Source organism: Neoarius graeffei, chromosome 1, assembly GCF_027579695.1.
Source record: "Neoarius graeffei isolate fNeoGra1 chromosome 1, fNeoGra1.pri, whole genome shotgun sequence".
Classification (NCBI taxonomy): Eukaryota; Metazoa; Chordata; class Actinopteri; order Siluriformes; family Ariidae; genus Neoarius; species Neoarius graeffei.
Genome location: NC_083569.1, coordinates 104,210,560 through 104,334,509, shown reverse-complemented (window position 1 = coordinate 104,334,509; position 123,950 = coordinate 104,210,560). Strand labels below are relative to the sequence as shown.

Below are 123,950 nucleotides of genomic sequence, written 5' to 3'. Positions count from 1 at the left end.
CTGGTGACTCTAAATTGACCGTAGGTGTGAATGTGAGTGTGAGTGGTTGTCTGTGTCTATGTGTCAGCCCTGTGATGACCTGGCGACTTGTCCAGGGTGTACCCCGCCTTTCGCCCGTAGTCAGCTGGGATAGGCTCCAGCTTGCCTGCGACCCTGTAGAAGGATAAAGCGGCTAGAGATAATGTGATGTGATGTGATGTTCTATCTGCCTGGGACTAAAACTGCCCTTCTCAGGGAATCCTAAGTCTTTTACCCATATGTCAAACTGTGCCAAATAATCCTCGCCATACGAGGTTTTCATAAACAGGATGTTTGGGCTGTCATAGGAACACCCAATTCTTATTAGAGCACATGTAGCCTCAGGCTTACTTGCTTTTTCTTTTCTTTCCCTAACTTACCGTTTCTGTTCCTCATTGTACATTGTTATATCAATAGGTTGTGACAACAATGGCTGAGTTTTTTATTAGGATCACAAGAAGAACAGGTTGGACTATGTCCAAAAATGTGACACAATAATCCTTTCGGTATGTTCTTATTAGTAAACAGTTTATCTGACATTTACCTTAAGCTAAAAGTAGGTATCATTTAGCACAACAACCTCAAAGACAACTCACGCATGTGTACAAAATCTATTTCTCTGTTTCAGAATTTGGAGGACGAGAGTACTCTGTTAATTCATCAATATTTTGCGTGCACACCGGTGTGTCTTGGCGATTTCGTGATTGAACCTCTCTATCCCATTCCTACGACGGGCCAGTTGTTCACACAGAACAAAGGGAGCAAGATTCAATTCTTTCCCAGTTACGAATCGCTGAACGTGAATCCGTCGAAACATGCACCCGTACTTCCCCCTCTCAAGTAGGTGAGCCGTTACCCAGTCGTCACTTAGGCGGATAATTCTCTTACACAACCCAATAAACTACTCGCGGTTTATTGTCTCAAAATTGTGTTTTATCCGTTTCTGCAAACATATTGAAGATACCACAGCTTAGCAGTCCTCCTGGCTCGGACAAACTTCTGTCCACCTCTTATACTGTATCAGTCTTTAAATACTGTTTCCACTAATTTATTTACACAAGAATGCAAAGTTATCACTTACTGGTTCGGTGAGCCCTGAGGGTCTGGTCTCTCGTCCAAGTTCTCAGCTCCGCACCATAGCCTTGGGAGTGTTCTGTCGTCCGAGGATCAGACACGTAGGGCCCACCCAGGGATGCCAAATTGTAATGGAAACTTCTAATAAACACTTCAGAACGCTTAGCAGTTGTCTTTTCAGTTATTTATTATAGTAGATCATATAAAACAGATATATAAAAAAGGAAAGGAAAAAAGAAGAAGAAGAGAAGAAGACACCACTTCTGATGATGCCGAGAGTACGCGCACTCTGAGTTGTGTTTTAGTGGCTGTTATCTATTATACTCTAAAGGCATTCACTTACTGCTTGCATCTTCACGTGATTGGCTCAAGATTTTCTATGAAGCTTTGTTAAAGCGTGCACCTGGCGTGCTCTGGTATGTGCAGGCAGATGCGTAGTTATGGAGAACTCGGACACCCTGCTTATCACCACCAAGGCCACAGAAAGGCAATTACAACATGGGAAAAATATCTTTCTCAGTACAATAGGCCACTGGAGCGCAACACATAGAAACACAGAGAATAGGAATGTTCATCCACTAAATTTCCCTCACAGGAGCATACAAGGACGGTTAGTGAGACAGAAAAAGATATGGAGGACAGGAGGAAATGGAGGGATATTATCTGCTCTGGTGACCCCTAAAGGGAACAACCTAAAGAAGAAGAAGAAGCAGACTCAATTGCCAGGTAATTGGAAAATAGATGGAGTTGCCAGGTAGAAGGAAAAGAGGAAGACCAAAGATGAGATTTATGGATGTGGTGAAGGAGGACATGAGGACGGTTAGTGGGACAGAAAAAGATATGGAGGGACATTATCTGCTGTAGTCACCCCTTGTGGGAACAGCCTAAAAAAGAAGAAGAACAAGAAGACTTCATTGCCAGATAGTTGGAAAGAAGATGGAGTTGCCAGGTAGAAGGAAAAGAGGAAGACCAAAGATGAGATTTATGGATGTGGTGAAGGAACATACAAAGACGGTTAGTGGAACAGAAAATATATGGAGGACAGGGGAAATGGAGGGATATTATCTGCTCTGGTGACCCCTAATGGGAACAGCTGAAAGAAGAAGAAGAACAAGAAGACTTCATTGCCAGGTAATTGGAAAGAAGATGGAGTTGCCAGGTAGAAGGAAAAGTGGAAGACCAAAGATGAGATTTACGGATGTGGTGAAGGAGCATACAAGGATGGTTAGTGGGACAGAAAAAGATATGGAGGAAATGGAGGGATATTATCTGCTCTGGTGACCTGTAATGGGAAAAGCCTAAAGAAAAGAAGAACAAGAAGAGGTCTCAATTGCCAGGTAATTGGAAAGAAGATGGAGTTGCCAGGTACAAGGAAAATATGAAGACCAAAAGATGAGATTTATGGATGTGGTGAAGGAACATACAAAGATGGTTAGTGGAACAGAAAAAGATATGGAGGACAGGAGGAAATGGAGGGATATTATCTGTTCTGGTGACCCCTAACGGGAACAGCTGAAAGAGAAGAAGAAGAACAAGCAGAAGTCTCAATTGCCAGGTAATTGGAAAGAAAATAGAGTTGCCAGGTAGAAGGAAAAGATGAAGACCAAAGATGAGATTTATGGATGTGGTGAAGGAGCATACAACCCCGATTCCAAAAAAGTTGGGACAAAGTACAAATTGTAAATAAAAATGGAATGCAATAATTTACAAATCTCAAAAACTGATATTGTTTTCACAATAGAACAAAGACAACATATCAAATGTCAAAAGTGAGACATTTTGAAATTTCATGCCAAATATTAGCTCATTTGAAATTTCATGACAGCAACACAACTCAAAAAAGTTGGGACAGGGGCAATAAGAGGCTGGAAAAGTTAAAGGTACAAAAAAGGAACAGCTGGAGGACCAAATTGCAACTCATTAGGTCAATTGGCAATAGGTCATTAACATGACTGGGTATAAAAAGAGCATCTTGGAGTGGCAGCGACTCTCAGAAGTAAAGATGGGAAGAGGATCACCAATCCCCCTAATTCTGCACCGACAAATAGTGGAGCAATATCAGAAAGGAGTTCGACAGTGTAAAATTGCAAAGAGTTTGAACATATCATCTACATTGCATAATATCATCAAAAGATTCAGAGAATCTGGAAGAATCTCTGTGTGTCAGAGTCAAGGCCGGAAAACCATACTGGGTGCCCGTGATCTTCGGGCCCTTAGACGGCACTGCATCACAGGCATGCTTCTGTATTGGAAATCACAAAATGGGCTCAGGAATATTTCCAGAGAACATTATCTGTGAACACAATTCACCGTGCCATCCGCCGTTGCCAGCTAAAACTCTATAGTTCAAAGAAGAAGCCGTATCTAAATATGATCCAGAAGTGCAGACGCCTTCTCTGGGCCAAGGCTCATTTAAAATGGACTGTGGCGAAGTGGAAAACTGTTCTGTGGTCAGACGAATCAAAATTTGAAGTTCTTTATGGAAATCAGGGACGCCGTGTCATTCGGACTAAAGAGGAGAAGGACGACCCAAGTTGTTATCAGTGCTCAGTTCAGAAGCCTGCATCTCTGATGGTATGGGGTTGCATTAGTGCGTGTGGCATGGGCAGCTTACACATCTGGAAAGACACCATCAATGCTGAAAGGTATATCCAGGTTCTAGAGCAACATATGCTCCCATCCAGACGACGTCTCTTTCAGGGAAGACCTTGCATTTTCCAACATGACAATGCCAAACCACATACTGCATCAATTACAGCATCATGGCTGCATAGAAGAAGGGTCCGGGTACTGAACTGGCCAGGCTGCAGTCTAGATCTTTCACCCATAGAAAACATTTGGTGCATCATAAAACAGAAGATACGACAAAAAAGACCTAAGACAGTTGAGCAACTAGAATCCTACATTAGACAAGAATGGGTTAACATTCCTATCCCTAAACTTGAGCAACTTGTCTCCTCAGTCCCCAGACGTTTACAGACTGTTGTAGAGAGAAAAGGGGATGTCTCACAGTGGTAAACATGGCCTTGTCCCAACTTTTTTGAGATGTGTTGTTGTCATGAAATTTAAAATCACCTAATTTTTCTCTTTAAATGATACATTTTCTCAGTTTAAACATTTGATATGTCATCTATGTTCTATTCTGAATAAAATATGGAATTTTGAAACTTCCACATCATTGCATTCCATTTTTATTTACAATTTGTACTTTGTCCCAACTTTTTGGGAATGGGGGTTGTACAAGGATGGTTAGTGGGACAGAAAAAGATATGGAGGAAATGGAGGGATATTATCTGCTCTGGTGACCCCTAACGGGAACAGCCTAAAGAAGAAGAAGAACAAGAAGTGGACTCAATTGCCAGGTAATTGGAAAATAGATGGAGTTGCCAGGTAGAAGTAAAAGATGAAGACCAAAAATGAGATTGATGGATGTGTTGAAGGAGCATACAAGGACAGTTAGTGGGACAGAAAAAGATATGGAGGGATATTATCTTCTCTGGTGACCTGTAACAGGAAAAGCCTCAAGAAAAGAAGAAGAACAAGAAGAGGTCTCAATTGCCAGGTAATTGGAAAGAAGATGGGGTTGCCAGGTAGAAGTAATACAGAAAAAGATATGGAGGACAGAAGGAAATGGAGGGATATTATCTGCTCTGTTGACCCCTAATGGGAACAGCTGAAAGAAAAGAAGAACAAGGAGAAGTCTCAATTGCCAGGTAATTGGAAAGAAGATGGAGTTGCCAGGTAGAAGGAAAAGAGGAAGACCAAAGATGAGATTGATGGATGTGGTGAACGAGCATACAAGGACGGTTAGTGGGACAGAAAAAGATATGGAGGAAATGGAGGGATATTATCTGCTCTGGTGACCCCTAACGGGAACAGCCGAAAGAAAAGAAGAAGAACAAGCAGAAGTGTCAATTGCCAGGTAATTCGAAAGAAGATGGAGTTGCCAAGTAGAAGTAAAAGATGAAGACCAAAGATGAGATTTATGGATGTGGTGAAGGAGCATACAAGGACGATTAGTGGGAAAAAAAAGATATGGAGAAAATGGAGGGGTATTATCTGCTCTGTTAACCGCTAATGGGAACAGCCGAAAGAAAACAAGAAGAACAAGCAGAAGTCACAATTGCCAGGTAATTGGAAATAAAATGGAGTTCCCAGGTAGAAGTAATACAGAAAAAGATATGGAGGACAGGAGGAAATGGAGGGATATTATCTGCTCTGGTGACCCCTAATGGGAACAGCTGAAAGAAAAGAAGAAGAACAAGGAGAAGTCTCGATTGCCAGGTAATTGGAAAGAAGATGGAGTTCCCAAGTAGAAGGAAAAGATGAAGACCAAAGATGAGATTTATGGATGTGGTGAAGGAGCATACAAGGATGGTTAGTGGGACAGAAAAAGATATGGAGGACAGGAGGAAATGGAGGGATTTTATCTGCTCGGCTGACCCCTAAAGGGAACAGCCTAAAGAAAAGAAGAAAAACAAGCAGAAGTCTCAATTGCCAGGTAATTCGAAAGAAGATGGAGTTGCCAGGTAGAAGGAAAAGAGGAAGACCAAAGATGAGATTTATGGATGTGGTAAAGGAACATACAAAGACAGTTAGTTGGACAGAAAAAGATATGGAGGAAATGGAGGGATATTATCTGCTCTGGTGACCCCTAACGGGAACAGCCGAAAGAAAAGAAGAGGAACAAGCAGAAGTCTCAATTGCCAGGTAATTCGAAAGAAGATGGAGTTACCAGGTAGAAGTAAAAGATGAAGACCAAAAATGAGATTGATGGATGTGGTGAAGGAGCATACAAGGATGGTTAGTGGGACAGAAAAAGATATGGAGGACAGGAGGAAATGGAGGGATTTTATCTGCTCGGCTGACCCCTAAAGGGAACAGCCTAAAGAAAAGAAGAAGAACAAGCAGAAGTCTCAATTGCCAGGTAATTCGAAAGAAGATGGAGTTGCCAGGTAGAAGGAAAAGATGAAGACCAAAGATGAGATTTATGGATGTGGTGAAGGAGCATACAAGGACGGTTTGAGACAGAAAAAATATGGAGGAAATGGAGGGATATTATCTGCTCTGGTGACCGCTAATGGGAACAGCCGAAAGAAAAGAAGAAGAACAAGCAGAAGTCTCAATTGCCAGGTAATTGGAAAGAAGATGGAGTTGCCAGGTAGAAGTAAAAGATGAAGACCAAAGATGAGATTTATGGATGTGGTGAAGGAGCATACAAGGATGATTAGTGGGACAGAAAAAGATATGGAGAAAATGGAGGGATATTATCTACTCTGGTGACCCCTAATGGGAACAGCCTAAAGAAAAGAAGAACAAGCAGAAGTATCAATTGCCAGGTAATTGGAAAGATGATGGAGTTCCCAGGTAGAAGTAAAAGATGAAGACCAAAGATGAGATTGATGGATGTGGTGAAGGAACATACAAAGACGGTTAGTGGAACAGAAAAAGATATGGAGGAAATGGAGGGATATTATCTGCTCTGGTGACCTGTAACGGGAACAGCCTAAAGAAAAGAAGAAGAACAAGCAGAAGTATAAATTGCCAGGTAATTGGAAAGAAGATGGAGTTGCCAGGTAGAAGTAATACAGAAAAAGATATGGAGGACAGGAGGAAATGGAGGGATATTATCTGCTCTGGTGACCACTAATAGGAACAGCCTAAAGAAAAGAAGATTATTATTATTATTATTATTATTATTATTCACGGGCGGCACGGTGGTGTAGTGGTTAGCGCTGTCGCCTCACAGCAAGGTTCGAGCCCCGTGGCCGGCGAGGGCCTTTCTGTGTGGAGTTTGCATGTTCTCCCCGTGTCCGCGTGGGTTTCCTCCGGGTGCTCCGGTTTCCCCCACAGTCCAAAGACATGCAGGTAAGGTTAACTGGTGACTCTAAATTGAGCGTAGGTGTGAATGTGAGTGTGAATGGTTGTCTGTGTCTATGTGTCAGCCCTGTGATGACCTGGCAACTTGTCCAGGGCGTACCCCGCCTTTCGCCCATAGTCAGCTGGGATAGGCTCCAGCTTGCCTGTGACCCTGTAGAACAGGATAAAGCGGCTAGAGATAATGAGATGAGATGAGATTATTATTCACAGTTGTGAGAGAGGACCCGGTTTTCTAGACAATTTGGCCAGAGTTTCTCTAAGCTCCGGTGAGGTGGGACGAGGGCTGATAGGGCATGCCCGCCCTCTGAGCACCAATACATGTCAAGAAGAGCAAGGATTGACTCAAGCATACATCTCTTAATATTGTTAATATTCTACTCCATTATTTCAGCTAGAAGGCTAGAATTATTCTGTGACCTTGTGTCTCACTGTGTATTGTAGGGGAGAGTGGGGTAAGATGAGCCAGGGGGTAAGATGAGCCACCCCCTGTTTCTAAGAAACAGTAAACAAATGTGACCATGTGACCACATTCAAAGGGGGGCGGGACCATTTACTTACACTTGTGGAGAGGAGCACCACATGTCAAACTAGGTGAGGGAGATATTTATAAAAATGTGTTTTTGTGCTTTCTAAGTCAATTCCATGTTTGTCCACAGTGAAGGTGATTTAGAGAAGACAAAAGTAGAATAATATTTAGACACATTAGGGTTAAGTTAGTGGCTTTCTAAGCTATGATATGAATGCTAATAAAAATAATTTTGATTAGCCTAATCCCCTTTATTAGCATTTTTCTACAAAATGGTGGCCACGGGTTAAGATGAGCCATTAGATGTGGGGCAAGTTGAGCCACTGGCTCAACTTACCCCATTGGTGGCTGAGCTTACCCAATATGGATGACACTTAAGTTTTCACATTTACTGGTCATATATGACAACAACAACAACAAATAAACAAACAAATAAATAACATGTTAATATAAATAATATGTTTAAAAGGTTTTTAATAAATAAAATAATGCCCTCTGTTATTACAGGTGTGCATGATGCCATGCTCATACAAAAGAAAAACAGACAGGGCCGCACAGTCCCGTGCAGTTTTGGAGAGAGCTGCAGAGGAAGCCAGGAAAGGCAGGCCTATTCGGGCTGTGGCGAGGGATATGCATTTGGACAGGATGACTCTGACTAGGTTCATTGAAAAGATAAAGAATGGAGAGGTAGAGACAGGTTATACCAAGTTGGCATCAGCTCATATGGTATTCAGTCACATTATGGAGGCAGACCTTGCCAGCCACATTAAGACAATGTCTTTTCAGTTCCACGGGTTAAGCCCTGTAAAATGCAGGCAGCTTGCTTCTGAATTTGGAAAACTAAACAATGTGACAATGCCAGACAACTGGTACAACAAGGAAAGAGCAGGTCAGTTTTTGAAAGAAACAATCGAAAAGATAGAGCTGTTAGCATATATATATATATATATATATATATATATATATATATATATATATATAAATAATTGAACAGGGACAAATTTATCACCTTCTATAACCTATACAATAATATATTTGTGAAAATGGTGCGCACTTGCGACTATCCAGGCTGTAGCAACAAAGATGTGGCTGAATCTCCACACACATTTCACCGTCGTAGTCAGACATGTTGTCGCTAACTTTGCTAGCAGTAAACAATGTAGTGATGTGTCGGTCGCGAACGATCCGGTTCAAAGAGCCGGCTCTTTGAAGTGAACGACGGGAGCCGGCTCTTCGGTGGGAGCCGAGTTGGGGAGCCGAATTAGTTTTTTGTCCTTAGGTGCCTCAGAGAGAGAGAGAGAGAGAGAGACAGAGCTGATCTCAGCTGAAGGATGATTGTCTATTTGACAACCATGATCATTGTTTTGTTGCCGTGAATTCCTAAAGCTCATGATATAAATTGTCGCTCATAAATTGACAGGTTCGGTCGGCAACCGCCTTGGCATGGCCAGATTAATCTGCGGTATACAGCGAGACAGCAGTCATTATAACAGGAGCATATTTGCTGTTCCAGCGGCTTCTCATTACTGGTGGAGCAGAGTGCGGCACTTTTTTCTCTTTTTACACGCGCTCAAGCTGCCACATATTTTGTTGCACATTGTTCTGTGTTTGTTAAAATAACTTCCAACTTTGCTTTATAGTTTCTTAGGCCTGATTTATACTTCATAATTTATTTTGTGGCATTTTGTTCAAGGTCGAGTGTGAAATAAAGCCATAAAGGATAAACAGTTGATGTCTTCTGTGTATTTTATATTGGTAATATAACACAGTTTTGCATTATGTTTGTGAGAAAATAATTTATTAATTGGTAAGTAAGTTTTATTTCTATAGCTAGAACATTGTTACACTGCTATACTTTACAAAGCTTTACAATGGCTACAAAAACTAAAAAATAAAATGGAAAACATCCTATTGATAAAATAGAAATAATAATGTAATTAATTAACTAGTTAATTGCAGCAATTAAATAAAAAATAAAATCTCAGGAGCCGTTTGGGAGCCGAAAGAGCCGGCTCCTTATAGTAAGAAGAGCCAAAAGAGCCGGCTCCCGAAAAAGAGCCGAAATTCCCATCACTAAAACAATGAATGAAACAGCCGTGGCTGTCACCTGGCGGCAGCGCGCAGTGATAAGAAGGGAGAGAAAATAGTGCCAAGCGATTTCGAGGTCTGACTTTTTATTTGGCAACGGTTTTGTGATGCAAATATATCACTCTTTTGAACACATACTGTTTTGAGACGAAAAACATTTTACTTTCGTGACCCCAACAAACTTGCCGGACTACTTTCGTCTGGACCAGAACGGGACAAGAACTGGACTCACAGGATGCTGTCAGGGGTAAGTCAGTGTGTTTGCACGACACTATGGAGCACTTGCATGTGACGTCACAGCTGATCCAGATTGTGACAGACGCCATCTTGTCGGTCAAACGCCATATTCCACCTTCTACTTCTGCTTTTACTTCTACCTTTTCTTCTGGAAAACCCTACTATATACAATTCTACTACAACGGCTGCGGCTACAAGCTCTCCCTACCTGTGCACGTTTTTTATGTTTTTTGTGTGTATTTTTGCGTGTTGTTCGTCTGTACTGGACTTCAATATCCACTACAACCGTATGGACTTACTGGACATTGGTTTCCAGCAGAAAATGACGGTTTGTAGCGATTTCCATCGCATGCACAACATTCCGGACGAGAAAAAAAAAACATTCCGGACGAGATAGCGAGACCAGCGGGGTCTCCGTGGATTGTTATCGGAAGCAAAGCGAAGGAGGCGGCGCCGGGAGCGGAAGCAAAAGCGAGGCTGCAGAGCCGGCCTGTTGACTAAGCTCAGAAAACAGCCACTCAAACCTCCACTGCTAAGCCTCTACCTCTCCAACGCCAGATCCATGTAAACAAGACAGACGATTTGGAATTACAGCTGGAATTACCTTATTCTATTCTATAATCGGCTGGTCAGTGCATCTAGTATCAGTACTAGTAATACTTAAGTGACTTACCCATCCAATGAGGATTCTTGTTTACAAGATGCCACATCTGAGTCGCTGACAAATCCTGAATTTCTGTAAAGAAAACTGTCCAGAGATTTATAAGCATGCAGTGCTTCACCACTGAACAGCGAGGGAAAGTTAATGAGGTAATTATACACGTCTGGGTATTCCACTGGCAGTTCAAAATCCGGTCGTGAAAACTCCGTCCGGTAAGCCATAAGGGTCACAAATCTGTAGATCGTTTATTTTAGACATATATCTAGTTATCTGTTCATTAGAAAAATGAGCCGTGTAGTCCGTCGGTTGAAATTGATCCATTCTGTACACGAGTGCAGCAGTATTCAGCTGTGTTTTTGACCGACAAGATGGCGGCTGTGTACTTTCCGGTCACGTGACTGCAAGATCTCTATTGATGGGGATGCCATACAGATTCATGTCAAAAATCCCGAACTATCCTTTTATCAAATCAAATCAAGTTTATTTGTACAGCGCTTTTAACAATAAACATTGTCGCAAAGCAGCTTTACAGAATTTGAACGACTTAAAACATGAGCTAATTTTATCCCTAATCTATCCCCAATGAGCAAGCCTGTGGCGACGGCGGCAAGGAAAAACTCCCTCAGACGACATGAGGAAGAAACCTCGAGAGGAACCAGACTCAAAAGGGAACCCATCCTCATTTGGGCAACAACAGACAGCCTGACTATAATATTAACAGTTTTAACAGGTATAACCCTCAACTGTCCTCATGGGGCCGTCCTTCACAGGAGCGGTGCGATAAAACTCCGACCAGACACAGGGCACCAGGATGGATCAAGCAGGTCCGAGGGGCAGAAGAGGCCAGCATCTCAATCCCAGGATCAATATGTAACTCAGAGGGACAGATGGGGGGGGGGGGGGGGGGAAGAGAGAGAGAGAGAAAGAAAACACGTTGTTAGGTATGCCCTAAAAATGACAAGTATTAAATCTGTGTGGTAGGCTCGCAGAGACGAGAGTCTTTACATCAGGCATAACACACAACAATGGCATGTTAATATGGTAAAAAAAAATATATCATGACCTGCTCTGGGGGCGGCACGGTGGTGTAGTGGTTAGCGCTGTCGCCTCACAGCAAGAAGGTCCTGGGTTCGAGCCCTGGGGCCGGCGAGGGCCTTTCTGTGTGGAGTTTGCATGTTCTCCCCGTGTCCGCGTGGGTTTCCTCCGGGTGCTCCGGTTTCCCCCACAGTCCAAAGACATGCAGGTTAGGTTAACTGGTGACTCTAAATTGACCGTAGGTGTGGATGTGAGTGTGAATGGTTGTCTGTGTCTATGTGTCAGCCCTGTGATGACCTGGCGACTTGTCCAGGGTGTACCCCGCCTTTCGCCCGTAGTCAGCTGGGATAGGCTCCAGCTTGCCTGCGACCCTGTAGAACAGGATAAAGCGGCTAGAGATAATGAGATGAGAATGAGACCTGCTTTGGCTGGATGCTTGATTGGGTGATGGGAGCACACTCCTCAGCAATGATGAGATGCCGATGGGACCCTTAGGCCTGGCCAAGACAATTCAGTTACATTTCACTTTTAACATGTAGTTATGATGAAAAATGTAAAAAGTGGATCATCTTACCCCGCTCTCCCCTACTGTTGTGATAACACATTGCTCGAGACATAATATTGATATCTTTTGAACAGTCTATCAGGACGTGACCTGCTCAAGGTCTGACTACAGGCTCAGTTTTGATTTATTTTCATGCAGGCATTTGCAACGATTAATATCCCTTGAGATCACACCTCAGCCCGGTAGATGGCGGTAAAACACATCGATTATTAACCGCCAATAAATCGACAGAAGAAGAAGAAGACCCGGTCGCATGTTTCTACCGCCAGAGTTTCCAGAGGAATGAATTTCAGACGGACCCACTTCCTGTTTTGATTTATTTCCCTCCTGTGTCAGAAGGGGAGATGATGACGCTCCTGTGTGTGTTTCTGTCTGTGTAATTTAAGCTTTATTATTTTTTTCTTTTCTTTCTTTTCCCGGGTGTTCAGTGTAAAGCAGTCGGAGGTTGTCATGGCTCTGAGTTCGGGGGTTTGGGCTCCGGTTTTTCCGTCTCCGGCGCTCCAGCCGGGCTCGGGCTGCGGAACGGTGTTAATGTCGGTGCGGGTGTCGGTGTCGCGGGCGACGCTGCGAACTCTGCGGTCGCTCCGAGCTCCTGGTGCCGGTGAAGATGACGCGGCTCTCCGCCTGCAGCTCAGCATGGACCCGAACCGGCCCGGAGACTTCCGCCTCACCCTCAGAGACTCCGGCAGCAACGGCAGGATCATGGTAAGACCCCTGGCCTTGAAGGAGAGACCTGACCTGTACAAAAGCGTGTTTTATAGATAAATAATGCAGCTTGTTTTGTGCCTAAACCTTTTAAAATTTGCTGTGTTATTTCCTAAAGATCAACAAACTCTCTTGAGAAAACCAGTGACTTCAGAACTGCCAAGTGAAAGTAAAAGCAGTCGTGATTACTAGTTACTAGTTAAGATCATCATCATCATCACATAGCTTCTCATCTCATCTCATTATCTCTAGCCGCTTTATCCTGTTCTACAGGGTCGCAGGCAAGCTTGAGCCTATCCCAGCTGACTACGGGCGAAAGGCGGGGTACACCCTGGACAAGTCACCAGGTCATCACAGACAACCATTCACACTTGCGGTCAATTTAGAGTCACCAGTTAACCTAACCTGCATGTCTTTGGACTGTGGGGGAAACCGGAGCACCCGGAGGAAACCCACGCGGACACGGGGAGAACATGCAAACTCCACACAGAAAGGCCCTCGCCGGCCCCGGGGCTCGAACCCGGACCTTCTTGCTGTTAGGCGACAGCGCTAACCACTACACCACCGTGCCGCCCATATAGCTTCTGTTTACACAAATTAAAGCTGCGATATGTAATCTTCAAAAGTGTCTTCATCTCTAACAGTCTTAAAGTGCATATCACGGGTCAATTCAGGAGCAAGATCAATGTAATTCTCCTATTTTATATTAAACTTCGGTCAAATATCTGTCACGTTTTGCATTTTGTGCAATTTTTTTTTTACCTTGTGCAATATCAGAAAAATTCAGTTGAAATCAAGCCATTTGTCCGCCTCTGAAAAAACTTCGCATTTGGATTTCCCGGCAAACATTGATTTTCGTGACGTCACATGCGGGACGCCTCTTTCTGAATCCTACATCAGCGCTGATCATGGCCGTAGCCAGCTATGAGGCCACCGAGGTCTGGACCTCAGTCATTTTTCTTCTCATCTCATTATCTCTAGCTGCTTTATCCTGTTCTACAGGGTCGCAGGCAAGCTGGAGCCTATCCCAGCTGACTACGGGCGAAAGGCGGGGTACACCCTGGACAAGTCGCCAGGTCATCACAGGGCTGATACATAGACACAGACAACCATTCACACTCACATTCACACCTACGCTCAATTTAGAGTCACCAGTTAACCTAACCTGCATGTCTTTGGACTGTGGGGGAAACCGGAGCACCCGGAGGAAACCCACGCAGACACGGGGAGAACATGCAAACTCCACACAGAAAGGCCCTCGCCGGCCCCGGGGCTCGAACCCGGACCTTCTTGCTGTGAGGCGACAGCGCTAACCACTACACCACCATGCCACCCTCTGCCATTTTTAAGAGCTGACAATACATTTGTACGCTAAATATTCAACTGGATAAAAAAAAAATAAAGAACATTAAAACGTCTCTGTAAAAAGTGCATTGTTAATTATGTTAAATGCTGATTCTGTCTTCTGTGTTTGTTTCGTGCGCGCGGCTCTGAGACCAAGAACACAAAACCGAATGAGTGAGCGTGCAACTCAGGGGAGGAATGCAGTGCAGTAGACACGTTTTTTTTTTTTTTCATGCTAATCATCAGCGCACTTTCATGAAGCTGTTACTTTTACATTTTCAAAGCAGCGCAGTTTTGTCCTCATTGCTTGGGCCAGATCAAACCATTAAACAAGCTTAAATTATTCAAATTATTAGATTTTTCAAAAAAATCTTGAAAAAAAAAAATGGTTAACAGATGTATCGTCGGAGGGTGTAGCAACACCAATCATGATGGGATTAGTACTCATCGTTTTCCAAAAGACCGGACAGTGAGAGGAATGGGAGCGCTTGGTTTACACAGACTGTGCACTGAAACCGTGCAAAGCTCGCGCAGCCTGCTGGCAGCACGGTGGTGTAGTGGTTAGCATGGTCGCCTCACAGCAAGAAGGTTCCGGGTTCGAACCCAGCAGCCGGCGAGGGCCTTTCTGTGTGGAGTTTGCATCTTCTCCCCGTTTCCCCCGCAATCCAAAGACATGCAGTTAGGTTAACATCGGCTGAGGTGCCCTTGAGCAAGGTACCGAACCCCTGACTGCTCCCCGGGTGCTCTGGTGTGGCTGCCCATTGCTCTGGGTGTGTGTGCGTGTGTTCACTGCTTCAGATGGGTTAAATGCAGAGGATGAATTTCACTGTGCGTGAAGAGTGCATGTGACAAAGGTTTCTTCTTCCGCAGGTAACATCACGAATCTGGCTCCAGACTCCCTTGAGGCGCGTTTTATTTTATTTTTTTCTGCTGTAGACAGATGGCGTTGTGCAAAATTACCCTTCTGGATGAGTGTGTAAAGGGACATTCTTTCATATAAAAAAAAAAAAAACGAAATTGGTCCAGAATATGCACTTTAAGCCAGTATCTCACTGGGCTGCGACTAGCTGGAGACACAACAATTGAGATAAAATATGCGAATTAGCAACAATTTTCATTTGGAATCACACTGAATTAGGGCTGTGCGATATGGGAAAAAATGAATATCCCGATACATTTTCTCCGTTTCACGATATGTATCTCGATATATTGAAATCTCCTCTAAAGGACCCCATGAAATCTAACTTTTGGGCAATTCCATGTAAATGTCAACCTCACCATGCAAAAATAAAGCAACATGTAATACATCAAAACCACTCCCAGAGATATCACCTAGGCCTGTATTTTACAGATGTGAATAAGTTGAACCAATTTGTAACCAACCTAATACGTCACTGTCAGTCTTTCTTTCTTATAATGTAAACCCCAAGCTAAAATCAACTTTGATCATGTACAATTCTATATTATTGCCACAAGCCACAGAAATGTATGCTAAAATCCACAAAACAGCAAAACAATAGCCATCCTAAATATTATTTAAGAACTTTGATAGTTTTAGCTGATATTTAGAGAGTTTTTCAAAGGGTTATGGTGGTTAAATTGCTGATTTTCTAAACATATGCCATGTCTATTTCAGACCGCGTCACATCCATAACGGAATTTCGTCACATCCATAACGCTGACTTTTCCTTCCGAAACTCTGCATGAAATACAAAATATTTTAAACAAAGATTTTTTTAATATTCACCTTGGACCCCTCTATCAAATGGATATCTCCATTTCGACATTAGGTTTACAATTTCACAGAGTTTGATAAAAATGTACAGTCACCCAAGAAAAGTGATACTTTTTCTGTCACATCCATAACGCATCTTTTATTGGCGTTTTCTGGCATGCCCCAGATGTACTATGGGAATTGTTCTTGTTCTATCACTTCTCCAGTATGGTACAGCCTTAAAATATGCAACACCTGTTTAAATACTGGGAGACAATAAAACATGCACTGGGTCATTTGTTGCCATTTTGAGTTCAAGTGTCACATCCATAACGCTGGAATTGCTCTTTTACTCTTTACTGTTTTCACTACAATCCCTGCAGATTAAATAACATTCTTGGTTAACTTTACAGGTGGTTTTCAACAACACATTTTAAATTTTCATGTTGGTGATTAATCACAATTGAATTGAAATATGACTATTTTTGTTCAACAAAGATGTGGCACAAACTGCAAAAACAATCTTGAAAATTGCGACAAAGGGGCAAAACAATACAGAGCTGCTCAGAGCTCAAACCAATAAAGTGCAAACTCAACACTGAGAAAGACATTTAGCCTAAATAAGAAAAGTGCTCATTCATTAAATTATTTTAAAAAAATAGATCTCCAAGCTGGCGGCACGGTGGTGTAGTGGTTAGCGCTGTCGCCTCACAGCAAGAAGGTCCTGGGTTCGAGCCCCGTGGCCGGCGAGGGCCTTTCTGTGTGGAGTTTGCATGTTCTCCCCGTGTCCGCGTGGGTTTCCTCCGGGTGCTCCGGTTTCCCCCACAGTCCAAAGACATGCAGGTTAGGTTAACTGGTGACTCTAAATTGAGCGTAGGTGTGAATGTGAGTGTGAATGGTTGTCTGTGTCTATGTGTCGGCCCTGTGATGACCTGGCGACTTGTCCAGGGTGTACCCCGCCTTTCGCCCGTAGTCAGCTGGGATAGGCTCCAGCTTGCCTGCGACCCTGTAGAAGGATAAAGCGGCTAGAGATAATGAGATGAGATGAGATCTCCAAGCTATTAACCTGACTACTGAGAACCACTGGAACATTCACAATAGAGAGAGATTGAGGGAGAGAAGCGAGAGATCTGCAAAACATCATTTTTCTCTTTGCACACTTTTGAACTGAATGTTTTCTGGCTCTGCCTCTCAGATGTGTAGAATTCCGGCTGCTGCCTTTCGTGATGACAGGTTTTTTTGCACACTTTACAAACTGGCATTTGCTGTTCCACGTCCTCCTCGCGATATCCAAAAAATGCCAGATGACTGACCCCTTACTAGTTCTTTTAGGAACCAATTCGTCCGCTTCCATTTTTAATTTGTCGCTGAAATTGACAGAGCTTACACGGTAGCCTACGCAACACCAGCGATTGCACGAACTGAGTCAGCGCTGTAAACCGAAACTAGGAAATCTTCCCGCCGGCAGTGTTGCCAGATACTGCTGACGTTTTCCAGCCCAAAATATGTTCAAAACCCGCAAAAACGCACTTAAAACCGCCCAATCTGGCAACACAACCGAAACTAGAAAATCTTCCCGGAAGTTCCTTTCAGCACTGAGATGTCGCCCGGGATTGGTTGGCGAGTGCGTGACGTTATTGTTTTCTTTACCCTTAGGCAGCCTCTCCCGTTACTGCCTGAGGGACAGGGAGAAAACCACCGGGAAAGGTTTTAAACAAACACAAGTCGGAAGATGACCATAAAATACTCGATAGTTACGATATAATAATTTTATGTATCGCACACAGAGTTTTCGCGATATATCGAGTATATTCGATATATCGCACAGCCCTACACTGAATTGATATTCGCATATTTTACCGCAATTGTTGTGTCTCCAGTTAATCGCAGGCTGTCGCAGCCCGGCTTTCCCTCGGCAGGCAGGGAAGTAGAGGAAGCCTCACGGAAACTGACTTGAGAAGGGTTCGCGACGGCTTTGTGACAGCGACGCATTTGCGGCTATTTTGAGAGAAATTTTGTCGCACAAATTTTTTGAACATGTTCAAAATTTCATCGACGAAGGAGCAACACTTTGCGACTCATGCGAGGAAATTGAGAAGCCCCGCGAATGTTTCAACACACTTTTGAAACTCTTTCGCGAATGACGTTCGCAAGCTGTCGCACCCAGTGAGATGCTACCCTTACAAGTCCAAAGATTTCGAATAGTTATCGAATATCAATTTTATTATCCAACTACCGTTCAAAAGTTTGGGGTCACTTTGAAATGTCCTTATTTTTGAAAGAAAAGCACTGTTCTTTTCAATGAAGCTCACTTTAAACTAATCAGAAATCCACTCTATACATTGCTAATGTGGTAAATGACTATTCTAGCTGCAAATGTCTGGTTTTTGGTGCAATATCTCCATAGGTGTATAGAGGCCCATTTCCAGCAACTCTCACTCCAGTGTTCTAATGGTACAATGTGTTTGCTCATTGCCTCAGAAGGCTAATGGATGATTAGAAAACCCTTGTACAATCATGTTAGCACAGCTGAAAACAGTTGAGCTCTTTAGAGAAGCTATAAAACTGACCTTCCTTTGAGCAGATTGAGTTTCTGGAGCATCACATTTGTGGGGTCGATTAAATGCTCAAAATGGCCAGAAAAATGTCTCGACTATATTTTCTATTCGTTTTACAACTTATGGTGGTAAATAAAAGTGTGACTTTTCATGGAAAACACAAAATTGTCTGGGTGACCCCAAACTTTTGAACGGTAGCGTACACACTTTAATAGGAACTTGTCGATTCTAATGCCGCTTTTCCACTACCAACGCGGCTGAGTCGGGCTGAGCCGTGCCGTGCTGAGTCGAGCTGAGCGGGGCTGTTGGAGTTGCATTTCGACTACAACCGCGCTGAACCGTGCTGGCTGGAAGTGGGTGGACACATTGGGTGGAGTTAGCGAAAGTGGGTGGACGTCACGTGATGTCGTTAGGCGGCGCAAACAGTGACATCAGTGAGCTTTTAAGCGGTAGTCTCACGACCCGGATAGTAAACAATAAACATGGAGGACATGGAGTCGTTAGTGTTGCTGGTCTTGGTGCTGTGGTTTGTTGTCACCGACAACGCCAACAGATACTGGCAAGAGCGTATAGATGAGGCGAGGCGCATAAGGCTTCAGAAATTCTTGTAATTAGGGCCCGAGCCCTATGGGCGAAGGCCCTATTGTTCTTGTAAGAGTTCACTATTATTATTCTTCTTCCGTCTTCTTCTTCTTCTTCTTCCGTCTTCTTCTTCTTCTTTATTTTTCTCCGCTGTTGGGCCATTTTCGGGGCGCTTGCCATGGGCGAAAACGCACGAAATTTGGCGCCAGTTCCGAGAATTGCCACCGCTACTCAGAACCAGAAGCCCAAACTTGGCCGGGGCTCAGGGCCTCTATAGCGCCCCCTAAGTCGTTGTGATTTTGGCCTCCCGCATTAAGGTGCCTGGGTGCCATGTAGTTTGTAGTAGTGGCATGCCATTTGGTACGCATATGTATCTCACTAAGCCGGACAAAAATGTAATGCCAATGCATTAGCCACGCCCAACAGGAAGTGAGGTAATTTCACTTTTGTGCGAAATGCATGGCCACTAAGACGGCGCAACTCCTCCTAGACCGTTCATGGGAATGTCACCAAAATTGATACACATCATCTACAGACATGGCTGACAAAAGTTTCTAAATACGTTTCACGTTGGATAAACCGTTCAGAAGTTATACGTCAATCAATTTTCGATGCAAAATTTTACATGCTTAAAAATTCATAACAAATCTTCTGATTGCTCAAAACTGCTCATACTTCACACGCAGATCACTCATTGGGCTTCTGACATGTTACCCAATTTCTGTGATATTTCGCCACTGGGGGCGCTATTTTTGGGCAAAAAATCCAATCTTTCCTCAAATTTGGTCAGACTTCACGGCCACCCTCTTACTACCTCCCATGTCATGTATACCACATTTTGGGACTTTTCGTCCATGGGGGGGCGCTGTTTTTGGCCGACGCAATTGCTCCAAAACGGGTTTTTGGTGAATAATTCCATAATGCTTTTCCTTCACACCACTACCTTGTGATAGTACGTTGCTGTTGTAGACACTTATTTTTCCAACTCATAATCGCTCATGTACAGCATAGCGCCACCTACTGACATGGGAAAAACCAAAAAATTTATTCTTCAAAAATCTATATCTCATCTTCTATTTACTCAATTGTCATCAAACTTCATACGCAAACTCTTCAGAGCTCACCTGACATATACGCCGAATTCTCTGCACTTTCGCCACTGGGGGCGCTATTTTTGGGCAAGAAATCCAATCTTTCCTCAAATTTGGTCAAACTTCACGGCCACCCTCTTACTACCTCCCATGTCATGTATACCACATTTTGGGAATTTTCGTCCATGGGGGGCGCTGTTTTTGGCCGAAGCAATTGCTCCAAAACGGGTTTTTGGTAAATAGTTCCATAATGCTTTTCCTTCACACCACTACCTTCTGATAGTACGTTGCTGTTGTAGACACTTATTTTTCCACCTCATAATCGCTCATGTACAGCATAGCGCCACCTACTGACATGGGAAAAACCAAAAAATTTATTCTTCAAAAATCTATATCTCATCTTCTATTTACTCAATTGTCATCAAACTTCATACGCAAACTCTTCATAGCTCACCTGACATATACGCCAAATTTTGTGCACTTTCGCCCCTGGGGGTGCTGGTTATGGCTAAAATGATATTGCAGCTTCTGATTTGTCACACTTGGCAAGCAAACTCTTTACAAGACCCTTATTGGGGCGCTTGCCATGGTCGACAACGCACGAAATTTGGCTCCTTTTTCTTAGACTGCCACCGCTACTGAGAACCTGAAGCCCAGATCCAAGCGGGCCTCAGGGCCTCTATAGCGCCCCCTAACTCGTTGTGATTTTGGCCTCCCGCATTAAGGTGCCTGGTTGCCATGTAGTTTGTAGTAGTGGCATGCCATTTGGTACGCATATGTATCTCACTAAGCCGGACAAAAATGTAATGCCAATGCATTAGCCACGCCCAACAGGAAGTGAGGTAATTTCACTTTTGTGCGAAATGCATGGCCACGAAGACGGCGCAACTCCTCCTAGACCGTTCATAGGAATGTCACCAAAATTGATACACATCATCTACAGACATGGCTGACAAAAGCTACTAAAGACGTTTCACGTAGCATTAACCGTTCCGAAGTTATACGTCAATCAATTTTCAATGCAAACTTTTACATGCTTAAAAATTCATTACAAATCTTCTAATTGCTCAAAACTGCTCATACTTCACACGCAAATCACTCATTGGGCTTCTGACATGTTACCAAATTTCTGTGATATTTCGCCACTGGGGGCGCTATTTTTGGGCAAAAAATCCAATCTTTCCTCTTTTCCTTCACACCACTACCTTGTGATAGTACGTTGCTGTTGTAGACACTTATTTTTCCATCTCATAATCGCTCATGTACAGCATAGCGCCACCTACTGACATGGGAAAAACCAAAAAATTTATTCTTCAAAAATCTATATCTCATCTTCTATTTACTCAATTGTCATCAAACTTCATACGCAAACTCTTCATAGCTCACCTGACATATATGCCAAATTTTGTGCACTTTCGCCACTGGGGGCGCTATTTTTGGGCAAAAAATCCAATCTTTCCTCAAATTTGGTCAAACTTCACGGCCACCCTCTTCCTACCTCCCATGTCATGTATACCACATTTTGGGAATTTTCGTCCAGGGGGGGCGCTGTTTTTGGCCGACGCAATTGCTCCAAAACGGGTTTTTGGTAAATACTTCCATAATGCTTTTCCTTCACAACACTACCTTGTGAAAGTACGTTGCTGTTGTAGACACTTATTTTTCCAACTCATAATCGCTCATGTACAGCATAGCGCCACCTACTGACATGGGAAAAACCAGAAAATTTATTCTTCAAAAATCTATATCTCATCTTCTATTTACTCAATTGTCATCAAACTTCATACGCAAACTCTTCATAGCTCACCTGACATATACGCCAAATTTTGTGCACTTTTGCCCCTGGGGGTGCTGGTTATGGCAAAAATGATATTGCAGCTTCTGATTTGTCAAACTTGGCAAGCAAACTCTTTACAAGACCTTTATTGGGGCGCTTGCCATGGTCGACAACGCACGAAATTTGGCTCCTTTTTCTTAGACTGCCACCGCTACTGAGAACCAGAAGCCCAGATCCAGGCCGTCCTCAGGGCCTCTATAGCGCCCCCCGCGCACCGTTCAGTGCGAGACCCTATTGTTGCCATGTGTCCATTTCTGTGGTTTGTCGCCATTGTGGGAGTAATGTCTCTTGCCGAAGAAGCTGTGGAAGGTATTTCGCTGGGACGCATGCCCCCGCCCACCTTGGCCGCTGGCGCAAGGGCCCGTCGAGGCCGCTTGCGGCTTTAATTCGTAATTATTCTTCTTCCGGGTTTGCGGTGTTTACAGATCCCAGCGTGCTCGCGGGGCGTGTGTGGGAATGTGAGGACACTCCTCCTCCTCACCAATCAGTGCACAGGGGAGTGTCTGCTCACGCCCCTAGCCCCACTCGGCTCGGTTTGGCTCGCTTCAGCCCTACTCCAAAACCGTGCGAGTTTTGGGGGCTGAAGCGAGCCGAGTCGTGCTGTTCTGAGATAGTCGAAATGCGGGCTGAAGCGAGCTGAAGTGAGCTGAAAAAGGGTAGTGGAAAAGGGCCATAAGATCCCTGTTTTTGGCTGCAGGACTGGAACCGAATATGTTGCATGCTGAGATGCTTTTCTGCTCATCACGCTTTACGATCCTTCCTGGCAAAAGAAAAAAAAAGGCTCGACCCAATCTGTCCATTTTCCTCTGACCTTTCTTATCAACAAGGCGTTTGTTTCCACTCACTCAGCGTTCCTCAAACCAGCCCATCTCGCACCAACACGCTTTCCTGCCGCAGTGAAAGTCACACTTTGAGATGGGAGTGAACACTCTCGCTTGAGTCGTATCTGCATGATGTTATGCATCAAGGGATCGACTGATTAGAGAACTACATAAAACAACAGATGGATGTATGGGTTTTCCTAATAAACTGGCTGGCGAGTGTATACCTTTTGAGGAACAAAGCTGCACGGCCCCGCCCGTTTTCCTTACCGGGAAGTTTACCAGGTGCACACAGAATGGGCGGGGTTTATTATCCTACATGTGCACTTGTGAGTGATAACTCGACAGGAGACTTGTTTCTGTTTGTACACAATTTCAGCGAGTGATAATGTGACAGCGCAGTGAAGGAAATTTGATTTGAGCTGCGACAATCCAAATGTTCACCTTTTGAAGATCTTATTGGTCTGACGTTTACTCCGTTCCCCACTCATAACGTTTTAGTTTCTACCTACAAATAATTCAACTTTTATTAAGTGTGTGTGGGGGGAAAAGTCTGGAAGGAAGTAGCGGAAATTGTTCATGTCTCTAGTGAGCGTATGTAGCTAGTACAGCTTGCTTGCTTTGCTAATCTGTCTATGTGTTTTCACTGCAGCTGTAATTGGGTCTGTGTCAGAAACTGGGTACTGTAGGGGTCGCCCACTAAATATACTCAGTCAGTAAACTCTACGGTTTTGAATGGTGATGTTGGTTTGAATTTGAAATAAAATGATGAAAGAAATAATCCAGATAAAACTAAATCTTTGATGTGAATACTCTATTCAGAATTTGGCAAAAATTCTGCAAATTTGTGGAAAAATGGCGGCTTGATCTGGGACATGATAAACGGTCGACTACATCGCGTTCCCTTAAAAAGGTTGTAGTCCACTGAAAAGTCTACAGTTATCACTAATTGTATTTTAAGTTATAAGTTTATACACCTAAGGATCGGTGCGCTCACAGAATAATCATAACCGTAATAAAACATCATGCAAAATATTCCATCACCGTCGTAACTCCATTTTCCGCAAACCCAAAACCAATACGATCGTGTGTTTTGATCTAAACGGAAAGCCTCAGGGTCAAGGTCACGACCTCACCAAAAGTAGTAACTTTTTAAAATCACTACGCCATATAAAAATTTAGTTATAAATCTGTGATTTTGTTTTGTAAACCGAAAGCTGAAAGTTAGGTATAGAATACGTTTCTTACAGAATATGTTACGATGGTAGCTGGTCTTGTATGAATTTCTGAGCTATAAAATGAGTTGTGGTCTGTTTTTTACCGTATCGTGTTATTTGTGTGCGGGGAAGGACACACATTAACAATTTGCATGTGTAGAATGGAATTTTCCACTCCAACAGTTAGAAGTTGATCGTGCTTCCATTTGCGGTCTTTCTGTTACGCGGGTGATCTGTTCGGACGTTATCGCTGAAAAGGTGAGTTTTGACAGATTTTGTTTTAGTCTTGCAGTATAAGGCAATAGAATGTTTCTTTTTCATCTTACTTTCAGATTTCGTAGTGTTTGCGTATTTTTGGCCAATATTTTGCGACCGTGGTCAATTTAGATCGAACTTTTGATAGAATCTACGGCCAGTCATTTTGCCTCGCGCTCCGTCCAGTGCGGTAGTGATGTCCCGTTGCTCGCGCGCCGCAGCAGAGACCCGCGCGACCTTCAGCCAGTACAGTCGCTGTTCTTTTACCACCGCCGTTATTCTCATCTTTCCGCCATATCAAATACCCAAAATGTATCATATTATTCATATTTAAGTGAATAATCAATTCAGTCATCATAACTTGGCATTTTTAACCCAAGCAATCAAAAAGAGGAAATTTATTCAATATTTTCACTCATCTGTGAAGGAGCGGCTTTAATTCTTCATGATGGAGTTATTTTATATGGAAATCAATTTTACAAAAGCATTTGAATTATAATTTAAAAAGATGTTCCACAGTGGAGGCCAGATAAAGCAAGATACTATCTTTATTCTTATTAAACATGACAAAAGAAACATCGAGTGTTAGGTAATTGCAAAAAAATTGTAAAATTAGAAAATTTTATTTTTTGACCATAATGTCCCAAATGAGAGACCAGTTTCTGAGACGGGCCCAATTCACCTTGCAGGCAATAGGGGGTGTAAAAAAAAAAATCCACATGCCTCCTTTAAACCTTGCAAGGAGGCTTAAAGGAGAACTGAAGTCATTTTTAAACTTGCTTTATTTGTTAATTAACGTGTTATTCAATTACGTTTTCGGTTTTAGTAACCTTATAGCGTGACTCGTATTGGCAACTAATTGCAATTAAATATTCTACTTATCAGCCTGTTCGCTTTTTAGCCGTGTTGAATTTAGTTCGTTTGGTCCACGGCAGGCGATCTTCACAAGACTTCGAAACATGACGTGTCAACCAGGTGTCGGTGCCGCCATTTTGAAAACTGTTTTCCGAACGAAGTATTGCACAAAAACGAGTTTAAATGACGATCCCTACTTTTTTCAAACTTTCCTGATAACAAACAAAACTTCCGGCTTGATCACATCAGCATTCGAAAGAGGGCGCACGCATCTTTTGGCGACCCCTGTGTCTGAAATCGCTCCCTATAGGGCATTATATAGTGAGCACGCTGTTTAGTAGTGCTTTCCGAAACCTTAGTGAGGATTATTTACACCCTATATAGTGCACTCAAAGTATCCCACAATGCATCACGAAAAGCAGTGTACAACGATGGTCACTAACCAAAGCAATATATCCCATCATGCATTGCGGTCACGCTGAAAGAAATCAAATTAAAAGTCTCAAATTTGATTTAATAAAAGGTAGCAGCGAAGAAGGAAAAGTATTCAGCCTTGATTTAAAAGAACTGAAAGCTGCAGGTACTTTGTATTGATTAATGTAGGAAAGGCGCTCAGTATAATATGGATTTATCACAAAAACACACGCATGTATTTATTATTTTGAAACCCACCAGCCGACTGATCTGGCACGGTTTAATTGTGCGACAGTAATGACGTAAATACCAGCGCGATGGACTAGAGTCCGAAAGCGGTTTTTTTTTCCCCCTTTCATTTTACCAATGAGCTCACTATATAGTCCTCTATATAGTAATTCCCTATATTGACCCTTCCCACTCACGTGACCTTCGTAAACGTGACCGCCATTTTGGACATGTAGTGGACTTCGGTTCGAATCGTTTTGAATGTGACGACGACAAACGAAAAACATAAAAGAAAAAGGAGCGAGATGCAGAAAACACCTTCACTATCCAGCGATGTAGGGCATTTACAGGGTGAGCAGAGGGAGAGGTATTTGCAAAAATTGAGGTTAGCAGGCTTAGAGAACGACATTAGCAACGCCGTACAGAAATAACGGTTTATGGCACAAACCCTTTCGGTTCTCGCTCATCTAGCTGCTACAATGACTGCTTAGACTGCAACAATAATACCCGAACACACATTTAAGGCCCTGTCCACACGGCAACGGATTCAGGTGAATCCGATAAAATTGTTTATCGTTTCGGCTTGGCATCCACACGGCACCGGCGTTTTGGGTGCCCCAAAACGAAATCTTTTGAGAACGGGTTCCAGAGTGGAAAGATCTGGCAACGGCGCCGTTGCGAAGTCGTCTGGATGAGTAGAACGGATTTGTTTACGATGACGTCACAACCACATGTGCTTCACGCCGGGTAGAAGTGTAACGAACTCGATGCGAGTCGTCAACAAATCCTATAACTTGGTTCATGAAACGCGCTTACAAAATATTTTCACTGTGAATATTTATTATGTAATGGTGCAAAGTGAGAGAGAGAGAGAGAGAGAGAGAGAGAGAGAGAGAGAGAATAGCCCTTAGGGCAGAGTCAATCCCGCCAGCAAAAATAGGGAAAAAAAGGAGCGATCTCACCTCTTCAGATGTTGGTTTAAGTCCTACAATACATTCCTCAAAAAGGGCGTAGAAGAACAAATTAATCCATCAACGTGTAGCATTCAATTTATTCCGGACCATTAAAGACGCTGCCTTCCGCGTAGACTCGTACGTCATCCTCGCTGCCATATTGGATGTGGCAAAGCGGAGAATAAAGATGCCTCATTCATGTGCTGCGTTTAACTGTACCAACAGGTTTGCCGTCCAAACGAGATCACATGGGATTACCTTTCACAGGTGAGACTGGAAAAATACTTTTCATTGTATTTGGTCATTATAATGTAATTTTACAAACAGATTTTTTTGACTTTGTGGCTAATATGAAGTCTCGCGCGTAATAGTTTATGCGCATGCGTCCTTACTACTTCTATTGTTCTGGTGTCTCCGAAGGGACCATCTTACAGCGCCCCTAGAGGTGTGGCATGTGTATTGCATCGTTTTCAGCAAGCGTTGCGTTGCCATATGTACCTGATTATTTTACTGATCCGTTGCCCATGTGGATGCGATATATATATTTTTTAATAACATCTCGTTGCCGTTGTCGTGTGGATGTAGCGTAAGTATCCGTCGTAAAGACGTGAAACTCGTCGAGTGACGAGTGTGTTCATTGATAAGCTAACACAATCTAAAAGTAGACATACCATCACACTGCCCTGGCGCTGTGTACAGTTTACCTTCTATGGTTTGTGCACTCACTATTTGCCATTACTTTCTCCAACCGTTGTTACAGATTACAGGGAACGGCCTGGATTTAAGAGACAAATACGTGTTCCTCTTGTTTTGAACACTTATTTGTAGGACATTACCTCTGATCTGTCCTACAGTCTACCAACAGCAAAGGAACACAACGTTAGCTAATGTCGTTAGCTAATAGCTACTACAGAAGAACAAAGAGGTTACAATGGGTTATTTTAGCCTATTTGGTTACACACTCGCCGCCACAAAATGTTAACAGCAATGTAATGCCTTTTCTGGCTAATTTTATTCGTCTTACCTCCAACAAAGTGGTCACTACACAAGCGTTGGTATGCCGAGGGCTGCCAATCTTTCCTGTTAATGGCCGCTATCCATCTTCTCCGTCGGTCAGCATCTGTCGGGATCCGATAAAATGATAAATCTTGCCTTGTGTGTTGATGGTTACGACATCCAGGTGCACAACAATATAATGGCATGATGGAAGTCTTGCTGAAAGTAAAAACTTTCTTTGATGGCTATATTCCTTTCGATGCTTCGCCGTCGTTCCTCGTTGTTGGCTGTGGTAGACTACTGGTAGTTCATGTCCAAAATGGCGGCCGCGTTTGTCGTGACGTCACGTGGGATGGGTCAATAGGGAGGAGTGAGCGATTTCGGACACGGAACGTCGGCAGATGTCGGTCACTTTGATTTCCGCTGTACGTTTTATTTCCGTCCTACGATGTCTCGCACAGGTCTCAGCGAATCTCGTTTACGGCCATCGCTTTGACATACGGACTGATATATTACAGAGCGTATTTCAAACACTCATAACTTGCTACAGCAGCAAAACAGCAATCAAAAATGCATTCCGATATTTAATAAAATGAGAGAAATAGAATTTTGATAATAAAGAAATTTGCCTTCAGTTCTCCTTTAAAGTCGCCTGATCAAGGCCCTGGTTTTTTTTTTTTTTTGTACGTCTCAAGCAATTGAAATCGGGATGTTTGCTAATCAACAATAAAAGTGGTCGAATTCAGTTGGAGTGAATACAATCAACAGGTCATTTGTTTGTTTGTTTTTGCTTTTGTCGAAAGAAAACTTGCACACACATTCCTTAGGTGTAGTTCAGTGTCAAGTTTGAACCACACTGAACGTTTATAATATACATATAATGGTCCTGTTATGTTAATGCCATGGTGGCAGTGACAATATATTTCACATGTTGTAGCACTTTCTTTGCAGGGTTTCCGCAGAGTCTTATGCTAGCCGCACACTACGCCGATCCACGCGGTACCGAACCGACCCATTTCAGAGCCGACTCCCGACAGGGCACTCACATATCCCCGACTAACTCACGACTGTTGACGAGTGCAGTTGCGATTGAAGCGACACCAAACGAGATTACAGTGGGGCAAAAAAGTATTTAGTCAGCCACCAATTGTGCAAGTTCTCCCACTTAAAAAGATGAGAGAGGCCTGTAATTTTCATCATAGGTACACTTCAACTATGAGAGACAGAATGGGGGGAAAGAATCCAGGAAATCACATTATAGGATTTTTAATGAATTAATTGGTAAATTCCTCGGTAAAATAAGTATTTGGTCACCTACAAACAAGCAAGATTTCTGGATCTCACAGACCTGTAACAACTTCTTTAAGAGGCTCCTCTGTCCTCCACTCGTTACCTGTATTAATGGCACCTGTTTGAACTCGTTATCAGTATAAAAGACACCTGTCCACAACCTCAAACAGTCACACTCCAAACTCCACTATGGCCAAGACCAAAGAGCTGTCAAAGGACACCAGAAACAAAATTGTAGACCTGCACCAGGCTGGGAAGACTGAATCTGCAATAGGTAAGCAGCTTGGTGTCTAGAAATCAACTGTGGGAGCAATTATTAGAAAATGGAAGACATACAAGACCACTGATAATCTCCCTCGATCTGGGGCTCCACGCAAGATCTCACCCCGTGGGGTCAAAATGATCACAAGAACGGTGAGCAAAAATCCCAGAACCACACAGGGGGACCTAGTGAATGACCTGCAGAGAGCTGGGACCAAAGTAACAAAGACTACCATCAGTAACACACTACGCCGCCAGGGACTCAAATCCTGCAGTGCCAGACGTGTCCCCCTGCTTAAGCCAGTACATGTCCAGGCCCGTCTGAAGTTTGCTAGAGAGCATTTGGATGATCCAGAAGAGGATTGGGAGAATGTCATATGGTCAGATGAAACCAAAATAGAACTTTTTGGTAAAAACTCAACTTGTCGTGTTTGGAGAAGAAAGAATGCTGAGTTGCATCCAAAGAACACCATACCTACTGTGAAGCATGGGGGTGGAAACATCATGCTTTGGGGCTGTTTTTCTGCAAAGGGACCAGGACGACTGATCCGTGTAAAGGAAAGAATGAATGGGGCCATGTATCGTGAGATTTTGAGTGAAAACCTCCTTCCATCAGCAAGGGCATTGAAGATGAAACGTGGCTGGGTCTTTCAGCATGACAATGATCCCAAACACACCGCCCGGGCAACGAAGGAGTGGCTTCGTAAGAAGCATTTCAAGGTCCTGGAGTGGCCTAGCCAGTCTCCAGATCTCAACCCCATAGAAAATCTTTGGAGGGAGTTGAAAGTCCGTGTTGCCCAGCGACAGCCCCAAAACATCACTGCTCTAGAGGAGATCTGCATGGAGGAATGGGCCAAAATACCAGCAACAGTGTGTGAAAACCTTGTGAAGACTTACAGAAAATGTTTGACCTCTGTCATTGCCAACAAAGGGTATATAACAAAGTATTGAGATTAACTTTTGTTATTGACCAAATACTTATTTTCCACCATAATTTGCAAATAAATTCTTTAAAAATCACACAGTGATTTCCTGGATTTTTTTTTCTCATTCTGTCTCTCATAGTTGAAGTGTACCTATGATGAAAATTACAGGCCTCTCTCATCTTTTTAAGTGGGAGAACTTGCACAATTGGTGACTGACTAAATACTTTTTTGCTCCACTGTATGTGAACTAAGCATCATAACAAACATTCTGCTAAATATCATGTGACAATAGCTTTGTGAGTGGCTTTATAATATGCACGCAGCGCGGCTCCTGCCGCTGATCTTTCAGGATCTTGAGGTCCTCGGGCCGAACTTTCTGTCCCTTCAGTGCGAGCCGTCAGAGCTGACAGTTCTCATGTTTATTTCATTGTGTGTGTGTCTAGGCTGTCTCGTTTTCCCTCCAGCCCGTGATGTCATTAACGGCAGGAGAGAGGAGCCTGCAGTGGCGCGCCTAATTCCACTGCGGCTTTCTCTCTCCCCACCTCGTTACCCTGGCTCAGGGTGTCAAATTAAAACGGCTGGAGAAAAGGAGGGATGGAGGTTGAGGAGAGAGCGCGCACTTGGTAGGGGGTAGTGGTGAGAGAGGATGTTATAATGGTTATGAGCTTTCAGTCTTGTGGTCAATAATGAAATCTGATAGTCAATAATTAATGCTCAGCCGTTATTTATTATTTACGTCTATTCATGTAGGTTGTAATTGGGCATGTGATGAAAGTGTTTATATTGTTTTATACAACACAACACGTTATTGTTAAAAACGCGTCTCGTTTGGACTTATCATTCATAGACCAGACTGTAACTCAGTACGACAATGTTTTGAAATGTGTACAATCACCTGATCACGAAATATCACGTGTTATATGTGGCAGATCACAGAATCCAGGGACACATGTCGGCCCGGGGGCATTTTGAGTTATTGACAGATTCAGAAAGTACAGTTTCTAAGCTTTCCAATGATGCCTTCCATGTGGAGATCTGACAATATTTGAAGAATGTGTGGCCTTTTGAAAGTGTATACTTCTTAAAACAGAAAAGGGAGAAAATCGCCCTCAAAGTTTTCCATCTCAGTTACTCTGGGTGTAGGGCGGGCACATAATGGTGCTCATTTGCATGACATTAAGGAAAGCCCTACCCCCTACGAGCTAGCACGATGCTACTTTCATGTAAACAAAGATCACCACGTCAATTTTCCTTCCGTGCAAAGTATGCCCAACACAATTATGAAGTACAAAAATAAGTCCTAAAGTATACTTTAACGTTTTGTGGTTGAAAAATTACTCACACCGTAAGAAAGAAAGATAGCACGATGATGACACAACTAACACAACACTAGTTTCATGTACAGCCTCAGTCACAACCTGCTGTACCATGCTCCTACGGCAGGTCTACACGCAAAAAACGCAAGAAACACATGGAGCGCACGCATGAAACGCACGAGAGCGCGCGTGTGATGTGCTGATTTTCGAGCCGCAGACCGGCCGCAGAGGTTCTTTGTCATGTCAAACAAACTCTACGGGCGCTTACGTTTTTTTCAGGTTACAAGACAAACTTACGGCCAACGCGCGTCTTTCTCCGTGAACAAAAAAAAAACCGCAGCGATTTGGGAAACGCCAAAAATCACACGGCCAAAAAATCATACGTCCGGTTGTGACCTAGGCTTAACCAAACCACAACACTCTCCGTTACATGCAAAAATAACCACACAGCCTTAGATTAATAAACTTACCCCATCAGAAAGAGAAACGGCGCCTTGCACACACCAATGCCTCCGATGGAATGTAATCCTAGAACGGTCCGTGTATCATCCGATCATTCAAGTATTCCATTCAATCTGGAAAACGAGGTTGCGGTTTTTTTGCGGTGCGTCAGCTCCTCTGCGCTCTGTTTAGTAACTCATTCCATAGTGAAATCACACGCCTGTATGCAGTTAAGTAGCCATGCGCTCAGCTCGGATCATACAGCTGATTCGCGGAAAAAAAACAAACAAAAGACTTAAATCATCATGTGAATGGCCCATATGGTAATTTACCCACACCCCCCAGCAGGCTACAGTCCTGACAAAAACGAAACAATTTGCAACAAAAAATGTATGCTTTTCCAACAAAACAATCTATTATCTGAAATACTGATTGCATTCTTCAAGATCTCAACTTGCACATGATGGAAAAAAAACAAAAATCACAAATTTCGAAAAAAAATGCTTCTTTTGCAATTATCTCGGATTCGTTTTGTCCGACATGTGTCCCTGGATTCGATGAGGGCTCACATATGCGAAAGATATGATTGGCTATTACTAGCGACTCTCGCCGATCAGTCTGGCTCCCGATTAGTTTTTCGAATCGGCTGTGAGATGAGTTGGTACCATCGAAGACTAGTCTTTACGCCTGACTCGCGACTTCAGTTGGCTCGGTACGCTGAAAATCGGCACAGTGTGCGGCTAGCTTTAAAGTCTAAAATTTGATAATCCTAATTTAAGGCCTTAAAAAGTCTAAAATACGAGCATATTTTGCATTGTATGTCTTAAATGTAATTTTGTGAAGTCTTAAATCCTTACGTCCATTTACCCCAGTCGCTTTTTTTTTTTTTGTTAAATGCGTTGGTGATGTTCATAATTAGTCATATAAGCTAGGCCTACTTAGTGTCAGTAGGCTACGCTGCAAACTACAAATGAGACACAGTGGAATCTGGCGTCTAGCCCGGTTGGCATGGTGATGCACAGGGCATGGCACGCGCGCATTTAGACAGTCGAGCCTAAAAGAAGTGAGGGAGAGTGTCACGGTTTGTAGTAAAATGGGCAAATGCAAGTTTAACGACTGCTGGCTTGAACGCAGTGATTTCGTAGACTGGTTAAAACGTGTACCGAACAATCCGTTTGAGGCGTACTGCACATTGTGCAAAAGAACACTCAAACTCAGCACCCTGGGCGTAAAGGCACCGGAATCGCACGCGAAAGCGGAGAAGCACCAGGCTGCCCATAAAAGTCTGCAGCAATCGCATGCCATCACTCAATTTTGTTCAGCGTTGTCAGGTCCAAGCACATCTCGAGACGGTGTATCGGCTAACTCCGTGCGAACTGTAACGCTACAACACGCAAACCGTACGGAATCGAACACCTCATCCTCAAGTGATTTGCGGGATGTCTTTGGCTGCACTGCAACTTGGTTCCTCATTAATGCAAGCGCGCACCCTAGGGATGTAATGAGTTCAATGGTGAATGATAATAAATTTTGTTATTTTGAAAGTAATTCAGGCTCCCCTAATTTTCTTTATTTTATTTTTTTGTGCGGTATAAGTCTTAGGGTGTATTCAGACCAGGATAGTTCGATAGTTCACTTGCTTTGGTCCGAACCAAATGTTTTGTTTTTTTTTCATTTTGGTGCGGTTCGCTTTCACACTGTACATTTTAGTAAGCGGACCAAAATCTGTCAACAAAGCCACGCGCCCTGAGGTCGTTCAGCTATTGGTCAGAGACGACACGCGCACAAAGCGTTAAGTTCAAAAGTAGTCATGGAGGCTTTCCGTGCTGTTATTCTTTTTAATGTCATCAAAGCTATATGTTTTTTCCAGTTTTTACTGTTTTCACAATTGTGCGATTACTATGCTGTTGTACAAGTAATTTATCAACAACGACGACAAAGGGCAAGGCGGCTACGGAGGATAGCGCTGATGAGCGCACATCATGTTGTGACAGTTCTGGCTCTTCACGCAATAGATGAATTTCTTTTTTGCGTCGCTAGTACCGCCACTTTTTGAAAGAATGTCCCTGATTTTAATGTAGGTCTGACGGAGTTTCTTCACTTTTAGCCGACATTGTTCTGGGGAGCGCGTGAACCCCTTCTCCTTCATTTTCTCACTGAATACAGCAAACACGTCGGCATCTTTGCGTGTTCTCTCCAAAAGCTCAGATATGTGGACATCTGCCCATATATCCACAAGGGTACGCGTTTCTTCCTCGGCCCACGTTTACCCCCTACTCATTTTTTGTACTCTGTAGTCTAGCCTACCACTGGTCTGAATGACTGAACGACTGTTGTAAGGTTCCCTTGACAACCGAAACAGTTTGCACTTTGCGGTGGAGTGTCAAGACTCTGTTTCCCATAATGCTCGACAAACGACGGAAGCTCCCGAGGTACAAAAAAGCAAAACTGTCGGATTAGGTCCGGTCTGCTTTCACACCTCCAAAAGATCCGCACCAGGGTTCCTTTGGTCCGGACCGAGTCTGACCTTGCAGCTCGGTCTCGGTCCGCTTGTTTGGTCCGGACCAGAGTTCGGTGGTTTGTATTCAGACCAACCCAAAAGGTCCGGACCAAACAACGTAGGTGTGAATACGCCATTAAATTTAACCTGTTATGGTCTTAAAAAGGTCTTAAATTGAACCCCTGTCTTTGAATATTTATGTAAAAATAGTGTGAGCTTTTGAACTTGTTATTCGTCAACAGCTTCATACAGCATACCCAGGATCACGTCAAGAGCCCCAGGGCTTATGAACCATATGAAAATGAACGTTTTACATGCTGTCTGTTCTCTCCGACAGTCTCTGGCAGAGTTTGAGCTGCGCGCCGTGAGGTACGAGATCAAATCGCCACGCTGCCACGAACTGTGCGTCATCAAGCCGCCACACGACACGCTGACCTTCACCTTCCGCAGCGAGCAGGAAGCCCAGGAGTGGGCCACCGTCATGATATCGTCGCTGAGGGAAGCCCACAGAGGTCAGAGTTCACATTAGATTTCACATCATGTTTCCACTTGCAGGTTCCAGTCCTTTGTACTTTTTCTCTCTGTTGATAATCTAGAGGATATTACACGGTGGCGCGAAGAGATGAAGTTTATCCATATCATGAACAAGTGAAAATATTTTCAACACGAGAAGATAAACTTCATACCTTCGCACCACCATGTAATTTTCTTTATATTATATGGACACAGCCGCCATTTTCACAAGTCAGCAGGAAAACGCTGGGAGTGACATCATCGGAGTGACCGATCAGGAATTATTATACATCCAGGACACTTTTTCGATGGAATAAAAACGTGTTCTGTTCCCTTCGAGCAGGTTTCATTCATTTGGTTTGATAGCATGCAATATTGTTAGCATATCGTTTATCCTACGTGTATCACAGTGGTGCTTGAAAGTTTGTTGAACCCTTTAGAATTTTCTATATTTCTGTATAAATATGACCTAAAGCATCATCAGATTTTCACACAAGTCCTAAAAGTAGATAAAGAGAACCCAGTTAAACAAACGAGACAAAATATTATACTTGGTCATTTATTTATTGAGGAAAATGATCCAATATTACATATCTGGGAGTGGTAACTGCAACTAAACGTTTGCGGTAACTGTTGATCAGTCCTGCACACCGGCTTGGAGGAATTTTAGCCCGTTCCTCCGTACAGAACAGCTTCAACTCTGGGATGTTGGTGGGTTTCCTCACATGAACTGCTCGCTTCAGGTCCTTCCACAACATTTCGATTGGATTAAGGTCAGGACTTTGACTTGGCCATTCCAAAACATTAACTTCATTCTTCTTTAATCATTCTTTGGTAGAACGACTTGTGTGCTTAGGGTCGTTGTCTTGCTGCATGACCCACCTTCTCTTGAGATTCAGTTCATGGACAGATGTTCTGACATTTTCCTTTAGAATTCGCTGGTATAATTCAGAATTCATTGTTCCATCAATGATGGCAAGCCGTCCTGGTCGAGATGCAGCAAAAAAGGCCCAAACCATGATACTACCACCACCATGTTTCACAGATGGGATAAGGTTCTTATGCTGGAATGCAGTGTTTTCCTTTCTCCAAGCATAACGCTTCTCATTTAAGCCAAAGCATTCTATTTTGGTCTCGTCCGTCCACAAAACATTTTTCCAATAGCCTTCTGGCTTGTCCACGTGATCTTTAGCAAACTGCAGGTGAACAGCAATGTTCTTTTTGGAGAGCGCTGGCTTTCTCCTTGCAACCCTGCCATGCACACCATTGTTGTTCAGTGTTCTCCTGATGCTGGACTCATGAACATTAACATTAGCCAATGTGAGAGAGGCCTTCAGTTGCTTAGAAGTTACCCTGGGGTCCTTTGTGACCTCGCCGACTATTGCACACCTTGCTCTTGGAGTGATCTTTGTTGGTCGACCACTCCTGCGGAGGGTAACAGTGGTTACATGATACACCTCCACAAACATGTGTTGTGAAGGTCAGACTTTGATAGATCCCTGTTCTTTAAATAAAACAGGGTGCCCACTCACACCTGATTGTCATCCCATTGATTGAAAACACCTGACTCTAATTTCACCTTCAAATTAACTGCTAATCCTAGAGGTCCACATACTTTTGCCACTCACAGATATGTAATATTGGATCATTTTCCTCAATAAATAAATGACCAAGTATGATATTTTTGTCTCATTTGTTTAACTGGGTTCTCTTTATCTACTTTTAGGACTTGTGTGAAAATCTGATCAAGTTTTAGGTCATATTTATGCAGAAATATAGAAAATTCTAAAGGGTTCACAAACTTTCAAGCACCACTGTACGTCACTCTACCCAATGGACCATGAGCGTTGAATATGGTTTGCGATATTGCACAGTTGTCAAGACAACGTGACGTGAGATGCCGGAGACGTAAAACTTTCGAGCAACTGGGACAATTTGGAAACAGACATGGCCGCCAGGTTTGCTTCGTTAAATCCGGACAAGATTGAGAACATTTTGAAAAAGAAAGATGCGTCGAACACCCAAAAGGAACGTCTATGTATAATAATAATAAAATTGGCTGGCTTTTTTCATTGTATATTCCATTCAACTAGCATGATACTGAGCAAGTCGAAGACCACTCAACGTCAGCCAATATTATTTAAATACCTCACTCAGATCCGCGACATTTTTCAACACGAGAAGATAAACTCCATATTTTCAAGCCAACGTTTGATTTTCTTTTTATTATATTGACATGTTCACAAACAAAAGGTCCCCAAATTTATCAAAACATCTCATACGTATCATGGATTTCCTCATGACTGACATATACAGAGATTTATATCACTTTTGGTTCTCCATGTCCCGGATGGAGCTCGGATGAAAAATACGAGTGGCGTATTTCCCAGTAAAACACTTGCGTCCATATCTGAATATTTCTCCACTTCCTGATTTTATTAATCTTGCCCCGTTTCAGTACTGGTGATAACACCCTTACTGACTTTCCACTTAAGTGCTGTTTTCCTTTCCTGTACTCACCGACATGTTTACAGGCCTTTCAATTACATAATTTTGGCTACACCGTGTATTTTTGAATCTGTTTTGATGCAGGGTAATTTGGGCTTTTCTGCCTGTGCAAAGTGCTGTTTTCCCAGCGCTCTGTGTTCAAACCTGCTGCTCAGGCTTTTAGATAGAGGGGCGTCTGGGCGTCTTTTCGACGCCCTGTACTGAAAAAAACAAGAAATTGGATGCCCTACTTTTTAGTACGACGCCCTAAAGACGCCCTAATATTTCCGCCCGTGTTATGTCCGGTAACTTAGCTGAATATGTTAAAAAATCGCCGAGTCTGAGCTTTCCGAGGATCTACAAGCTTTGTTGACACCGCCATTTTGGAAATTTCAGAAGTCTCGCTTTGACAGCTGTCTTTCCCGAAGACGCCCAGGGTTACCATAGCAACAGCACGAGCCCAGAGTACAAAATATAGGCACCCGCCGCAGAGCTACAGAAACACGCGTTTCTATGGCTGCACTAATTTCAAAGTTGTGAGAGCCCTCGTTATAAATAAATGGGTTATTAAATAAATTTGGTGTACAAAGCACTTGTAATATGCGTTCCCAGAGCAGAGGGGGAAAAGATGTATGCCTAGGAGACACTGGCATAAATATCCAGACAATATAGCCGTAGACTATATTGCCGCAGCTAAATGTGGAATGTAGTCTATAGAAAACCGGCCTTACCTGACATGTTATTTATCCCGAATAAATCCTTTTAACAGTAAATAACACATTTTCATGCAGATTTTCCCAACATTACAGGCTACGTAGTGGAGAGTGTGGTAGTCGAGCCGGCGGGTAGTATTTCTAGTAGGCTAAACAATAATCAAATACGACACGTTCTAAAGGATGCTGGGATTCCAAAGTTGTACCTCAAGGCCCCCAGGCGGTTGTAAACATATTGTTGCCAGTGGACTGTTGCAGTGAAACCATTTTGTTTACATTAAGACATTAAAGAAAGTTGTTTTACCTAAAATGAATCTGGCTTGAATTTTTCCATGCACACATGCCTCCCCCCAGTCCAGCCTTACTATTGATACAAGAATGTTGTAACAAAGGCAAAAACACTTGGCTGTATTGCTCAAAATTTGCTGTCAAAATGAAGGAAATAGCATTTGAGAGCATTAGAAATTTCAAAATTTTCCGGGGGAGTACCCCCGGAACCCCCTAAAACACTCGTGCCAGCGGCGCTCAACGCGCCGCTACACCTCGCCACATACAGTGACACCTGCAAAAAAGTTAGACTCCCTAAAAAAAAATCCTGCCTAAAAGCCTGCTGCTGCTGCTTTTTGAGCTCCAAAGTTACGAATCAGGGGCGGCACGGTGGTGTAGTGGTTAGCGCTGTCGCCTCACAGCAAGAAGGTCCGGGTTCGAGCCCCTTGGCTGGCGAGGGCCTTTCTGTGTGGAGTTTGCATGTTCTCCCCGTGTCCGCGTGGGTTTCCTCCGGGTGCTCCGGTTTCCCCCATAGTCCAAAGACATGCAGGTTAGGTTAACTGGTGACTCTAAATTGACCGTAGGTGTGAATGTGAGTGTGAATGGTTGTCTGTGTCTATGTGTCAGCCCTGTGATGACCTGGCGACTTGTCCAGGGTGTACCCCGCCTTTCGCCCGTAGTCAGCTGGGATAGGCTCCAGCTTGCCTGCGACCCTGTAGAACAGGATAAAGCGGCTAGAGATGATATGAGTTACGAATCAATAAAGAAATCTATGAATATTATTTATATCTGTATTGCAAAATGTCTACAGCGTTCATCCCTCTTGATGTACATGACAAAAAGAATTAGAATACAGTTAGTATTTAAAAAGATGTGTTGGCGCCTGAGGAGAGCCTGGAGGAAAGGCGCCTGTGAATGAAAAAGCAAGTTCTGCACTGTTGCCATCAAAGAGACGAACCTGCAGCAGACCTGCGACACAAAAGTACGGAAGCCGAGAGAGGCCCTTCATATAATTTTTTTTTTTTTTTTATTCACCTTGTTATCCTGAGATAATGACATAATTCAGGATCTCGAGAAAACAACACGACTAATTCAAGATCTCGAGAAAACAGCTGAGAAATGGTTCATTCAGGTGCGCCAACTTTGTCCCAACTTTTTTGGAATTGGGGTTGTAGTACTCACAAAATAGGGGGAAAGTGATTGATATTGGGGGGGAAAGTGGAAATTTACCCCCACTTGTCCCCCAGGGCAAGTGGGTTTAAAAGTTAATGTCGAGCCCTGCACAGGCAGATATAGACAGACCTTGCGCAGATGCGTGCAAACAGACAGACGCGTTCAGGAATGCGCACGGAGCCGTGCAGCTGATGAAAGCTGTAAGATGATGAATATCCACACACACGGTGTATAATCACACAGCTGAGCTGCAGTTCCTGTCTCTTCTGATGTATTTAAAAGTGTTTCTGTTGTACAGTCGCAGGCGTCGCCTCTCAGCCCACTGATGACTCAGTACACTATCTGAAACCTGTCGAGCAGAGCGCCGCCTTGTCCTTATCAGCTAAAGGTGAGTGAAACGAGGAACCTGCTCTGTGGTTAACATCGTCATAACACCACTCTTCACACCACATCTGACCAGAGTATCATATTCACAAGTTCTGTTAATCAATGAAGTGTGGGTTTTTTTTATGATTATCTCATCTCATCTCATCTCATTATCTCTAGCCGCTTTATCCTGTTCTACAGGGTCGCAGGCAAGCTGGAGCCTATCCCAGCTGACTACGGGCGAAAGGCAGGGTACACCCTGGACAAGTCGCCAGGTCATCACAGGGCTGACACAGAGACACAGACAACCATTCACACTCTCATTCACACCTACGGTCAATTTAGAGTCACCAGTTAACCTAACCTGCATGTCTTTGGACTGTGGGGGAAACCGGAGCACCCGGAGGAAACCCACGTAGACACGGGGAGAACATGCAAACTCCGCACAGAAAGGCCCTCGCCGGCCCCGGGGCTCGAACCCAGAACCTTCTTGCTGTGAGGCGACAGCGCTAACCACTACACCGCCGTGCCGCCCTTTATGATTATTATTATTATTATTATTAAGTGGCGTAAGTGATTAGCACGGTCGCCTCACAGCAAGAAGGTTCTGGGTTCGAACCCAGCAGCCGACGAGGGCCTTTCTGTGCGGAGTTTGCATGTTCTCCCCGTGTCCGCGTGGGTTTCCTCCGGGTGCTCCGGTTTCCCCCACAGTCCAAAGACATGCAGGTTAGGTTAACGTGGGGCGGCCTTGGGCTGAGGTGCCCTTGAGCAAGGTCCCAGGTTCTGTAGTGTGGCTGCCCACTGCTTTGGGTGTGTGCGCGCGCTAGGGCTGGGTATCAATTCAAATTTCAAGAATCGATTCGATTCCGATTCTGAAGCTTCAGAATCGATTATCACGACTCTATACGATTCGATTCGATCCAATATCGATTCGGGTTAGTGTTATTAGAACCATTTTTGACTGTGTAGTTAAGCAACATATTAATACTTGTATTATATTGACATTCAACAGCAAATTAATCAAGTATTGGTAGTTAATGATGGCTGTAAGACTGGTGAAAATGATAATGATCAAACCCCCTCACAGAAAGGCGAATCAAGACAGCAAACAGAGGACGCCAGAGGTCTCTATACCTGCAACAATAGTGTCCAAATGGGACACTAACCGGGTGCATTATTAAGATTAAGAATTCACCCAAAAGCTGTTGCTGTTGCACACAAATGCATTTTTATTTTATAATGTGAAAAAAGAGATTCTTAGCCAGTGTAAATGTAAACAGATTGCTGGTTACTGGCTTCAAAGTAACCTAACTGTCATTATACCATTTGTAAATAAGAACCAAAGATGCAGCACCTTAGGAAACATAAGTGTCTCACAGTTTTGTGCAAAATCTTCAAAATATAAAGTATGAAACATTCAATTGCCTTTAAAGTGTGAACATGTAAACAGGACATTTAAACTTAAACTTTAAATTTACCTTAAATTTTAAACTTAAATAAATACAACCCCGATTCCAAAAAAGTTGGGACAAAGTACAAATTGTAAATAAAAACGGAATGCAATAATTTACAAATCTCAAAAACTGATATTGTATTCACAATAGAACATAGACAACATATCACATGTCGAAAGTGAGACATTTTGAAATTTCATGCCAAATATTGGCTCATTTGAAATTTCATGACAGCAACACATCTCAGAAAAGTTGGGACAGGGGCAATAAGAGGCTGGAAAAGTTAAAGGTACAAAAAAGGAACAGCTGGAGGACCAAATTGCAACTCATTAGGTCAACTGGCAATAGGTCATTAACATGACTGGGTATAAAAAGAGCATCTTGGAGTGGTAGCGGCTCTCAGAAGTAAAGATGGGAAGAGGATCACCAATCCCCCTAATTCTGCGCCGACAAATAGTGGAGCAATATCAGAAAGGAGTTCGACAGTGTAAAATTGCAAAGAGTTTGAACATATCATCATCTACAGTGCATAATATCATCAAAAGATTCAGAGAATCTGGAAGAATCTCTGTGCGTAAGGGTCAAGGCCGGAAAACCATACTGGGTGCCCGTGATCTTCGGGCCCTTAGACGGCACTGCATCACATACAGGCATGCTTCTGTATTGGAAATCACAAAATGGGCTCAGGAATATTTCCAGAGAACATTATCTGTGAACACAATTCACCGTGCCATCCGCCGTTGCCAGCTAAAACTCTATAGTTCAAAGAAGAAGCCGTATCTAAACATGATCCAGAAGCGCAGACGTCTTCTCTGGGCCAAGGCTCATTTAAAGTGGAAAACTGTTCTGTGGTCAGATGAATCAAAATTTGAAGTTCTTTATGGAAATCAGGGATGCCGTGTCATTCGGACTAAAGAGGAGAAGGACGACCCAAGTTGTTATCAGCGCTCAGTTCAGAAGCCTGCATCTCTGATGGTGTGGGGTTGCATTAGTGCGTGTGGCATGGGCAGCTTACACATCTGGAAAGACACCATCAATGCTGAGCAACTAGAATCCTACATTAGACAAGAATGGGTTAACATTCTTATCCCTAAACTTGAGCAACTTGTCTCCTCAGTCCCCAGGCGTTTACAGACTGTTGTAAAGAGAAAAGGGGATGTCTCACAGTGGTAAACATGGCCTTGTCCCAACTTTTTTGAGATGTGTTGTTGTCATGAAATTTAAAATCACCTAATTTTTCTCTTTAAATGATACATTTTCTCAGTTTAAACATTTGATATGTCATCTAGGTTCTATTCTGAATAAAATATGGAATTTTGAAACTTCCACATCATTGCATTCCATTTTTATTTACAATTTGTACTTTGTCCCAACTTTTTTGGAATCGGGGTTGTAATAAACCTTAAATTTCGACTTCAGACTGTAAATAAAAACGCTGTTTCCTGTTAAAGTGCACACAAGAATAAATTCTGACTGGACCTTAAACTCGACCTGAGACAGACTGGGTAAACTGTCCATCAACTGCCATCACTTGGGTACAAAAAGATTCTTCTGCAGAAAAAGGAGCTTTAACTGTTTTTCTTCTGACACTCCAACGCCCCCCCCCAATAAAAAAAAATCGGATCTGCACGATTCAGCTGTGAAAAAGGCGGCATCCGCCAAAAGGCTCGCCGTTTGCATCCAGACCGCCTGCGCGAATTCAGTGAAGCGACAAGTGGGGTTAAAGTTCACCGGGAAAAATGTAATTTAAAAAAAATCGGTCTTTGGACGTATGAATCGATCTTCAGGAAATAATATGCAAATCGATTCAGAATCAGAGAATCGATTTTTTTTCAACACAGCCCTGGTGCGCGTGTGTGTTCACTGCTTCAGATGGGTTAAATGCAGAGGATGAATTTCACTGTGCTTGAAGTGTGCATGTGACAAATAAAGGTTTCTTCTTAGAATATCTCATCTCATTATCTCTAGCCGCTTTATCCTGTTCTACAGGGTCGCAGGCAAGCTGGAACCTATCCCAGCTGACTATGAGCGAAAGGCGGGGTACACCCTGGACAAGTCGCCAGGTCATCACAGGGCCTTCCTAGAATATACAAAACATATTTAAAGTTTTAGAAATGGAATATTTTTATGTTCTGTGTTTTTGTTTTTCTCCATGAATCGGTGTCCTCTCTCTGTAGAGGAGCTGTGTGCTGAACTGGCCAGAGCCATCGAAGCCGGAGACACTCAGGCAGCAGTGCAGCACGCTACATCACTGGCGCACCAGCAGATGGCGCTCACCATCCAGCCGACTCGAAAGGACTGTGAAGACGGCGAGATCAGGCGAGTCCGCTTGATTGACCTGCAGTTACGCCGTCATTGTGTTGCACTGCTGCGTCCCTTTACTTACATAGAAGGATATCGCACTGTAGACATAAATACAGCACTTATTACCTCGTTATTCAATATTAACGCCACTTATAAAAGTTTTCCCAGATGTTTAGTAGGAATTTTTTGGCTACTGCCTCATAGAGGCGAAGCGAGGCAGGAGCCACGATGTCATCATGTTGTTAGAATGAGTGGAACAATGGCGCACTGCACATACGTATTACAATCACCAGAATCGTGATCTCGCGATACGAACAGTTGATCTCGCGTTATCAAAGGTACACAAGAACGAGAGGCGGAGCCACTATGTCATCGTGTTGTAAGAACAAGTATAGCAATAGCGAAACTTCGTAACCAATCAGCACTTATCCTGATCGAATTCGATTACCCGTTCTAGTTCTTGATAAACTTCGGAACCAATCAGAACCAGAAACGAAATAATAGAAGCCTCGTTATAACTTCGTAGTATCGGAAGATAATCGACAGATAAAAAGATAAACGAAAGTCACCTCATGGTTCACCAAGGCTACTGATTCGATATCGAGTAAGTGGTGTTTAAAGCAGATTTTATTTTTAAATACATTTCTGAGTGGATAGTATCGCCATCCTTGACTCTTGTATGCTGCATAAATGGGAATTAAAAAATACATATTTTTGAGAGTTAAAATCGACCGCAAAGTTGGCATTCAAGCCACCCTGCTGAGCCAGCCAGCCCTGAGTGCATGACGTCACAGCGGGAACCGGTTTTAAGACCGAGGCCTTTTACAGCTATAGACCAAAGACACATAAATAAAAATTTACAGTGAATAAGAAATACCGTTACCGACTTGCTCAGCTAAGACTGATTTGACTTCACTGATTGTGGGTTGACTCTCATTAAAACAGGATAGGTGTTATAACTTATGCAGCATACATGTACTGTACATGCATGCATTTTCACTTATAAAACGTAAAAGGCTCATTAAATAATCAGATGAACTGAGACAATCACATTCTGAAGCAAATTAAGTAATCTTATACTGCTAACTTAAACACGCAATACAAGTTACATGTATTAATCTAAATGCAAGTAAACATGTTGTTTTGTATCCAAATGGGAGTCGCAGCTTACCCGTCTGTGTTCTCGCTTCTTGAAGGCCGATCTTGTGGCCGATTTGTTTTGAAACAATCTGACTTTCAGTTGTTCGTTCATTCGCTTCTTCCATGTAAGGGCGAGATGGCAGCAATATCCAGTTTAGAAATCAGACGACTGCTACACTCATTCTCTGTATAGATAGTTTTCACTGACGTCACGGCATTCCGGGGAACGCCCCCCAGCCGCCATCTTGTGGGGCAAACAAAACGGACCATCGCCATTACCGGCTACGTTATCTTGGACAAATTTATGAAGTTATATAGTCAGTTTTCTAAAATAAAGATCAATGTCGGCAAAATCAAGCAAACGGAAGTATATAGATACATTGGATGACATCTCACGACAACGGTATGCAGCCAAACTGGCCTTGATTGGGGGAATTGACCCCTACGAAGTGGACAAAGATGCATTTTCAAGTGACTATGCAGGGCTGCCATCCATATCGTACCCTGTTATTGTGAATAGTAAAAGCGCCTACACACTTGACGACCTCAAAGCATACAAGTCGCTGGAGTCATACAATTATTTTGTCTGTGGCTGGGTCCGCGAAGTCCGCCATATAAAAACCAGTGAGAGCCGTGTCCTAATTACAGCCAAGGTATGTAAACATTGGAATTTCAGAGCTCTCAACACTGCATATAAATGTGTGTGTATAATATCGAGTTGATTTAAGACAACTCAGCGGTTCCAGTTAGGCATTCTCCAGAGATTGTTTACACGATGTTTTGGTTTCCAAAAACAAACTTAAGCACAATTGATTGTTTATTTAAGCAACTTAGCACTTATAAAATGATCAGAGCAGACTCTGCTGTGTTTGGAAGGCTGATAATCCTTGCGGTTGATTCTCGCAAGCCATAGATTTCTCCTTTGTATGCTGAGTTTCTTTGTTTGCTCGCCTTCGTGCTCCCGTACAGTGGGAATTCCATAAAAGCTCCGCTTGACGTCATCATCTGACCTATTACGACAGCCGTGAATACAACAGGTGTGCACCATTGCTAGCTTTAAATAGTAATAATGTAACTATAAATGTAAATAATATATAAATAAATGTAACTCGCGCGTTACAATGTGTGCTCAGTGACCCGTACGGTAAGCTTGCCCCGCAAGATGGCCGCCACTAGGGAATCCCCGACTTTGTGATGTCATGTGCAAACTATCTATACAGTGTACTCCGCCATGACTGCTCGGCTCAGGCAATTACTAAAACCCGGGACGGAACAGGATGTCACTGCAGGCTTTCGTCTAAACCGGGGAACAGGGGCGCTGCGCCCTCTTACTCTCGGCGTGCGCCCTCTTACCGAAATGCTGATTGAACCCCAAGTCACACTTAGGCCATGCACTTGTATGCTACTGCACAACATGCAATCTCTCTCAAAACGATCGTTTCTCCGTGAAAACATCCCAGCAACACCACGTGACAATGTGTCTGATCATCAAATACGTTATAATTACTCCAAAAATATTCCAATCATAGTAGATACACCGCCAGACGGTGCAAAAACAATCCAAATTGGCGTTTTCCAGACTGAGGCGCCATGTTTGTTTACTTGTCGCGGCTGCTCTCATGAGATTTGACATGGGTTACATACAAGGTCAGCTGACTTGTAGAGCGAGACTGAATGACCTTTCACCCACCGGCGCGGGAGCTTTTGACAGAAGTAGTTCACGAGTTGTTTTTGTTGACACTTGGGCATTTAAAGATGTCATCCCGCGGCACGAAACGGAAGAAAGCCAAAGACTGTCCGGGGCAGAAGATTACTTCTTTCTTTTTCAATGTTGACAGACAATTTGTTACAATTTCCCTCTCAGATAGCCTCAGAATGTCCCATTGTAGCCTCAATTTTTCAAAGGCTTTGCACGGCGGAGAGGGGGGGACAACCGGCACCCCCCCCCCCCCCCCACCCACCCCCGCGCTTCGCTCCCTCGCCATGGTGAGCGCCCTCATACTAAATTTTTCTAGAAAAAACCCTGTCACTGGTTTTAGCAACAACTGCAGGGAGGTCACTGCCCGAGCAATATGTCCTGTCCCGTTCTGTCCCGGGTTTTAGCAACAACCCTCGGCTCACGCGCCAGGACGACTGGTGCAACTGAACTCACTTTAAAAAATAAAATAAATACTTGTTTTATTTTTCTTTAATTGTTGGTACTGCACCCTCTTTCAATACGGGCTTATAGCCAACGCTCCTCAACAGATCAGAGGTCTCGTACGAGTCTTCAGTAAAATATGCAGAGCAGAGGAGAGACCACTTCGTAGGCGCCCAGTGTGCCCGTGAACTTCTCGCAAAATGCGTCCAAATCTTTGCAGTTTGAACATTCTTGGTCCATGAATGCAACACAAATCCACCTTCTGTTGTGTTGCTGCATCGGCCAGCAACACATCTTCGTGGCATGGTGATAAATTAGCTCAAAATAGAGGATCGGAGTTGCAGTCAGCTCTGTTTTTTAGTATAGCGGAAATGGCGACGAGACCGATAGCCTTCCTATGGTCATTCACTCAGACCGCTACCTGTATGAATCACTTTAATCGTAAAAATGACTATTAGATTTATTGTTAATGCTTAAAACTATTCCTGTGCCATTCTTGAGGTCTCAAGGCGTTTATAAACGAAAAGTGAGGCTATGGTTCTGCGTATATGCTTTGAGTTAAGAAAATTTACCTTTTGATTATCACAGCTTTTGTTTGGTCCTTCTGAAAGGTCAAATGAAAGATTTTGTAATTTTTTTTTTTTTTTAGCTTTTTGGCAGATATTTCAAGAAGCCGATATCAAACTTCTGCTATTCGCTTTAATTTTTTTATTTTAGTCTTTACACTACACTTGTGAAACAAAATGTGCTCGTTGGTACTAAATAATGCTTTTTAACTTTTGTCATTTCTGTCTATATCTATCAGATTAGAGATGATCGATTATACTTTGAGTTTTGTTTTTTTTATAAATGTGTCTTTATCGATGTAATAAACACACTTTGTGCACCATGTAACATTCACAGGATCGAGTATGAATTAAACGCCTGTGTGTGTCGTGTTTGCAGCTTGGCAGTCGTGGTCGAAGATGCCACATCGTCCTGTTGCGTCACGGTTAAAATCGTCCCCCACATGACCGTGGCATCGCTCAAGCAGCAGGTAAGTGAGAAAGCAGAATGCTCAGGGATGAACATATTGATGTTCTGTGAAGTGTCTGAGCCTGGTCAATCCACTCACTCATGTGTCCTAACCTCTGTCTCTGCCCCAGATGTTTGCCGAATACGGTTTCCACCCGCGAGTGCAGCGCTGGGTCATAGGTCAGTGTTTGTGCTCTGAGCAGCGCTCGCTGGTGTCGTACGGCGTGTGTCGAGACGGAGACACAGCATTTCTTTATCTCCTCTCAGCGCGCCACGCCCGCCTCAGTCAGCAGCAGTGCCAGCAGGACCAGGAGAGCGCCCTCCTCGCACCCGCACCCAAAACGCCACCGACCCCAGCGCCAGCCAGTCACGACTGGAGAGGATACAGCACGCTGCCACCCCGACTCCATCACTCCAGCACAGGTGTAGCTTCACTCTCCGTCTCACTGCAGCTGGCGTAAAGCAGTGCTCCAGTCTTTTAAACATAATCTCAAGCTGGGTCATCAAAAGTGTCACTACTATGGACTAAAATATTAATTTATTTGAAAAAAAAAAAACATTCTATTGAACAATTATTCAAGATGAAGTTAAGGTTAATAATTAAATAATGTCGGCTGGTGTTGAGTGGTATATCAGATATATTCCATTCAGCTAGCATGATACCGAACGAGTCAAAGACAAGTAGCCGAATGCAATATATCTGATAAGCCATGAGAAAAATCCAGCCAATATCATTATTATAATACATGCACATTCCTTTCTTGTGTTCAACGCGTCTTTCTTTCAAAATTCTCTCAAAATCTTGCGTATTTAACGACGCGGCCATGTTTGTTTACAAATTGTCGCAGTCGCTCACTCGCTAGCGCGGAAGTTTTACGTCTACGACGTGTGACATCATGTCGTCTCGACAATCATGGAATATCGTAACATTCTCCATTGCGTAGAGTGACGTAATACACGTAGGATAAGCGATACGCTAACAATATCGCATGCTATCAAACCAAATGAACGAAACCCGCTAGAAGGGAATAGAGCACACGTTTTTATTCCATCGAAAAAGTGTCCTGTATGGATAATTCCAGATATTCACTCAGCCTGAGGCGGATAACCGTTTTAGTAGCCTATAAATACACAGGTGATTATTAAAAAAAAAAAAAAACAACCATACACTACCGTTCAAAAGTTTGGGGTCACTTTGAAATGTCCTTATTTTTGAAAGAAAAGCACTGTTCTTTTCAATGAAGATCACTTTAAACTAATCAGAAATCCACTCTATACATTGCTAATGTGGTAAATGACTATTCTAGCTGCAAATGTCTGGTTTTTGGTGCAATATCTCCATACGTGTATAGACCCATTTCACATGACGTCACCGCGCCGCGAGATTTTGTTAGGCGCCATATTGGAAGACCAAGTACATGCACTCACAATATAAAACAAAGTACGAGCGAGAGTAAAGTGACACGATGGATGATAATTCTGGTTATGTGAGTACATTACCAGCTGCAGAAAGGGCACGGTATGTGGAGAAACTGGCTGTGATTGATGGGTTTGACCCATATGATAAGACTCGCGGCAAGGGAGAATGGAAACATAAGGAGGACCGGACACCAATTCTGCCATCTGTTTGCTACCCAGACATTGTAAACTATTTGTTGTTTACACCCAGTGCCTACACTCAGTGTTCGAACTATGCCGATATTTTCGGGGGGCTCCTTTTTTTCCCTTGGGGGTGTGTGCGCTTGCGCTTGTCTCGGAGCGCGGATCTCCAAACACATGAGAAGCCTCTCTTACGCAAATATCACGCGGACTCCACACGCATCGCGTCTGAAGTCATAACTCATCAGGGGAAATCGTGTCCGCATTGGCATGTTCAAAAAACAACCTCGCGTCAACAATGATACCACACGCAAGGAAAAAAAAAAACAGTCAGGCTACTCAACAACCAACCTGGCAGCAGCGAGCAAGCCCCAAACCATCCTAAATTATTATTATTAAATTGTAGAAGTCTGGGAGGCTTGCTCCTCATACAGTTATCAACTTGGGGCCACTTTAGCATGTTATAAATCTGAATTTCTTGCGTTTGCTTACCTCAAAGTGTCCGCAGATCATGCACAGACTTATCCATTATATCCACAGTTTTTTGCCAAGTCTCACACAGGTTTCTTTCAAGTCTACTGTTGGGCCAATAAATCATAAATAAAACAGCTCAGATTTGTTTGTTTAAGTCGTTTGCCACTCCACTTTATTTTCGTGGGTTCACATACCGCTGCCGTTATTATCCCCTTATCACGAGTTTGTTGGTCTTCCAAAATGGCGCAGGGTCTGTTTACTTCCGGTTTCGGGTGACGTCAGTGAAAGGGGTGTATAGAGACCCATTTCCAGCAACTCTCACTCCAGTGTTCTAATGGTACAATGTGTTTGCTCATTGCCTCAGAAGGCTAATGGAGGATTAGAAAACCCTTGTACAATCATGTTAGCACAGCTGAAAACAGTTTAGCTCTTTAGAGAAGCTATAAAACTGACCTTCCTTTGAGCAGATTGAGTTTCTGGAGCATCACATTTGTGGGGTCGATTAAATGCTCAAAATGGCCAGAAAAATGTCTTGACTATATTTTCTATTCATTTTACAACTTCATCTCATCTCATTATCTCTAGCCGCTTTATCCTTCTACAGGGTCTCAGGCAAGCTGGAGCCTATCCCAGCTGACTATGGGGGAAAGGCGGGGTACACCCTGGACAAGTCACCAGGTCATCACAGGGCTGACACATATGCCGCTTTTCCACTACAAACGCGGCTGAGCCGTGCCGTGCCGAGTCGAGCTGAGTCGAGCTGAGCGGGGCTGTTGGAGTTGCATTTCGACTACAACCGCGCTGAACCGTGCTGGCTGGAAGTGGGTGGACACATTGGGTGGAGTTAGCGAAAGTGGGTGGACATCATGTGATGTCGTTAAGCAGCGCAAACAGTGACATCAGTGACAGTGGCGGAACAAGTCAGAGCCGGGCCGGGGGCGGGACAAATGACCGGGCCCTTTATTAAAGCTTATCATAACATCATTTTAGGCTACAAAATGTCCGCAACTGCGGTGTTCACCAATTTCAACACTACCGGGTGCAACTATGTTATTTAGTACATCAAGTCCTTCAAACGAACATGTAACTCAGAAACAAAAAACATTAGGATACTGTACATGGCTCATAATAAAACATCAATAGCCTATACTGCGCACATTATTTGAAGGGCATACGAATGAGCGCTCAGAGGTTGCAACGGTGACAGGAAGAGTCAGAAATAAAAGGAGGGCGGTGCAAACCTCACTGAATGCACTGTGTTTACCAATTTCAACACTACGGGGTGCAACTATGTTAGTTTGCACATTAAGTCCTTCAAACGAACATGTAACTCAGAAACAAAAAAAAACATTCGGCGACATACTGTACATGGCTCATAATAAAACATCAATAGCCTACTGCGCGCATTATTTGAAGGGCATACGACGAGCCTTGCGCTCCGCGAACTCGTCCACGATGCTCTGTATGTCACTGATTCAGTGAGCTTTTAAGCGGTAGTCTCACGACCCGGATAGTAAACAATAAACATGGAGGACATGGAGTCGTTAGTGTTGCTGGTCTCGGTGCTGTGGCTTGTTGTCACCGACAACGCCAACAGATACTGGCAAGAGCGTATAGATGAGGCGAGGCGCATAAGGCTTCAGAAATTCTCGTAATTCATAATTATTCTTCTTCCGGGTTTGCGGTGTTTACAGATCCCAGCGCGCTCGCGGGGCGTGTGTGGGCATGTGAGGACACTCCTCTTCACCAATCAGTGCACAGGGGAGTGTCTGCTCACGCCCCCAACCTCACTCGGCACGGTTTGGCTCGCTTCAGCCCCACTCCAAAACGGTGCGAGTTTTAGGGGCTAAGCAGGGCTGAAACGAGCTGAGTCGTGCTGGTTTTTGGTAGTCGAAACGCGAGCCGTGTCGGGCTGAAGTGAGCTGAAAAAGGGTAGTGGAAAAGGGCCATTAGACACAGACAACCATTCACACTCACATTCACACCTACGCTCAATTTAGAGTCACCAGTTAACCTAACCTGCATGTCTTTGGACTGTGGGGGAAACCGGAGCACCCGGAGGAAACCCACGCGGACACGGGGAGAACATGCAAACTCCGCACAGAAAGGCCCTCGCCGGCCACGGGGCTCGAACCCGGACCTTCTTGCTGTGAGGCGACAGCGCTAACCACTACACCACCGTGCCGCCCATTTTACAACTTATGGTGGTAAATAAAAGTGTGACTTTTCATGGAAAACACAAAATTGTCTGGGTGACCCCAAACTTTTGAACGGTAGTGTATAATTTGTAATTCTTCCTCACTTACGGTGACCAAGCGATCGGCTGCCATTTTGCCGAGTCACTCGATGTGATTATCGAAAAATAGTCCGAATTTCTGAACCAATCAGTGCATGATTTCCTATAAACACCTGTGTGTGTGTGTGTGTGTGTGTGTATATATATATATATATATATATATATTATAATTTTTTTTTTTTTTTACACGGTTCTTTTATAGGATTGTTTATTTATTTATTTTTTTTATTTGCTAACAAATACAAAGTATCAAGGACAGAATGAAACAAATTAATACATACACATGACATACAGCAGAAACACTGACGTACCATTAACAACAGTTTCAAAGGCTGGACAGTACTACTAATATGTTGACAGAGAGATGTAACAGGACACATGGAGACAAATTCGACAGAGATAAACAAGAGCTATATTGCTGTATAGGGGAGGCTGGGTGGGGTTGGTTAGGGGTAGTGCATGTGAGGTGGAGGGGGATTTGGAGGGGTTTTGGGCCTTGAGTTATGGGTGGAGGGACAGTGTGTGTATGTTGGGGGGGAGCAGAGTTTGTGATAGTGAGCACATGTGTGAGTGTATATAAGCAGTGCTGGTCTAGTGTCGGGCCAGGGAGAAAGAAGCTGGATCATAATGAAGGAGGGTGGGGAGTATTTTATTTGCTAATCCTTTGTGTTAGTAAATTTTTTTATAGATAGTGATTCTAAAAATAATAGTTCTTTAATAGTTAATTACGATGACTACCTGAGCACCTGTTCATGGCTATGGTGCCAGCCGCCCCTGCCCAAGCTAAGTCATGATGGGACGACAGAAGGGAGGGGGAGGTACTGCATGAGGTAGGGCTCCGGGCCCCCACACACCGACACCAGCCCCTCCGCACAACACGCCCTACCTATCCTATATATGACTGTATATGACAAGAATGTGTGCCTTCTCTAAAGTGTACTGCATTAAAAGAAGAGGGCGTGCAGGGTGAAAACCTGCCCAGATCTCCACCTACACGCCCCCCCGCACCCTATATAATCAAAGATATAAGCCTCCTCTAAAATGTATTTGCATTAAAAGAAGCGAGGAGTGCAGCGAAGCACCTGCAGAGGTTTCCCACATGCACTCCTCCCCTGCCCTAGTCTATCATGTTGTTCTTGTTGAAGGTGGGCAAATGGTGTGTGCTTCCTAATGTGTAGAGCATTTAAAAGAGGATAAGGCGCGCTGTGCAATACCAAGAATAGGCAGGTATCAGAGTGCATGCTTGGGGTGGGCGGGGCGCTGAGAGGACCTCGGGACTTCATTTACTTCATTTATTAATTTTTCCCACCATTCCCTCCCTCCCTCTGCTACCGTCTTCCCTCCCCCACTTCATCTACTCCTGTTATACCTGGGCATCTGGGATGGCATGGACAGCCTTACCCTGTCTGGCTGTCAGGTGGGACTGGCGTTGGTTGGTGCCATTGGGAGGGTTGATGGGTCAGGGTTCACCTGTGTATTTATACTGAAATTGATTAGTAAAAGGGCTAGATCAAAAATGTGGGTTTTTTTTTTGTTTTTGTTTTTTTATTTGGTTTGGTTTGTTTTTCTTTCTTACAAAAAAAAAGTTGTCCTCCTCCTTATTCCTTTTTGGACTTGGCAGATCTGTTATTATATTAATTTTATCCATTGGAGCTGTGACGTTCATTAAAGTTCAAGCTGGTGTTTTCTATATCTGGGTGGATGTGGATTAAATCCTAGCAAATTGACGTTCTGACCCTGAGCTGTGTGTTGCGCCGTGTACGTGAATGTGCGACTGTTTTTGAATGAACAGGAAGCAGTGGGGGCGGAGCCGGGAAGCACAGCATCAGTGACATCAGGAACCTGGAGAGGCTGGCTGGACACGGGGTGAGACCCACAAACACGCAGGTACACTCACACTGGATAAACCTTTTCCACTACGGATTTTCAGGTTTTTGTGAACGCACTGCATTCCAGGGTTAATATTATTAAAGGAGAACTGAAGGCAATTTTTTTTAAATTATCAAAATTGTTTATTTCATTTTATTAAATATCGGAATGCATTTTTGATCGCTATTTTGTCACTGCTATAGCAAGCTATGAGTGTTTGAAATACGCTCTGTAATACATCAGTCCATATGTCAAAGCAACGGCCGTAAACGAGATTCCGGAAGTAAAACGTACAGCGGAAATCAAAGTGACCAACCCTGTGTTCGAAATCGCTCACTCGTTCACTACTCACGACTCCCTATATGGGGAATTACTGTATAGAGGACTATACAGTGAGCTCATTGGTAAAATGAAAAACGCTTTCGGACACTACTCCGTCGCGCTGGTATTTACGTCATTACTGTCAAACAATTAAAACGTGCCAGATCAGTCGGCTGGTGGGTTTCAAAATAATAAATACACGCATGTGTTTTTGTGATAAATCCATATTATACTGAGCGCATTTCCTACATTAATCAATACAAAGTACCTGCAGCGTTCAGTTCTTTTAAATCAAGGCTGAATACTTTTCCTTCTTCCCCGCTGCCTTTTATTAAATCACATTTGAGACTTTTTTTTTAATTTGATTTCTTTTAGCGTGACCGCAATGCATGATGGGATATATTGCTTTGGTTAGTGACCATCGTTGTACACTGCTTTTCGTGATGCATTGTGGGATACTTTGAGTGCACTATATAGGGTGTAAATAATCCTAAGGTTTCGGACAGCACTACAAAATGGCGTCCTCGCTATATAGTGCCCTATAGGGAGCGATTTCAGACACAGGGGTTGCCAAAAGACGCGCATGCCCTCTTTCGAATGCTGATGTGATCAAGCCGGAAGTTTTGTTTGTTTTGATAGCAATCAGGAAAGTTTGAAAAAAGTAGGCAGTAATCATCATTTAAACTCGTTTTTGTGCAATATTTCGTTTGGAAAACAGTTTCCAAAATGGCAGCACCGACACCTGGCTGACGCGTCACGTTTCGAAGTCTCGTGAAGATCGCGCGGATAAGCGACGCCCGCCGTGGACCAAACGAACTAAATTCAACACGGCTAAAAACCGAACAGGCCGATAAGTATAATATTTAATTGCAGTTAGTTGCCAATACGAGTCACGCTATAAGGTTACTAAAACCGAAAACGTAATTGAATAACACGCGGACCCGGCGCCGTGGGGGGGCGTCGCCCCCTCGTGGCTACAGCCCCGCCCCTCAACGGAGACTCAGATCACTTAATTGTTTTCTTATGAAAATATAATGTATTATAGACGTATTAATAATTTGCATTTTCAAATACGAAATATTAAGTGGTTGCGCATTGCACAAAAATACATTTCACATAAATCACTACTAAAACTGGCACGGTAGAACAAATCTGATTGGTTATGACGACACTTAAAAGTGCACTGTCTCTGCAGTATCCTGTAATATGCAGTCAGTTTACAGGAGTAGTCTTTCCCCCTCCGAATTAAACGAATTCAATCACAATATTGTGAATCCATTTTCTTTCTTTGTAGGCTAAGTTTATCTCCGTTTATGTTGGTGCATGTGTTCATATATGGTCCGCTTTGTGCGCAAATAGCGTAAGAATATGTGTCGTTGACGTCACCCCCATGCAGCGGGGGTGAAAATTCATCACTTCAGAGTGTTTAGTCCCCTACACGCCTAAACTGGGATCGCGGATTAAGTGGTTAGCGTTGACTCGGTGCGAGTCAGGAAGGCTATTACTGGTGCAGCCGCGGGGTCTGTTGATTTTTTTTAAATTATGATTTTGGCCGCCGAGCCAAGTACCTTAGACTTGCATTGACGTTTTGTTTTCATGCCGCGGAGCTATTTGTATGTATTTTAAATTTAAAGGTCCCATGGCATGGTGGTTTGTTGATGCTTTAAACGGGCTCGTGGAGGTTTCCGGTTGTTATATCCGCAGCCTTTCTCGAAATGAACCCTCGGCACGTAGATATAGCCTCCTGGGAGAAAGCCCCATTTCAGCGCTTTTCCCAGTGCGTCGTTTTGCTAATGAGAAGCAGGAGGCGGGGAAGGGTAGAGGGTGGGGGCGGGTCTTATCATTAATATTCATGACATGTAAACGTGTTACCTCTGATTGGCTAACAGCACTGTGACGCTACCTCCAGTGGGTCAGAACAAGCGGATGTGGGTGTCTTACTATGGCGAGAGAGAAGGAACAAACCGCGAAGGGAAAAATACCGCACGCTGACGTCATTAAGGTGCGACGCGAGGAAATAAAATAAATTCAACAAATGTTTGGGTTTTTACTGAACAAACAAACAAAAAATGAACGAGTGACTTAAAAAAAAGAATGTGGGTGTCTTTGTAAAAACTGTTTTGATTGGCTATTATAACAGAGCATGCTGCATGCTTTTTGGTTTTGTAGCGCAGAGTACCTGGCTAACTGCAGGAAGCGGTTAGCTGCACAGCTAATGTAGCCATTGCAAGGCTAACGTGGCACCGATTTTAAAACACGGCAAAACGACTTAACAGTTATACACTTACTTGTTCGGTGTTTGTGGCTGATGCGGCAGGGATGCTTGGTACAGACCCAGGCTTCAGTGACAGTTGATGTGCAAAACCTGCCCTGTACTGTCCCAAGTTGTGGAAACATTCCTCAGGAAAATGCTTCCGACAAACATACACCGTCTTAGGTAGACTCGACGGCGTATTATTGGAGTAAATAAAATTAAGCCACTGCGTCTTCAGGGGCTCTCCCGTCGGCAGTAAAAACAGACTCCTTTCTGTGTTGTCACATCCATGTACAGCGCAACTTCCATGTTTGGTGGCAACTTTTGAGCTGGGCAGGCAATCCATACAGTGGGTGGGAATCCAGATGGGGGGGCGTGGGGATCATCTCCCTTGCTGACGTAGTAAAGGGAAGAGTTTATCAACCGTTTTGACGCGCCATTCTCAAATGTTGGGCATAGTTTGGTTTACACATTATGAAATTTCTAGCCACTGGGGTGACTTAAGAAGGTCAGAGGAACTCATTTTAACGTTAAAAAACCTCAGAAAGTGAAAATTTCATGCCATGGGACCTTTAAAGGACTTGTCTGTAGGTTTGTGTGTGGTGTTTTATGTTTGGCATCTTTCCGGTTGTACCACGTGTCTGTGAGAAAATTGGAGGGGAGGGTTAACAGGTGGGCACGGGTGTTGATAAAGCGCAACTGCCCTGGTAATATGACACATGATTTTCCCGGACTAAAGCAACCTTCGGGGCCGTGGTTTTGTGGTTGGCGCAGTTAATTGTTTGAAACACGTTGTCAGACCGCCATCACTACTACACACTATATGAAAAATATTTGCCCCCTTGCGATTTCTAATTGCCCCCTTAGTAAACTGTTCCTGGCGCCGGGCCTGATAACACGTTAATTAAGAAATGAAGCAAGTTTAAAAATGACTTCAGTTCCCCTTTAATGAAAATCTCACGAACATTAATCATGTAAAAACTATCATTGTTAATTGGGATTGCATTTTACTTTTTGGTGACATCATAAATAGAGGCTGAAAGCGAGCCCCGCCCTGCCCGAGCGTTTAGGAGTTTTGTCATTGTGGCTGCATTCAAAACACAAGGTTGCTGCCTTGTTGCCTCGCTGCTACAGGTGTCTCCTCAGGCAGGACTTTGGCCTGAAGGCATCTTCTAGCAGTGCGACGTCAGTATGCCATGTAACTAAAGCAAAGGGTGAGCTAGCTGGCTAGCCGATGCCTCACAAACCATATTCAACTAATAGTTACAGGGTTATAAGATTGTACGATGTTTATTTCATGGCAGAAAACTTGTCAAAAACCTGCTCGCTGGCCAATTTATTAGGAAGACCCATACGTCAGCCTGCTGTCAGATGCGGTTCTCTGATCAGCCTTTCACTGTGGCATGGGTGTTGGTTTGAGCCACATGGACTGGTTCGAGTATTTCAGAAACCGCTGAGGTTTCTCCTGGGGTTTTCACACCCAACAGTCTGTCTAACACAGAATGGTGCGATAAACAAAAAACATCAAGTGAGTGAGCAACAGTTCTGTGGGTGGAAACAAACGCCTTGTTGATAAAGCCTCGGTCACAATCGGCTGTACGTGCTCCTACGGCCGGTCTACGTGCAAAAAACGCAAGAAGCGCACGGAGGGCACGCGTGAAACGCACGGAGGGCGCGCGTGTGACGTGCTGATTTTCGAGCCGTAGACTGGCCGCAGACCGGCCGCAGAGGTTCTTTGTCATGTCAAACAAACTCTACGGGCGCTTACGTTTTTTTCAGGTTGCAAGACAAACTTGCGGCCAACGCGCGTCTTTCTCCATGAACAAAAAAAAAAACGCAGCGATTTGGGAAATGCCAAAAATCGCACGGCCAAAAAATCATACGTCCGGTTGTGACCTAGGCTTAAGAGAGGTCAAGAGGAAGATGGACAGATTGGTTCCAGCTTTTTTGCCAGGAAGGAAGGATATAGTAACTTATAGCAACTCTTTACAACCGTGGTGAGCAGAAAAGCAAGAACAGGGATCTTAGACTCAAGAACAAGTTCCTATTAAAGTGGCCGGTGAGTGTATATTTGTATCCAAAGACACTCCCCCACCCCCCCCCCCACCCCCCACCCCCCATCACTTGATGAAGCTGCTTCACAGATTTATGGGTAATAAGAAGCACTGAGGCCACATCGATGTCACCTTAAACTGGGGTCAAATCGAAGGCATCTTTGAAGACAGGAAATGAAAGTTTGAACAGTTTCGAATTGTCCTTGATGCCTCGCTGTCTTGTTCGACTTCCTCCTGAGGCAGCATTTTCCCTGTTTCAGATGCATCCTGTCTCATAACTATTCAGACAAAAAGATCACACTTCACTAAATTACACTTAAGCTAAAACCTGTCATTTTTCATAAAATAAAACTGTGTAGCGAACAAATAAGAAGCACTGCATTTTCAAAAATGCAATAACCGCTTCAGTCACGAGACCTGCAGCGCTGCAGAAATGCTGATTAACAAAAAGAGAAAAGAAGTAGTGGACGCAATCCATGTTCCGTTAATTCTTTGATTTTTTTTTTTTCCGGTTTTAAAACAGAAAAACAAAGGAGCACTTGTTTTTCTCCATAACCCGGCGTTACAGTTCAACTGGATACCGCGTGCTTGATTAACGCGTTCTTGGATTCGTTTCCTCATGTAACAGTCCGTGTATGTGTTGGTCATTGTCTTTTCCTTCCAGAAAGCGAAATGAGAAAGTGAAACACGAATGGTATTTTTGATTTTCATTTTCAAAATCCAAAAATGAATAATGGAAAAACAAGTCATATTTTGTTTCCCTGCCAAGAAACAGAATATCAAAAAAAATTTTTAAAAAGGACTTAATTTTCATTTCTCCTTTATAAAACAAAATTAAATCGCAAAAAAAAAAGGAAAATAGCCAGTTTTTTATCCCCCGCTGGCTGAAAGGCCCAAAGAGGGATTATGTCGTGGCGATGTCCGTCCGTCCCGGGAAGGGTGCTCACCTTCTGAAATCAACTCCTCTCACAATTTTTGGAGGAATTTCACGAAACTTGGCAGGATTCTTTGTTCTATGTCGGTAATGCACAGATTGCAATTTTGTTCAATTCGGTCGCATTCTACCAGAGTTTCAGCCCTTGATTAACAAAATTATACTGACAATTTCATGAAGGTGTGCTCGCTTTCTGACATCAACTCCTCTCACAATTTTGGACGAATTTCTCGAAGCTTGGCAAAAGGCCTTGTTATATGACGGTAATACTCGTACTGCGATTTAATTTCGTTTGTGAAAATTTTCCCAGTTTTGAGCCTTGATTAAATAACTTGTACTTTGACAATTTCATGAGGGTGTACGTTCTTCTGAAATCAACTCCTCTCACAGTTTGTGGAGGAATTTCACCAAACTTGGCAAAAGGCTTTGTTATATGACAGTTATACGCAGATTGAAATTTCGTTTAATTTGGGCAAATTTTCCCAGAGTTTTCCCAGTATTAACAAACTTGTACTTTGACAATTTCATCAAGGTGTGCTTGCTTCCTGAAATCAATTCCCTCACAATTTTTATCCCCCACTGGCCAAAAGGCCTGAAGGGGGATGTTAGGGGTGTTCACATGGCACATATTTGCATCGATGCTGCACCGATGTATTTTGTTGCGATATATCTTACACCGGTGTAAATTTTGTGGAGCGTTCACACGTCACAAACCTGCTTACTAGAGAGAAGCGTGTTAGCACCGGTGCAGCCCCACTTGCGTTCACACGGCAGTTTTTGCGACCGTGCTATACGATAGTAGTAATGCGGAAATGAAATATGCGCATGCGTGAAAATGTACTTCCTTTTCCCGGTTGTCATGGCATCACCAAGGGCCGGGAAAACAACGTGGATGAAGACACCAGTGTTGCCAGATACTGCTGACGTTTTCCAGCCCAAAATATGTTCAAATCTGCCAAAATGCACTTAAAACCGCCCAATCTGGCAACACTGGAAGACATGCAGTTCTGTTGTTGTTGATATTCGCCATTTTGGAAGCACAAAATACCAGGATGCAAATTATGCAATGCCCGTATGTAATCAACTCTCATCACGCGTAGCGAGTCTACCCCTGTAGCGTTCAGACGGCCCATTTTATATCGGTGCTGCCCCGCAAACTAGCATTTACTCCGGAGTAAATTTCTTAAACCACCTCCCGAGCAGGGTTAGATTTGCACCGGTTTAAGCAGCTTTCAGGGGCTACACCGCTATAACTTTGTACTGTGTGAACGCTCTACCGGGGCAGCCCCGGTGCTACACCGGAGTAAAAGTTGCCGTGTGAACACCCCTTATGTCGTGACGATGTCCATCCGTATGTCTGTCCCGGGAAGGGTAGTCAGTTAAGAGTTATAACATCAACGAAACTGACTTCATGTTAACACTGTTAATGTTATAGTCATGCTGTCTGTTGTTGCCCAAATGAGGATGGGTTCCCTTTTGAGTCTGGTTTTAGAGGTCTGCGCGGGACAGAATTTTCAGGCTATCTACAGCATTTCCAAGCTCCCGAAAAATCGGGAACCAATCAACTTTGAGCATCTCCAACGGCCCTGGGTAGAGGCGTGTTCAAGGCAGTGACGTAGTAGAACTGCGACCGGAAGCCATAGATTGTTTACAGAATCTATGCCGGAAGCGCTTCATTCACTAGAAACATTACGAACATGGAGCAGCGGCAAGCCTTTGACACAGCGGTAGATGCTGTATTGAAAGCATTCAACGGGAAGTTCTCATTGAAAACGGAGCAAAGAGCAGCCCTGGAGGTATTTATTGAAAGGAAGGACGCTTTCGCCTTGCTCCCGACCGGCTTCGGTAAGAGTTTAATCTACCAGTTAGCCCCGTCGCGTCACATACGTCAGAGGAAAGAGTGATGTGATTGGTTTAAGCTTCGTCACAGCCTTTTCTGGCTTCGACCAGTAGCAAACTGAGGCATTTCAGGGAGGCGGGTCAACCACGGGCTCTGGGAAACGGTTTGGCTTAATAGCTTGGCCAGACCAAATGCTCGGAGAGCTTCGAAGTCGCGTTAGCCAGACTACCAAGCTGCACCCTTTTTTAAATTTCGTCTTTCATTCCAAAATAGAATAATGAATGAACGAAAAAGTACACGGTAGGAGGGGTCAGAGAAGCCTTCCTTTTGTTTTTTAAAGGTAAAAGAGAAGTCCGTGTAAGGCTTCATTTTGGACATTCAAATCTTATTTGGCGTACAAAAAAAGATTTGTGGATTTTTTTTTTTTTAAGTTTAAACCACAAGAAAATAAACCAAATGGTGTTTTCACAATAGCATATTAACTGACAGGATCAGATTTGCTCTGATTCCGACTCCGCAAGCAGTGTAATGTGTGAGAAAACGCTCTGATCCGTCCATTAATTTGAGCAGACGCTAATGGATGTTTTTTTTCTTCTCCTCCACTCTAGCTGGGTTGGTCGTGCCCTTCATGTACATTCATAAACAAGTCGACGAGGCCCGGCTGTGAAATCTGCAGTACAGAACGACCCACTCGACCGGAGCTCAGCGCGTCCGAGGAGGCGGCTCTTCTCCTATAAGAGCTCTCCGAACCACACTGTGAACTTTTGCAGCCACAAGGCAGCCAGTATAGACATGAAAAAGACTCCTCCATGTACACGCATTCAACTGGCGCAGGATTCAATGTCCTGAGTGAACCGAGGTGAGGAAAAAGCGTCCCTGAACTCAAGGAACTCCTAGGACTCTGTAGTGCATGCCATGTGCCGTGTTCTTTTATCCAAGCCACTAAGACATTTCACTCGCATCCGAGCCAAGAGCCGGTGATGACAAGCGAATGATGACGGCAAGGATGAAACGTCACAGGAGATGATCAGACATCAGCTCCAAATAAACCGCAGTTTTACCTTTTCTTTAAAGTGCTCCTGAACTCAAACACGCCATTTTTGTTTTCCCTTTCAGTAAGCAATAAAACGTATAAAGCACGATGTTGTTTTCCAGTAACACCATGTCCTGAAGTGTTTTATTCTTCTTCCACAACAGCAATTTGCCAACGATTTGTCCAGTTGTATCCATTTAAAGTTTTTATTTTTTTTTAAAGACATTGTGGAACATCTGCAAAACAAGTTCCTGTTATCGCTTACATTACAGCGACTATAAACACTCGTTCCCTCACCAGCTTCATCTTTTTTGGAAGTTAGTAAAACGCAGCTTGTCTTCTTGTTGTCCCAGATAACGCATTTTTAATCTGTTCAAGTTCACGTGCAGCTTGTTACGAGAGAAACCTCAGTTTATTTCGACAAGCGCAATTTATAAATCTGGTAACTTGTATGGTCAGACCTACTGTTAATTAACAACTGTTCGCTGAAGGTGAAGCGAATATCGGTGAATAATAACGGAGATGAAGTCGAGGTAATTATTTAAGTTATTCCACAAAATCGAGCCGTACATGAGCTGTTAGCCGACGAGGCGCGTAGCACCGAGTTGTCCATAATCCATGTCCGACGAGATTGAGTGGAATAACTTTTTTTTTTATTCTATCCACATTCACTGGATTTTGAGAAACGGAGCATTTTAAATGTTATTCTTTGCAAAGTCGATAAATAATAACTTTATACAAAACGTCCAACAAAATCATTTCCGCTTAGAATGTAAAGAAATCGGCAAAATGACAGAAGCAATTTGTGAAAAATGCGATGATAATAATACTTCTTGAAAAATTAAAAAATACATGTTCTTACCATCAAATACTTTTATTCCTTTTTTTTTTGTATTTTTGGGGTTTTCTTCTTCTTTAGGTTTTTTTTTTTTGGTGGTTGGCAAACCAACTTAAAAGTGCATTACTGCCACCAACTGGGCTGGAGTGTGGAACAGGTGATATTGGGAGGGGAAAAAAAATATATTCTTTTAGCTATTTCTGTTTCTTTTAAATACTTGATAACATTTTTGGGGGTTTTGTTTTCAATTAGAGTTTTTATTTCGTCCTCGGCTGGTTCAGCAACACGCTCCACCATTTTGTTTTTCTCTACTCATGGTATATGAGCTGATATCCTAGTAGTAGAGTCGCCAATCAGAGCACTTGATTGCTCTCATCCAGTGAATGTGAAGAGAATAACCACCGATATTCACTGAACCTGAGGCGAATAATTGTTTTAGTATAAGTACACTACCGTTCAAAAGTTTGGGGTCACCCAGACAATTTTGTGTTTTCCATAAAAAGTCACACTTTTATTTCCCACCATAAGTTGTAAAATGAATAGAAAATATAGTCGAGACATTTTTCTGGCCATTTTGAGCATTTAATCGACCCCACAAATGTGATGCTCCAGAAACTCAATCTGCTCAAAGGAAGGTCAGTTTTATAGCTTCTCTAAAGAGCTAAACTGTTTTCAGCTGTGCTGACATGATTGTACAAGGGTTTTCTAATCATCCATTAGCCTTCTGAGGCAATGAGCAAACACATTGTACCATTAGAACACTGGAGTGATAGTTGCTGGAAATGGGCCTCTATACACCTATGGAGATATTGCACCGAAAACCAGACATTTGCAGCTAGAATAGTCATTTACCACATTAGCAATGTATAGAGTGGATTTCCGATTAGTTTAAAGTGATCTTCATTGAAAAGAACAGTGCTTTTCTTTCAAAAATAAGGACATTTCAAAGTGACCCCAAACTTTTGAACGGTAGTGTACATAGGTGATTATTTAAAATAAATAAATCGTGTTATTTTAAAAAATCATTTATTGCAAATGGAATAATGGTGCAGCACAGACTTGTCACTTATCTACGCCGACTCACGTAAAATACTTTTGTTTTGAAATCGATAAAATTAAATCCCAGTTCCACCTTACGTTTTGAATAGGTTTAGACCAAACTTCGTAGCATCTTTAGTGCTTTTAGGAACAGCGTTTTCTTTCATCATTTGTAATTCTTCCTCACTTACAGTGAATCTTACAGTGACTAAGCGATCGGCCGCCATTTTGCCGAGTTGCTCGAGGTGATTATCGAGAAATAGTCCGAATTTCTCGACCAATCAGTGCGCACGCGATTTTCAATAATCGCCTCCGTATTTATACTAAAGAAAATAAATCAATAACCATCTGATCAGTCAGAATTGACAGGTCAACAGAGCTGAAATCAGCCTGATAGCTTGAAGAGCTCGCATCCGATATCCAAATGATTATGCTCAATTAATTGAAGAGAATATGATGCTCGGATACTGAAGTCCCACTTAGTTGATGGTAGAGGAACGGAAGGTGCTTCTAATGTTTGGAAAGGGGGGGGGGAATCAAATTAAATTCAATTAGAAAGTTCTACAGTTTGATAGTTTTCAAGAACAAAAATCTGAAGATTAGTCTTACTAGATTCATGCGCATGTAGAGATGCCCCTAGACCCCCTCCCCCTTTTTTTATTTTATTTATTTTTTTATTTTAATTATTTTGAATAATTTTTAATTATGTACATTGTAATATGATCTGTTCAGGGATACTTTAAATAAGAGGCATACAGGGGAAAAGGTTATCTTTTCACTTGTAAATATATCAGTCATGTTTTCTGCAAACGCATCTTCACCACGGACTGGAATCTAATACTTATTCAACTGATAGTGATTTTGTTTTGAGAATGACTTGTTTCAGTTTTATTTAATGTTTTGCATTAATTAAGATTATAGTAGGATTTTTTTTTTTTTTAAAGACAAAACCCTCTGGATTCACTGTTGATGCAAGCTCCACCTTACAAGTGTAACAATTTCATTAAAGCTCATTAGTCATTACGTGCATATTTGCAAAATTATAAATGACCATGTTTGCAAGATTGTTGTAGTTCCTTTAATTGAATTTTGATGAGACAGAAATCCTACGAAACTCTTAATTTTTGTTTTTTCTTTTCCATAAAACCTTTTCACAGTCCCGATATTGCTGATTTAGTTACTGGACCTCCGTCTGGCCTCATGTCAATTTGTTGATGTTAAAAATGATTAAGATAAGGAGCCTGATGTAGCAGCTCAATGAGATGCTCTTCACCAGCGTTAAATAACATAAAAAAAAAAAACCTGCTTAAAATTTGATTCTCACAAAACCAAAACCTGTCTAATAAGATAGTCTGTGTTTTACTTGTGCCACACAAGCTCATGATTGTAAATGATTGCATATTATTATAATTGAGTAAATTATATTTGGTGTTCATTTTATGGACAATAAAAGTGTGATGCAAACAAACGTGTAGTTTTTTTTTTTTTTTTAATATATATAAAAGACATACAGCATATACAACCCCAATTCCAAAAAAGTTTTGAGGCTGTGTAAAATGTAAATAAAACAGAATGCAATGATTTGCAAATCTTATAAACCCATATATTTTTAACAATAGAACATAGACAACAGATCAAATAACAGTGCTCCAAATACAAAATCATAATATCGTGAAGTGTGAATAAGTAATACAAATCAGTGCACTGCTGCAGTGTGTGAACTAAAGATACAAAAATAAATATATTTGAGTCCATCCATTCGATATGTGAAAGCATAAAGCACTCAGTCGAAGCAGTCCCATCCTTCATGATGTTACTTCCTCTTGTTCTTCCAGTTACTCTTCCATCCCATGTGATTTTACACCAGTTGGGATGAGACAGTTGGGAACCCAGAGAGGAATTAGTAGCACTTCATCTGGGCTCCATTCGTCAGTGCATGAACACACCTTGTGTTCAAAAGAATTACTCTGGCTTCTAGGAACAAGTCTCACAGCATCAAAAGTCTCCGAGTCACAACTCTTCATCTCAACACAAAATCATGAGTCATAATATAACACATCAGTCCAAAATACCTAACTTGAGGTTAGAGGTGGTCACTCATTCGCCAGGTGTGTGCAAAAACCTCTATTTTCATACAGATAATTTAGAAGACAAAATTCCCACACTATCTGTAATATCATACATGATAATGCAATCAGCATCCGGGTTCAGCAGCACCCCCAGCTGACTTTTACAATTCTAAAACTAAAATACTAGAAATGCTAAAAACACTGAAGGAACATTTATATTGAATCCATACAAAAGTACATTCAGATATTACTGCATAACAAGAAGAGAACATTCCATTAGTACATCGCCATTCAAACATCATCTTCTAACTAATATTCTCCTTCTACCTCCAATTTAGAACAATCAGAATACATATCAGTCACTGTCACTCAGATCTCCAGATGCTTCATCCCCCAGTAACCGGTCTGCCTCCAATATGGGCAAAACAGGCATTTGAAGAAGAAACCTTTATTTGTCACATGCACACTTCAAGCACAGTGAAATTCATCCTCTGCATTTAACCCATCTGAAGCAGTGAACACACCCAGAGCAGTGGGCAGCCACACCAGAGCACCCAGGGAGCAGTCAGGGGTCAGGTACCTTGCTCAAGGGCACCCCATGTCAATCTAACTGCATGTCTTTGGATTGTGGGGGAAACCCACACAGCCACAGAGAGAACATGCAAACTCCACACGGAAAGACCCTTGCAAGCCGCTGGGTTTGAACCCAGAACCTTCTTGCGCTGAGGCGACCGTGCTAACCACTACACCACCATGCCCCCCTTTGTCCAGACATAGTCTCATTTATAGTCTTTGTCACTAATGACCTAAAGGCAGGTATCACACAACGCACTACTAAACCCAGTACAATTAAAATGATCAAAGCTGCTATCCCTGTTTTTGCTAATGCAGCTGCCCATTTTTTAGATATATATGTACCACACTGATCCCCAAACATTATACAAACTCCTCCTTTTTTGGCTAAAAACCAATCTAAAGCTTGTCTATTTTGCCATGTCATCTTGCTAGTAGCATCTAATTGCTCTCCCAATACACTAAGAGCAGAGTCTGTGTAATTAATGAATCTCTGCTGGTTATAGTAAATGTAATTAATAATTTTAGACACATTGATAAGCTGGTCCCCATTGTGTGTGAACACATGCTCGCCACCCAGGCCAAGCAGAGCTGCCACTACATCTGCTTGGCCCAGCCCTGGGAGTTCCGTCCCGGTGATCACATGCTGCTTCTCACCCCCACCACCAACTGCAAGTTCCTCACACGATGTTAGGTTCCTTTCACAGTGGCTGAGTGTGTAGGTCCATTGAACTACCACCTGCACAGCTGGGTAAGCACAAGGACACTTAAATTAATCTGCTGAAATGCTGAGTTGAGCCCCTTCCTCTGCTCTCAGCCCACACCCTTGTGTCCCTAGGTTCTCCAGGGTGTGCACTAGTCCAGCTGGGAGAAGAGCTCTCCAGACAACAGTGCCAAGAGCTGGAAGAGCTGCTGGTTCAGCATGCAGATGTGTTTACAGCAGAACCAGGCCGGACCCACCTGATCCAGCATGACATCCAGACCCCCCTGGGGTGGTAATTCGCCAATGCCCTTATCACACCCCAGAGGTCTGCTGTCGTGCATTTGAGGAGGAAGTGGCACAAATGCTGCAGACAGGCATTATCAAGGAGTCCACCAGCCTCTGGTCAAGCCCCATCATGGTGGTGTCCAAGCCTGATGGAAGTCTGAGACTATGCAAAACTTCAGGAAACTCAACGCCATCTCAGAGTTTGACAGCTACCCCCTGCCCAGAGTGGATGATCTGATTGACAGGCTTGAGAGGGCCCGCTCCATCTCCACCTTGGACCTCATTAAGGGCTACTGGCAAGTGGCCCTGATGCCCCAGGCCCACCCCAAAACCACCTTCACTACTGCATCAGGTCATTGACAGTACAGGGTCCTTTTCCTTGGCCTCCATGGGGGCCAGCGACCTTACAGTGACTCATGGGTATTGTGCTGCACCCCCACCAAGAATTTGCTGCTGCTTGCCTGCATGACATGATCCACTCTTCCAGCTGGGCCAACCACCTGCACCACCTAAAATCCATCCTGAGGGAGCTGAGGAAAGCTGGGCTCACCACCAATCCCTGGAAGTGCCATTTCGGGCTGACCAAAACACAGTACCTGGGATACCGCATCATTGTGTGGTTGCTGATGCCACAGGACAAGAAAGTGGATGCCATGCAGAAGTACCCCGGCCCACCACCAAGCACCAGGTACATGCATTCATGGGGCTGGCTGGGTACTATCGTAGATTTGTGCCCAAGTTCTCCTCTCTAGCTTCTCCCTTCTCAGACCTCACCAAAAAAGGCGACCCAGAGAAGGTGAAGTGGACCAACCAGGCAGAGCAGGCATTCCAGGCCCTGAAGAAGGTACTCAGCACCACCCCTGTCCTTCAAAATCCAGACTTCTATCCCCTGTTCATTGTCCAGATGGATACCTTGGAGATGGGCCCGGGTGTTGTGCTCTCACAGGTCATAGAGGGTGAAGAGCATCCCATGCTCTACATCAGCCACAAGCTACTCCTAGCTGAGAAGAACTACATAACTGTGGAGAGAGAAGCCCTGGCCATCAAGCGAGAAATAACCGAGCTGAGGTATTATTTGTCCGGTTTTCATTTCAGGTCGGTCACCAACCATGCTCCACTCCAGTTGACGCCGGCCACCAAAGACAACAATGCTCATGCCACTTGCTGGTTCTTGTCTCTGCAGGACTTCTCTTTCCAGGTCCAGCCCAGATCCAGGACCCAGCACAGAAAGGCTGAAGGCCTTTCTAAGATATACAGCCTCTGGGCTGAGCCTGGGCGGATGGCAGGCTCAGAGCTAAGGGTGGATTTGTTAAGGTGGCCTGGGAAACCCGCCACCCAAGCAGCACATTGCTCCTTGCACAGCTCACGCTGCTGAAGAAACAGTAGTGCTTCAGCACCATTGTTTTGGACAGCCCAAGACAGCGTGGCTGCAGGTCAGAGCCTGCTGATCATGCATGGTTAAAGCGGCCTTAATTCACCCTCCTCAAGCAGCCAGGGGTTTGTTTATAAAAAGGCACTGCACCAAGTACAGGTTCATCAGAGGACTCTGGCCAGAGGACTCATGTGCTCTCTCTCTCTCTCTCTCTCTCTGTGCTCAGGCAACCTCAAAGACAAAGATGATGATGTTGACCTTCGCGGACTTCATGCTGGTGATCTGCATTGTCAACAGACCACTGCCAGGACACGGTGCAGCCAGGACATGGTGCAGCCAGCCCCCACCAGCAACCTCGCCCTCAGCCAATTTGGGCTCTCCACCACCTGTAAAAATGACTGTATGCGTAAAAAACATGGACAGTCTGGCTTCATGCCCTTTCCATTCTATCCAAATGAAGCAAAAATTGCTCTGCCATGATATCAAATTTGGACCCAGAGTTTGTACAGTAGGGATTTTGTGTGGCCATCTAAAGCCAGAGTCTGTGCAGTAGAGACGGGATTTGAAGTCAGGTACACCTACTCATTTGGTAGACCCACCCTCCTTCTCCTCATGCCAAGGTCCAGCATCTCACACTCTCAAATTCTCTTAATTACATCTATTCAGAGAGCTTAAACAGTTTCAGTTAGAGATATTTCATTAATATGGATGCATCTAACAAGGACATTTATCACATGAACATGAACTGGAAATTCAATGGCATTGATGTGACGAGCATTATCATTGATAATACTGGTGTGGGAGTGCAGTGTACAGTGGGAAAAAAAGTACAGCAATGCAGTGTGGGTTAATAACTTATTATTTGGGACACATAGCTATTCTGAGTGCACTGTAAACTAACTAGCCTACATACAGTGGTGCTTGAAAGTTTGTGAACCCTTTAGAATTTTCTATTTTTCTGCATTAATATGACCTATACTTGGTCATTTATTTATTGAGGGAAATGTTCCAATATTACATATCTGTGAGTGGCAAAAGTATGTGAACCTCTAGGATTAGCAGTTAATTTGAAGGTGAAATTAGAGTCAGGTGTTTTCAATCAATGGGATGACAATCAGGTGTGAGTGGGCACCCTGTTTCATTTAAAGAACAGGGATCTATCAAAGTTTGATCTTCACAACACATGTTTGTGGAAGTGTATCATTGGCACAAACAAAGGAGATTTCTGAGGACCTCGGAAAAAGCGTTGTTGATGCTCATCAGGCTGGAAAAGGTTACAAAACCATCTCCAAGGAGTTTGGACTCCACCAATCCACAGTCAGACAGATTGTGTACAAATGGAGGAAATTCAAGACCACTGTTACCCTCCCCAGGAGTGGTCGACCAACAAAGATCACTCCAAGAGCAAGGCATGCAATAGTCGGCGAGGTCACAAAAGACCCCAAGGTAACTTCTAAGCAACTGAAGGCCTCTCTCACATTGGCTAATGTTCATGAGTCCACCATCAGGAGAACACTGAACAACAATGGTGTGCATGGCAGGGTTGCAAGGAGAAAGCCACTGCTCTCCAAAAAGAACATTGCTGCTCATCTGCAGTTTGCTAAAGATCACATGGACAAGCCAGAAGGCTATTGGAAAAATGTTTTGTGGATGGATGAGACCAAAATAGAACTTTGGTTTAAATGAGAAGTGTATGTTTGGAGAAAGGAAAACAGTGCATTCCAGCATAAGAACCTTATCCCATCTGTAAAATGTGGTGGTAGTATCATGGTTTGAGCCTGTTTTGCTGCATCTGGGCCAGGACGGCTTGCCATCATTGATGGAACAATGAATTCTGAATTATACCAGCGAATTCTAAAGGAAAATGTCAGGACATCTGTCCATGAACTGAATCTCAAGAGAAGGTGGGTCATGCAGCAAGACAACGACCCTAAGCACACGAGTCATTCTACCAAAGAATGGTTAAAGAAGAATAAAGTTAATGTGCTGGAATGGCCAAGTCAAAGTCCTGACCTTAATCCAATCGAAATGTTGTGGAAGGACCCGAAGCAAGCAGTTCATGTGAGGAAACCCACCAACATCCCAGAGTTGAAGCTGTTCTGTATGGAGGAATGGGCTAAAATTCCTCCAAGCCGGTGTGCAGGACTGATCAACAGTTACCGGAAACGTTTAGTTGCAGTTATTGCTGCACAAGGGGGTCACACCAGATACTGAAAGCAAAGGTTCACATACTTTTGCCACTCACAGATATGTAATATTGGATCATTTTCCTCAATAAATAAATGACCAAGTATAATATTTTTGTCTCATTTGTTTAACTGGGTTCTCTTTATTTACTTTTAGGACTTGTGTGAAAATCTGATGATGTTTTAGGTCATATTTATGCAGAAATATAGAAAATTCTAAAGGGTTCACAAACTTTCAAGCACCACTGTATATTGTGATGTAGCTAGAGCAATTAAACTAGCCTTTTCTGATGAAACCCCTATTTTTCAAATGTTTTTAATAGAAATGGCTAACAGTTTGCATATTTGTATTCGTGCATGTGTCCAAAAAGTTCAAATAAGTGTTTATATGAAAGGAACAGACATGGGGTGATACAGGTGTTGCAGCCAGTCTCTTTCAGCCAAGGCTGTCAGTCACTTCATTCCCAAGTGTATCCATGCCTTCTTATGATATAGTACAACCCCGATTCCAAAAAAGTTGGGACAAAATACAAATTGTAAATAAAAATGGAATGCAATGATGTGGAAGTTTCAAAATTCCATATTTTATTCAGAATAGAACATAGATGACATATCAAATGTTTAAACTGAGAAAATGTATCATTTAAAGAGAAAAATTAGGTGATTTTAAATTTCATGACAACAACACATCTCAAAAAAGTTGGGACAAGGCCATGTTTACCACTGTGAGACATCCCCTTTTCTCTTTACAACAGTCTGTAAACGTCTCGGGACTGAGGAGACAAGTTGCTCAAGTTTAGGGATAGGAATGTTAACCCATTCTTGTCTAATGTAGGATTCTAGTTGCTCAACTGTCTTAGGTCTTTTTTTGTCGTATCTTCCGTTTTATGATGCGCCAAATGTTTTCTATGGGTGAAAGATCTGGAGTGCAGGCTGGCCAGTTCAGTACCGGACCCTTCTTCTACGCAGCCATGATGCTGTAATTGATGCAGTATGTGGTTTAGCATTGTCATGTTGGAAAATGCAAGGACTTCCCTGAAAGAGACGTTGTCTGGATGGGAGCATATGTTGCTCTAGAACCTGGATATACCTTTCAGCATTGATGGTGTCTTTCCAGATGTGTAAGCTGCCCATGCCACACGCACTAATGCAACCCCATACCATCAGAGATGCAGGCTTCTGAACTGAGCGCTGATAAAAACTTGGGTCGTCCTTCTCCTCTTTAGTCCGAATGACACGGTGTCCCTGATTTCCATAAAGAACTTCAAATTTTGATTCGTCTGACCACAGAACAGTTTTCCACTTTGCCACAGTCCATTTTAAATGAGCCTTGGCCCAGAGAAGACATCTGCGCTTCTGGATCATGTTTAGATACGGCTTCTTCTTTGAACTATAGAGTTTTAGCTGGCAACGGCGGATGGCACGGTGAATTGTGTTCACAGATAATGTTCTCTGGAAATATTCCTGAGCCCATTTTGTGATTTCCAATACAGAAGCATGCCTGTATGTGATGCAGTGCTGTCTAAGGGCCCGGAGATCACAGGCACCCAGTATGGTTTTCCGGCCTTGACCCTTACGCACAGAGATTCTTCCAGGTTCTCTGAATCTTTTGACGATATTATGCACTGTAGATGATGATATGTTCAAACTCTTTGCAATTTTACACTGTCGAACTCCTTTCTGATATTGCTCCACTATTTGTCGGCGCAGAATTAGGGGGATTGGTTATCCTCTTCCCATCTTTACTTCTGAGAGCCGCTGCCACTCCAAGATGCTCTTTTTATACCCAGTCATGTTAATGACCTATTGCCAATTGACCTAATGAGTTGCAATTTGGTCCTCCAGCTGTTCCTTTTTTGTACCTTTAACTTTTCCAGCCTCTTATTGCCCGTCCCAACTTTTTTGAGACGTGTTGCTGTCATGAAATTTCAAATGAGCCAATATTTGGCATGAAATTTCAAAATGTCTCACTTTCGACATTTGATTGTGTTGTCTATGTTCTCTTGTGAATACAATATCAGTTTTTGAGATTTGTAAATTATTGCATTCCGTTTTTATTTACAATTTGTACTTTGTCCCAACTTTTTTGAAATTGGGGTTGTAGAATAATGGTTTAAAAACTAATTTATAAGGGAAAATAAAAAGTGTACAGATATCATCAAAGGTAAAACTAAATGTCCGAATTAGACATTGTAGTTGGAAAGTAGTTTAGATGAGAAAAGTGACATGGAAAATATGCTATTTTGACATTAAAACACATGGGGATAGGCGGTGCTACTCGTTATACTGCAGCCAGCCAGCAGGAGCGCTAGACCTGTTGTTGCTTCACTTTAGATACATTATCTCTCAACATTTCAGTTTTCTATATAATTAATCTGTTTTGGGAAGGGTTAGCTACCCCCTTTAAGAGAGATACAGTTAGGTCCATGGACACTGACACAAATTTTGTTTTTTTACCTGTTTACTGAAACATATTCAGGTTATAGTTATATAATGGACATGGACATAAAGTCCAGACTTTCAGCTTTCATTTGAGGGTATCCACATTAAAATTGGATGAAGGGTTTAGGAGTTTCAGCTCCTTAACATGTGCCACCCTGTTTTTAAAGGGACCAAAAGTAATTGGACAGTTGACTCAAAGCCTATTTCATGGGCAGGTGTGGGCAATTCCTTCGTTATGTCATTCTCAATTAAGCAGATAAAAGGCCTGGAGTTGATTTGAGGTGTGGTGCTTGCATTTGGAAGATTTTGCTGTGAAGAAAACATGCGGTCAAAGGAGCTCTCCATGCAGGTGAAACAAGCCATCCTTAAGCTGCGAAAACAGAAAAAAACCCATCTGAGAAATTTCTACAATATTAGGAGTGGCAAAATCTACAGTTTGGTACATCCTGAGAAAGAAAGAAAGCACTGGTGTACTCATCAATGCAAAAAGACTTGGACACCCACAGAAGACAACAGTGGTGGATGATCACAGAATAATTTACATGGTGAAGAGAAACCCCTTCACAACAGCCAACCAAGTGAACAACACTCTCCAGGAGGTAGGCGTATCAATATCCAAATCTACCATAAAGAGAAGACTGCATGAAAGTAAATACAGAGGGTTCACTGCACGGTGCGAGCCACTCATAAGTCTCAAGAATAAAAAGGCTAGATTGGACTTTGCTAAAAAACATCTAAAAAAGCCAGCACAGTTCTGGAAGAACATTCTTTGGACAGATGAAACCAAGATCAACCTCTACCAGAATGATGGCAAGAAAAAAGTATGGCAAAGGCGTGGTACAGCTCATGATCCAAAGCATACCACATCATCTGTAAAACACGGCGGAGGCAGTGTGATGGCTTGGGCATGCATGGCTGCCAGTGGCACTGGGTCACTAGTGTTTATTGATGATGTGACACAGGACAGAAGCAGCCGGATGAATTCTGAGGTATTCAGAGACATACTGTGTGATCAAAACCAGCCAAATGCAGCCAAACTGATTGGTCGGCGTTTCATAATACAGATGGACAATGACCCAAAACATAAAGCCAAAGCAACCCAGGAGTTTATTAAAGCAAAGAAGTGGAATATTCTTGAATGGCCAAGTCAGTCACCTGATCTCAACTCAATTGAGCATGCATTTCACTTGTTAAAGACTAAACTTCAGACAGAAAGGCCCACAAACAAACAGCAACTGAAAACCGGTGCAGTAAAGGCCTGGCAGAGCATTAAAAAGGAGGAAACACAGCGTCTGGTGATGTCCATGAGTTCAAGACTTCAGGCAGTCATTGCCAACAAAGGGTTTTCAACCAAGTATTAGAAATGAACATTTTATTTACAATTATTTAATTTGTCCAATTACTTTTGAGCCCCTGAAATGAAGGGATTGTGTTTAAAAAATGCTTTAGTTCCTCACATTTTTATGCAATCATTTTTGTTCAACCGGCGGCACGGTGGTGTAGTGGTTAGTGCTGTCGCCTCACAGCAAGAAGGTCCGGGTTCGAGCCCCGTGGCCGGGGAGGGCCTTTCTGTGTGGAGTTTGCATGTTCTCCCCGTGTCCGCGTGAGTTTCCTCCGGGTGCTCCGGTTTCCCCCACAGTCCAAAGACACGCAGGTTAGGTTAACTGGTGACTCTAAATTGACCGTAGGTGTGAATGTGAGTGTGAATGGTTGTCTGTGTCTATGTGTCAGCCCTGTGATGACCTGGCGACTTGTCCAGGGTGTACCCCGCCTTTCGCCCGTAGTCAGCTGGGATAGGCTCCAGCTTACCTGCGACCCTGTAGAACAGGATAAAGCGGCTAGAGATAATGAGATGAGATTTTGTTCAACCCACTGAATTAAAGCTGAAAGTCTGAACTTCAACTGCATCTGAATTGTTTTGTTCAAAATCCATTGTGGTAATGTACAGAACCAAAATTAGAAAAATGTTGTCTCTGTCCAAATATTTATGGACCTAACTGTATAAACTTTTTCATGTTAATTGAATTAAACCTACACTGCCCGACAAAATAATAATAATAATAATAATTTTTTTTTTAAATCACCATTTGGATTTAAATAAGCAAATACATTTGATTGGATAATTATTGCAGTAATGAATGTGTTTCATCTGGCAACAATTCTTTTAACCCTAACTGATGCAGTGAGTAGCTTCTCATTTCTTAAACAAACATGTCGGAAGACATTTCCCGTGCTCATGGAAAAGATGTTTCTGTGTTTCAGAAGCTCAAATTATTGCCCTGCATCAAGCAAAGAAAACAACTAAGGAAATTGCTGAAATGACTGGAATTGTGTTAAGAACTGCCCCATGCATTATTAAATCCTGGATGCATGGTTAACCATCAAAAAAATGTGGTTGGAAAAAGATCCTGATTGACCATGATCAGAGCTCACTTAAATGCTTGGTGGAGTCGAATCATAATAAAAAAAATAAAATAAATTGACACTTAAACTTATGGCTATGTTTAATTATGAAATTAAGAGCATTTTCACACACACAATGTGAAGAGAACTCGCAGGATTGGGACTAAACAGTTGTGTGGCCAAAAGAAAACCACTTGTAAGTGAGATTAATCAGGAGAAAAGGCTTCAATTTGCTAGGGAGCATAAAGATCAGACTCTGGAGCAATGGAAAAAGGTCATGTGGTTTGATAAGTCCAGATTGACCCTATTCCAGAGTGACGGGTGTGTTAGGGTAAGAAGGGAAGCTCATGAAGTGATACATCCGTCATGCATAGTGGCCACTGGACAAGCCTCTGGAGGCAGTGTGATGATCTGGGGTTGATTCATTTGGTCTGGTTGAGGCTCAGCAATGTTATAGGGCAGTAAAATGAAGTCAGCTGACGACCTGAATGGCCAGTTTATCACATCAATGGATTTTTTTATTCCGTGATGGCATGGACATAAAATTAGGGCTCAGATTGTGAAGAGTGGTTCAGGAAGCATGAGGAATCATTTTCACACATGAATTAACCACCACAGAGTCCCAACCTTAACCCCGAAGAGAATCGTTGGGATGTGCTGGAGAAGACTTTATGCAATGGTTTGACTCTCCCGTCCTCAACATACGATCTTGGTGAAAAATGAATACAACTCTGGACTGAAATAAATGTTGTGACATTGCATAAGTTTACTGAAACAGTGCTACGGCAAATACATGCTGTAATCAAAGCTAAAGGCAATCCAACCAAATATTAAGTGCGCAACTTTTTTTTTTTGGCAGGGCAGTGTACTTAAAGAGCTACTCGAACTTCCTCTTAAAAAAGGTTCAGGAACTCTATTATTACTTCGAGTTCAGGAACTCTTTTATTACTTCAAGACATGAAGTGCCTTTTAATTAATAAAAATAAAGAAAAAACATGAAATTAGAGGCTGTGCCCAGACTTGTGACTGGTACTATGTGTGTGTGTGTGTATTTCGATCCACTGATCTCTGTGTGGGCGGCACGGTGGTGTAGTGGTTAGTGCTGTCGCCTCACAGCAAGGAGGTCCGGGTTTGAGCCCCGTGGCTGGCGAGGGCCTTTCTGTGCGGAGTTTGCATGTTCTCCCCGTGTCCGCGTGGGTTTCCTCCGGGTGCTCCGGTTTCCCCCACAGTCCAAAGACATGCAGGTTAGGTTAACTGGTGACACTAAATTGACCGTAGGTGTGAATGGTTGTCTGTGTGTCGGCCCTGTGATGACCTGGCGACTTGTCCAGGGTGTGCCCCGCCTTTCGCCCGTGGTCAGCTGGGATAGGCTCCAGCTTGCCTGCGACCCTGTAGAATAGGATAAAGCGGCTAGAGATAATGAGATGAGATGAGATGATCTCTGTGTGACATATCTGGATAGCTCCATGGCCAATACGCGCTGTACAGAAAAGTGAAGCCATCTGGCTGCCATATTACCACACACATCACATGTACTTGGCTTACGTGTTAAACTGTCGTATCCGATTTTGCCCCAAGAAAATAATTTCCTGACTTTTTTCCCCTTTCATCACCTCCTCTTATTTTCTCAACTTTACCCACATTCCTTACATATCTTTATAACTCTCCCCTTCGTTGTTATTGTTTTTTTTCCTTTTCTAGTCCAGTCTCTAATCATTTTTTAACGACTCTTTTACTCCTATAATTATTTTTAAGGAGATTATTTCAGTTTTTCTCTGATACAGTGTATCTTTCTCTTTCATATATTTCTTCTTTCTTTCTAGTTAGGACAGTTGTTGAAACAGAATAATTTTCTCCTGTTATTTGCCATTTTCACTTCATTCGCACAGTTGTGTCTTAACAAGTCAAGTCAAGTCAAATGTATTTGTATAGCGCTTTTAACAATAAACATTGTCGCAAAGCAGCTTTACAGAATTTGAACGACTTAAAACATGAGCTAATTTTATCCCTAATCTATCCCCAATAAGCAAGCCTGTGGCGACGGTGGCAAGGAAAAACTCCCTCAGACGACATGAGGAAGAAACCTCGAGAGGAACCAGACTTATAAGGGAACCCATCCTCATTTGGGCAACAACAGACAGCCTGACTATAATATTAACAGTTTTAACAGGTATAACCCTCAACTGTCCTCATGGGGCCGTCCTTCACAGGAGTGGTGCGATAAAACTCCGACCAGACACAGGGCACCAGGATGGATCAAGCAGGTCTGAGGGGCAGAAGAGGCCAGCATCTCAATCCCAGGATCAACATGTAACTCAGAGGGACAGATTGGGGGGGGGAGAGAAAGAAAACACAGGTTGTTAGGTATGCCCTAAAAATGACAAGTATTAAATCTGTGTGGTAGGCTCGCAGAGACGAGCCTACCACAGTATTAACAGTATTTATTAGTCACATAATTCACATCACACATGAATCGATCCTGATAGAGTTCAGTAACTTATAGATTATTCCTCTATGCTCACACTAATATCTCACACCTCCTTTTCTTTAATACTCATTGTTTTTTTTATACAACTGAATTGTTATATTGATCTTATTTTTGGGCAGCACACTGGTGTACTGGTTAGCGCTGTCGCCTCACAGCAAGAAGGTCCTGGGTTCAAGCCCAGTGGCTGATGAGGGCCTGTGTAGAGTTTGTATGTTCTCCCTGTATCTGTGTGGGTTTCCTCCGGGTGCTCCGGTTTTCCCCACAGTCCCAAAACATGCAGGTTAGGATAATTGGTGGCTCTAAATTGACCGTAGGTGTGAATGTGAGTGTGAATAGATGTTTGTCTCTGTGTCAGCCCTGCAATGACCTGGTGACTTGTCCAGGGTGTACCCCGCCTCTCGCTCATAGTCAGCTGGGATAGGCTCCAGCTTGCCTGCGACCCTGTAGAACAGGATAAGTGGCTACAAATAATGGATGGATGGATGGATGGATGGATGACGAGAGCCTCTTGCAAGACATGCAAGTTAGGATAATTGGTGGGTCTAAATTGACTGTGAGTGTGAATGGTTGTTTGTCTCTATGAGTCAGCCCTGCAATGATCTGGTGTCTTGTCCAGGGTGTAACCCGCCTTTCACCCATAGTCAGCTGGGATAGGCTCCAGCTTGCCTGCAACCCTGCACAGGATAAGCAACTACAGATAATGGATGGATCTTGTTTTTGTTTGATATAGCTATACGTAGATATTGCCTGATGTTATTTAGGTTTTCTTGAAATTTATATCAACATTTTTTTCATGGGTCGCAGGCAAGCTGGAGCCTATCCCAGCTAACTACGGGCGAAAGGCGGGGTACACCCTGGACAAGTCGCCAGGTCATCACAGGGCTGACACATAGACACAGACAACCATTCACACTCACATTCACACCTACGGTCAATTTAGAGTCACCAGTTAACCTAACCTGCATGTCTTTGGACTGTGGGGGAAACCGGAGCACCCGGAGGAAACCCACGCGGACACGGGGAGAACATGCAAACTCCGCACAGAAAGGCCCTCGCCGGCCACGGGGCTCGAACCCGGACCTCCTTGCTGTGAGGCGACAGCGCTAACCACTACACCGCCGTGCTGCCTGAAATATTAATTTGCATGGAAAGGGCGGCATGGTGGTGTAGTGGTTAGCAAGGTCTCTTCTCTCCTCCCTGGGCGCTCTAGCGTGGCTGCCCACTGCGCTTGTAATGTACACTTTATTTTCTTCTCTGTTAAACATGTATATTTAATAATAATAATAATAATAATAATAATAATCTTACTGAATGTATCCATGATGATAAAATGTATTGAATACTGTACATTATGATTAAAAAACAAACACCCCACAAAAATCAACCATTCACACACTGACACACACACACACACACACACACATGCATGTCCAGTTTTGTGTAGCTTCCTAGGCAGAGATCTGACCGTATGTGCATGGCAATACTCCGGTCAGATTACTTCACTCTGATTGGCCAATGAGCTATCCAGATGTTTGACGCAGAGATCAGTGATCCGACCTCAAAAGCCGCTACGACCTGTGACGTCATAATACCAGCACCTGAACCTGTTCTGAATGTTTACTTCGGTTCAGTGAAAGCGAACAGGAGCGAGGAGACATTAATTAATTAATTTATTTATTTATTCATTTATTATCGTCTAAATCGTCTTCTTTTTACCGTGAACCAGTTCAGTGAAGTTTGAAAATGTCTCTCCGGCAGGTAAACATTCCCACATCACATTTTCTGCTGGTTAGTGAAGGTGAAACATCTCAGTATCTCCAAAACACATCTTCAGCCAGAGCTTCTGCTCAAGCAGATGAAGTTTATGGAGGTTTTTAGTGTTGATATTTCAGTAGGCTAATCTCAGTACAGTTAGTCAGCACTCAGATTAGATTAAAAAATTTATTGATCACTCAGGGAAATTAAAATCCCAGCAGCATCATTACAGATAAATAGAAAAAAGAAATAGAGAAAAACTTCTAGATAAATTAAAATAAATTAAGTATTTACATGGTGGTACGGTGGCGTAGTGGTTAGCGCTGTCGCCTTACAGCAAGAAGGTCCGGGTTCGAGCCCCGTGGCCGGCGAGGGCCTTTCTGTGCGGAGTTTGCATGTTGTCCACGTGGGTTTCCTCCGGGTGCTCCGGTTTCCTCCACAGTCCAAAGACATGCAGGTTAGGTTAACTGGTGACTCTAAATTGAGCGTAGGTGTGAATGTGAGTGTGAATGGTTGTCTGTGTCTATGTGTCAGCCCTGTGATGACCTGGCGACTTGTCCAGGGTGTAGCTTACCCCGCCTTTCGCCCGTAGTCAGCTGGGATAGGCTCCAGCTTGCCTGCGACCCTGTAGAAGGATAAAGCGGCTAGAGATAATGAGATGAGAATGAGAAGATATGGGGAAGAGAGGAAGGGGGAGAGAGAGGAAGAAAAAAAAAGGGAAAAGGGGGGGGGCAACAGGAAAGACATTGCACGTTGTCCGGTATTGCTTATTGTCAGGCTAGGCTACTGCTCCTTCCCGTCCTCTGTCCTCCTGTTCCCCCTCCTCCCCCCCAGAGAGGAGTTGTAATGTATAGTTTGATGGCGTGAGGGACAAAGGAGTTTTTAAGTCTGTTCGTCCTGCACTTGGGAAGGAGCATTCTGTCACTGAACAGGCTCCTCTGGTTGCTGATGACGGTGTGCAGAGGGTGACTGGCATCGTCCATGATGTTCAGTAGTTTGTCCATAGTCCTCTTCTCTGCCACCGTCACCAGAGAGTGCAGCTTCATGCCGACCACAGAGCCGGCCCGCCTGATCATGTGTCCTTGAATGTGCTGCCCCCCCAGCACACCACGGTGTAAAACAGGACACTGGCGACCACGGACTGATAGAACATCCACAGGAGTTTCCTGCAGATGTTAAAGGACCGCAGCCTCCTAAGGAAGTATAGCCTGCTCTGTCCCTTCCTGTATAAGTGGTTGGTGTTGCAAGTCCAGTCCAGCTTGCTGTTCAGCCACATACCAGGGGTACTTGTAGGAATCCACAGCCTCCACCTCGACTCCCTCAATCAGAACTGGTCGTGACCTTGGTCTGGACCTCAAATATCCATCTTAGATAGTGCTGAAGAAATGACCTCAAAACTCTTGCTAAAACAGTTCTCCAGTTTATTTTCTTTATGTTTCTTATAATCAACACTGGACTTCACCACAACCATCTCTAATTACAAACACAGAATTTGTGAATTTTTTTTTTTTAATAAATGGCTTCATGTCTGTCATTCACTTAATACAAGTCCATGAAACTGTGAATGTGGAAAAGACACAACACTTGATTGGCAGAGGTGGACAGTAACGAAGTACATTTACTTGAGTACTGTACTTAAGTACACTTTTTGAGTATCTGTACTTTACTTGAGTATTATTTTTTTGGCAACTTATGACTTTAACTTCACTACATTCAGGGGCGTAGCTAGGATTTTCAAAGGGAGGGTCACACACTGACTGGCAGCCTGAGTGCATTATGTAACAAAAAATAATTACCATTGCTAGTTTTAGGTAGCTTAGAAACCGGCTCTTCCATTATTGCCGTTTCTTCGACGTTTTCTTGATGTTGTGTTCTAGAAACGGCACTAAAACTTAGCTTTGAAGCCACAAAATGCAACTTTGATGGAAAAAAAATATAATAAATTGCTTACCTCTCTTCATGTCGAAAGAAGGAGGAAAGTTTTGCTTGTTTTGACATGGCCAATTATTAACATGAGGAAATGCTTGTGATTTGCAACTAAAAAGACTGCAACTACACTGGCAGCTTGAACATGCTTTCTAGTGCAATTGTGTTGCGCTTGCGCAGACCGGTGTCAGTCCTGCGTGCCTTGGCTTGTGCACCTGAAGGTGCGCCTCCTGCGCATGCGCCTAATGAGCTCCGGCAGGCACACCGTTAACAAAGAATACCTGCCTTTAATCAATGAACTATGTTTGGGCTATTTAAGGACCGTGCCCATGCAAGGACAATGTGAAGTATTACATCGTGTCTAGTGTATCTTACAGAGCCTTGTTTCCTGTTCTTGTTGACCTCCTGGTTTTTTGACTCCTGTTTCTCGTCCCTTGATCTTGTATAGTTTTGCCTCTGATACTCTGTCCGCGCCTCAATTGACCTCCTGCCGGTTTCCTTGATTACGACTTTGCCTGCTGTTTCGGACTGTTTGCCTGTTGCGTGCGTTCCACGCACTTTATGCTCATATCGCACTGTGTATTATTTAACATATCTGCACTTACATCCGCCTCTCCCGCACACACTCTGACAAACTGGGTTTTCGTGCCCAAACCACAGGAAGTCTCTGGCTGAGGTGACAATCTAGTTTAAAAAAAAATGTTAGAAAAATTACAGTGGGTGCGTTTCTAATATTCTTATGCGGCTATTGAAAAAAATGTATGGTCCGACAAGGGGGTGTCACGGGCACCCCAGGACCCCCCAGCTACGCCCCTGACATTTGAAAGACAAATATCATACTTTTCACGCCACTACATTTCTATCAAGGTCCTCGTTACTTGTTACTATGAAGCAGCTTTGAAAGTGGATGTTTTTTCTTTTCTTTTCTAAAACGTGATTGTTTTTTTTCGCAGGTGACACTGAAACAGCCGATCAGTAATCACTAGGGTCATGTCACGTCCATAGACTGGATAAAATTAAGATCAATTATTTCTCAGCAGCATTATTTAACACGATCAGTTGATGGCAGAATGGCAGAATGCAGCTCTTCTGGGGAACACACACTCATGGCTATAGCTAGAATCCATGTTTCAGTTTTCTGATGGGAATAAAGAGTCGTTTTGTTTTAAATGTTTGCTTTGTTTGCCTAAAACAGCACATCACAGCCTACAAAAACTTGCCGTCTGACCTGCAGAAGCATATTGAGCTATGTAAACATTTTATTCCAAGAGAAAGCTTGCAGTGAAGTTGTATGTACTTTTAGAACTAGCGATAACATTGCAATAGCTATGCAGTCTGGTTAGTCAAATGACTTTCTATGGATTTTCCCGCCAAGTTGCCATAGCCTTGTCCATGGCTAACGTTAACACATGGTTAACTTGGACACTGTTAGAAATGGAGTTACGCCAACATGAATAACATTAACTTATCTGAAGTGCTTTCAGAAATGTTTTAGCATAATCTTGCCAAATAAACAAAATGTAGAAATCTTTCTTTGCTAGTAACATTAGCTACTCAATATGATTTTGAGTTTGAAAAGATTTTGCTAGTATGTCAGGTGGAGCTTCACTGACTAGCTAGCTTAAAGTTTAACCACCATGATTCTAGAGGCAGATTCATATATGCATGAATACAGACACTTGCGAGACCTGTGAGATGGACAGTATTATACTAGTCAGTCACAACAAATTGTTAGAGTTTTTTGTTTTGATGTCAGATGATGATCTTGCATTTTTTTTGTCTTGCTTAAAGCGGTGTTGCTGTTGGGCAGTTATTAAGCTTGAGGTGTGGACTCGGGCTTTAATCAGGTTGGATTGTCATTTTTATTTTCTGAGCAAGCTGCATTTACAGCTATTCCACTGTCTTCCTGATTAACATACATATATACACATACATGTGTGCACAATGCCAGAGCTGCGTCAGAACACTACCATGCTGCTTTGTGTGGGTGGGGAGGAGTGTGATAATAAAAAAAAAAAATTAACAGTGGCTCTTTTTCAGTTCAGTTGGGTTTCATTTTGTAACATTCTACCAGGTGTTTATTCTACAGGTTCTACAAGTTAGTCAGAAAATACAGTCGGTTGCTTTAGAGGCATTAGGTTTTATAAGCGTTGTGGCAATAATACAACAATGCGTTGACAGAAAATGTATGTTTAATACTTAAGTATTTTTAAAAGCAAATACTTCAGTACTTTAACTTAAGTAAAAATTTGACTGTACAACTTTCACTTGTATTGGAGTAACATTTGACCAGTGGGATCTATACTTTGACTTAAATAATGTAGTTGGGTACTTTGTCCATCTCTGTTGGTTGGTGAAAGTCTAGGTATGATAGCAGGCATGGCGTAATACTTTGGCTGGTATAAATGGAGATGTTTAACAACTTATTTGGACTTTCACAAGTCAAGGTGGTTCATTTTAGCCCATTCAAATAGCTGTACAACTGATGGGATAACATATAAGAATGACTACAGCACTTTTTGAGAGTTAAAACTCATAAAAGATGATTTGTGAAAGCTTTCGTGAATCAATATGAGTCTTAAAAGTTAAATGTACATGTACAACAACTTGGGTCTTCTAAGATCTCTCTCTCTCTTTTTTTTTTGAGGCATAGTTCACATCAGCAGATGCTTCTTGTGAATAGCAAACACAAAATGTTTGAGAGTCAAAGTATCACAAACCCACATCTCCAAACTTGTTTCATTGGTTGGACTCAAGGTTTGCTAAATCCTGAGTCGAATTATCTTTTGAAGCATCACTTGTTTTTGTGTGTTTCTTTTATGATCTGTGGAAGAACAAGGTGTTGTTTTCAGTACCTGGGAAACTTCCAGAAAGGTAAGCTACATTACAGACATGTGCATCATCTCCAGAATATTTTAAAAAAACAAACCTCAGGTAATACGGGGAATGAATTCAGACAGACATTGTATCGGTTCTGAGCCCTGTGTGACAAATATTGTAGAATTTGACTGACAGTGATTGTGAAGACAAATCGCATCTGTTTATTCCTCAGCAGCTCAGAAACACCAACAGAGATGTCCCAAGCTAGGGGGAAATCTACAGAGAAGAGGGAAGAGGATGGTGCAAAGAAGATCTCAAAATTGTGTTTCTGGAGAGTAAGAACATCTTTTATCCAAAATATTTATACACAAATATCACGTTTACAATTTGTTACTGGAATATCAGACTTGAAGTTCATGAATTTTCTGAACACTTCTGAGATTCACCTTGTTGACTTGCAGTTTTGTGTCCGTTTTCATTCCTCTTGTTTTACGGGTGAAAAAAAATCTCCATTTTACAGTTTATAGAAACAGCATGATTCCAATAAGCATCTGTTGAAAATGAATTCCGGAACTTTTATATCACTTTAAGGACAAATAGCTTGTCTATATAAATTTAAGACCAAAATTAACACATTTATTAAAAATATGTTTAAAACATAAGTGTCCTTCTGATGTCTGTGTGTTTCTTCATTTGTAGAAGAAAAATGTGCAACCTGCAGCAATTCTCAAAAGGTAAGTGCAATACTCTTTTAGGGAGTGGTGGGACACTGAAGCACTCAGAAAGGCTTTGGTACTTTGGCACCTTTTATTTTTGCTTTCAATGATACTCTCACACATACACGCGCGCGCACACTAAACACGGCATGCAGGGAAACTCTCAATTCTGTCTCTCCTCACCACCCTTTTATCTGCTCCCCATCACTGGGAAAGTAAACACAGTGCATTAATTATACACAGGTGCAATCACTCTGCCACTCACCTTCCCTGGCTTTGCTCTCCATTCACAAACCAGCGTTCAACCACGCTCCCGCTGCCACATACCCCCACCGCCCGACACAGGCCGGGGAGCCGTCTAGTCTGCAGCTGACAATCCCCCTCCCCCCACCGGGAGGGGTGGTCTGCTATTACCATCTGTACCCCTGGCCTGTGAACCACCTCCAGCTTAAAAAGCTGCAGAGACAGATACCAACGGGTGATCTGGGCATCCACATCCTTCATGTGGTGGAGCCAATTGAGCGGGTCATGATCCAAGCAGAGGGTGAAAGGGCATCCCAGCAGGTAATAATCAAGGGTGAGGACCACCCATTTCATGGCCAAGCACTTCTTCTCGATGGTGCTGTACTTCATCTCCCACATGGAGAGCTTGAAGCTGATGTACAGCATGAGGCACTCCTCTCCCTCCACCGTTTGGGACAAAATGGCCCCTAGCCCTCTGTCCGTAGTGTTGGTCTGCAACACAGAAGGGAGAGAGAAGTCAGGAGACTATAAAAGTGGCCCCCCACACACTAAAGCTTTTACCTGGTTAAAGGCCTGTTGGCATGGCTCCATCCACTGGACTGGATCTGGTGCTCCCTTTTTAGTGAGGTCAGTTAGCTGGCTGGTGACGTCCGAAAAATTAGGCATGAACCACCTATAGTAGCCAGCCAGCCCCAGGAACTGCCTCACCTCCTTTTTGGAATTTGGTCTCAGGCAGGCCACAATCTCTGCAGTCTTATCAATTTGGGGATGCACCTGCCCATGACCCAAGTGGAAACTCTGATACCGTACTTTGACCCATCCAATTGCACACTTCTTCAGGTTTGTTGTGAGCCCCACGCGCCTCAGCAACCTCAGGACTGCCCTCAGATGTTGTAGATGCTGCTCCCAATAAATGATATCATCTAAATAGGCTGCCGCATATGCATTGTGGGGATGGAGAATTCAGTCCATGAGAAACTGAAATGTCGCTGGGGCCCCAAACAACCTGAAAGGAAGGGTGACAAATTGGTGTAAACTGAACAATGTGGAGAAAGCTATTTTTTCACAGAATAATAGAGTCAAGGGGATCTGCCAATATCCCTTTGTTAAATCCAGTGCCAAGTAAAAGCGAGCTGCGCCTAACCGATCAAGCAGCTCATCCATGCAAGGCGTAGGATATGCATCAAGTTTAGACACTGCATTAATGTTTCTATAGTCTACACAGAACCAGACCGACCCGTCAGTCTTGTGAACCAAGGCCACCAGGCTGCTCCAGTTGCTGTGTGACTCCTCAATTACCCCCATCTTCAGCATAGTCTGGAGTTCATCCCAAACCACATTTTTCTTGTGTTCGGGGAGCTGATATGGGCAGTTGTGCACCACCACCCCTGGGGGAGTCTCAATGTGGTGTTCTATGAGGTCAGTGCGACAAGGGAGAGTTCAGCTCCACCCTCTCCAGAACTACTGTTGCCAGAGCCACAGGAACCTTCTCTCTCCATGGTTTCAGGAGATTGAGGTGGTAAATTTGACATGTGTCACCCCTATCTGGATGTTTGACCTCATAGTCAACCTCCCCAATTTGCCATGGGCCCTCAAAGGGCCCTTGCCACTCGGCGAGCAATTTTGAACTTAAAGTGGGCAGTAAGATGAGGACTTTATCTTCCAGTGCAAATTCCTTTAGCCATGTCCCTCTGTTGTACACGCAAGATTGACGTTCTTGGGCCTGTAGCAAATTCTCCTCGATTATGTGACCTCAGTGCATGGAGTTTTGCTGTCAGATCAAGAACATATTGAATTTAGTTTTTGCTTTGAGAAGGCCCCTCCTCCCAATTTTCTCTAATATCTAACACACCATGGGGCTTGCGCCCATACAACAATTCAAACAGGGAAAACCCAGTGGAGGCTTGTGGGACCTCGCGCACTGCAAACAACAGAGGGTCAAGCCACCTGTCCCAGGTTTTAGCATCCCCATGAATGAACTTACGAATCATATTTTAAAGTGTTTGGTTAAATTGTTTGACCAGCCCATCCGTTTGCAGATTATAAACACTAGTATGAATCGATTTAATCCCCAATAATTTGTACAGTTCACGCAGTGTACATGACATAAAAGTAGCGCCTTGATCAGTCAGGATTTCTTTCAGAATCCCAGCTTGGGAGACAATTTTAAACAGTGCCACTGTGACATTACATGCAGAAATGCTACACAGTGGTACTGCTTCTGGGCATCACATTGGACATCCGGGCATCCACTAGGACTAAAATAAAGCGATGCCCTCATGCTGACCAATCCAATGGCCTGAGGAGATCCATCCCAATTCTTTGGAAGGGGGTCTTGTTTAGGGGAAGAGGGCGCAATGGTGCTTTTGGGGTGGTTGCTGGTTTCACCAGCTGGCATTCGTGACATGCCACACACTACCTGCAGACTTCTCCATGATTCCCTGGCCAGTAAAAATGAGCCATGAGATGGGCTAATGTTTTATCTTGTCCTAGGTGTCCCGACATAGGGTTGTAATGAGACACATGGAATACGAAGTCCCTGTGGCTCTTCGGGACCAACAACTGTTGAATTGGTTTCCCCCACAGTCCAAAGACATGCAGTTAGGTTAATATGGGACGGCCTTGGGCTGAGGTGCCCTTGAGTTAGGCACCTAACTCCCAACTGCTCCCCGGACACTGTTAGCATGGCTGCCCACTGCTCTGGGGATGTGTGTGTGCTCACTGCTCACGTATGTGTGCATGTGTGTGTTCACTGCTTCAGATGGGTTAAATGCAGAGAAGAAATTTTACAAGTGTGTGATGAATAAAGTTGTGCTGTCTTTCTTTCTTTCTTTCTTTCTTTCTTTCTTTCTTTCTTTCTTTCTTTCTTTCTGCATCACTCAATACAGTCTATCCTTAATTATTGAAAAGTACGGGCAGGTGAGCACAACATCAGGCTGGTGGGTTTGACCATCGACTACTTTCACTTGGTCAAAAGCATGTTGCAAAGTCTCATCCCGCCCCTGCTCAAGAGGGAAATCCTCTGGGATCTCTCTCGGGGATGGGAGGGCCGAGGTGCTCCCCACTTTCCATGTCACTATGATGCAGACCTGACATAGATGGTTCTGGGACAGCCTCCCCAGGCAATGCTACGTTAGGATCCCCCATGATGTGTTCTGCAGGACCCACCAACCACTACTTGCTCCACCAAACACTTAAACCCCAGTCAATCTGTTCCCAGAATTAGTGGGTGGGCGAGGCATGGACTAACTGCTGCTTCCACATTATGCTTTTCCCCTGAAATTGGATCTGGACAGCCACCAGTGGGTACTCATGAACATCTTGTGCACACACAGAACCTTCACCAAACGTGCTGTACCCAGTGCCTCACCTTGCACTAAGCTTTGGCAGTTGGAGATCTGATTACAGCCTGAATCCACCAATGTGTGGTATGTACCCCCTTGGATACTCACTGGTATGCAGTACATTCCAGCTCAATCAGGGGTGGTTTCTGGGGGGATGAAGACTCTGGACCACTGCCTCCACGTCCATGGCATGGCACTGGTCCTGGAAGTGCCCAGACTCTGTGCAATGCCAGAACACTGGCCCAGGCCTCACCTCTGCACCCTTGGGGTGAGGATTGCTCACCTGAGCGGGAGACACAGTATTAGGGGGAAGGGGAACCATGGGCTTGGGGAGCTGGCTGTGGGGGAGTCGGACCCCACTTCCACTTTACAGGGAGGGATGGGAGGGAAGGACAGAATGGGAGGAGGAGAAAGGATGAGAGAGAGAGGAAGAGGCAGGATGTCCATATGTCACTGGAACCGCCACCAGATGGTCCTCTGCCAGCTCAATTGCTCAATCCAGTGACACTGGTCGGTGGCACTGGACCCACTCCACAGTCCTCGGCAGCCGAGTGATGAACTGCTCCAGTGCCACTGCACCGATGAGGCCCTTGATATTGTGGTCTTCCACTCCCAGCCACCACCAGCAGGTGTTCCACAGATGCTAGCCATAGGCAAACAGCTGGCTGACTTCCTCCAGTGTCAGCGTGCGGAAGTGCTGATGTACTGTTGCTCAGGGGTGCGTCCAACTTGCTGCAGGATAATGTGCTTCAGATCTGCATAGACCAGCCTGTTGTCAGCAGGCAGTTGCTGAGCCACCTGCTGACATCATACTAAAAATCATATAGGAACTGTAGATTGTGCAGGCTCAGAACTCAGATTTTAAAAAATGCTATAGAATTTGATTGATAATTACTGTGAAGACAAACAGAATCTGTTTATTCCTCAGCAGCTCAGAAACGCCAACAGAGATGCCCCAAGCTAATGGGACATTCACAGAAGAGAAGGAGGATAATGCAAAGAAAACCTCAAAATTGTGTTTCTGGAGAGTAAGAACATCATCTATTCAAAATATTCATACACGCATCACATTTACAATTTGTTCCTGAAATATCAGACCTGAAGTTCATGAATTTTCTGAACACTTCTGAGATTCACCTTGTTGACTTGCAGTTCAATGTCAGTTTTCATTCCTCTTGTTTGATGGGTGGAAAAAAAAACCCACCTCCATTTAACAGTTTATAGAAACTGCTGGATTCCAGTAAGGATCTGTTGAAAATGAACTGTGTAACTTTTCTCAATTTATGGACAAATAGCTTGTTTTATATTTAAAATTAAAAAGTTATTAAAATATGTTTAAAAACATGTTGTTTTGATGTATGTGTTTTTCATGTGTAGAAGAAGAAAAACTTGCAACCTGCAGCAATTCCTGAAAGGCAAGTTACATTAAAGAGCCATGCAACTCCATGATGACATCACAGTTTTAAAAAAAAACCTAGGAACTGTAGATTGTCTAGGCTCAGAGCTCACATTTAAAAATTTGACTGATAATTACTGTGAAGACAAACAGTGTCTGTTTATTCCTCAGCAGCTCCAAAACATCAAGAGAGACTCCACAGACTGCCACTCAGAAACTGTTAGCGGGGTCCACCCAGAGGCTAAGTTCACAGACAAATGAGAAGACCTCAACCAGCCACAATGAGAAAAGTACTAAAAGGAAGCAGGTTAGGATGAATCCTACCTTGCAAACCCCAGGGGTGAAACACCTAGAGGCCAAAGAGACCCATTTGAGAAGATGTTCACCAATCCCAGTGACAATGACTGAGATGACTGAGGAAAGGGAGAAAATACCATATGGTCAAGAATGGAAAACTGCAGAAAGGAAGCATACAACCTCAAACCAGCTTAATAAGAAAAAAAGTAGAACGAGCGCAGGTCAGTGTGAATCCAACCTCAAAAGCCCCAGGGATGAAGCACTTAGAAGTCAAAGAGACACATTTAAAAAGATATTCACCAACCCCAATGACAATGACTGAGATGATTGAGGAAAGGGAGAAAACACTATATGGTCGAGAAAGAAAAACTGCAGAAAGGAAGCATACAACGTTAAATCAGCGTAATAAGAAAAAAGTCAAAAGAACACGGGTCAGTGTGAATCCAACCTCAAAACTCCCACAGACAAAATGGACTGAGATCACAGAGACCCATGTGAGGCCAAATTATAATATATCAGTGGAGACCACTGTGACAGGGAAAGAAGAGGAGGAAATGGAATTGAAAAGCAACATGTCAGAGCTTTGCAAGAAACTGAAGAAGTTGAACTTCGAAGACAGGAAAAGTGTGAAGGATCCATATGCATTCAGGTGAGAGACAGACGAGTAAAACATAGCAAAGAAAGACTTATTTAAAATGTTATACACCGTGGAAAGTACATATTGGCTTCTTATTATTATTCAGACCTTTTAATGCACAGACAAAATAGTTTACTATAAACTCTGTGGCTCACTGTTTCAGTTTCAGTAACATGACGCCTGAGGAAAACAGCAACAGCATGACTCCGATTCTCTCCTCCATCACAGACATGGAACTGTTCCACGGCGGGTATGACGTAGTGCTATGCATTTTTGTCTCTCATTTTTAGTTTATAAATAATAGATTGGAATTAGTTTTAAAGATGTTATGCTTACAAACATTTAGTATTGGACCACATTAGAATATTAATGAGATTAAGCTTGTACAGAAACGGAGAGTACAACCCCGATTCCAAAAAAGTTGGGACAAAGTACAAATTGTAAATAAAAACGGAATGCAATAATTTACAAATCTCAAAAACTGATATTGTATTCACAATAGAACTTAGACAACATATCAAATGTCAAAAGTGAGACATTTTGAAATTTCATGCCAAATATTGGCTCATTTGAAATTTCATGACAGCAACACATCTCAAAAAAGTTGGGACAGGGGCAATAAGAGGCTGGAAAAGTTAAAGGTACAAAAAAGGAACAGCTGGAGGACCAAATTGCAACTCATTAGGTCAACTGGCAATAGGTCATTAACATGACTGGGTATAAAAAGAGCATCTTGGAGTGGCAGCGGCTCTCAGAAGTAAAGATGGGAAGAGGATCACCAATCCCCCTAATTCTGCGCCGACAAATAGTGGAGCAATATCAGAAAGGAGTTCAACAGTGTAAAATTGCAAAGAGTTTGAACATATCATCATCTACAGTGCATAATATCATCAAAAGATTCAGAGAATCTGGAAGAATCTCTGTGCGTAAGGGTCAAGGCCGGAAAACCATACTGGGTGCCCGTGATCTTCGGGCCCTTAGACGGCACTGCATCACATACAGGCATGCTTCTGTATTGGAAATCACAAAATGGGCTCAGGAATATTTCCAGAGAACATTATCTGTGAACACAATTCACCGTGCCATCCGCCGTTGCCAGCTAAAACTCTATAGTTCAAAGAAGAAGCCGTATCTAAACATGATCCAGAAGCGCAGACGTCTTCTCTGGGCCAAGGCTCATTTAAAATGGACTGTGGCAAAGTGGAAAACTGTTCTGTGGTCAGACGAATCAAAATTTGAAGTTCTTTATGGAAATCAGGGACGCCGTGTCATTCGGACTAAAGAGGAGAAGGACGACCCAAGTTGTTATCGGCGCTCAGTTCAGAAGCCTGCATCTCTGATGGTATGGGGTTGCATTAGTGCGTGTGGCATGGGCAGCTTACACATCTGGAAAGACACCATCAATGCTGAAAGGTATATCCAGGTTCTAGAGCAACATATGCTCCCATCCAGACGACATCTCTTTCAGGGAAGACCTTGCATTTTCCAACATGACAATGCCAAACCACATACTGCATCAATTACAGCATCATGGCTGCGTAGAAGAAGGGTCCGGGTACTGAACTGGCCAGCCTGCAGTCCAGATCTTTCACCCATAGAAAACATTTGGTGCATCATAAAATGGAAGATACGACAAAAAAGACCTAAGACAGTTGAACAACTAGAATCCTACATTAGACAAGAATGGGTTAACATTCTTATCCCTAAACTTGAGCAACTTGTCTCCTCAGTCCCCAGACGTTTACAGAATGTTGTAAAGAGAAAAGGGGATGTCTCACAGTGGTAAACATGGCCTTGTCCCAACTTTTTTGAGATGTGTTGTTGTCATGAAATTTAAAATCACCTAATTTTTCTCTTTAAATGACACATTTTCTCAGTTTAAACATTTGATATGTCATCTATGTTCTATTCTGAATAAAATATGGAATTTTGAAACTTCCACATCATTGCATTCCATTTTTATTTACAATTTGTACTTTGTCCCAACTTTTTTGGAATCGGAGTTGTATAAATACAGTCGTAGTAGTGCTGTACTACGTGTTTGTATGTTTACACAGCCCTAATGTGCTTTTGTGAACCTGAATGTGTGTCTAACAACTGGATCTGTTGCAGGTTGACTAATTTTGGAAACAACTGCTACGTTAATGCAAGTCTGCAGAGTTTGTTCCGAGCCAAGAGGTTCTGTGAAGAGCTCTCCGACCTGCTGGAAAAGTCTGTGCAAAATCCACAAGACACATTCCTCAGGTACTGAGATTACACATTATTATATGTTTACAATGATGCATTACTTCTATATAGCATTTATTAAGAATGTAGACATATTGCGTATTACCTAAGGGAGAAGATAACATGAGAAATGTTAAAAGAGCTACATTAAGAGACAAATGTCAAAGTCCCTTCCCACAACATTTGGCGGCACCTATCTCCGTAGCCCTCGGCCTCTTGCCTATTACATAGCTAGAGTTACAGTGGGGGGCTAGTCCTCTGGTAACCATGAGAGTTTGACTCCTTACTCGCATCTGTATTGCAGTGTGCCTTGCCAGATGGCAGTAGGTACCATTTTTATGATGGTCTTTGGTATGACCCGACCGTGAATAGAACTCACGATCGAGATGCGGACACGCTAACCACTAGGCCAACTTGCGGTACAAGAGACAAATGTAGGATAATAAAAATAAATTAAAAAATAAAAGGGTAAACGGATCAATCAAATTAAGGCTTGAGAAAGCAGCTAGATTATAACATGATTTGTACTGGTGGAGTGATTTTTGAGAGTTGAGATGCTTCAGCAGAAGAAACTCCCTCAAGACAACAGCTGTTATATATTGAACATGGCAGTAGACCGGAATCTAATGGTGTTTTCACACTTAGTCCCAAGTAGAGCCCTGCACTCCCGCGGGAGTCCCGCGGGACCCGACGCAAAGCAGTGCGGCGCGGGACAAATTTTGAAAGCTCATTGCGGGCGTGGGCGGGAGGGGGAGTGCACAATGCGGGCGCGAGCGGGAGAGGTGATAAGCTGCAGTCCCGCTAACTAAAAACGTGTTTAAAATAAAATTTATAAATTATTAATTTATGTCTATCGTATATAATTTGTGCTGGATATTTTATTTGGCATTAATAAAAACATTTTAAGATGCCTAAATTTGCGGATGTGGTCTAATCTCGCGTACGTTTCCGATTCCTTTCCGCTCTTCCGTGTTTGAGATCTCCGATCATGGCAGAAGAGCGGAGCTCCTCTAGTGAAGCTCACAGTGCTTCAGAAGTAAGTGCTGCTTTAAAAAAGAGGTACATTTACCATTAAAAAGTCAAGAGTATTAGTCCTAAGTATTAAAAAGTATTAAAAAGGACTGTGTATCATACAGATTGTTCAATTTAAAGCTAGAAATAGACAGTGTATAATCTGAGGAGCTGGTTGTGGTTGCGCAGCACTTCATATGAGAGGAGAATGAAATCACGGTTGGAATCATAACACCACAGACTCAGAAGTGGGAGTGCGAGTGCGCAAAGCGAGAGCTGTCAATCAAAGCGAGAGCTGTCAATCAGGAGCGCATGCAGCGCTCAACTTGGAATGTGTCAGCAGAATGTCAGAGTCTAAACAATAAACTTACAATAAATGAAGGATCGGTCAGTGGAGAGCTCAGCTAAGCTCAGCATGTTTAATTCCCCAAGCCAATGACAAGAACTTTCGTGAGAAATAACGCGAATGTCTGCATCATGCGGGATTTGCGGGCGGGAGCAGGACAAAATATGGCAGGCGCGGGCGGGAGCGGGACTGAAAATCATAATTCTTGGCGGGAGCAGGACTACACAATGCGGGAGCGGGACTGAAAATTCTGTCCTGCGCAGACCTCTAGTCCCAAGTACTTGAGTCAGTGGCTGCAATGACTAATTGACTAAATCATTAATAAAATGTCTGAGGGACGAGCAGTCAAATGTACAGAATACCGACCCCTGGAGTTAGTGTTCACAAGTGTGGAAATGACTTCAGAGTGTGAAGATCAGAAAGTTTGCAGGGAGTGAGAGTATTCAGGCCTCTATAAAAGAGGCATAAGATTTTGATCCTTTTGGTTCTTTGATGTGGAGACAGTAAAGATTTTCGAGTGGATATTCTGCACATGTAAAACACTCAGGTGCAAGTAAAAAGCTGCGCAACTGCATACGTTATCTAAAACGTAATGTGAGACAAGAGCTGAGTTTAGGAATGTTACTGAAGGCTGAACTTATTGGATGTTTCCCCTGGATCCTTTGCAGATGTTTTGTGGAGCTGTCGAGGTTGAGAAAGAGCTCTGAATTTCAAGATATCACTGCGAAGGATTCTCTTCTCATGGACCTGATTGAATCAGCTAAAAACATCAACCCAGAATTCACCATTGATAATCAGAATGTGAGCTCACACACACACACTAGAACATGCAGAAAGAAAATGTCCTTGATGTTATTTAACGTTTACTGTGTGTGTGTGTGTGTGTGTGTGAAGGATGCCCATGAATTCCTCTGCCACTGTCTGACCCAAATGGAGGAATGTGCACAATTGTTGGGTTGGCAAGAGGATGTGGATTTTCAATGCCCGGTCTGGTCCAATTTCAAATTCATGATGAGGAACATCATAACATGCTCCAGGTATGACATGTAACGTAAAGAGCTTGAAGTTTGTAATGCAGATGTGATGCAGATTATGTTTAGATATTGATGCATATTGTGTTGCAGTTGTGGATTCCAGCAGAACAGACTAGAAGTGTTTAATCACATCTCTGTGCCCCTGGTGCACAAGTCAGTGGATCAGTACTTCAATGACTTGATGGTGAGTAACTATTAGCCTGATGTGCCTTCATTTTTATATCCATCACGTCATATCACTGACTGCTCTGTGTATGAATAACGTGTCTCTTGTAGAACCCGACAGTGTTGGAGTGCAAGTGTGTGGTGTGTGGAGGAGAATCTGCCACCTCCACGTGGACATTCCACTCTCTGCCCAGGTTAGACTGCCACACACACATGGTGCATTTTCCCTCTTTGGACGATTCACTTTGTCACAGTAGTCACACACTGGGCTAAGAGCTCTGGTTTAGCTTTTTAGACTTTTCCATCGCAGGCAAAAAACTGGTCAGTCAGTCATGCATTGATCACAAGTGCTGTAAGAGTCCACTAGTGATTGTGGATCTTCAGCTCTAATAATATTTAACAATTATTCACGAAAGGTGAGTTGAATATCAGTGAATAACAACCAAGATGAAGTTGAGGTTATGAGTGTATGAGCAAAATATTTGCAAGGGCACAAAATCAACCTGAATAGAATAATATTATAGCATATGAATCATCAAATTGTGTAGTGTCGTGTATTTCACGTCAATAAATTGCTGCATTGTCTTATGACAGTGAGACCAATAATGAGACGCATCACAATTACAAATATATATTTATTCCTTTCTTTGACACCACATGCCATGCGCTAGAAACAACACAACATTTATTATGGTGTGACTCTGCTGGGTGCGTGGTGGACAGCAGTGAACCAGCACTTTCATTTTACATCAGTATTATATAGTTAACATTGCCATATCAAGTTTGATATTCAAACAGTTTTCTGATCACATCTCTCATGTCCGTGCACATCACCATTAGGACTAACTACCATGCACCTGTTCCTGATTAGAGCATAATCACAGCACAGACACATAAGGGTTCTCAGTAACACACAGACTTTGCGAAATATACAGTACGGTCTGTACCCTGCCTCTAACGTTACCAAGCCTTGTACACTACCGTTCAAAAGTTTGGGGTCACCCAGACAATTTTGTGTTTTCCATGAAAAGTCACACTTTTATTTACCACCATAAGTTGTAAAATGAATAGAAAATATAGTCAAGACATTTTTCTGGCCGTTTTGAGCATTTAATCGACCCCACAAATGTGATGCTCCAGAAACTCAATCTGCTCAAAGGAAGGTCAGTTTTATAGCTTCTCTAAAGAGCTCAACTGTTTTCAGCTGTGCTAACATGATTGTACAAGGGTTTTCTAATCATCCATTAGCCTTCTGAGGCAATGAGCAAACACATTGTACCATTAGAACACTGGAGTGAGAGTTGCTGGAAATGGGCCTCTATACACCTATGGAGATATTGCACCAAAAACCAGACATTTGCAGCTAGAATAGTCATTTACCACATTAGCAATGTATAGAGTGTATTTCTGATTAGTTTAAAGTGATCTTCATTGAAAAGAACAGTGCTTTTCTTTCAAAAATAAGGACATTTCAAAGTGACCCCAAACTTTTGAACGGTAGTGTAATTTGTATCGCTTTTTTTGGTTTCAACCCTCTATGTGTTTTTGGACTGTGAGTATTGTATTATCTCTGATATCCTGTCTGGACCACTGCCTATTTTTTATATTCTGCCTTTGTCTGTGTTGTGGATCCATTTGCCAGCGTGCTTTCAATAAAACGCTTCCTGCACTTATATCCGTCTATTGCCCTTACATGACAGAAATTGTCCAACAAGCTAGTGGATTACTAAAACCGTTTTAACTAGTTTTATATGAAACTGTCAAATATTTTCCCTAAAATGTGTTAGAAAATAATCCCATGTTACTTTCTAAAAAGCAAATTAAAAATAAGCACTGGATAAAAGCCCATCAGTCTTATTTGAATAAAGATAAAAATTTCGTTGTCTGGTGGTCAAGTGTTCGAGATGTTGCCTCACACTTACAATCAGGTTCCCTGTGGTGGTACACGTATGTTGTTTTTCTGTACGTTTGTACAGACAGGCAATAGCCATCTAAAATCAGGTTGATGCATTCCCATATTATCTTAAGTATGGGGCTCTGCTTTGCCTACGGAGCTCTGATGTTACTTTTAATTTCTTTCCTCTACAGATTTCTGATTCTGCAGCTGAACAGGTTCAGGTTTACTGAATATAACACATTTGTCAAGATGGAGACTCCAGTGGACATCAAACCTGTCTTGCAGATAAACTGCCTTCTTCAGTCAGACATGGGCGGAATCGGTAAGTCGCAAACAAGTAAATAGTCCCAAGTTTCTAACCCAGGAGAGTCCAAGTCCTTGAATGTTTACAGCCAATATATACTCAGCAAAAATAAAAACTTGACACTCATTATTTTTCAAATAGTGTTTAGAAACTTTTCTTGAAAGAGTTCTTGTTGTGATTATGGTTAAATGCATTGTCAAGGGCATTACGTCACACATTCATTCTACTGGTCGGGCCTACGTAGCATGTGCGAGAGCACTGCACGCTAAAATCACGTTTCCACGTGACACAAGTGACGTGACCTATTGATACACGTGCAATTGATCTCACGGTAGCAGAGTAGAATGTCATCTCAGAAAAACAAGGTTTTATGGTTAATTATTCGTTAATTTGCAATGCCACGACTGTCAAACATTCAGCGTGAACGTGCCATTGGCATGCTGAATACGGGAACATCCATCACTGACGTTGCGAGGGTTATGGGATGCAGTTGACAGACCATCCATAATCTCCAGACACGTCTCCATCAAACTGGCACCACAGCCGACCGCCCCCGTCCTGGTCGACCACGTGTGACGTCACACGCAGAAGACCGGCAGATTGTCTTACGTCATTTGCGTAATCGGTTTGTCACTGCCACATCCACTGGGAATGAATTGTTTGGAGGTCGAGTGACTGCCCAAACCATTCGAAATCGCCTGCGCTCTGCTCTGCTCTGCATTAAGTTGTGACTCACAGTTTTTGATCATGGACATTGTCGTCGCATTTCCGGTGGAACCGATTCCATGACAAACATGATCTGTATGCTATAGCATCTTTAGTGACAAGATAATTGAATACAATCGTTATTTCAAACCTATTTTCCAAAATGTTCAAATTATTGACTTTGAAACGAGTGTAAAGTTTTTATTTTTGTTGAGTTTAAATCATATTCAGATTAATTCAAGAAGAGCTAATCTTTCCTTTGTGCCTCCTTCACGTAGACGACAGCAAAGCTGAGGCCAGCGAGACAGACAGAAATGAACTGGTGAGAGACAGACAGAGAGACATCATGAAAGATGAAGTGAGAAAGTTAGGACAGAGAGCTGGACAGGAGAATACAACACTGCCTGTCACATATACACTCAAGTTGTGTGTCTGATTGTGATCTGTGTTGTGTTATGTGGTGTTTTTAGGGTGAATCAACCTCCACTTTTCGACTGATCAGTGTTCTGAGCCATATTGGAAACACAGCATTATATGGTAAGATGGAAACACATACTGTAAATATAGTCTGCATATTTATTAATTAATCAGGAAAATGTTTCATAGTGATCCATAAGTATATTTTCATATTTTATAGTGAAAACACTTACAGTGATCCATATGTATGATTGTTGTGCATGTTTCTTCCAGGACATTATGTGACTGACTGCTCCAGTGACATTCCCGACAAGTGGATAACCTACAACGACAACCTGGTCACTCGGACCACTGAGATGGACGTGTTACAGAGGAGGTCGTCTAGCGCCTATGTGCTCCTCTATGAAAGGGTGACCGCTGGCTGAAGCCCTTCCTCTTCTGTAGAACGCAGCAAGAAGTTGGCGATGTGAACAATTCTGTTAGGGTTTTGCTGGGATTCGAACCTGGTTCGTAGGTGTGATAATCCAGCAAACCCCCACTAGGCCACCAGGGGGATGACTCAAATGCAGAGGCGTGAGGCGGAAGTAGAAAAGGTATCAAAAGGTTTATTTATACTATATACACTATATACAGGGCAAAACAAAAAAACAAAAACAAAGAGTATAATCCAATACTGGGAAGACAAAGGGAAAAATAAAATATCAAAAGTTCAAAGTCCAAAAAGGAAAAGGCAAAAATGCAAAAGCTCAGAAGATAACAAAAATAAAAATATCCAAAAGGTACAAAACAAAAGCCAAAAAACCAGAAAAGCAAAGTACAAAACAAAGAACACGGTACAGAGGAAACTGGAGATAAACATAACAGCACAAAGACTCCGTGACAAGAGGACTGAACTCAGGGGTATAAATACACAAACTAATTAAGGACACAGGTGAAGATAATCAGGACAAACAGGCAATTAACAAAAACACAAAACACAGGAACAGTGGCGGCCTCTAGAGGCCAAAATAAACATGACATGAAAAGGAAATAACAGCGGCCTCTAGAGGCCAAAACAGTCCTAGTCCTAACAAATTCGATTCACAAGCCAGAGGACACATCCCTCAGGTACTGAGACTACACATTACTGTATATTTAACAGTTATTCCACGAAATCCAGTTGTATATGAGTTGATAGCCAACGAGGCGCGTAGCACCGAGTTGACTATAAGCCATGTATGACGAGATTGAACGGAATAGCTGTTTTATTCTGATGACAGTAGCAATTTGTGAAATGCAATAATAATTCTTAGATACGTTATTATCATGAAATACTTTTATTCCATATTTTGTTGCTTTTTTTATTTTGGGGGGTTTTGTTTTCAAGTAGAGTTTTTATTTCATCCTCGGCTGGTTCAGTAACACGCTCTGCAGCATGGTAGATCACAGATAGAAAACACTACCAGTGTTTGAGGTCATCCAATCAGATCATGTACCATAAATAACTCCGTGTACTACGTCACACCGAGGGGAAACCGAGCGTTTGTCCTTCATCTGTCAAATTTGGTCATCATTTGTCAAAGATGATATAATTTTTTTTCATAGGCATTATTCCTGGTTGTTTGGAAGCGGAACATCTTGTAAGAAATCACAACGTCTCATCTCATTATCTGTAGCCGCTTTATCCTGTTCTACAGGGTCGCAGGCAAGCTGGAGCCTATCCCAGCTGACTACGGGCGAAAGGCGGGGTACACCCTGGACAAGTCGCCAGGTCATCACAGGGCTGACACATAGACACAGACAACCATTCACACTCACATTCACACCTACGGTCAATTTAGAGTCACCAGTTAACCTAACCTGCATGTCTTTGGACTGTGGGGGAAACCGGAGCACCCGGAGGAAACCCACGCGGACACGGGGAGAACATACAAACTCTACACAGAAAGGCCCTCGCCGGCCACGGGGCTCGAACCCGGACCTTCTTGCTGTGAGGCAACAGTGCTAACCACTACACCACCGTGCCGCCCGAAATCACAACATAAAAATGCCAAATTAATTGACTTTGCCTCTAATATTATCTGAAGTGACAAATGCCAACTATTGATCACAGTTTATTATGAAGTTGTTACGCACTGCCAAAACGTTATAAGCGAACATATTTCTTCCTAGAGCCATATTAAATATTATATTATCATTCAGTTATCTACATTTTTTTTCTCTATGCTGCTGGGAGCTGTGTTGAACGAACTTCGATAAATCAAGGTTATATTTAAATACAAGAGACCTATAGTCATTTTGTATATCCAGTTTACTGTAACAAGGGCAACAGTCTTTTTTTCCTTTTTGGGGGGTTTACGAAATTGTAAGGTCTACTCAAATCAGTAGCCTATCTTGCTAAACATCTATGTATACAGTACATGATTATAAAATTGAATTAAGAAAAACATAGATATACAGTATAATTATCATCAAACATTTTATTTCAACATCAACACATTGTCACGTGAAATGCTACTGACAACAGCTTTTGATATTGTTGAATCAGTCCGTAAATTATCTCTGAAATTTGTACATATTTTTATTTGCACTTTCACTATTTTTTAAAATTCAAACTTGAGATGTTCTAAGTTCGGTTTTCCTGCGGTGTGACCTAGTACGCAGAGTTATTTATGGCACATGCTCTGATTGGTTGACCTCAAACACTGGTAGTGTTTTCTATTTGTGATCTACCGTGCTGCAACACGCTCTGCCATTTTCTTCTTTAGGGTTTTTGGTGGCTTGGCACCACCAACTGGGCTGGAGTGTGGAACAGGAGATATTGTGGGGGGGAACGATATTCTTTTAATTATTTCTGCTTCTTTTAAATACTTGATAACAAAGTGATGTATCTAACTTGATGCGCTCTGCCATTTTGTTTTTCTTTCCTCGTGGTATATGAGCTGATATCCTAGTCAGAGCATACGATTGCTCATATATAGTGAATGTGGATAAAATTAGTGACTTTCAGCCACATAGCGGTGGGCGATGAGCAAATGTGTGTATACCTCTTCAGACACAGTGTCCGTGTTTAAGTTGAGGCTTAAAACATATTAGTTTAGTTGATGGCCTTTTATTTGATAAAGGAGTAGATCTGGAGGGTTCAGGGGCATAAATTGTTTTGGTGAACTGGAATGTTCGGATGAGATGGGATGTTTTGCACTCAAGTTTCCATCAATGAACAGTTTATAACTTCAACAAAACAGACTTCATGCTAAAACTGTTAAAAATTGTATAATCACGTTGTCTGTTATCACCCAAATGAGGATGGGTTCCCTTTTGAGCCTGGTTCCTCTCGAGGTTTCTTCCTCATGTCGTCTGAGGGAGTTTTTCCTTGCCACCGTCACCACAGGCTTGCTCATTGGGGAAAGATTAAGGATAAAATTAGCTCATGTTTAAAGTCATTAAAATTCTGTAAAGCTGCTTTGCGACAATGTCTGTTGTTAAAAGCGCTATACAAATAAACTTGAAACTTGACTTGTAGATTATTCAAAAATAAGTCAAGTGTACAGTTCTCAATTGTAGGTGGTATTATATGAAGATGAATAGCTCACTGTTGTTTGTCCTCTCTATCACATGGTCTTTGTTTATTTTCAGGCTGATGAGACCAAGATAGGTTTTCTGGGTGATGAAATGGACCACCTCCTGAGGAAACTAATGATCTAAATCATGAAAAGGTGTCCAGTCAGAGGCCAGAATGTTCTACGCCAGGTGGACTTCAAGAACAGGGAGCTGCAGCATGATGATGACACTGTTGCAATTGGTCTGTTGACCAGGACTCTTCTTTTTGACCTAGAGGAGGAAGGACTGAATCCAGCCATTAGGTGCCAGTTATTCAAGTTAGTACATATACACACACTTGTACCGTACATTCATCTCATCTCATTATCTCTAGCCGCTTTATCCTGTTCTACAGGGTCGCAGGCAAGCTGGAGCCTATCCCAGCTGACTACGGGCGAAAGGCGGGGTACACCCTGGACAAGTCGCCAGGTCATCACAGGGCTGACACATAGACACAGACAACCATTCACACTCACATTCACACCTACGCTCAATTTAGAGTCACCAGTTAACCTAACCTGCATGTCTTTGGACTGTGGGGGAAACCGGAGCACCCAGAGGAAACCCACGCGGACACGGGGAGAACATGCAAACTCCACACAGAAAGGCCCTCGCCGGCCACGGGGCTCGAACCCGGACCTTCTTGCTGTGAGGCGACAGCGCTAACCACTACACCACCGTGCCGCCCGTACATTCATATTGACCCTAATTCTGAAAGAAATATGATGATTTTAGACACTATTTACATTTGAAATTGAAAATGTTTACAAAATACAGAGAATGCTATGCAAATAAATTCTCATGTATTTCATGTTTTCATTACATGTTTCTCTTTCTAAATTTTGCAGAGATGTGGGTGCTTTCTATGAGGGAGTGCTGCAGAAGATGATCAAAATATTCCCATGGGATGATTTGACCAACAGAGAATTGGTTGTCCTGAACCCTACCAAGAGGGCTGACTTGCAGTACACACCGTTGATTTCCTTTTCCAGCAGGACAAAGCACCTGCCCACAGTGCCAAAACTGCTACCAAATGGTTTGCTGACCATGATATTACTGTGTTTGATTGGCCAGCCAAGTTGCCTGACCTGAACCCCATAGAGAATCTATGGGGTATTGTCAAGAGGAAGATGAGAAACACCCGACCCAAAAATACAGACAAGCTGAAGGCTGCCATCAAAGCAACCTGGGTTTCAGTAACACCTCAGCAGTGCCACAGGCTGATTGCCTCCATGCCATGCCCCATTGATGCAGTCATTCATGGTAAATGAGCCACAACCAAGTATTGAGTATATTAATGAACATGCTTTTTAGAAGTTGGACATTGCTGTATTGTAAATCCTTTTTTTGATTGATCTTTGGAAATATTCTAATAATTTGACATTCTGGATTTCTGATTTTCAGGAGCTATAAGACATAATCATCAAAGTGAAAATAAAGTGTACGAGACAAAACTGGCTTGTTTTTCTTATGGTTCTTGTAAGGGTTCCCCCAGCTGGAACGGTCAACTTCTCGAGATCAGTCCCCCCCGCGTGCACCCAGAGCTCTGGGGGGTGGGTCGCAAAGAAAGACAGGAACCCCAAAGTAGTTCACATCTTTATTTGCAAGTCCCCCAACACAACGAGAGAATACAGGGGGTTTTATATTCACAGAGTGAAACCTTGGATCATTTCATATTAGCAGATGTTCTAACAGATATCAACATTTATGCACAACCTTAGGCCAGAGATAGCACAGTTCTGATAGAATGTTCCAAAAGATATCAATATTACGTCTCGAGCAATGTGTCTAGCTTAGACAGAAGGTCACACAGTAACACAGTTACACAGGAAACAGAAGGTCACAGAAGAATTCAGTGCCTTCTAGCTGAAATAGAACAGAACATTAAGAATAAACAGAACATTAAGAATAAAACAGAATATTAAGAAATCCTTACAATTTTGGGGGTGGCACGGTGGTGTAGTGGTTAGCGCTGTCGCCTCACAGCAAGAAGGTCTGGGTTCGAGCCCCGTGGCCGGTGAGGGCCTTTCTGTGTGGAGTTTGCATGTTCTCCCCGTGTCCGCGTGGGTGTGCTCCGGTTTCCCCCACAGTCCAAAGACATGCAGGTTAGGTTAACTGGTGACTCTAAATTGACCGTAGGTGTGAATGTGAGTGTTGTCTGTGTCTATGTGTCAGCCCTGTGATGACCTGGCGACTTGTCCAGGGTGTACCCCGCCTTTCGCCCGTAGTCAGCCGGGATAGGCCCCAGCTCGCCTGCGACCCTGTAGAAGGATAAAGCAGCTAGAGATAATGAGATGAGATGAGATGAGATAAATTACTGCCTTCTTGGTCAAGAATACTTACCGGTACTTATAATTATTTATCCTTACAAAGGAATAAAACCTTACAGTTCTCATCTCATTATCTCTAGCCGCTTTATCCTGTTCTACAGGGTCGCAGGCAAGCTGGAGCCTATCCCAGCTGACTACGGGCGAAAGGCGGGGTACACCCTGGACAAGTCGCCAGGTCATCACAGGGCTGACACACAGACACAGACAACCATTCACACTCACATTCACACCTACGGTCAATTTAGAGTCACCAGTTAACCTAACCTGCATGTCTTTGGACTGTGGGGGAAACCGGAGCACCCGGAGGAAACCCACGCGGACACGGGGAGAACATGCAAACTCCGCACAGAAAGGCCCTCGCCGGCCACAGGGCTCGAACCCGGATCTTCTTGCTGTGAGGCGACAGCGCTAACCACTACACCACCGTGCCGCCCTAAAACCTTACAGTTCTTTGACGTAATTTTTCATTAAGAAGACGCTAATTGTAATAGACAACATTTTTATTGGATTTAAAGCTTTACATCTATTATAGGTCATTTTATTCATTTTTGATAAGTGTTGCTGTTGCTTCAAGAGAGCACACTGTTGTGTATTTCTCACAGTGAGGCAGTGAGCCAGAGACCATGGTGGAGGCCTGACTAGCTGTGGAGTCACACGGTTTTCATACGTGTCCGTGCTTACATCTGAACATTTTAACTTTTAGCTTCAGTATCGTCCTGTGAATTTTTTTTGTGACAGTTTTGGAATCAAAGTTGTTTTTAAAACTTTACAGTCGCTTGGAGTGAATGATAACATCAGATAAATCAGCGAGGCACATGTATACCAGGACTACCAGCTAGCTTGCAGTTTTGTCAGGAACAAAAAGCCTTGAAAGATTTTTGCTTTATGTGTAATGAATACATAAAAGTTTACCTTTTGAATTAAATTACACAAAATTACATTTTCATGATATTCTAATTGAGCTGCATTGTATAAGAAACTTCATATTCATCATATTACTGCATTATTGCATTGGGAGGCACAGTGGTGTAGTGGTTAGCACTGTCGCCTCACAGCAGGAAGTTTGCATGTTCTCCCCTTGTCTGTGTGGGTTTCCTCTGGGTGCTTCAGTTTCCCTCACAGTCCAAATCTGTGGTTGGTAGAAGAGAGCAACTGGACTTGCTTGAAGATTCTTGAAAACATTTCACCTCTCATCCGAAAGGCTTCCTCAGTTCTGTCTGACTAATAGAGAGTATCCAGTATTTATCCTCTCATGGATCATCATAGAATCTGAATCAGAATGCTGATGGCTGCATTGTAGGTGGCTGATAAAGATGTCATAGACACCCACCTCTGTTCAATGATGGTCGTTCCAGGTTGACAAAAATGAACGATCCTCTCTGGCTAAGATGTCTGCCAGTTTTCTGGAAGTCCTCTCATACTCCCGCACCAGTCGAAGGGATCTCATCCCAAAGTGCGTAGAAACATATCTGTGAAGAACCTCAGTCATCCAGGTACATTGTAATCTGTGGTTGGTAGAAGAGAGCAACTGGACTTGCTTGAAGATTCTTGAAAACGTTTCGCCTCTCATCCAAAAGACTTCCTCAGTTCTGTCTGACTAATAGGGAGTATCAGGTATTTATCCTCTCATGGATCATCATAGAATCCGAATCAGAATGCTGATGGCTGCATTGTAGGTGGCTGATAAAGATGTCATAGACACCCACCTCTATTCAGTGATGGTCGTTCCAGGTTGACAAAAATGACCATCACTTTTATCTTTATCAGCCACCTGCAATGCAGCCATCAGCATTCTGATTCGGATTCTATGATGATCCATAAGAGGATAAATACTTGATACTCCCTATTAGTCAGACAGAACTGAGGAAGTCTTTTGGATGAGAGGCGAAACGTTTTCAAGAATCTTCAAGCAAGTCCAGTTGCTCTCTTCTACCAACCACAGATTACTATGTACCTGGATGACTGAGTATCTTCACAGATATGTTTCTACGCACTTTGGGATGAGTTCCCTTTGACTGGTGCGGGAGTATGAAAGGACTTCCAGAAAACTGGCAGACATCTTAGCCAGAGAGGATCGTTCATTTTTGTCAACCTGGAACGACCATCACTGAACAGAGGTGGGTGTCTATGACAACAATGCAGCCATCAGCATTCTGATTCGGATTCTATGATGATCCATGAGAGGATAACTGAGGAAGCCTTTCGGATGAGAGGCGAAAAGTTTTCAAGAATCTTCAAGCAAGTCCAGTTGCTCTCTTCTACCAACCACAGATTACTATGTACCTGGATGACTGAGATTCTTCACAGATATCTCACAGTCCAAAGATATGCAGTTAGGTTAACATGGGGCAGCCATGGCCTGAAGTTGGGCAGAAGTGCCCTTGAGCAAGGGCACCTAACCCACAACTGCTCGCTGGGCACTGTAGCATAGCTGCCCACTGCTCTGGGGATGTGTATGTGCTCATTGCTCACTTGCGTGTGCATGTGTGTGTTCACTGCTTCAGATGGGTTAAATCCAGAGGTTAAATTAAGTCTGTGCCAAATAAAGTCTGTGTGACAAATAAAGGCTTCTTGGCTTGGCTTAATAATCTCACTGGCAGTCAACAAGCACAGTGAACCCCAATGAACTTTGACAGGCCTTCACTACCGCTAGTCCAAGATTTTCCGCTCATGTGGCTTGTGTTCTACCTATTGAAAATTGTAGAAATCTTTGTAGTATTTGGTCAGTTTTCTTTTACATTAATTGTTAATTCTTGTACATTGCCTGTACACTGTAACAGTACACATTCAACTCTCTCTGGTTGGGCACTGTCATATACATTGCATGGATGTTGACCTCTTGTAACTAATGTGTGGTTCATTCATTAAATGCACATTCATTGCCTTCTATCCCAACATCCGCTGGTGCTTAAAGAAATCTGACAGCAATTCCTAAATGCTGTATTTTGACACCTGTGCTTAAGCAGCATGACCTGTAGTCTCACCCACTACGTCAGCATTACCCATAAAGAGATAAAATCTGAACCTGGTGGAAGGTTAGTACATATTAATTGGTATATATTTAAAACACTTTGAAAGAAATGCTTTCATATGTGACCCTCAGGTACAAAACCAGTCAGAAGTCACAAAGCATGATTTTGAGATACATACAGAAATACAGTGTGTGGGCCAAAATAGTCAGATTTTAGATTTTGCCATAATACCACATTATAATATACAGTGGTGCTTGAAAGTTTGTGAACCTTTTCGAATTTTCTGTATTTCTGCATGAATATGACCTAAAGCATCACCAGATTTTCACACAAGTCCTAAAAGTAGATAAAGAGAACCCAGTTAAACAAATGAGACAAAAATATTATACTTGGTCATTTATTTAATGAGGAAAATGATCCAATATTACATAGTTGTGAGTGGCAAAAGTATGTGAACCTCGAGGATTAGCAGTTAATTTGAAGGTGAAATTAGAGCCAGATGTTTTCAATCAATGCGATGACAATCAGGTGTGAGTGGACACCTAGTTTTATTTAAAGAACAGGGATCTATTAAAGTCTGATCTTCACAACACATGTACAAATGGAGGAAATTCAAGACCACTGTTACCCTGCCCAGGAGTGGTCGACCAACAAAGATCACTCCAAGAGCAAGGTGTGTAATAGTCGGCAAGGTCACAAAGGACCGCAGGGTAACTTCTAAGCAACTGAAAGCCTCTCTCACATTGGCTAGTTAATGTTCACGAGTCCACCATCAGGAGAACACTGAACAACAATGGTGTGCATGGCAGGGTTGCAAGGAGAAAGCCACTGCTCTCCAAAAAGAACATTGCTGCTCATCTGCTGTTTGCTAAAGATCACGTGGGCAAGCCAGAAGGCTATTTGAAAAATGTTTTGTGGACGGATGAGACTAAAATAGAACTTTTTGGTTTAAATGAGAAGCGTTATGTTTGGAGAAAGGAAAACACTGCATTCCAGCATAAGAACCTTATCCCATCTGTGAAACATGGTGGTGGTAGTATCATGGTTTGGGCCTGTTCTGCTGCATCTGGGCCAGGACGGCTAACCATCATTGATGGAACAATGAATTCTTATACCAGCAAATTCTAAAGGAAAATGTCAGGACATCTGTCCATGAACTGAATCTCAAGAGAAGGTGGGTCATGCAGCAAGACAATGACCCTAAGCACACAAGTCGTTCTCCCAAAGAATGGTTAAAGAAGAATAAAGTTAAATGTTTTGGAATGGCCAAGTCAAAGTCCTGACCTTAATCCAGTGGAAATGTTGTGGAAGGACCTGAAGCGAGCAGTTCATGTGAGGAAACCCACCAACATCCCAGAGTTGAAGCTGTTCTGTACGGAGGAATGGGCTAAAATTCCTCCAAGCCGGTGTGCAGGACTGATCAACAGTTACCGGAAACGTTTGGTTGCAGTTACTGCTGCACAAGGGGGTCACACCAGATATTGAAAGCAAAGTCAATAAATAAATGACCAAGTATAATATTTTTGTCTCGTTTGTTTAACTGGGTTCTCTTTATCTACTTTTAGGACTTGTGTGAAAATCTGATGATGTTTTAGGTCATATTTATGCAGAAATATAGAAAATTCTAAAGGGTTCACAAACTCTCAAGCACTACTGTATGTTTTGAATGAATTTTGCAGAAATCCATAGTTTAAAACATACCTTTATTGAGATGAGATATTCAAATCCTGGTAGCAATTTGTAAACAAACAAACAAAAAGAGTGAAAAACTCATTGAGCGAATGGGTTGATGGTCTGCATCTTCATTGATGGTCAAAAGTTCTGTCTCCTTGGCATTAAACACAAGACTAACTTTTGCAGCAGCTTCCTCCGGAGATGAGAGGAGCTCCTGTGCTGAAGTTTGGCGCTTGGATGTTAGAGCGATGTCATTGAAGTATTCCAGATCAGTAAAGTATTTGGAGCTTTGTCTTCCCGATCTTCGATCTACTGTATGGTGAGGACCTTTGTGGAGGTAGAATCAACTGAGAGATCATTTGAACAGAGCAAGAGAGAGAAAGAGAGAGAGCGAGAGAGAGAGCATTTCTTGTTCATTCATTTTTATTATCCTGCATTTGTTTCCTAATGTAGTCCATTTGCTAATTGACATTTCTAGTATTATCTGCTTCCTTAGGCAGTATACGCAATATGTCTACATTCTGAATAAATGCTATACAAATGCAGTGTACCGTATCATTATAAATATAGAGTAATGTGTATTCTTAGTATCTGAGGGATTTGTCCTCTGGTTTGTGGTCTGGTTTGTGTATCGACTTTATCAGTCGATAAGTGGAGGTTGATTCCCCCTAAAAACACCACACAACACACAGATCACAATCAGACACACAATTTGAGTGTATACGTGACAGGCAGTGTTGTATTCTCCTGTCCAGCTCTCTGTCCTAACTTTCTCACTTCATCTTTCATGATGTCTCTCTGTCTGTCTGTCACCAGTTCATTTCTGTCTGTCTTGCTGGCCTCAGCTTTGCTGTCGTCTACATGAAGAAGGAAGGCACAAAGGAAAGATTAGCTCTTCTTGAATTAATCTGGATATGATTTATACTGGCTGTAAACATTCAAGGACTTGCACTCTCTTGGGTTAGAAACTTGGGACTATTTACTTGTTTGCGACTTACCAATTCCGCCCATGTCTGACTGAAGAAGGCAGTTTATCTGCAGGACAGGTTTGATGTCCACTGGAGTCTCCGTCTTGAACAATGTGTTCCATTTGAACCTGTTCAGCTGCAGAATCAGAAAACTGTAAAGACATTAAACATCAGTAACATCAGAGCTCCGTGCGCAAAGCAGAGCCCCATACTTAAGATGATATAGGAATGCATCAAGAAGAAGAAAGAAACCTTTATTTGTCACATGCACACTTCAAGCACAGTGAAATTCATCCTCTGCATTTAACCCATCTGAAGCAGTGAACACACACACCCAGAGAAGTGGGCAGCCACGCTAGAGGAGAGCAGTCAAGGGTTAGGTACCTTGCTCAAGGGCACCTCAGCCCAAGGCCACCCCACGGCCCTAACTGTATGTCTTTGGATTGTGGGGGAAACCAGAGCACCCAGAGGAAACCCACGCAGAACAAACCCACGGAGAACATGCAAACTTCACACAGAAAGACATTATGTGTGTGAAAGGATGAAATGTTTCACATAGCCTAACATTTTGAGATTTATTTCTGAGAAGCAAGATATTTTTCTTTCTTTGTTATCGCTCTTTGTTTTCACAAGTTAAAAGTCGCCTGGATTCCAAAATGAAAACGAACGGCTATATACCAAATGAATGTTCTTGTTCTGAATGCTAAAGAAACTGTTGTAGGCCTAGGTTATGTTCTTGACATGTTGTTCATTGACTCACTCATTCAAAGGCTTCTTGAGGCTAAACTTTAGTCTACCATGGTGATGATGATGCCCTTTATTGTCACTAGTCACATGTACCAGTGAAATTAGCTGTCAACCTGTCCGTACATATACAACATACAATTGACATAGGGTAGACAGGACAGGAAGGCAGGGATGAAGATAAAAAGGAAACACAACATGAGGAGAGATAAGGAAAAAAAGAACCCCCCCCCCCCACTATGCTCCTGTCAGGAGTACAGTGGGAACATTTAAAAAACCTTTGCACATAAGCACACAACAACACAAGTACACTTTAAACACGAGACTTGAGGGGGGGAATCAGGGGTAGGGGGTAATCCAGCGCAAGCAAGCAGCCGTCCGCTCCTGCAGCCATGAAGGCGCTGGTCACGCACCTGCTTGTCACACTGGGGGTAAAAATGGCGACCGTGGAAAGTTAGAGAAGGAATGCGAGGAATGTGAGAGTGTCTCCTGGCAGTGACCTTCAGGGGGAAATGTTGCCTCAGCAACAGCCTGAACCGAGGCCGGTGCTGTCTCAGGGAGCCGAATGTTGATAAGATATAAATTGTTTGGTCTTTCCAGATGCAGTCTTTGCACGTCCACACCGCTCATCCATATCTGTCCATTCCGTCCATTCTATTCAAATTCAAATTGATCTCCGAAAAACATATTCCTTGCAAAGCTGAAAGCTGCTCTGAGATAACAACCATTTTGTGGTTAAAGTTCTGAATGTCCACAGTCTGAGTGCCAACAGCTTTGCCCACCACTCCAATCATATCAGGCAGCTTTGCGGGGCTTTGAACAGCTGTCACCATTGTCTGATTTCCTCGATATACCAGGGCAATGCCTAATCCAATCAGCAAAAGTCCTGTAATCATGGTTCCGAATAGGTAGATATCTTCAATGTCCTCCACAGAAAGAATCGCCAGGCACATGACCCGCCACCGCTTCCACGCGTCCATCGTGTAACCAGCCACAAACGTTCCGGCAGGACAGACGGGTTCCCCCGAACCCAGGCTTCTCGTCAAGAAAACTGTGTCAATTTCGTTAGGAGACCAGTTTATCAATTCCATGCTTTTTTTAGTTTAGAAAGTAATGCAGGAAGAGTCTCTTCAAAAAGTACAGCAGACGAGACAAAACACAGAAGCACAAGCAGGGAAAAAAAGGAGGGAGAGGGAGAGCAGAAAATGCGACCGCCTTCCGTGGAAGCACGGAGAGAGAAAAAAACCGTGATGTCTGATGGATTTTTTCACCATGCAATTGCCTATTTCACCATTGCTTTTTCTCGATTAAATAGGTGTTGATGGATATAAAGTTTTATCGTTCAATAGTAGAGTAGAGTGGGGTAATACGCCCCCGTGGGGTAATACGCCCCCGGCCTGTTTTACCCAAAATAACCACCAGATGGTGCAAAGTTACATTTCTACTGTTGCTATGGACTGGCTTGACAACGGGGATATACAAATATCCACTGTGGATCGCATATCAGCAACGCAGCTGAGAGAAATCAAATTTCATGGTAAGTGATATAATTTTCAGATATGTAAAAACTGTATTTAGATAGCTGCTATTTCGTGAGATATCACAGCTGTGTATGTGGTATGAGTAGACAAGTCAGTATGTTAAAAAAAATACATTAGGTATAAAAAGTTGAATCACATTTTGAAAGTAAGACCCTTTTTTGTAAAAGTGTAGTCTGTGGGGTAAAACGCCCCCTTAATGGCGGGGTAAATGGCCCCCAGGGGGCATCGTTTCCTTTTATCATAATTATTGTATTTCATACATTTCTGAATAGCAGATACATAGTTTTTAATAACATCTCGCTTACCTGGTTGAGTAAAGCAAGTAATTTGAACTTAATATTAAAAATAATTGAAATTAAAAAAAAATTGAAATTAAAATGCGAAATATAATAAAATAATGCATCTATTCATTAATTCAGGGATATTTTCTTGTTTCTTTCACATTATAGGCTTAAGTAAACACTTTTGCTATCCAAACAGCTTTTTTTGAGTGAGGGGGCCTATTGCCCCACCTCAGGGGGCCTTTTACCCCACTGGGGGGGGGGGGGGGGGTAAAAGGCTCCCTTGGCACAATGTTTGTTTTTGTTAAAAAAAAAATTAAGTATTAACTTTAGGCAAACTTCAGGTGGCATTATTGTTCATGTCACTGTTGTCAAAAACTATGATTAAAACTAAACACATGGTTCATTTCAACTTGGAGAAAAACTGAATTTTTTTAAGGGGGGCTTTTTCCCCCACTCTACTCTATTTCTAATTGTGCCACTGTCATTATTTAAGTTTCTGTGTCTAGTTAGACAGGCACCTCTGAAGGGGTGAATTTGCTGAGCGCAGTTGACAACAGGCGGGGGTGGGGCCTCGGGGGTGTGTCTGCCCAGGGCCTCGGGGGTGTGTCTGCCCAGGGCCTCGGCAAGGGTTAACGCGGCCCTGCCCCTGACGTACATATTAACATCACACTAGCATTTGACCCCAATGGCCTTCCATATGAGCATTTCGAACATTCGAACGCTTCGAATCGAATCGAATCGAATCCTGTGACGACACAAAGGCGTTCTTTCGAGCACTGCTCAGAATCCTTCCCTCGGTTCAGCGAAAGCGGTCATGAGCCAAGAGGTATCATCATTTTATTCATTTATTATCGTCTAAATCGTCTTCTTTTTACCGTGAACCAGTGCAGTGAAGTTTGAAAATGTCTCTCCGGCAGGTAAACTTTCCCACATCACATTTTCTGCTGGTTAGTGAAGGTATCTCCAAAACACATCTTCAGCCAGAGCTTCTGGTCAAGCAGATGAAGTTTATGGAGGTTTTTAGTGTTGCCAGCTTTTCAAAATTCTCATGGGGAGAAAAGTGCATGAATAACATTTTCAGTTGGACGAGGGTTGAAACGATAAAAACAGTGGATCCCAATTAATTGCAAACCATTTGAAGTTTATACAATTAAAGAGCTTTTTTGAATTATTGATATTGTTCTAAGGGCGGCACGGTGGTGTAGTGGTTAGCGCTGTCGCCTCACAGCAAGAAGGTCCTGGGTTCGAGCCCCGGGGCCGGCGAGGGCCTTTCTGTGTGGAGTTTGCATGTTCTCCCCGTGTCCGCGTGGGTTTCCTCTGGGTGCTCCGGTTTCCCCCACAGTCCAAAGACATGCAGGTTAGGTTAACTGGTGACTCTAAATTGAGCGTAGGTGTGAATGTGAGTGTGAATGGTTGTCTGTGTCTATGTGTCAGCCCTGTGATGACCTGGCGACTTGTCCAGGGTGTACCCCGCCTTTCGCCCGTAGTCAGCTGGGATAGGCTCCAGCTTGCCTGCGACCCTGTAGAACAGGATAAAGGGCAATTCCATGTAAATGTCAACCTCACCATGCAAAAATAAAGCATCCCAAATTTCAAACTAAATAAATAAATAAATAAATACATACATAAATAAATATTTTGATCACCTAATATGTCAGTCTTTCTTTCTTATAATGTAAACCCCAAGCTAAAATCAACTTTGATCATGTACAATTCTATATTATTGCCACAAGCCACAGAAATGTATGCTAAAATCCACAAAACAGCAAAACAATAGCCATCCTAAATATTATTTAAGAACTTTGATAGTTTTAGCTGATATTTAGAGAGTTTTTCAAAGGGTTATGGTGGTTAATTTGCTGATTTTCTAAACATATGCCATGTCTATTTCAGACGCGTCACATCCATAACGGAATTTCGTCACATCCATAACGCTGACTTTTCCTTCCGAAACTCTGCATGAAATACAAAATATTTTAAACAAAGATTTTTTAATATTCACCTTGGACCCCTCTATCAAATGGATATCTCCATTTCGACATTAGGTTTACAATTTCACAGAGTTTGATAAAAATGTACAGTCACCCAAGAAAAGTGATACTTTTTCTGTCACATCCATAACGCATCTTTTATTGGCGTTTTCTGGCATGCCCTAGATGTACTATGGGAATTGTTCTTGTTCTATCACTTCTCCAGTATGGTACAGCCTTAAAATATGCAACACCTGTTTAAATACTGGGAGACAATAAAACATGCACTGGGTCATTTGTTGCCATTTTGAGTTCAAGTGTCACATCCATAACGCTGGAATTGCTCTAAAGCGGCTAGAGATAATGAGATGAGATATTGTTCTACAACCCCAATTCCAAAAAAGTTGGGACAAAGTACAAATTGTAAATAAAAACGGAATGCAATAATTTACAAATCTCAAAAACTGATATTGTATTCACAATAGAACATAGACAACATATAAATGTCGAAAGTGAGACATTTTGAAATTTCATGCCAAATATTGGCTCATTTGAAATTTCATGACAGCAGCACATCGCAAACTAGATAGAACTCGACGGCGTCGATGGGGACGTCTCCGCCTGGTAGACTGCACGCCTTATTAAAGGAAAAGGCAACTTTTGTACAAAATCACCACAAATAGATAGATAAATATATAAAGTAATCGATCATGGAATTTATAGAGAAAGAACAGACCGCATAACAGTATCATTTAACTTTTAATAATATGGGCTTGCGCTGAGCTCAGCGAAGATGTGTTCCACCATATTGATCTACTGCGTGACGTCATGCGGCCCACCACTGAAAAGAACTCTTCAGTGCTTCATGGTAATAAGGTAAAAAACCAGTACAATCGCTTCTTCAAAGTTTCACCAAATGGTTTTATTTATGCAACTTAAAGCTCATAATACTGTAGAACTTTGGTCGAGTAAAAACACGGAGCAAAAACATGGCTGAATCCTGAATGACTCCGATTTGGATTTGTCCTACCAAGCCTACTGCGCATGCGCGAAGCGGCTCGGCTCGGTTTTCCCTTTCGGGCGCTCTCGTTTTCTGTTAGAATTTGGTAAAGAAAAAAAAAAAAAATATTATTTACCAGCTTACTGGGTCCATGAACATAAAGCTGACAGCTGACAAGGTCGGGATATAAACGAATCGAATACAAGCCACCCGCCGGGACTCCTAATAACAGTGATCTGCTTGTAAACACTGTTTTCATGGGCCCAGTGACGTCACAGATCAGAGGGAGGCGCATTAACAAAAGATTCTGATTGGTTTATAGTTGCCCACAATCTCAAAATGGCTGCCTCCTCCAACTTCGACCCCTCTGTGTCAATTCATGATTTCAAAGTTAAAAATATTTTTTCATGTTCGATATATAATGGAAATAATTAACGGAATTGATTACGTATATGTTTTTCTCCTATTACACACCTGGTTTTGTACAAAAGTTGCCTTTTCCTTTAAGTTGTGATTTAGGGATGGACATTTGTCCTCACAGTGACCTTGACCTGTGACCTTTTAACCTCAAAATCTAATCAGTTCATGTTTGTCCCAAAGCGCACAAATGGTGAAATTTTGGTGAAATTCCTTTCATCTGCCTTGGAGATATTTTGTTCACAAGGTTTCCGGACAGACATTTGACCTCACAGTGACCTTGACCTTAGACCTTTTGATCTCAAAATCTAATCATTTCATCTTTGTCCCAAAGTGCACAAATGATGAAAGTTTGGTGAAATTCCTTGCATTAGTCTTTGAGATATGGCGTTCACAAAGTTTGGGGATGGACATTTGACCTCACAGTGACCTTGACCTGTGACCTTTTAACCTCAAAATCTAATCAGCTCATGTTTGTCCCAAAGCACTCAAATTGTGAAAGTTTGGTGAAATTCCCTTCATTAGCCTTTGAGATATCGTGTTCACAAGGTTTCAGGACGCATGCACGCACAGACGGACGCACGGACAGACGGACAATCCGAAAACATAATGCCTCCTGCACCTTAAAGTGGCGGAGGCATAAAAAGTTGGGACGGGGCAATAAGAGGCTGGAAAAGTTAAAGGTACAAAAAAGGAACAGCTGGAGGACCAAATTGCAACTCATTAGGTCAATTGGCAATAGGTCATTAACATGACTGGGTATAAAAAGAGCATCTTGGAGTGGCAGCAGCTCTCAGAAGTAAAGATGGGAAGAGGATCACCAATCCCCCTAATTCTGCGCCGACAAATAGTGGAGCAATATCAGAAAGGAGTTCGACAGTGTAAAATTGCAAAGAGTTTGAACATATTATCATCTACAGTGCATAATATCATCAAAAGATTCAGAGAATCTGGAAGAATCTCTGTGCGTAAGGGTCAAGGCCGGAAAACCATACTGGGTGCCCGTGATCTTCGGGCCCTTAGACGGCACTGCATCACATACAGGCATGCTTCTGTATTGGAAATCACAAAATGGGCTCAGGAATATTTCCAGAGAACATTATCTGTGAACACAATTCACCTTGCCATCCGCCGTTGCCAGCTAAAACTCTATAGTTCAAAGAAGAAGCCGTATCTAAACATGATCCAGAAGCGCAGACGTCTTCTCTGGGCCAAGGCTCATTTAAAATGGACTGTGGCAAAGTGGAAAACTGTTCTGTGGTCAGACGAATCAAAATTTGAAGTTCTTTATGGAAATCAGGGACGCCGTGTCATTCGGACTAAAGAGGAGAAGGACGACCCAAGTTGTTATCAGCGCTCAGTTCAGAAGCCTGCATCTCTGATGGTATGGGGTTGCATTAGTGCGTGTGGCATGGACAGCTTACACATCTGGAAAGACACCATCAATGCTGAAATGTATATCCAGGTTCTAGAGCAACATATGCTCCCATCCAGACGACGTCTCTTTCAGGGAAGACCTTGCATTTTCCAACATGACAATGCCAAACCACATACTGCATCAATTACAGCATCATGGCTGCGTAGAAGAAGGGTCCGGGTACTGAACTGGCCAGCCTGCAGTCCAGATCTTTCACCCATAGAAAACATTTGGCGCATCATAAAACAGAAGATACGGCAAAAAAGACCTAAGACAGTTGAGCAACTAGAATCCTACATTAGACAAGAATGGGTTAACATTCCTATCCCTAAACTTGAGCAACTTGTCTCCTCAGTCCCCAGACGTTTACAGACTGTTGTAAAGAGAAAAGGGGATGTCTCACAGTGGGAAACATGGCCTTGTCCCAACTTTTTTGAGATGTGTTGTTGTCATGAAATTTAAAATCACCTAATTTTTCTCTTTAAATGATACATTTTCTCAGTTTAAACATTTGATATGTCATCTGTGTTCTGTTCTGAATAAAATATGGAATTTTGAAACTTCCACATCATTGCATTCCGTTTTTATTTACAATTTGTACTTTGTCCCAACTTTTTTGAAATCAGGGTTGTATCAGTTACTATAGGTTATGAGATTCATGCATCAGGCGTGAGAGAGCTCAGAGTGAAAAATCTAAAATAATACTCTTGTCTTGAATTTTAATATAATAACAATGAAAAGGAAGTCTTAAATCAGATTTTTAGCTGAAAAATATCATGCCTGAATATTGTATACATACAGAGACCCACAGAAAATAACACAAGTGATGCTTTAGAAGAATGCTTATCATTTCTTAAAATAGTCACAGTGAATGAAAGTATTATTGGATTGCATCAAATGTGTTTTCCTTCTGTAAGTTCATGTAAAAATACAGAGAACTATAATATATAAATAAATTTTTAAGATTTAACCAGGGCGGCACGGTGGTGTAGTGGTTAGCGCTGTCGCCTCACAGCAAGAAGGTCCTGGGTTCGAGCCCCGGGGCCGGCGAGGGCCTTTCTGTGTGGAGTTTGCATGTTCTCCCCGTGTCCGCGTGGGTTTCCTCCGGGTGCTCCGGTTTCCCCCACAGTCCAAAGACATGCAGGTTAGGTTAACTGGTGGCTCTAAATTGACCGTAGGTGTGAATGTGAGTGTGAATGGTTGTCTGTGTCTATGTGTCAGCCCTGTGATGACCTGGCGACTTGTCCAGGGTGTACCCTGCCTTTTGCCTGTAGTCAGCTGGGATAGGCTCCAACTTGCCTGCGACCCTGTAGAACAGGATAAAGCGGCTACAGATGATATGAGTAACAAGTCAATTAAATAAATACTGCACTGTCTTCGTGCTACTAAAATGCATCGCTCTAATGAAACACTTTCCAACAGAATTTTTAAAAAGCACTAGAAATATGATCAAAATCCTATTGGAATGCATCAAAGGAATTTGCAAAATTTGACTGAAAGTTTATCATCATCATCATCGCTAGCCGCTTTATCCTGTTCTACATGGTCGCAGGCAAGCTGGAGCCTATCCCAGCTGACTACGGGCGAAAGGCGGGGTACACCCTGGACAAGTCGCCAGGTCATGACAGACAACCATTCACACTCACATTCACACCTACGGTCAATTTAGAGTCACCAGTTAACCTAACCTGCATGTCTTTGGACTGTGGGGGAAACCGGAGCACCCGGAGGAAACCCACGCGGACATGGGGAGAACATGCAAACTCCACACAGAAAGGCCCTCGCCGGCCACGGGGCTCGAACCCGGACCTTCTTGCTGTGAGGCGACAGCGCTAACCACTACACCACCGTGCCGCCCGAATACTGCCATACTATCAAAATATACTCTACAAAGAAATGCAAAATTTTAGTACTACCAAAATCCACTCACTCGTAATCTTTCACTAAAAACCTCAAAACTCTATTAAAATCAATCACTTTCCAGATAATTCACTTGTAAACTTTCAAGCATAAATTCAAAATAGCACTAAGACACTCCCACACTATTCAAATGCACTCACCAAACACATTCTCTGTCATGCAACATTTCACTAAACACTTTAGAAGTTGTACAGTTTGTTTCTGAAATGGTATGGAAGACTAGTTTAATTTCACACTCAATGATGTCCATTATATTCTGATTTAAGGTATCTTTTCCTTAAAATGTGTAACTGGCTGGTCGAACATTTGCTTATCCATGGAAATTCATTCTCCCAGGCAACCTGGTATTTGCGTTCATATTTTTGCCATGTGGTATTGGGTTTAGCGGCCATGATGAATGACTGCTTGTAAAAAATGTCGGACAGCCTGGGTGAATCCGACATTACAGAAGTGACTGTCGTTCTGTTCGTTGATTGGTTAAAAATCAGTTGACGTCAGCAGTGTTTCTCATAGGATTCTGATTGGACATAATCGGGAGTATTTTTAACTTGGCGGTAGGGATTTCCCAAAACCGGGAGATTATCCAGTTTTTAGCAAATACGATCGGGAGATTGAGGTTAAAATCGGGAGCCTCCTTCCGAAATCAGGAGGGTTGGCAAGTATGGTGTTGATATTTCAGTAGGCTAATCTCAGTACAGTTGGTCAGCACTCAGGTATTCAGTATATTATTGTATTCAGGTATTATTTAGATAGTGCTGAAGAAATGACCTCAAAACTTTTGCTAAAACAGTTCTCCAGTTTTATTTTTTCTTTCTTTATGCTTCTCACATCAATGCTGGACATCAGTGGAGTAAGCCATGGCCTAATGCTTAGCAGCTTTGGGACCCAAATGTTGCTGGTTTGATTCCCAGGAATGACTGAAGTGCCCTTAAAGGTCATAGGCAAGGGTCGGAGGTGGAACGTAGAATATCAACTTTATTTTCTAGAAGAATGACCCAAAAAGCGAATTCAGTCTTCCTGGTGTCTAATTTGCACCCTAAAATTGAATAAAACGGTTAAAATATACTGGTTTGCGCAAGTTCCGAAGGTTTGTTTACATCTTACCGCCAGAGGGCAGTCGTCGTGACATCATTCAAGGCAAACAGGGCGGCACGGTGGTGTAGTGGTTAGCACGGTCGCTCACAGCAAGAAGGTTCCGGTAGTGCTGGGCGATATGGCCTAAAAAAAATCAGATTTTCGATTTTAATCGATTTTTTTTTTTTTTTGCCCCCCTCCTAAAAATCAAACTACAAATGACAAAGAAATAGTTCAAAACAAGTTTTACCTTCATTTTGTTTTCACTTAAATTTCCTCTTTGGGGTTAAAGTGCAACCAGAAACCAAAAAGAAGCCAAAAAACCAAGCTTGTAGATGAGATAACATCGCGATAGCATCTGTGATTGCCTTCCACCGTGTCCCATTCTTATCATAAGGCACAAAGTTCAAAAATGTGTCCGGGACGGTTGCTTGCTTTACTGTGGATGGTGTGCTTGTGCTGCGGCTGTGTTCATTCCACTGGGAGCAGCACTTCTCCCACTCCGCTGCATGCTTCTGTTTAAGGGGTTGGAATAAATTCGTCGTGCTGCTTCCAACCGTTTTCAAACACACCTTACAATGAGGACTTGTTTGGTCTGCGTCCGACGTCGCAAAACTGAACCAATTCCAGATCACGGAGAAAGTTACTCCTTTCTTGGGCACAGGTTAACATGGGGCGGCCTTGAGCTGAGGTGCCCTTGAGCGAGGTACCTGACCCCTGACTGCTCCCCGGGTGCTCTGGTGTGGCTGCTCACTGCTCTGAGTGTATGCGTGTGTTCACTGCTTCAGATGGGTTAAATGCAGAGGATGAATTTCACTGTGCTTGAAGTGTGCATGTGACAAAGGTTTCTTCTTCTTTCTTCAAACAGAGACTGTGAGCAGTTCTGTGTTTACTGCAGGGGCGTAGCTGGGGGGTCCTGGGGTGCCCGTGACCCCCCCTTGTTGGACCATACATTTTTTTCAATAGCCACATAAGAAGGGCGGCACGGTGGTGTAGTGGTTAGCGCTGTCACCTCACAGCAAGAAGGTCCGGGTTTGATCCCCGTGGCCGGCGAGGGCCTTTCTGTGCGGAGTTTGCATGTTCTCCCTGTGTCCGCGTGGGTTTCCTCCGGGTGCTCCGGTTTCCCCCACAGTCCAAAGACATGCAGGTTAGGTTAACTGGTGACTCTAAATTGACTGTAGGTGTGAGTGTGAATGGTTGTCTGTGTCTATGTGTCAGCCCTGTGATGACCTGGCGACTTGTCCGGGGTGTACCCCGCCTTTCGCCCGTAGTCAGCTGGGATAGGCTCCAGCTTGCCTGCGGCCCTGTAGAACAGGATAAAGCGGCTAGAGATAATGAGATGAGATGAGCCACATAAGAATATTAGAAAAGCGCCCACTGTAATTTTTCTAACTTTGTTTGTTTGTTTGTTTGTTTTAAATTAGGTTGTCACGTCAGCCTCATTAGGGTTTCTATAACCTTGTATGGACTCCCTGTGGTTTGGGCGCGAAAACCCAGTTTGTCAGAGTGTGTGCGGGAGAGGCGGATGTAAGTGCAGATATGTTAAATAATACACAGTGCGATATGAGCATAAAATGCGTGAAACGCACACAACAGGCAAACAGTCTGAAACAGCAGGCAAAGTCGTAATCAAGGAAACAGGCAGGAGGTCAATCGAGGCGCGGATAGAGTATCAGAGGCAAAACTATACAAGCTCAAGGGATGAGAAACAGGAGTCGAAAAACCAGGAGGTCAACAAGAACAGGGACCAAGGCTGTCTATGGCACACTAGACACGGCGTAATACTTTGCA

At 42.9% G+C, this 123,950-nt stretch overlaps 1 protein-coding gene across 3 annotated transcripts; it reads left to right on the top strand.

Moving 5' to 3' along the window:
• The first annotated feature begins 12,345 nt into the window (after window positions 1-12,345).
• On the top strand, window positions 12,346-62,758 carry sharpin (SHANK-associated RH domain interacting protein). 3 transcript variants are annotated; one of them, XM_060913869.1, is made up of 9 exons: window positions 12,347-12,789; window positions 34,726-34,900; window positions 39,840-39,929; window positions 43,539-43,680; window positions 47,891-47,981; window positions 48,091-48,139; window positions 48,227-48,382; window positions 54,121-54,215; window positions 62,209-62,758. In XM_060913869.1, the coding sequence occupies exons 1-9, from the start codon at window positions 12,535-12,537 to the stop codon at window positions 62,335-62,337; spliced, it is 1,182 nt and encodes a 393-aa protein (XP_060769852.1). In that variant the 5' UTR covers window positions 12,347-12,534; the 3' UTR covers window positions 62,338-62,758. The 3 variants fall into 3 exon arrangements, with proteins under 3 accessions (XP_060769837.1, XP_060769852.1, XP_060769826.1); XM_060913854.1 differs by having other exon boundaries at window positions 12,346-12,789; window positions 48,091-48,382; window positions 54,121-54,194; XM_060913843.1 differs by having other exon boundaries at window positions 48,091-48,382.
• The last annotated feature ends 61,192 nt before the right edge of the window (window positions 62,759-123,950 follow it).

Bases quoted from the DNA above. Each gene is read 5' to 3' on its own strand.
- sharpin (XM_060913843.1), top strand. From the start codon at position 12,535: ATGGCTCTGAGTTCGGGGGTTTGGGCTCCGGTTTTTCCGTCTCCGGCG. The intron at 34,901-39,839 runs GTCAGAGTTCAC...TCTGTTGTACAG, and splicing joins GCTGAGGGAAGCCCACAGAG to TCGCAGGCGTCGCCTCTCAG. The intron at 54,216-62,208 runs GTACACTCACAC...CCTCCACTCTAG, and splicing joins TGAGACCCACAAACACGCAG to CTGGGTTGGTCGTGCCCTTC.